General features: G+C 34.9%; 14 protein-coding genes, 1 non-coding gene and 4 pseudogenes across 29 annotated transcripts in view; 11 read left to right on the top strand and 8 right to left on the bottom strand.

The window, feature by feature from the left end:
- Window positions 1–2,305: 2,305 nt before the first annotated feature.
- LOC111299224 (uncharacterized) lies at window positions 2,306–5,936 on the bottom strand. Its single transcript, XM_022894299.2, has 9 exons — window positions 5,493–5,936; window positions 5,214–5,417; window positions 5,053–5,110; window positions 4,802–4,864; window positions 4,108–4,183; window positions 3,594–3,709; window positions 3,157–3,246; window positions 2,939–3,070; window positions 2,306–2,775 (listed from the first exon to the last, which is right to left on the bottom strand). The coding sequence occupies exons 1-9, from the start codon at window positions 5,843–5,845 to the stop codon at window positions 2,641–2,643; spliced, it is 1,227 nt and encodes a 408-aa protein (XP_022750034.2). The 5' UTR covers window positions 5,846–5,936; the 3' UTR covers window positions 2,306–2,640.
- A 752-nt stretch (window positions 5,937–6,688) lies between these two features.
- Window positions 6,689–10,051, bottom strand: LOC111300393 (F-box only protein 13-like). Its single transcript, XM_022896034.2, has 2 exons — window positions 9,235–10,051; window positions 6,689–8,532 (listed from the first exon to the last, which is right to left on the bottom strand). Exon 2 carries the CDS (start codon window positions 8,437–8,439, stop codon window positions 7,261–7,263), a length of 1,179 nt encoding a protein of 392 aa, XP_022751769.2. The 5' UTR covers window positions 8,440–8,532; window positions 9,235–10,051; the 3' UTR covers window positions 6,689–7,260.
- Window positions 10,052–10,983: 932 nt separating this feature from the next.
- Window positions 10,984–12,852, top strand: LOC111300392 (protein FATTY ACID EXPORT 2, chloroplastic-like). The gene is made up of 3 exons (XM_089747250.1): window positions 10,984–11,399; window positions 11,648–11,782; window positions 12,531–12,852. Exons 1-3 carry the CDS (start codon window positions 11,345–11,347, stop codon window positions 12,668–12,670), a joined length of 330 nt encoding a protein of 109 aa, XP_089603376.1. The 5' UTR covers window positions 10,984–11,344; the 3' UTR covers window positions 12,671–12,852.
- A 1,533-nt stretch (window positions 12,853–14,385) lies between these two features.
- LOC111299222 (uncharacterized) lies at window positions 14,386–18,057 on the top strand. Its single transcript, XM_022894295.2, has 10 exons — window positions 14,386–14,584; window positions 15,337–15,393; window positions 15,521–15,588; window positions 15,826–16,036; window positions 16,119–16,219; window positions 16,725–16,803; window positions 16,914–16,973; window positions 17,039–17,089; window positions 17,228–17,306; window positions 17,684–18,057. The coding sequence occupies exons 1-10, from the start codon at window positions 14,504–14,506 to the stop codon at window positions 17,770–17,772; spliced, it is 876 nt and encodes a 291-aa protein (XP_022750030.2). The 5' UTR covers window positions 14,386–14,503; the 3' UTR covers window positions 17,773–18,057.
- A 1,346-nt stretch (window positions 18,058–19,403) lies between these two features.
- On the top strand, window positions 19,404–20,356 carry LOC111299223 (uncharacterized). Its single transcript, XM_022894298.2, has one exon. It carries the CDS (start codon window positions 19,529–19,531, stop codon window positions 20,069–20,071), a length of 543 nt encoding a protein of 180 aa, XP_022750033.1. The 5' UTR covers window positions 19,404–19,528; the 3' UTR covers window positions 20,072–20,356.
- A 102-nt stretch (window positions 20,357–20,458) lies between these two features.
- Window positions 20,459–25,441, bottom strand: LOC111299220 (uncharacterized). 6 transcript variants are annotated; one of them, XM_089747249.1, is made up of 13 exons: window positions 25,106–25,398; window positions 24,904–25,016; window positions 24,702–24,804; window positions 24,455–24,532; window positions 23,558–23,674; window positions 23,295–23,486; window positions 22,956–23,094; window positions 22,652–22,838; window positions 22,364–22,463; window positions 22,031–22,090; window positions 21,838–21,930; window positions 21,255–21,374; window positions 20,459–21,068 (listed from the first exon to the last, which is right to left on the bottom strand). In XM_089747249.1, exons 1-13 carry the CDS (start codon window positions 25,109–25,111, stop codon window positions 20,739–20,741), a joined length of 1,638 nt encoding a protein of 545 aa, XP_089603375.1. In that variant the 5' UTR covers window positions 25,112–25,398; the 3' UTR covers window positions 20,459–20,738. The 6 variants fall into 6 exon arrangements, with proteins under 6 accessions (XP_089603375.1, XP_089603372.1, XP_089603374.1 ...); XM_089747246.1 differs by having other exon boundaries at window positions 22,652–23,094; window positions 25,106–25,441; XM_089747248.1 differs by having other exon boundaries at window positions 21,255–21,353; window positions 22,652–23,094.
- Window positions 25,442–25,988: 547 nt separating this feature from the next.
- LOC111300884 (glucan endo-1,3-beta-glucosidase 5 pseudogene) lies at window positions 25,989–27,031 on the top strand (annotated as a pseudogene).
- A 1,035-nt stretch (window positions 27,032–28,066) lies between these two features.
- LOC111300391 (uncharacterized) lies at window positions 28,067–30,682 on the top strand. Of its 2 annotated transcripts, none has more exons than XM_022896032.2 (6): window positions 28,067–28,686; window positions 28,795–28,892; window positions 29,398–29,422; window positions 29,585–29,705; window positions 29,786–29,920; window positions 30,129–30,682. In XM_022896032.2, the coding sequence occupies exons 1-6, from the start codon at window positions 28,296–28,298 to the stop codon at window positions 30,343–30,345; spliced, it is 987 nt and encodes a 328-aa protein (XP_022751767.2). In that variant the 5' UTR covers window positions 28,067–28,295; the 3' UTR covers window positions 30,346–30,682. The 2 variants fall into 2 exon arrangements, with proteins under 2 accessions (XP_022751767.2, XP_022751768.2); XM_022896033.2 differs by having other exon boundaries at window positions 28,157–28,686; window positions 29,585–29,632; window positions 29,767–29,920; window positions 30,129–30,480.
- Window positions 30,683–32,524: 1,842 nt separating this feature from the next.
- Window positions 32,525–35,302, top strand: LOC111300390 (putative pectinesterase/pectinesterase inhibitor 45). The gene is made up of 3 exons (XM_022896031.2): window positions 32,525–33,535; window positions 33,676–33,836; window positions 34,252–35,302. Exons 1-3 carry the CDS (start codon window positions 32,613–32,615, stop codon window positions 34,941–34,943), a joined length of 1,776 nt encoding a protein of 591 aa, XP_022751766.2. The 5' UTR covers window positions 32,525–32,612; the 3' UTR covers window positions 34,944–35,302.
- A 1,134-nt stretch (window positions 35,303–36,436) lies between these two features.
- Window positions 36,437–44,917, bottom strand: LOC111299218 (conserved oligomeric Golgi complex subunit 3-like). 2 transcript variants are annotated; one of them, XM_022894288.2, is made up of 25 exons: window positions 44,780–44,917; window positions 44,285–44,368; window positions 44,085–44,192; window positions 43,881–43,925; window positions 43,715–43,789; window positions 43,501–43,596; window positions 43,261–43,338; window positions 43,004–43,089; window positions 42,815–42,881; window positions 42,652–42,714; window positions 42,454–42,555; window positions 42,183–42,287; window positions 41,992–42,084; window positions 41,657–41,745; window positions 41,271–41,490; window positions 40,815–40,901; window positions 39,970–40,086; window positions 39,819–39,851; window positions 39,472–39,558; window positions 39,309–39,371; window positions 38,952–39,068; window positions 38,378–38,470; window positions 37,941–38,066; window positions 37,019–37,119; window positions 36,437–36,804 (listed from the first exon to the last, which is right to left on the bottom strand). In XM_022894288.2, the coding sequence occupies exons 1-25, from the start codon at window positions 44,867–44,869 to the stop codon at window positions 36,675–36,677; spliced, it is 2,355 nt and encodes a 784-aa protein (XP_022750023.2). In that variant the 5' UTR covers window positions 44,870–44,917; the 3' UTR covers window positions 36,437–36,674. The 2 variants fall into 2 exon arrangements, with proteins under 2 accessions (XP_022750023.2, XP_022750024.2); XM_022894289.2 differs by lacking the exon at window positions 37,019–37,119.
- A 991-nt stretch (window positions 44,918–45,908) lies between these two features.
- On the bottom strand, window positions 45,909–56,919 carry LOC111299219 (1-phosphatidylinositol-3-phosphate 5-kinase FAB1A-like; annotated as a pseudogene). The gene is made up of 12 exons (XR_016329730.1): window positions 56,807–56,919; window positions 55,856–56,561; window positions 54,788–55,525; window positions 53,923–54,076; window positions 53,418–53,762; window positions 51,181–52,092; window positions 50,766–51,097; window positions 49,432–49,555; window positions 49,174–49,344; window positions 47,444–48,982; window positions 46,668–46,932; window positions 45,909–46,293 (listed from the first exon to the last, which is right to left on the bottom strand). The product of XR_016329730.1 is annotated as a 1-phosphatidylinositol-3-phosphate 5-kinase FAB1A-like (transcript).
- A 2,276-nt stretch (window positions 56,920–59,195) lies between these two features.
- LOC111299214 (AT-rich interactive domain-containing protein 4-like) lies at window positions 59,196–66,446 on the top strand. Its single transcript, XM_022894280.2, has 15 exons — window positions 59,196–60,512; window positions 60,612–60,803; window positions 61,063–61,116; window positions 61,209–61,297; window positions 61,560–61,833; window positions 61,927–61,983; window positions 62,669–62,700; window positions 62,893–63,028; window positions 63,122–63,295; window positions 63,565–64,116; window positions 64,806–64,943; window positions 65,017–65,115; window positions 65,414–65,514; window positions 65,621–65,711; window positions 66,010–66,446. Exons 1-15 carry the CDS (start codon window positions 60,357–60,359, stop codon window positions 66,103–66,105), a joined length of 2,241 nt encoding a protein of 746 aa, XP_022750015.2. The 5' UTR covers window positions 59,196–60,356; the 3' UTR covers window positions 66,106–66,446.
- Window positions 66,447–67,058: 612 nt separating this feature from the next.
- Window positions 67,059–69,756, bottom strand: LOC111299216 (uncharacterized). 2 transcript variants are annotated; one of them, XM_022894282.2, is made up of 5 exons: window positions 69,575–69,756; window positions 68,357–69,308; window positions 67,983–68,183; window positions 67,646–67,841; window positions 67,059–67,563 (listed from the first exon to the last, which is right to left on the bottom strand). In XM_022894282.2, exons 2-5 carry the CDS (start codon window positions 69,224–69,226, stop codon window positions 67,379–67,381), a joined length of 1,452 nt encoding a protein of 483 aa, XP_022750017.2. In that variant the 5' UTR covers window positions 69,227–69,308; window positions 69,575–69,756; the 3' UTR covers window positions 67,059–67,378. The 2 variants fall into 2 exon arrangements, with proteins under 2 accessions (XP_022750017.2, XP_022750019.2); XM_022894284.2 differs by having other exon boundaries at window positions 68,357–69,134.
- Window positions 69,757–69,996: 240 nt separating this feature from the next.
- Window positions 69,997–73,943, top strand: LOC111299217 (uncharacterized). Of its 2 annotated transcripts, none has more exons than XM_022894285.2 (10): window positions 69,997–70,206; window positions 70,294–70,360; window positions 70,890–70,955; window positions 71,393–71,486; window positions 71,605–71,721; window positions 71,960–72,060; window positions 72,433–72,507; window positions 72,607–72,699; window positions 73,011–73,363; window positions 73,800–73,943. In XM_022894285.2, the coding sequence occupies exons 1-9, from the start codon at window positions 70,193–70,195 to the stop codon at window positions 73,353–73,355; spliced, it is 972 nt and encodes a 323-aa protein (XP_022750020.2). In that variant the 5' UTR covers window positions 69,997–70,192; the 3' UTR covers window positions 73,356–73,363; window positions 73,800–73,943. The 2 variants fall into 2 exon arrangements, with proteins under 2 accessions (XP_022750020.2, XP_022750021.2); XM_022894286.2 differs by having other exon boundaries at window positions 70,044–70,206; window positions 71,399–71,486.
- A 330-nt stretch (window positions 73,944–74,273) lies between these two features.
- On the bottom strand, window positions 74,274–78,440 carry LOC111299215 (suppressor of mec-8 and unc-52 protein homolog 2-like). The gene is made up of 11 exons (XM_022894281.2): window positions 78,222–78,440; window positions 77,953–78,093; window positions 77,781–77,830; window positions 77,501–77,615; window positions 77,139–77,187; window positions 76,931–77,020; window positions 76,434–76,502; window positions 76,226–76,349; window positions 75,678–76,036; window positions 75,077–75,460; window positions 74,274–74,991 (listed from the first exon to the last, which is right to left on the bottom strand). Exons 1-11 carry the CDS (start codon window positions 78,266–78,268, stop codon window positions 74,713–74,715), a joined length of 1,707 nt encoding a protein of 568 aa, XP_022750016.2. The 5' UTR covers window positions 78,269–78,440; the 3' UTR covers window positions 74,274–74,712.
- A 16,658-nt stretch (window positions 78,441–95,098) lies between these two features.
- Window positions 95,099–100,720, top strand: LOC111299212 (sucrose synthase). 2 transcript variants are annotated; one of them, XM_089747245.1, is made up of 14 exons: window positions 95,099–95,211; window positions 96,840–96,946; window positions 97,052–97,178; window positions 97,259–97,410; window positions 97,487–97,679; window positions 97,874–98,209; window positions 98,315–98,410; window positions 98,513–98,686; window positions 98,769–98,885; window positions 98,974–99,140; window positions 99,238–99,462; window positions 99,563–100,126; window positions 100,230–100,368; window positions 100,478–100,720. In XM_089747245.1, exons 2-14 carry the CDS (start codon window positions 96,849–96,851, stop codon window positions 100,508–100,510), a joined length of 2,421 nt encoding a protein of 806 aa, XP_089603371.1. In that variant the 5' UTR covers window positions 95,099–95,211; window positions 96,840–96,848; the 3' UTR covers window positions 100,511–100,720. The 2 variants fall into 2 exon arrangements, with proteins under 2 accessions (XP_089603371.1, XP_022750014.2); XM_022894279.2 differs by lacking the exon at window positions 95,099–95,211 and adding an exon at window positions 96,202–96,253.
- Window positions 100,721–102,265: 1,545 nt separating this feature from the next.
- LOC111300389 (auxin-responsive protein SAUR76 pseudogene) lies at window positions 102,266–103,046 on the top strand (annotated as a pseudogene). Its single transcript, XR_016329505.1, has one exon. The product of XR_016329505.1 is annotated as an auxin-responsive protein SAUR76 pseudogene (transcript).
- A 6,117-nt stretch (window positions 103,047–109,163) lies between these two features.
- Window positions 109,164–111,063, bottom strand: LOC111300387 (protein SMALL AUXIN UP-REGULATED RNA 51 pseudogene; annotated as a pseudogene). Of its 2 annotated transcripts, none has more exons than XR_016329728.1 (3): window positions 110,666–111,063; window positions 109,547–110,159; window positions 109,164–109,450 (listed from the first exon to the last, which is right to left on the bottom strand). The product of XR_016329728.1 is annotated as a protein SMALL AUXIN UP-REGULATED RNA 51 pseudogene, transcript variant X2 (transcript). The 2 variants fall into 2 exon arrangements; XR_016329727.1 differs by having other exon boundaries at window positions 109,547–110,110; window positions 110,666–111,062.
- An 857-nt stretch (window positions 111,064–111,920) lies between these two features.
- TRNAA-UGC (transfer RNA alanine (anticodon UGC)) overlaps window positions 111,921–111,927 on the top strand; it is a 73-nt gene continuing 66 nt past the window's right edge. Inside the window, exon 1 of the tRNA in view lies at window positions 111,921–111,927. This exon is cut by the window's right edge and continues 66 nt beyond it. This is a non-coding gene — a tRNA (tRNA-Ala).

Raw genomic sequence — 111,927 nt, 5'->3', positions numbered from 1 at the left:
ACAACGATTTATGAATTGACATGTTTTTATATTGATTTATGAATTTACGAAATGTTTGATAGAAATATGATCTTTGAAATGTTTTGACATTATGATTTTACGAATATTTTAAATGATCTATATGATATGTATAAAAAAAATGCTTGATCTAGTAAGGTGTGTGAACCTATACTTGCTGAGCTATAGTTTGCTCATTCTTCTTTTACTTTTTTTTCACAGATGAGTAAGTTATAAGTTTTCTTAGTTTTATGAAAGCTAGAAGATCAAATGAGAAAGATCACTTAATCATCAGAGACAATGTTGGCCAATAAGATCTTATGAAATAATTTTTTATTTTTATATGGTTTGTATTTGAATATATAGAGATGCATCATTAGTTAGATTAAATATATGGATTTTATTTAACATATTATATCAATTTATTAAAAAATTTTAGAATGATTAAGAAAAAAAACTTCATATTATTTTGAGATTTTATTTCAAGATAATATGATCGTGTTATATTTTGGTATCGAGAGTAACAGTAAAAATGCTTTCAATATGCTAAATTAACCTAAAATTGATCTCTCCGTATTGATTCAACAGGTCAAATGTTATCGTGCTTCGGCTTGAGGGACCGAATTCTTTTAAAAGCTGATGCAGACGAAAATCCAGTTGCAAACAGACCTAATCTCTATTTATGCCTCTGCGAATACTGTTCTTCAAATTCTATAACATATTAGGGAAGATAGGGGCAGGGCTGAGGGCTGACGAGGATTCTCTATACTTTTCCTGAGAGATTTTGTCTTTCCAGCAAAAAAGAGCTGAGCAAAAATAACGTTATGCCCGGACTACTTTTGAGCCGGCGTACATAAGCTGACACTCGACATGCACGGAAGTTACCGCCCAATTCCAAGGACCCTAAAACAAAATCAAAACATTGGAATCATCATCAGCTCTTCATGTAACTCCCCGACCAGCTTCTGACTTGTCTATAGAGGTTCTCTATTTATATAAACACGTTTGAGTTTCTTCATCAATTCACTTCATTTGATTAATCTTTCGCAAAACGATAGACATATATATATATATATATATGTATATATATATATCATTAATTTGAGGCTACAAAATTTTCTATTCTAATTTGTCAATCAAGATTCAAATGGCTGCTTTTGCTTCGACCTCAGCATGCCCATTGGCCACCCTTGCTACAATTCCCAGAGCCAGGGGATCTATTTCTCAGCACAAAAACTTAACTACCATTGTAAGTGATTACCCCTTTTAAGTTGGTGCATTGTGAATAACTGAGATCACTGAACCAAATTTGTATTGTAGGGAGGTCCTGTCTTTAATGGGTTAAAGCTTATTCCAAAGATTCAATTCTCAAAGGAGTCAAACAAAATTTCCACTCGATCTAGCTGCTTTAAGACTGCAATTTTATGCTCTCTTGTAAGGAACTAATTAATTAACTCGTATATATATATATATATATATATGTCCTTTTTTTTGTTTGGCACATGAAATACTCTGCCAATAAGCTCATCATCTTGATACATATTGGCTTTGGCTAGGCTGAACCTGAGACATTGAAAACTGTCCAAAACACCATTGCTAAGCAGTTGTCGATTGATGTGAGCACGGTGACTCCTGAAACCAAGTTTGCTGATCTGGGTGCTGATTCCCTTTGACACGGTACATCTCTTCAAGACAAGTGCACATTTGTTTTTATTACAACCTCTTTTCAGTTTCTTGCGACATGTGCATATCCTGGTTTTTCCTTCACAAAGAAGATTCTTCAAATTATTATACTCCTCTTTGCCAAAATTAGAAAAAAAAAGGTCTCATAATTGGATAATATTGTATCAGAAAACAAAACCTGACTCAGACAATGGTTTATCAATTCATTTCACGTGGAGATAATGATGGCCTTAGAGGAACAATTTGGAGTTTCAGTTGGAGAAGGTGGAGCTGAGGACATAACAACCGTCCAAGACGCTGCAGACTTGATTGCGAAAGTAAAGGCTGCTGCATAGGCCGCTTAGAGAGCACATCATTTCCGTTACAGTACTATGAAAAATTTCTTTTTTTTAGTTGTTTCATAAATGCCACCAAAGAGAGAAATTACAGTGATCAAAATTTTTCTGCAAGGTGGCATTTTTTTCCGTTTCCAAAAGGGCAATTTTTGTTGCGGGGTGGTCGTAAATTGTAGCCTGTCGCTTGTCTCTTTATTCTTCCCGTTCCTCCCCACAGGAAAAAATATATATAAAGTCAATAAATGCATGATTCTAATTGAGCTTTGTTTTTAGAGATGCAAAAAGGAAAGTAGTCTTCATGAGTGCACACGCACTTACAAATAATATATACAAAAGCTATACATACAACTTTTCCCTTGGTTTCATGGATCAGGAAGAGACCTAGAACCGATTCAGGTAATGAAATTCAAAGCATACCAGATGAAAGAAGCTTTCAATTTATATGTTTCTTCGATTGGTGTTTAGTCTTAAAGTTTAATTCCTCTATCCTTTTTGGTTCTTATGAAAGCTTATTAAGCTTGAGCTACACAAGGGAGCTGTCTGATTTTTAATTCCTTCTATACGCTGATTATTTTTTCAATAAACTGCACCTACACAGAATCAACTATCGTTTGAACTCTGGCAGTTAGTCTTCCAAACGTCTGAACCAATCAGTAATCGTTCTAGAGAGCACTTTAGTTTCATTCAGTGAGAGAGTCTTAAGTCCCTGAGCAATAGCATCTGCTGGAGTGTACACATAGCCCGCTTGCCATTTTGGCTCCTGATAAGGCAAAGTAAATTAAATCACCAACATAAAAGCTTAAGATGTCTTAAGCTATGAAGATGGCAACCCAAAATACGAAAGGTACCAATCCTCTCTGCACAGCTGAGGACAGAGGGATAAACTAAGGGAGGCAGAGAGAGATGAAGTTTGTGTGTAATACCTGCACACATGGTGTTATATGGTTACCACTTAATTGGACCTTTTCTAGCGTCCCACCAATAGACTCCACACGAGGCTTCAATGTCTCTTCAAGGAGATCAGTTTCATCAATTGTGTCAAAGTTGAACTTCACCTATGAAACAAAGTAGATTCACCAGAATAAACACAAAACCCACCTACATTATCTCATTAATGAAATAGAAAGCCCATACTACATACCAGTAGTGTGTGTTGGACATTGTATTTGTTCTTACAACATTCACGGTTCTCTGAAGGTGTTGGCTTGAACTCTAATATCCCTTGTGTGACCTAAGAGAAACAGAATTACAATGCTAAGGTAAAAAACTACAGGCCGCCAGTTTAGGAGAGTCTCAAAATAACAAAAAAAATCAGGCAGGAAAAGTGTTATATTCAAAATAGCAAACCACCATTTATTATCCTAAACCTTTACCCTTCCTTATACATATATTGATACTTGCTCAACTAAGATTTTAGTTACAAAATCCAAATTGGAGTCTCAATTCTTATCCACTAGAAAAGTCTAAATTCAATAACCTAACACTGCATGACAGAGAGAAGCAAGAACAATTAAGATGAAATGGACTTAGCCACTTCATGTATTATCTCAGACAACTTTATAACAGACAGATAAATACCTGACCAAAAACTGAGGGCAACTGATCAACAAATTTGGTGAATGAGACTAGGGCTTCCTGGTCTCTGTCAGGTATCATTGCTCCAGCTGTGTCAATAAATATCTTCCACGCATCATCTGCAATGTTAGCAATCACAAAGTAAATCCAAAATCATTATTTTGTATACAAAAGATTAAGGTGTATGCATGTTAAGAACAACGCCCATCCTAAAATCATGTTGCATGATGAATTTATCACAGCTATACCATAGCAATTGGTACTTCAATCCAAATAAAGGCATGAAAAGAAAGCAGAGGCTACTCATAGGAAAGTCATGGTTATAATACAAGGGAAGGCATTGTTCCATGGTTCAGACAACAGACTAAGTTGAAGAATAGCACCATATTAATAAGATATTACCATGGATTGCTGGAATCCATGAAAACAACACAACTGCAATGCAAAAAGAAGGTAGAAGGGGGGGGGGGGGGGGGAGGGGAGGCAAGCAAGAGACAAGAGTTTGAATGTAATTTACCTGAAGCACTCCTAGCCATTGAATACACTGGAGATGCTTCTACCATTGGCATCATCTGCCTAACTAGAGGACCAAACTGCAGAGTATTGTCACAACTTTTAGTCTCATATGGTTCATTAGATTAACATACCAGTGCAACAAATAATGAGATTCATAAAGTCACTGCAAACTTACAAACAATATAATACATCTCAGGATGATAACATATCAACTAATAAGCAAAACTGTGAAACGCTTAACAAAAGAACATTACAAAAAATTTTAGTTGATCCCAAGAAAAGCAGTCTCATTAACAACACATGACAGGATTAAAAATTGTTGGTAATAACTTTACATGATAATAACTAATAACTGCCATCATCTCTTTTGCACTCAATTCATTAAAGAAACCAACTCCATTCATATAGTATTAATCCTAATAAAGGAATCAACCATTGAAGACAACCAACTAATCAGTTTATGCAAGTCCAACATATGTTCAAGATTTACCTTCAATTTATGCTTGGATCCTTCTGTTATTCACACGAAATGGTTAATATGCATAAGAAGCAATGCAAATAAACATGATAAGGACTATGACATGGTGAATATCAATGTGATTATATTAACAAATTAGGAATGGAGACTAAACTATACCCTAAAGTAAGTGTTATCAAAATTTGGGCTCCTATCCCCTTGAAATAAAGATAATTACCTGCTCAAAGTATGGCACCGCCTCTGTAGCTGGCCTGTTGTTGTATGAGATAATGGCATTAGCCTTCCACAAAAAGATAACATTCTTTGTCACACTCCAGGAATTGCTTAACTTATTCTAAATTACAATATCTAAAAATTCATAATTCTGCATTTTGCCTACACATACTAATTTCCATAATCAACTCCTTTAAAACCTGCAATCAGCGAAGCAAATTTCAACTGCTGGAAAAAGACAAAGAAAAACCAAACCTTTGGTATCTTCTCGGAGAAATAACTTCCTGTAAGTACTTGAAGAAGAGCACCATTGCTGCAATAATCATAAAAATCAAATAGACTTAGTTATTAAGCATAAAAAAATTACGTATTGTTAAACAAACATTAAAAGCAAACAACCACCTAGAAATACTTACCTGTGACCAACTGAGAAAATTGGAAGGTCAATAAGATCAACAGGAGTAAGATCAGCATCTGGGAATCCAAAAGCAAGAATGTTGTCCAAGCAAGTATTGAACCTCTCATATACTAGTTTAGCAGCTTGTTCATGATCAAATGTCACATTGTACGGCACTGATATTATTAAAAACCCTTCCTTTGCCAAAAGCTCAATCAAGTAACTAAAAAAACCCAAACTCAAAATCAGCCAAGCACCTTATATTGATTAAAAAAATGGAAATAAGAGAAATGGGTACCTGTAAGTAACTTCGGGCACAGCTCCAATGAAAGCACCGCCTAAGAATTTGATGATTGCGTGTGGTTTCCTGTTTCCAGATGGAGGTATGATCAAACAAGAATCCACCCTTCTGTATATTTTATTATTAACGTTATAATTGTAATTGAAATTAGAGGTAATGTTGTCAGTGAAGCCGAAGCTGCTCCCCCGGCAACTAAAGCCATTGGAAAACGGCCGTGGAACCCGAGACTGAAAATTGAGAAAACTGGTTCTCTGAGGATACTTATAAGAGCGGAAAGTTAATGTTGTGAGATTCTTAGGAGAAAGCAAGTTTTGTTGTGCGACTGAGATTGAACAGGTAGCCAACTCCATTGTGTGCTTGGTAAAAGGATTGTGGGAGAGAAAATCTGCGGAAAAAGTTCTATGGTGGAAATGGACGCGAAACCACTACAATTTCGTTGATGGCTTTCTAAAAACATACGCTGAGAATTAAGCCACGATTCAGGGTTTAGAGACGTGGGCTGGAATGGTCCATTGGGGCGAATATCGGCTTGGTTGATCCGGCTTGGGTTGTGAAGTCAGGTGCCTTTCGGGATCCAAACCTTACAATATCCAACTTGGCCCATTTTTAATAGTACTTCGATTAAAAAAATAAATGAACACCGTAAGTTAACAAGTTGCTTCACTCAAAGTTAATCAGAGGAATTCACTCAAAAAAAGTTAATCAGAGGAATGGCATGATTCACAGCACAGTAGCTGCTGCAACCTGCAATGGTAAACCTACCCATCATTGAATTTAGAACCAATCAACCTATGAATTATAAGCATAGGCATTTAAAAAAGAAAAAGAAACTATGGAGTAGAGGTAAGAGTCTTCTATGCTGAACAAAAATGGCGCAACAGCAATTCAATCTACCATATCAAGCAAGAAAGATACAGATATAATAGTGGGATGGTGGTAGTAATCATACAGAAATCTGAAACTTGACGAGACAATGGGGGAAACATCATGATCCCCTTCACAAAGAAATGCTGGAATAGACATTCGCATGCTTATATACCATGCTTCCTGGTCCACAATCTCCATTTCTGTATTCCCCATATGAAGTACAGGAGAAAAGTTTCAAGTAGAAGAAGAACCCAAGGGCTTTCATTTTTTCTCCAATGTGGCACAACTGAGATGTTCATATGCCGCTAACATAAGTAAAAGGTCAATTAAACGTTTAGACAACTTTTCTCAGATGCATGCAGCTTGGAGAACATGATCTAAACATTGGCTTGTTTATGAAATATTGTTGGCTTAATGCAAGTAGAGACAAAGATAATACTCATGGTTATGCCATTACAGCACAAAAGGTCCATTAACATTTCACAAACATTTTTCACATGATTCTTGAGGAAAACCAGCGAGTCTTTCCCATCAGTTTTATATGTTTGAGTTTTAAAAGTTCCAACTGCATCAAGAAAGTAATTAAATTTGTTGAGCAAGACATTAGCATTCAAAGTAAAAGGCTATAAGTTTTGCATATGGCAGCCAAATGGTCTAATAGCATTATCTCATCAATACATAAAGCAAATTTCATCATAATATGATTTGCCGACTTCTGTGGGCTAATTTGCTTAAACAATTCAAATAAGAGAACAAATAAATACTAAAAGAATACAAGAAAGAACAAAATAAACGAAGAAAAGAAGACTGAGAAAAAATATTTAAAAAAAAAAAAAAGGATGGATCACAGACGACATCATCAAATCCTTAAAAACGTAGCTCACTCCACGCCATGATTTCATACAGAAGCCTCAATCCTTGGCTCGAATGAAAAGGCAGACATGAACTCCAAGGCTTCACCATTCATAGAACATTTGGGCAGTTCAACCCAATCATTAGTCACAAGATCACAAAGAATATAACTACAAAGCTCAGCAGAGCTTAAACAGATAAATATCTGATCACCAGCCCCAACACAGTTTATGTCTACCTTCTTGCCATAAAACTCGTGTGACATCGCAGGAGGCATTGCTGCAATCTGATTCCAAGTCTTGGTTTTCTCATCACATCTCCATACCCTAAGGCTAGCACTTTCAAAAAGTTCTGATAACACAACAATCAACATCTCTCCTTTACATTCCACCACATCAATGGAGTGCTCATAAAAGACGGGCAACAATCTGGGATATTCAGAAAAATACTTGTGGGTCAGATTGCAAGCCACAACCGTCCCGGAGGTGCTGAGGAAATAAACAATCTCCTCACCATTTTTAAGAGTAATAACTGAAGAATACTGCTTGGATGGGCTTCTCTGCATGTTAGTCGCCACTATAGTCGCCACTACGTTTCCAGCTTTACTGAGGAAGTGCGTGGCATCATCATCATTTGAGTCAAATTCCGAACAATTATCAGCTTTTCTCCTCAACATAGTCTCTTCTTCCCAGCAATCAGCGCTTGAGTTATAAACTTTGAATGAAAGCTTTGGAAGATCACCAGAGACTAAGACAAGCTTGTATGAGCCATGGTAGTTAGAATATACATTCATTGCAACAGCATGAAGAGATCGATCTTGAGAGTCTGGATCCACTGGAGGGTGTTCACGACAAGAGCCTGTCACTGGATTGCATACAATGTAATCGCCAGACCTATTGCGGAAACAGACAAGCCCAGCAGATGCTGCAACTGGAATGGAGTCATAGTTAAAGTTATGCAAGAGGAGAGGCGGATGACTGAGTTTTTTCCAACTTCTTTCAGCAGAGTCAAAGACAACCGATTGATTACGATTAGGATCCACCATGTAAAACCATGGATCCCGTGAAGGAATCCTAGAGCATGCTAACTTAAAAGTTTCAGAAGCTGCAACTGTCCGCCATCTCCTGCACACTGAACTAAGGCGACAGAACGTTGAGGTTGGTAACCATGAAAGGACCCTTTCTAGGAGGTCTTCAGTAAGCTCATCCAAGGAGAAGTCCATCATATCATTGCCTTCTTGGTGCAACTTTCTCTTTCTAGATGGCCTTGAAATACAGCCAATAGCTTCTCCATTGGCAAATTATTTCAAAAAAATTAACTGCAATGACAAAAAGATGATAACAACACTATTAATAGAGGACATTGTCAGTACCGTCAAACAAAAGAATCAAAAAGCATTTTGTTTTCAAATCTATCCACATCAAAGAGAACATATGAAACAAGGCAAATAAGGCTTGAATATCACATCAATTAAAGATTAGAGAAAAATTAACACCCTAACTAACATAGACATTAAAGGTCCACTTGACTAGAAAGCATTAAGAGGCTTTTTCCTAGTCTCTTCTCTCTTATTAACACCGAAAATTTAGTTTCTTGGAAAAAGTAGGGTAAAGAAGGGTAGAAAAATAGCACTACTATTAATGAAGTGACAACATCATACCACTTGGGGAGAACAACAAAAATGACAAAAAAAAAAAAAAAAAACCATCGTCCAAAAGAAATTTCGCTCCTTTTTCAAGTGGTCCAACAGGAGGACAAGTTAGCTCCACTCAATTTCACTTCAATAAATGCAGAGTAAATTGAAGAGGGAAATTTCAAAAAAAAAAAAAAAACAGAAAGGGTAAGAATTTTCGTTAAATACCATCAATTTGCAATAGTCTTTTATTTTTTTTACTATATAAAAAATTCTAATAAAACTAAGAGCCTGACAGAACCCATGAAGAAAAAATCTTTTAGCTTGATTAAAAATAAGGCAGAAATGACGTTGACATGGAAGAAGATCAAAGAAGGAAAAAAGTACCTGGTGGTAGGAAGCTGAAGGGGAAGCGTTGAGAGTGCAAGAGCGTTAACTGAAGCTGGGTGGGTCTCTGGGTTTTAAAGAGGACAAGTTGAAATAGCCCAAAAACAAAACAAAAGAGAAAGCAACAGCAAAAAGAGGAAAGTAAAAGGTTTTAGAGGAAGGGAGGCATGAAACTTCCTATGGTTGCTCTTTTTGTAAGCGTTGACACCATAGACAGTAGACACAAGACAAGAGCGAGCAAAGCAACGATTTATAAACAAAAACAAAAGTGAAAGTGAAGCACTCACACACCCCGGTGGAGAGAGAAAAAAAAGATAAAGCAAAACAAAATCTACTAAGCTGACTCAACTCTCCGACGGTAAGTCAACAAGACAGGGTTAGTAATGGGCAACAGAGACTCAGAGAGAGGGAGAGAGGGGTGCATTGGATTCTAGGTTGGGTCGTCCCGCAAACTACAACAAAGCTCCAGGATTTTGTTCGCTGTTTTTACACTTTAATTATAATAGTAGGTGAAAACACACGCAACCCCGGTTGAGTAAAAGAATAAAAAAAGGATTTGCATTTCCATGTCAAAGGAAGGAAGGGGGTTAAGGCCTGACTGAGTGACCTGGGTGGGTTGTTGACATTTGTAAAGCAAAAGCAACGCAAGAAAGAGAGAGAAAGAGAGTTTTTCTCATTGGGTATAGACTATAGTTTTTGCTTTCTTTTGTGTTGCCTTCCTCGTTGAGGAATCTTTTCCTTTCGTTTCTTTTCTTTTCTTTCCGTCTTTCCATTGGGTTTTGGTCAGTTTAATGTCAAAATGCCCTGGAAGCAGAACCGATTCCTGTAAAAACCCCAAAGACAAAAACAATAAACCATTAAAACAAAAAAGCCGTTATTCCGTTAATTACGATCTCCTTTTCTGCCGTGTGTTTACAAACAGAGACTCGGATCTCGATGCCACCTTACATGGGCGGTCCCATGGTTCTCAACCCAGCTTGGTTTTGTCCGTTGAGCCCATTTTTCAGGACATCAAGCAAAGCCCGGGAACGAAAATTTTCCTACCAACAATTTTTTTAAAGTCCCTTCTTACCACTTCAATTATAAAGCCAAGAAATTAAGATTTAAATATCAAATTTCCACAGTTATGATCCAATTTTTTTAATAAAATGCATGCATGGAGGAAGAAGTGAACAAAATCAGGAAGCCATATGTTTGAAGTGCATGTGAAATTGCAAAAGAAAAAAATAGTAAAGTTGTAATAAAATAAAATTGTATAAAAAAAGGATGTAACTTGAGGATAAGTAAAAAAATTATTAGTATTGAAATTTAAACTCTTATATTTATCGAATATAAATTTTTTAAAAATAATTACATAAATTAATTAAATTAAATTTTAAATTTTATAATAGAAAAATTTTACTACCGAATTAGTATATTATTATCTCATAATACAAGTTTAAACAATGAACTATTACTTTAGAAGTATAAATGAAAAAGTTATTCATTTTTATTAATTAGTAAATAATATTTGCTAACTATCAATTTGTGGAGCCTATAGCTAGTGAAAACAAATCTTAGCAGTAAAATATTTCCTTTGCTTTCATAGACGTGGTTGCCTCGGGTCCTTTGGGTGGCTCCTTACATGGGCTGAAGGTCTGACCCAAGCTTTGTTAGTTTCCACTGAGCCCATTTCATGGGCCCAGAAAGAATACTCTTCTGGAAAGTCCAAGAATGGTAATGGAAAATGTTAGACGGAAAGAAAGAGTCAAAGAGGGAAAGTCAAAAATTAGAAAAAGGATGGCAGGTTTGTTGATAGGTGTTTCATAGTTGTCTCTTCTTCTACTTCAGCCAAAGCTTGGATCAAAGGCTACAGATCTTTAACAATAACGATTACCCAAGATTTGGAGTGGTTAGCAACCGTCACCTTCACTTTAAAGGGGTGATTCTAGCTGAGATAGTATCTTCTGATTCCAAAGTACCCAAGATTGTTACTAACACTGTTGGTTCTGCCAAGGGAGAGATCGACATCGAAGTAGACACAGGAAACGGCGGTGGAGGAGGATACGGTGGGGATAATAGCTGCTGAAGTGATAGTGAGAAGTTTTCCGACGACGGGAATAAGAAAAAGATGGCTTTGTCTTTGTCCCAGAAGTTGACTCTTGGATATGCTACTTTCGTCGGAGGTAAAATTCTTGTCTTTGCTTTTTCGTTGTTTGACGTATGGTTTCATTTAATATTTGCTGTTTGTGTCTTGATACTTGTATAGATTCGAGTTGGTAGAAATTTGATTGGATTTTGGGTAATCAGCAGAACTCTAGACTTGATAATAAAATACAATTGGTGATAATATGCTACAAGTAAAGGAGATGGATATTGTTGTATGGACTGTAGAATTGCTAATGTGCAAACATTTCATTTTACTGAGTTATAGTGGGTGGTGCCATGGGCTACATTAAGAGTGGCAGCCAGAAGTCGCTTTTGGCAGGAGGATTGTCAGCCGCACTGCTCTCCTATGTTTATACTGAGCTTCCAACAAAGCCAGTTTTTGCCTCGTCCCTTGGGCTTGGTAAGTCACTCTTTTTTCTTTTGATGCACCTTGGTGTTGTATGTTTTTGTTGCTAAAGATGATTGATTTACATCTCAAGTGATGAGGTTAGAAGAGATAGGGCTTGCCAATTAGTGTTGGACTTGCCTTTAATGTTGAATTTCCAAAGGATTAGCTGATTTGTCCTTTTGTTATCATCTTGATTGAAAATTTCTTGAGCGTGAAGATAAGATTGATTTTTGCTTTCCAGAAAAGGAAAGGAGAGAGGAGAGGGGAAGAGAAAGGTAAGGGTGTTCAGTGTTGTTGTGGAACAAAGAAAAAATGATAACCCTTGAACTCAGAGCTTAGCTCTATCGGTTTATGCAGTCACCTTAGCATTCAGTTGGTGTAGATTCAAATCCTAACACCTGCAATTCCTTTCCCTATCTCCAGGCTGCAGCCTCTTTTGTACTAAAAAAATAACCCCCAAAGTTATATTTCATAGTGGCTTATGTCTTATGTTACTTGCTAATAAATTGTAGTAACTACTAACTTGATATAGGATGTAATCCTGTCTGTTTGTACAAAGCTAAAGAGAATTAGAAAAGGTGTTGATAGTTTCTAACTTCACAACCTCACTTATGAGGAATAAGGAGGTGAATCTCCAAGTTTTCGTTTGAACATTAATCACGAATATGAGGCTGTTACAGAGGATTTAGCTTGTCTCTTCTCATTTCATTTTTGTCTTAGCTCCATCAACCCTAATTACATTTATGATATTAATTTGAAGGTATATCTGCTGCACTTTTGGGAGTGATGGGTTCCCGTTTCAAGAGGTCAGGAAAAGTCTACCCAGCCGGTGTTGTATCACTTGTGTCCTTTGTGATGGCAGGGGGATACCTGCATGGCATACTGCGTAGTATGCACTAGTTTGAGGCAGTAGTGACAGTAACAAAGTTGAATAACGAGCCTGTATGTTTACGGGACATGGTGTTTTGTTATATAGAGTGCTTTGCTATATCTAACTTTGAAGTTATGAACTTTGTTAAACCATCATGCAATGTGTTTGGACACCAAGATTACTTTCATATTTGAATGTGTTTTCCTCTAAATTATCCCCATTTTAACTTGACATTAAGTCATACTCCTCCCCAACTAAGTTTTCAAACATCTTTGGCAGTTTTGTTGTTTATTTTATACAAATTATGGGGGGAGACAATAGCCAATAAATGCCTTTTCAGCTTTGAAATTTTGTGACTTTGAAACTTAATGCATGTCCAAAGTTCGTATTTTGTCACCTTTCACCCCTTCGCCACTAGGCCAACAGACTTTAAGGAAGGCATGTTAGCATGGGTTTTAATCTCGTCATTTTCCTTCCCCTTGTTTTTTCCTCGTATGAACAAAAAAAAAAGAAAGTTAAGTATTTTGTCTGTGTATTGTGCATAATACAAGAATGTTTTTTTTAGGTGGAAGTTGGAACCTTTAATCTTTGATCATAGGAAGCAACCTTGATCAGTTATAAAATCAATATTTTTCATTCATTATCAGGGTATTAAGAATCATCGATAATATGTAATACTTGTTTGAAAGATGGTGCAACAGGCTTTAGCTTTTAATAACAAAACGGCAATCTTATGCAGTTGCTACATCATCTCCATAGAATGAGCTAACAAAAACCCATTTGGCAGTGATGCCAATATCAACGGCATCCAACCTTTACCGACCAAATTTTCCTGCAGTTATCCAACCTTTACCGACCAGACCTTCCTGTAATTGAGAGTATTTCATTGTAAGTCATCAATGACATAAAATAAAGATAATTTACTCTTTAATTTTTCATAATTTCATGGTCATAATATTATTTATCAGCACTTAAAAAAATTTATATGACCAAAAAAAAAAAACGCAAAAAAAGGTCTAAAAACTAAAACTATTCTAAGTGTTTAAGAGCTATGTTTCTAGAAAATGCAAAACAACAATTCATTATTAATTATGTATTTTTTATTTAAACATAGTACTGGATTTTTTTTTTTGAAATAAGTATTTAAAGATTTTAGTAAATAAGCATACATCAACATTTCTGTTACCTATTTTTCATCCCGTTTTCACCACCAACAAGTTGAGGTTTGACCCTAGGATTTATATATTTATATGATATAAAATATTAAAATTTATGTATTTGTGATATATTTTATATAAAAATTATATGTTATAATTTGTATAAATATAAAAATAAAAAATAATTTTTTTTAATTTTATTAAATTTATATATAATTATTTTTTAAATTTTAAATTATAATATTTTTATTTTATTATTATATTTATATTATATGATCGTATTGTTAGAATGAGTAAATAAATTATGATTAAAATATTTGATAATTTATATATTTATATATTATAAATTAATAATAGTTCATATATTTATATCATATTTTATAAAAAAATTACATATTATAATTTATATTATATGAAAATATAAAATATATTTTTAAAATTTTATTTAAATTTATTTATAATTTTTATTAAAATTTTAAATTATATTATTTTCATATTTTTTATTACCATAATTATTGTATTCGTGCCATTTTTATCTTTTTTATTGCGATCGTTCGCGTTTAAAAGGAAAGCAATTGCCTAATCATACGGGATAATAAAATTAAAAGACAAAAAGAAATAAACAAAGCACCTCAATTAGAAAAAAAAAAAAAAAATCGGCATCCTTATCTGTTGTTTCGCCGGCGGAGGCGAAAAAGATCGAAAATGCCACTGGAGCCCCCGCTTTTCCAGGAAGCACCACGCTGCGACGTCTGCAAATGCAGCTTCACCACTTTCAGACGCGGGGTACTTTCTTGTTCTCAAATCTTTTTTTTTTTTTAATTTTCATTTTTTATACGAATGAATTACCGATCATTTTCATTTAATTCGATGAAAATAACGAATTATATCGTCCAACAAAGGAGATTTTAACGATTAGGTTTTTTCTTTTGTTAAATAAGTAATTATTTAAATTATATTGGAGTGCGCTCCTCTGCTTTGATTTTAGCTGTTTGACTTATCTATTCACGCTAGAGATCACTTTTTCGAATGCTGGTTCAGATTTCTTTTGAATCTAATTATGTTTTTATGGTTTAATTTCGATGCGTTAAATTGGTAATTTGAAAGTATTGATAACCCACTGCAATATTAATTGAAGATTGAATCCGGTGCATGCCTGATGTTGTGAGTATAAGTTCAGAAACGTGACTGTGAATTAGTCCTTGTATTGAAACTTGAGGAACTTGGGGTCATTGGATAGAATCAATAGTTGAGGCCTAATATGTATGCTATCAGTGGGATCACTGGTTCCTGATTTTCAAATTTGTTATGCAAGACAACAGTGCATTACTAATGATGATCCAAAGTGGTGTGATCCTAATTCCTAAGTGCTACCGAACTCTACAAATCTTTTATGGTATCAACTATAATCAAAGTGATGTTATGTGTTGTAAAAGCTCATGATTATATTTCAAAGGAATTATAAATGTAAATGTACACACTTCTATGTTAGACTGATTGACATGTGGAAAATACATGAAATCATCTCAATTTTGCAGCACCATTGCCGATGTTGTGGGAAGACATTATGCCATGAACATTCATCTAATCAAATGGTTTGAGCTCCCATTGCCTCTATTTATATATTTGGGTTACCTACACATTTCTCAAGTTTTTAAAGTATGGATAAGTCAGCTTTAACTAAGCAATCTTTTGTATTCTCTTTCTTGTGTGCATATTCAGGCTTTACCACAATTTGGCATACTTTCGTCTGTTAGAGTTTGTGCAGAGTGTTTCAATAACTGTTCAGGGTAAATGTTTCCTGATTGAATGCATAAATACATATTTAAATATTGTCGATTAGAAAGAGAAGTGGGAGGGTGTGTAGCTTGGGTATGTCTTGGATTCTAGGTGTTGGTGGATGCCTTCTACTCCTGCTTCACTTTGCTTTTCTTCTTATTTTCTTGAGTACTATTTTAAGTGGCCATTTCTTAATATTTTCTTTTGTTTCTTGACATTATTTTTCTCGTGAATTTATTTGGGTGCAGATCGGCAAAAGCTGATCCTCAGCATTCTTTAGGTGGAGTTGATTCTGTTACAGATGAAGTCTTTAGATTAAACATTAGTGCAGTTATGGTTTCAAAAACTGAAGCAACTGCAGAGCATCAGCCTTTTTCAAGCATTCCAGATTGCAAGTGTGGCATGCCTTTGTGTATTTGTGAATCTCCAGCACCAACAACAGATGCACTTCCACTTAAGGTATGAATTCTTCAGTAGTTTTAAACAGCACCTCATATGCTATTCCAAGCTTCTTATGGACCCATATTTGTTTCTGCGGCAGATGAAAAACCATCCATCCTCAGTGGCTTCATCAAATCCAAAGTCAAAAAAGACTGACACTGTTCCCAAGAGTAGAGGCTCCACTTCAAACAGCAAATCTTGGTATGTTATCCTTTCAATTTTGTATTCAATCTTTGTTCTTCACTTCTTCCAAACATAATGTTCGATTTCAAATGGTTTAATATATTATTTCTGTGTGGAATTGGAGCATGGAAACTTCAACTCCTTCTGGCCCATTCTAGTACGGAACTATGGTTTAAGTTAATTGAAACCTAAAGCTGGATGCTAGTAAAATCATGGCCTTCTGGTTTGAGGCATAAAACACTGAAATCAGTTTATCTTCTCTCTTCATCTTGCTTCCCTCTTTGTGCTCGACATTCTGGTAGAAGTTACTGGAATTAATTTTAATGTAGTGGAGGATAATTGTGAGAAAGACCCACACTGTTCCAGTTTTCCTGTCTTGATTTCTATTTTCATGTCCCATTGTCCTCTTTAGATTGTCAGCAAGGACATGGTTTCTTTTTTGCTTAGGTCTCTGGCCTCTTTTGGTGGCAAATTTTACTTTCTGTTTTATGGGACTCTTTTAGACATGGTTAACATTTTGCAGTTTGGTTTTCAATCCTGGTCTGGTGACCAATGGTACTGCTGCAGATAGATCTCAGATGGATTATGATATCAATGGAGAGGTAGAAATAGAACTCTTTAATGAAATGTTTGAATAGCTATTTTAGACATTCAACTTTTCTGGGGATTTTACTTCTTTTAAATTATGTACTTGTGCATTTACTATACTCAGGGTTTAAGAGAAGCTATAAAGAATGGTGATACTGCTGCAGTCAAAAAGCTTCTAAACGAGGTATGTTATGATTTTATTCCAAAATTTCAATTAGAATGAATTTTTACATATGATTACATGTGCAGGGTGTAGATGCAAATTACCATGACAAGCAAGGATTATCTTTGCTGCATCTGGTACTACTCTCTCTCTCTCTCTCTCTGATGTGTGTAGTTCTGTGCATGTGGCTGCTATCGTTTATGTGTTCTTGAAATTTTAATTTCCATTTCTTTCCAAATTTGTATGAAACTAATGGCAGAATTAACTTGGTGTAGGCAGCAATGTTCAATCGAACTGATATAGTGTTTGCCCTCATGGACTGTGGAGCAAGCATGTATTACAAGAATGCACAGGGTAATTGACCGTATGCTGAGTTTTGTGGCATTCCTGATTTTAAATATGTCTATCTACAAATTGAAGTTACTCATGATAGAGTTTTAAGGTTACTGAAAGTTGAAAATGTCAATAAAAACTCCTTTGATTCTGGATAAAATCAAGTGTGAAAAAGAAAAAAAGGGGAAAAGACAAAGAATTCTCACCTTCCATTTGAAAGAAGTATCATACTCATGGTATAGCTTTGTTGAATGACGCTGGTTCTTAGAAGTTCATAATTGAGAACTCTTCATCCTTTTTCATTTCTGATTTAGTTGGTTGCATGTCTGGCTCTGATTTGCATGAATCGTTTTGTCTTGTGATTATGCTTTAACTTTTTTGAACCACATCAATTCCAGGAGAAACACCACTGGATTGTGCACCAGTCACTTTGCAATACAAGATGCAAATGAAGATGAAAGAAAGCGAGCAGGGTGAAATCAACTAGACAAGGGAATTTGAAGGAAGATACATAATTTACTCCGTTAACCAACATGCACGAGCTCGAGCTGTCAGCTTCAACAAGATATTATTGATATAATGCTTCAAGCTGTCAGCTTCAACAAGAAACTATAGTTATAATGCTGGAAGTGTTTGTATTATATCTGTTAGACAAGCTGTCAAACAGGCAGCAGGACATGGAGGCTCAATCAAAATGCTGTTTTTTCCTTTATTTTGATCAACAATCAGAATGCTGTTGCGAGGCAATAAAAGTTCCTACTAAAATACTAAACTCGTTAGTTCTGTTACTATTCTGGTAACATGTAACATGCGCGAAATACGATGGGCCACTTCGGTCGGTAGATGAGCTGGCCGTTTTAGTCTTCCTTTTCCCTGTTTTAATCGTTGGGTTTGTGACACAATTTCTCGATACCCCTTAGATTTTGCCTTTGAGACATGTTTTGTATGCAACTGTTAAATCAAGTTCATTGATTGCATATATGCTTGTAGACTGTAGTTTATAGTGGGGGCGGGAAACAGACTTGAGCTGACAAACATTGACCTAGCCCTCGTCTGTTTGTGTTAGATAAGATATACGGACCATTAGCCATATGTTTGCCGAAAGATGTTACAACGTCTACCTTTATGATTCGGTCATCTACTTTAAATGAAAGACACATGTAAATTGTAACAGCTGCCTTTTTCTTTATTTAATCTACTTTGCATACGACATGGTCAAAATGTTTGCTCGATGTTGGAAGCATGGATAAGGGTTTAATTGTTTACATTAATTCATTCAACAAAATCTTCTTGTAACCATGAGTTGCCAGCATCGAATAATGGTCAAACCTGGCCAAGTCGTGCTGCGGCGAACGGATAGGAATTCCCTGAACAAAAGACCGATGCTCACCTCATTCTTTTGCATGGCGTCTGCATGCATCAAAGCTGGCTTTTGGGTAACCAAGGTCCCTTTTCCTGGAAGGCAAACCATGGCTGTAAATTTTCTCTATTGTTTCTTATCTTTTTCTTTATATATTTTTCCCACCATTGCCTTTCTCCAACTTAAAATCGTAAAGTAACATTGGAAATGGTGGTGACTTGGTGGGATCTGACTGGGATGGTGGAAACTAAAGTGTGATGGGGGCCATTTCTAACGTGTCATGTGAAAAAGCAAAGATTTTGCATATATATGGGATGATGATCTCACCTTTCTGTTCCACCTAACATTCTAAAATTAATCTGCTCTTTTATTTAATGGATGATGTGTGATGATTAAAATGGGTGATTGCCGCATTGGCCTTTGCTTTTTATGACTGAACATAATCATATCCTTTAATCGAGGGCACACATCAAATACAGCATGAATCAGCCAGCAGTAAGCAGAGCACCTTCAGGGAAGCACGCTCATCCCTTTCCTTCCAAAATTTTTTTACTACCTACTTATGTCCATTTAAAAAAAAATGAAAGATACTTGATGAAATCGACCACCGTCCTTCTGAGCTGTGACTTACACGATTGCACGCGATAATGATCTGATCAACCCCCCCCACATCGCCTTTATTCCAAAGCTTACTCACACACCGACAAAAATCCAATAAAGCAATCCACTATCTTCCCCCTCTCGGGCTTGTTGGCTTGGTTCCCCGTCATTTTATATAAAGTCCCTAGATGCTCCTCTACCTCTCCCCCTTTCTTTTCCTTTCTTCTACCTTCTCGCTAATTGCTACTTTCCTTTCCCTTCACTGTTCTTTCTTCTTGTTCCAATGGGTTTCTTTGTAGAGGATCCAGGGTTAATTGTAACCCATCTTCTTAACAAAACAGCTGTTGTTTTAGCAGTGTTAAGATGGTTCTTGTCTTGGGCTCTTTGGTTTAAAGACATAAGCTGCTTCTTTGCTACTACTTTTTCATCTGATTCCAAAGACAACTCTTCTTCTTCTTCCTTTGTTTCTTCACAAATGATTAGAGACAGTCTAGGGCTGACAACCTTTGAAGATGCTAAGGAAAGGGTGCCTTGCGTTTCTGACACATGTGCAGTCTGCTTGAGTCAGTTGAGGGTAGGTGACGACGTCAGGGCATTGAGGAACTGCTGCCACGTGTTTCATAAAGATTGCATTGACAGATGGGTTGACTATGATCAAGATCACGACCATGATTACGAGAATGATCACGAAGATAATCGCAAGACTTGCCCCCTTTGCAGGGCACCTTTACTCACTTCTTCTCAAAGCATGGGCTGGCCTGAGAATGAAACCAGCTGGGCTGTTGAGCAGCTGCTCTACCTATTTGGCGATGATCTCCTTCCTTGATCCACATAATTATCCCTTTTTTTTTCCCTAGAGTTTCTTTCTTTTTACATATTGTTTACTCAATTGATATTGATAATGGAGATAGAGCTTGAAACAATAATTATTGTATATTTAGCAGTCAATTGATAGTTTGGGCATGGTGAAAAGGGTCAATTTTGTTCTCTGGGTAGCTATTGAGGAAAGGAGAAAAAAAAGCAAAGAAAATAGTCAAATGGTCTAAACTCCGAAGCTTGACCCGTCGAATATTTGTATATATAAATCAAATACCTCTTACAAGTTTTTGTATTCTTTTCTCATTTTCATAAACTTTGAGTTCTAAATAACTATAAAGGGTTTTTTTTTTTCTCCCAATTATGGTAGTTTGCTTGATTCCACATTGGTCACAAATTTCTAAGTTGGAAAACAATTTTCTTTAATGCTTCATAGTCCCCTTTCTCCTTTGGCTAACCATACATTCTAGTTCATCATGAAAGAAAATTTTCATTATCAGCAACTACTATACAATGTGAACCTTGCTAATTCTACTAGGAGCAAGTAATATCCACATTACAGGCAGTAGGCAATATGGATACAGCAGCTGTGCTGAAGAATTGCCTGCTGTGGTAGTCAAAGCATGAGTTTTCACAATCCGTTTCCCAAAACTTTTGAAAGGTGGGGTGGTCTTATATCATGTAGAGGTGAAGGAGTTCCGATCATCCAATAGGAAGAGAAAGCGAAACCTTGAATCGAATGGTACGACAGAGAAGCTTCGAGCACCAAGGAGCCTCCACTTATTGCGCGATAAACAATCTCTAACCATGGAGGTTTGTTGTGGCGATAAGAATTGACAAATCCAATCAGGTAAAAGTGAGTCTTGGACAAGTCCTTTGGCAAAACAATGCAACAATTTAGGCACCAATAGCTTCCCTTTGTTGCTTATACCAACAGATGCCTGAATGTAATCTTTCATTGACCTTTCTAGCAACTCATTCACATTTTCAGCCCTGAAAAGCCTCACCTAATTATATAATGAGGACAACAGGAAAACTCAGTAAAACTAGAAGCCAATCATATTAATTAGAAATTTCATTATCGCTAATCAGTTATTACTGAATTTTCAATAAAATTGGCAGATTCGGATGCTATTATAGTCAAGAGAACTCAAAATATGAGATGGGGAAATGAGAAGCAAATGAGATCTTACCGCAGGTGAAGAATGCAAACCACAACTTAAAGCAAAATAAACAAGAGGCTCAGGATGATCAATTTTATACTTCTGCTGCTCGTCAGATGCCTTGATTTTCTGAAGTGCAAGAACCGCAGCCTAACATGATTATAATTAGAAGTTATATATGTCATAGAATACTGTCAAGGAAGAATCCAATACAAAATAGAGAAAAAAATATCCCCAGAAAAAGGAAATGGGATATGGGGGAAAAATGGATTCCCTATGGAGAAAAGAAAAAGAAAGTAGGTCTAATCTCAAAAAACTTAAAAATTTGAAGATGGAAGCCCCAGAAAGTCTATTATAGAGCATCCGTTACTACGATAATTTACCATCCTTCCAAAGATGCCAATACTTTAAGTACTGGTATTTGTTCTCTCTCTCACTCTCTGCGCATAATATCCCATGGCATGGTGCATGACCAGTCATTTTTTTTGAAGTAATATGTCCAGTCAAATTTTGGATAAAAGATTAAGGTGCCTCAGCATAGCTACTATTACATTATCAAAAATTCTTTTTGAAAGGGCTAGCAACTGCACATAAATGGAGTAATTATACATACAATTTGTGGTCGGTAAGCAGCAGGATTCATTTTTAGAACAGTGCATTCTATGTCAGCTGCACTCACTGAGAGTCCTCCAACAGTGTAGGCAGCCTGCATATCATGGCATGCAGTTAGCATTTGTTCATAGCAGCATACAGAGGGAAGGAAAAAGGAAGTGTGGAGGGACAACAGGAAAATTACAGCACCAAACCTTCTGCATTAAGGAAAATAGTTTGATATCATTTCTTGGAACTCCATATGCTAAATATGCCTGAGAAGACAGAGATATAAGAGAAAAAAATCAGAGATTCTAATTCAGTTAAGGCCTAAGAAGTAGTATCTATTGATCTAGAAGTCATGAAAATGCACAGGATGGTCACAAAATGAGGTCTGAGACCTTGTCTGCACTTCTTGCCAAGACTCCTCATCTATTGATAGAATCCCAACTTATCAAAGCTTAGATTGTGTCTATATATATTGTTTGTATTTGTGGGAGAGAGGGAGATTAGAATGCATAGATTGGAAATGAGTGGAAGATTATTACATGCATAATCAAAGCATTATACAGGTTAATCCAAAATGCCAGCTTCTCGTTGTAACTCATTTGAGATGGATCCACTCTGGCCAACTGCTCAACAAGCAATCTGTAGGCAAACAGAGAGGAATAATAAAAGCAATAACTGATCAAGCTCACTACCTAAAGCCTTTCTACTTAAGGCTTTATGATAAAATAGCTCCAAGAATTCCACTTCCTTACTCTAGAGTGAGTGCTCGGAAGCCAATGAAATGAGGATATAAAAACTAGTCTAAAAATAGGATTTAAATAGTTGACCTGAATCTTTTTAGAGCCATAGCTGCGTATTTAAGTTCTTTCTTCCCAACAGACAACCATGAGACTTCAACTGCTGTGCTATAGGTCCCAATAGTACTTGTCCAGTCCTCTTTGCAAGAGACTCCATATGGATCATATGCCCCACCTCCTGAGGGACTCCTCAGTAAAGAAGTTGCTTTGGTTGAGTCTGAGAAAGATTCCAAAAAATTGGCGAGAGGACAGTGAGGTGAAGCGGGTGACACCAAACACTCGGAAGAAGAAAGCTTGCATGAATCTGCTAAGAAAATGAAAATATCTCTCATACGCGTCACCATTTCTTCAGATAGCTGATTGGGTTGATGCCAAAGGTTCTCAACAATATAATTGTTATCAATAACAGCCTCCAACAGAGACATATCATCCACGTTTTCTTCTGGTTTCTCTTCATTACAAGTTTTTGCAATCTGAAACATAAAATAGACTGTTAATCATCTTTCCTTTTACCTCTACAGGATAAGAGATACAATTGAAAGGAATGTACATAAGGTGAATTATTCTAAACAAGTTGGCATAAAAAAGCCCATGAGTAACTCGATATGATAATCAACTATTTTAAAGCCACAGGATCACCAGCATAACACTTTAAAGATATAGATGACAGTACTGGTTCTGATAAGCAAGCCAGATAGCTATCAAAAAGAGATATTGCAGAACATGGCAAATGCTTTAAACGGTACTCAGCAAGACGTCGCTCATTCCTCTCCTGACTAAGTTGATATTGTAAAGAAACAAATTCCTGCTCAAGCTTTGATACTGTAATCTCCAGAACAGCGATGCTATCTAAAAGCTCCTGGGCCTGAAATCCAAATTTAGGAGATTGAGAAAAGAAATAAAAGTAGAAGAGAAACCATGCATTTGGCGGCTGACCTTATCTGGAAGTTTGCCAGGAGAATTTGGAGAAGGTGAATCAGAGTGTTCAATAGCACTTGCTAGAGCCAAGTGCAAATCAGTCTCTTCCTGCAACTGCTGCTGCAACTTTTTAACCTGTATCATCCAAGTGGTAGCATGTGGCATGAGCATGAGATATCAATCCTGCACAGAGTTGGCTGTTACTGGCTCCCTAAGAAAAAAATTTAAAACTTGAATATCATGGTCTTCAAAAATCATTCATTAGCTCAAGTTGTACTCTCTCTCTCTTTCTCTCTCTCTAGCTGCATTGTCTTAGTAACAAAGCTCTACTAATCACATTCACGTTACTTGTGTTTCTTTTTTCTCCCTATCACTCAAATCCAATCCAATGCCAATGCTTCTTTGCTTCCTTGCTGAATAAATCCAAACCAACCTTATATAAGCTTAAGATTGATGTAGATGAGGAGTGCAGTGACATGGAACAAAAAAGAGTTCATTGGCTTAAGGCACAATCATCTTGCCTCACGTTTTAGTAAAACAGAGAACCAAGGAAAATGCTCTAGAATTCACTAATCATAGCCAATCCCTTGTCTCATGTTACCGTAGTTTGCTGTTCATAATTTTAATTATCCTTCTGAATACACTTCTTTAGAACTTTCCAGACTAGTGCGAGCCTCAACAATTCAGAAATGTCCCAAAAAAAAAAAAAAAAGAGTTTTATTGTATCAAAGAATCCCATGGCATTAACTTTGACCAACTAAAGAGCCACATGACCTTAATCCAAAACTTAACATCCAATCTCCAACAAATTTTTTTATGAGAGAAACAGGAGAAGGAAAAAAATCTAGTGAAAGAAACCGATTTCATCACTGTAAAATAAAGGGGAATATGCAGAGACATGTAGAATCCTCTTACTTCTTGTTCAAGCTGGTATTTGTAATGACACATCTGCTCACTTTTCTCTTGTCCACTCCTTTCCTGGGTCTTAGCATCCTGGTAACAACATGATTTCAGAATCTAAAAGTCTTTTAACAAGTCTAAATAGAGACACCATAATAACTCCTCGCTTGCATTGAAAAGGTAACAACTTCCAGATAATAATTTGCATTCAGAAAATTAATAACTATAAAATTGGGAGCAGAGAATTAGCTTTGCAAATTACCTTTAACTCACAACAAGAGTTACAAGGGTCATCCCCAGCTGAAAATGACCTGCTCCAAACCTTGCCACTTTTCCATTGCAAATATCTATTAATAGAGTTTGCCCTGCAAAACCATCCACCCATACTACATTTACCATTACAGAAACAGAAAGACAAAAAAAAAAAAAAAAAGAGGACGAAGAAGAAGAAGAAAAAGACCCACCAGTTGATTGGTAGAATAAAACCCCCATCATTACCACCATTGCAATCTCCATTCCCATTGATGCTATTCTCGTTAGGATTTTGAGGATGACGGTCTTCATCCAAAGCTTCTGCCTTTAGACAAAGCATCATTCCAATAAAGAATAAAAATCTAATGAACACCCAGATGCAAGCACAGCAAGTAAATTTTAGTTGAAGTTCACCATCATTGATTCATGTCTTCTTCTTGCACTGCTGACATATAGAATCCAATAACTCCACTCCACAAATAAAGACTACCCTTTAAAAAAAAAAAGAAAAGAAAATCATCAAGGAATTATTTTCAAGTGCAAGAATGAAACAAAAGGCCAAACTACAAAGAGAGAGTGGGGTATAGGGGGGATTTTGGGATTTAAATTGTAATATTAAGTGGAGAAATGTTAATAGTCAGGGGAAAGTGACCCCAGTACGACAGTGGATGCAAATGTGGATCTATCATATGGATCTATTATGTGATATGTCCCTCTCTGATTTTCGAGCAGGACTCTTCATTCACCGACAATACGAACATGCCCTTTCCTCTTTTCAGTTGTTTTCATTTCTCTGTTTTTTCTTCTAACTTTCACCTTTCAGTTCAAAAACGATGTCGTTTTAGTATAAAATGTCGGTGTTGCTTGCATGACTTGTTAGAAATATTTTGGGGGGATTTTATTAGTTTTTCTCATTGACTTTTTTTTAAGGCATTAAGACCGTGGGATTTTTTTTTTTTTTTTTGAAATAAAGACCTTTAGATTTTTAATTTAACATTTTTCATATTTATTTAAGGAAAATTATCCTATACTTATTAAGTTAATTATAGGGGAAAAAAAGATCTTTAATCTTATCTAATTCTTTCTTTCATTTTGGTAAAAAAGAGAACACGTGAAGTATGCAAATGGACCAAAAATGGGCCAGATTGTCATGCAAACTTGTCAGACCAAATCCATAACCTACATCCTTTACAGGCCTGAGCCCAATATCAGAGCAGCATAAGGTCCAAACAAGCGACTTGGCCGAGCAGCTCTTACCGAAAATATTTTCGTCCAATGTTTCCAGCCCTCCAAAATATTCAAGCAGCTCTTATCAAAGCTGGCCTAGGCAAACGGTGAAGGTAACCATACCACTAAACGCCGGATGGCTACCAGACTGAAGGCAATTTTCGGCCGGATATCCATGACCAGATGAAAGACAATGGTGGCCCTCTCACCGTCAACATCTTTTCTTAGTCTCCAACCTGATCCCAATTCCCTGGAGAATATGCCTTCTTCAGTAACACTGCCAGCCCCCTTGTGGAAGGTTCCATCATTTACACCAATGTTTACGATGCCAATTTTGTCAATTGTCGCTATTGGAGAAGTTGGCTGGCCAACTGATGGTGACCTCAATGCAAGCATAGACTATGCCCGCAGGTTCAACCAAGCCCTTCTCAACAGAATAATTCAATACCAAGGCAGCCCAAGACGCCGAACCCCGCCTGATGTTTACATATTTTCACTCATTGATGAAGACAACAAGAACGTTGAGCTTGGAAACTTTGAGAAGCATTTGAGTATCTTCATTTACGATGGAAGTATCAAATTCCCATTGGATATGGGCATTGGAAGAACTATCGTCCCAGCCAAAGGTGTCAAATATTTGGCCAGGCAATGGTGTGTTTTGTCGTCTTCGGCAAGCATTTCAGACCCCAATTTGGCACAAAGCATTAGCTACGCTTGCCTATACGCTATTGCACAAGTCTTAATTGGCTATGGATCCTCATGTGATTTTATCTGGATGCCAAAAGCGACGCTTCTTATGCGTTTAATATGTAATAACAGACCATCAATCAAAAGAAAGCTCATGTTCATTTAGCAACTTATCTGTCATTGCTCATTACCAACGTGGATCCATCTCAACTACCTTGTCATTTCGAGATCATGATCGACACAGGAAAACATGAACTGGCTCCCTCCTCTAATAAATCTTCAGCTGCAAGAGTAGAAAGCCAACGTACAGCTCTGATACTGCCATACTGGTATCGACATTAGTTATTTGTGGTGTTCATTGAGTGAGTTCGTTATAGCCTTGCAGCAGTACTCAACCAGGCAATGATCTCGTTCATTTCTTTTGTTTGCTAAGGTTAAAATTTTCCTAGACAGCATTGATCATTTTAACTCATTTTACATTGTAAAATAACCATTGATTCGATGGATTCATTGTTGAATTTAGTTAGAACTTTAATCGGAGTCCAAATCTCAAAATAACTCGGGCCCCAACCATAATTCAATCGAACTTCCTTTATCTGAAACTAGTTTTATAATTTACACCCATCAAAAGAACAAGTAGATATTTGCAAAAAGCCCAAAGTTGGCCTAAAATAAATTCACAAAGCAATGGCCAGGACATAATAACACACAAACCCATATGGCAATTGGCTTTGGGTTTCTATTTAAAAATACAATTCCATATCTACAAACCGAGCGAAGCGACTTGGAGTCGTTGAGCGGCGTGAGCGTGCCTATCGCCCAATACCTATAACTTATCAGCATGTCGGCTGCACAGCCCAAAGTCAAGTAAAGGCACTTTTTTTTTTTAATTCTTAATCTAACTTTAAATTTTTTTTTTATTTTATTATTTATTTAATTAAAAATATTATGTGCATATTAAACTCAAAATTTTTAAATATTAAGTTAAATAATATATCAACTAATCTAAAGATAGTCGGCTAAAGGCATATTTGTTTCACTTTTTGATCGAGCTTAGTTTATCAGCAACTTCCTACCAACCTGATAATTGTTTTTTGCACTTTCTTTTTGTTCTTCATGCAATTACAGTTCCCATTTCCCATATAAAAATAATCCTACTTCCCCGATAATTCAGATTCTCACTGCCGACCCTGTCGTCCTCTCTCTTTTTGTCATATTCCATTTTTTCGCCATTGTCCCAAAATATATCTCCTTCTCCACTTGATTAAAAAGGCAAAAAATTTTGGTCCGTTCTATTATTAACATTATTTATGAAATCCCTCAGATTCTTCTCCTAATTTCTAAATATCCTTCAAATTTCCTTTAATTTAAAACCATTTAAAAATAAATATTCTATAATTATATTCTCTTTTTTTCATTATAATTGGGTTTGCCGCGCAGCCGTCACTCCTACCCTCTTCCATTCCCCCAAATCAAAGAACCTCTTTTTGTTTTTTGGCATCTAATTTTTATTAATTAATCGAATTATTTAACCCAAATTATTTTGTTGGCTGCAAAATTATCATTTTTTCGTTCTTGTTTTTGGGGGAATGTTGGAATGTGAAAAGCTTCGTTATGTTTAAAGAAGCGAAGCAGCGGTGTTCGTTTCTTCTTCAACCAAATCCCTAATCTTAACGGTAAAGATCGTTTCATGGCGTTGTTAGCTCGTAACGATCCGTTTTTCAGACAACTGCACATCTTCCCGAACGACCAACGCCGTTGCTTCCAATTCCGTGGCAAACTTGACATGCTCGAAAATTACAATGTCGGCGGTGGCGCTCTCAAGTTTAACAAACCCGCCGCTCGCTTAAATTTGACTCTCAAAAGTTGTTTCGAGGATTCTCGCAGAACCTGGAATCACAAAACACGCGCCTTTGCTTCCCAGTTGGCGCGTGATTTACAAATTATCACCTATAATGAACCCCAAAAGATGGCTAAGTTGGCGATTGATGCTCGTGGCACGTGTCAAAGAGGGAAACCTCTTGACTTTCCCAACAAGCCTTCGCTAGAAAAAATTGCGGTTGCTGTCGATGTCGATGAAGGTACAAACTTTTTCCTGCCATTTCTTCGCCTTCTTTAATTTTTTTTTTGGAAATTTTTTGTATTTTATAATGTAATTATTTTTTTCCCTTGTTTTCTGGTATAAGCAGTACTGGGAAACTTTGTTTCGGCTTTGAACAAATTTATAGCGGATCGTTATTCGTTGAATCATTCGGTTTCAGAGTACCATGTTTACGAGTTTTTCAAGGTAAGACCTTTTTCATGAATTTTTTTATTATTTTTTGTTGCGAAGAGTAGTAGAAAGAAGTCATGTGTAATCGGCAATTTTTGGTGGTGTAAGTCAATTAGTGTTGAATTTTATTCAATTGGTGAGAAACCTCCTTTTTGTGTCATGAAGATCTTTGATATGATTGGTGTTAGCTGCTGGCTAAGGTTTTAAGGGTTTTAAGCAGAGTCCAATCTTTTGTATTTTTTTGTGTGTGAATAGTTTCTATGTGAATTCTGCTAGCTATTTGCACTATAAGTTGTGTGAGTAATGGTTTCATTCTGTTTAATAATGTGAGATGCATTTGCTTCTATGTTCAAATCGCAGTAACGTACTTGATAGTTTACTCTGTGGTTGTGGTCTTTCCTCTTTAATAGTTTTACTTGTGTTGTTTGTATAAGTTTCTGCTTTTGGTATCATCTGTTGTTCGGATGTTGGTTACATTTCTTTAATATGTATTCTGACGCATTTTTTATTTCTGTTACAGATATGGAACTGTTCTCGTGATGAAGGTATCACTAGACATACTTACACAGATGCTATCATTGTTTTATGGATTGCCAAGTGTTTTGTTATCTTTTCTGATAAACTTTTAATCATTTGGAGTTTCTTTTCTTGAGTTTGTATTGGCTAAGGATTACTTCTGAACATACTCTGTTTTCTTGTTTTGACAGCTGATATCCGTGTCCATGAGTTCTTCAAGACACCATATTTCAAGAAAGGTATCGACCCCATACCAGGTGCTCAGAGGGCAATTCATAAGTTATCAAGATTTTGTAACCTCTCAGTCGTAACGTATGTATTCATACTATTCTTGCTTAATAATGTCTTTACTTCTGGCCTGTGCACTAAGCAGGCCTTTTATGTATGAGTAGGTCTCGGCAGAATGTGATTAAGGACCATACAATTGAGTGGTTAGAGAAGCACTATCCTGGACTGTTTCAGGAGATTCACTTTGGCAACCATTTTGCTCTTGATGGCGAGTCAAGACCTAAGTCAGAAATATGCCGGTATGCCCACTAACCCTTAGACCTTAACATTGCTTCTGCATGCTTTGGTATTCGGCTTTCTTTTAATAACCTCAAGTGCAATTGTATCTTAATTTTTATGGTGCAAGTATAGCAAATGTCTTTTCCAGATAGTTGCCTTTATGATCTTATTAATTTCTTGGAGATAGTCACTGCTGACAAGTTTTTCTTGATGAGTTTTCTCTTGCAGGTTGTTAGGATCCAAGATTCTAATTGATGATAACCCAAGATATGCTGTTGAGTGTGCTCAAGTTGGAATCAGAGTTCTGCTTTTTGATTATGAGAACTCTTATCCCTGGTGTAAGACACAGTCAATTGATCAACATCCTTTGGTGACTAAAGTACATAACTGGGAAGAAGTGGAGCAACAAATAGAGTCTTGGATTCTTAGTTCTACTATCCTTTAAGACGGACTTTATAGAGACTCTTACTTCATAGCATTATGAATTGTGTATCATACTCTCAACATTTGACAGTGCCAAAAATTTAGTCTTAGACTTCTGATTGTTCGGGGTGAATCAACCATAAGGAAACCAGCCAAATTAGGGTCATGGTGCATGCGTTGAGGACAAAACCGGAAGAAACATGGGTGAAACACTGCTTTTTTATTAGGTTTCATCTTGACTTGCAAGATGCAGGAAAAGCAGTTGCCAAATGTTGAAGAACATTGGTGTAATTAGAAATTCATGACTTTGGAGGTCATTTCATGATTGCACTCAATGAACAACAGTTTCTTTTTAGCAATGCTCCGTCTAGTTTCTCTAACATATGTGTGAAAAGTGACAAATAAACAAGAAATCAGAATGTAGCATGTATCTTTTTCTCGTACGTTTTTCTTTAATTTGTTGTGCACGTTTAATATTTCACTTAATTGATTTGAATTTTCTGGTTTAAAACCAGCATTTGTCTGCAAGAATATATCAAGGATATCGGACGAAATGATGGTCACTCAGTTATCTCCATCACTTTGGGCTTGAAATATATCAAAAGCTGAACCAACCAATAGTGACGGTTAACATATCTAAGTAATGGACCAAAAAAATGAAAATATATACAAGAGTCTGGTGAAAATTTCCTGGAACATATACTTAAGGTTGAATAGGCCTTAACAACAAGTAAAAGCTGAGACAATTAAAAGTTAACAAAAATTAAATTCAAAGCGTTTTCAATCATGGGGGATTAGGATAGAAGGAAGAGATATATGTCATAAGTAGCGAGCTCCAATTGCTGATGGAACACAAACAGTAAGGGCCATGGCAACTTAAGTCTACTAGTGAGAAAGAACAAGTGGTGCAAAATGAGTTGAGGTACCAAGAGAGAGCCCTGGGGATGTGCCTAGTGTAATTGTTTGAGGAAAATGTCTTTTTTAATCCCCTTTCATTATAGTAAAAATTTTGTAATCGTTAAATGTGGAGGTAACTCTCACATTTAAAATAAATCTTCATAAATCTCGTGTGTTATTTTTCTTTACATTTATTATAGTTTTATAAGAATAAGAAAAGGACTTTATTTCCAACAGTATTATCCTGATCTTTTTCATTAACCAGGCAATCTTTGGTTCTGTTATTGAGGCCTTTCATGAATTAGTATGGACAATTCACTTTCCGGAGCAAAACTAACTCATATATAGTCACTAAGAAGGAAAATTAGCTTAAACTAACTAGAAGATTTCCATGGAGTAAATAGAGGAAGAGGCTAAACTACAACATTGCAAAAGGGAAATTATTTCATTCTTGAATAACAACCCATTATATAGAGGCAGTGGCTGAACAACTCATTATGCTGTTAAATTGAACCTTGTTAAACATAGGATTTTTGTTAGTAGCTTATGTATTGCTCCCTGGCAATGGCATATTTAATTGATTTGTAGTTATCTCAAAATCAAAACATTGCACTACAATTAGTTTCCTAGTGATATTAAACTTCTGCAATATGACTTTCCCCTTCTTCATGCATTCATCCTCCAATCGTTGGAGACAACAAAAGGCTGAGAAACAGTTGGCTTGATTTCATCTAACATTTTTCCTGTTCATTACTGAGAATTAGAAATATGCTTAGCTGCTATAGAGGTTTATGAATCTCAGGTGTTGTTGCCAACAGTCACGAGGTATGTTAGTAGAGTTTTGGATTCTTAATTTCGTGACTAGAGTTCATGTCCTGACAGCTTTAAATACCAAAAAAAAAAAAAAAATTTCTTGGGTGTTGTTAGTGAGTGTCGACCAGACTAAATCACAAAACTCACATTGCAAGAAAGTCTCAAGTTAGTTATAGTTTGATCAGAACCACAAAGAAAAGCGATGTTTGCCCATGTTTAGCAATGCCAAGTTAGCTAAATTGGACCTAATTTAGCTGCAACATTTACATGCGGTTATAAGCATTTTTAGTTCAATGGTGGAATTTTGAAAGCTATATGGACAAGAACTCGCGGGAAATGCGGTTTGGAGAGAGAAAATCTCTATCATTCATTTTTTTTTTTTGTAAAAATAACTAACTTTTAAATGGAATGCCTGAAAGCTCTCCTGTCCAGGTTCCCTTTCCAACTTGTATGACATTAAAGATCGAACAAAGAGCAAGGAGCTATAGGAATATATATTGTCATTGGGTTTCTTGATTTCACTCTCTGCCTTAGCTTGAATCTAAGGCAGAGAGACCTCTGCCTGAAGCAAATAAAACAATGGTTTTCCAAGATTTTGACATAATACACGAACGTCGAAGGCTTGAGAGACAACAGAAATTCAGAAAGAGGGTTGGCATTGCCGTGATAGTAACCATTGTCCTCATTGGTTTAATTGGGGCCGGAATCTTTCTTGTTGTCTCTACCGAGAAAAAAGAACAAGGGAATTCTGACAGCACTAAAACGCAAAAAGCTCCGGCTACAAACCAGGTGTCAAGGTCAGAAAAGCTCATAAAAACTATTTGCAATGGTACCTCTTACAAGGAATCATGCGAGAGCGCCCTTAAGAAGGCAGTGAAAGAGCACCCTTCTTTGGCTCAACCCAAAGATCTTCTCAAGTCTTCAATATCTGCAACCGCTGATGAGCTTGATAAGGCCTTTAGCAAAGCAAGCTCATTCGAATTCAACTCCTCAGAGGAGAAACAAGCATTCAATGTTTGTAAAGAAGTCATGGCCAATGCCAAGGAAGAATTAGAGACTTCTATGGCCAAAGTAGGAGACAAAGATATAGGGAAGCTGTTATCAAATGGTGAATTGAACAACTGGCTAAGTGCGGTAATGTCTTACCAAGAAACCTGCATTGATAGCTTCCCTGATGGAAAATTGAAGACAAATATCAAGAGTACCCTGAACTCTAGCCAGGAGCTCACCAGCAATTCCCTTGCCATGACTAGACAATTTTCTTCATACATTTCTTCCGTGATGGAGATGCCAGCAGCCAGTCGCCACCTTTTAGAATCCAGCTCTCCTTCAGTGGACAAGGATGGACTTCCCAACTGGTTGAACCATGGCGAACGCAGGATGTTGAAGGGTGCAGATACTGAGAAACCAACACCAAATGTAACTGTGGCAAAAGATGGTAGTGGACAATTCAAAACCATTTCTGAAGCACTTGCTGCCATGCCAGAAAAATATGATGGAAGGTATCCTCAGCCTCTTTGAAATCCTGTTCATTTCCCCTAATTTTCATAATATGATTTTCTAGCATGCTTCAGCAGTAAGTATCCTTTTCTTGGTGAACATATTTATTGAGACAATCTATTTCTCCACTTTCAAAACGCAGGTACGTGATATTTGTTAAGGCAGGAATATATGAGGAGACTGTACACGTAACAAAGAAAATGGTAAATCTTACCATTTATGGTGATGGATCACAAAAGACCATTGTCACTGGGAACAAAAATTATGTTGATGGAGTTCCCACTTACCTGACAGCAACTTTTGGTATGCTGATAACTTTTCACACAGCATTCTAAAGTACTTTTACCTTAGGACTAATTATATGGTATAGCATGCAGTTTGAGATAAATCTGCTCAATTTTAAAGAAGTGATTTTCGAAATATTTTTTTTTTTAATTTTTCGAGCATTTCCAGTAGAGGGCTCTAGAGGCCATCCTAAACTCATAATTCTGAGAACTTGTTAGTTTTCAGTAATCCAGAAATATTAAAGGAAATGACAAGGAAAGAGAAAAAAGAGTTATCTCTTCTAATTGGTGAAAAGTTTAGAAATTAACAAAGTAAACAAAATGGTAAAACCTTTATATTGTATGGCTGCAGCTCCATTCCAATATGAAATTTCAAATGAATGACATAATGATGTGTAGCTGAAATGAAATTTGACATTTTGTTTTTGTTTCAGTGGCTTCCGGTGATGGCTTTTTGGCAAAAGCAATGGGATTCAGAAACACTGCTGGGCCTGAGAAGCATCAAGCAGTGGCCACAAGAGTTGATGCTGATAGGGCAATTTTCCTCAATTGTCGTTTTGAGGGATACCAAGACACCTTATACGTACAAACTCATCGCCAGTTCTATAGAAGCTGTGTGGTCGCTGGCACCATAGATTTCATATTTGGAGACGCAGCTGCTGTGCTCCAGAACTGCTTGATTTACATTAGGAAGCCCATGGACAACCAAAAGAACATTGTTACTGCCCAAGGGAGGAAGGACAAATTTGAAACAACAGGAATTGTCCTTCAAAACTGTAAAATTTTACCAGATGTTTCGTTTACTTCTGTTAAGAGCCAATTCAAGAGTTACCTTGGCAGGCCCTGGAAGGAGTACTCCAGGACCATCGTAATGGAATCACTGATCGAGGATTTGATTGACCCTGCTGGATGGCTAGAATGGGAAGGCACGTTTGCACTTAACACCCTTTTCTATGCTGAGTACAACAACGACGGACCTGGAGCCAAAACTGATGCCAGGGTCAAGTGGCCAGGCCGCAAGGTTATTACCAAGGATGAGGCCATGCAATTTACCGTAGGAACTTTCTTACAAGGGGCTTGGATCAATGAAACTGGCGCTACCGTTCGTATGGGACTGAGCAGTTAAGGATTCATTTCTGGTCATTTAGTTATCTCAAGAAACGGGACTAGTAAACAGAGATTTATTTATATATATTTTTTCCCTCATATCTCTAGCATCGTTTCTTTGAGCTGGAAATTTTGTGCGAAAATGACATTTTATTGATTTTCCTTATATAATCTTGAACTAAAGAAAAAGTAATCGCATGCTATGATATTGTATATCAGAATTGTTAGTACCAAAAACCAAATAGAAAAAGACAATGTACTATTATATAGATAGTTTTCTCGCGTTGTTTCATCTTCGTTTTTTTATTTTTTATTTTATTTTCAAGAGATTGTTAATCTTTTCGAATTGATCCTAGTATATAATAATCCATGTTTCATATATTTTCGATTCAATACTTTTTCTAAAATAGATTAACTGCAACAAAGCTTTCTTGCCTCCCAATTGTCAGCATTGGTAGCAAGGTAAAGCAGGCTGGTTCAAATTAATGCTTTTATTTTCTTAATATTTCTCTTAAATTATATTAAAATATTTAATATGATATTTAAATTTTTAAAATTTTTAACGTCATGTTTAAATTATGATTCTATTAATTATTATGATACTTTACTTACATGTTTAAATTATGATTTTATTAATTATTATGATACTTTACTTAATATGACTAATTTCAAATGATAAAACTTGACAAATGAATAATCTTCCAAATATCATATTAATTAATAAATTTATATATTATATATTATATTAAAAAAATTTTAAATTTAAATATTACATTAAATATTTTATTATAATTTAATAACATTCCTCTGCAGTAACTCTATTTCTTTTGGCATTCCAAGAATTGATAATAAGACAGTAAACCGTGGGGTGGAATAATTGACCATTGGGTGCAAATGATCAGGTGATGCCGGCCAGCCGTTTTGAAACTTTCCTAGTTGTTGGACAAATCGAAGCTGCTTGTAACATAGGAATGGAGTAAGTTCGGCTTGAACTGAGAGTGTCGGAGGAAACAGAAACAACTTGTCAGATTTGGACTAGGCTTATACTGGACTGGCAAACGAGTGTCATTACTGGAGGCCGAAGGATAACAGACCAAGAGAAACAGAAAATGTTAGCTTTAGGACCCAATGTAGATTCATGTTCTTGGGCTTGTCTTGGGTTAGTGTGGGGAGATGATTTAAGCTCCACTTATAGGAACGTAATCAACCAGTAATATTGTTGTATTCGGTGGTTAAACACGTTTACCAAGCTGGAGTCTGCAATTTGGCTGGATGACTTGACCTCCTTAAATGACTTAACTATATCAGCACGTTTCTCTCTGAACAAGCAACATATAAAAGTGTGAAACCTCCCCTTATCATCATCGAATCAAAGCATTTTCCATCAAGAAGACAACCATGCATTTGGAACCCATGGATATTGATAAATCTAACTTGGGGCCACCTCTGGTTTTCTTACTAGTTTCAAAGGAGAATGCTAACCGTTCATGATTAAAGCATCGACAAATCAGATAGACAAGCAAAAATATAAACTTATTAATGAAAGATATGATCAACAATCGTTGCGAAGACAGTAGGAAATGAAATTTATGCTCTTAGGGCAGGGAAAAAAAAGATATGGACTTAGCTTTTCTACTTATCTATCAATACAAACTTATGAACAGACTAAACCACTGTATGTATAGCCAAAAATTACAGAAGAATTTGAGCTGAGCAAAAAAAAGAAAATCGAATGAGCTTCGCTACCTCACTACAGGAGATTGTCGAGCTGTGCTTCCAGTTCTTGTATGCCCACCATGTTGATGGTGTTTTTTTCCTCTGGAGAATACTCTGCTTTTAAAAGGGAGTGAACTTGGATATGAGCTTCCACAATATTTGTCCTGCATAAATATAAGAATCACCTTATTCTGTTGTAAGGTAAACTGCTAACTGTTAAAGAATCTGAATTATTCAAAATGCATCAAGATTGTTTCCTACATGCTGACAGATTAGAAAACTTAACATTAAAGAACACGGAAATCTTTGATTAGGTCATTCATAGTCCTAGATACACGACCATAAAGTTACAGTTTTGAATTTGAGATGGTATCTTACTTAATTGGTTTGAAAAGAATTGTTCTTGTCGATGGGTTCTGTAAATAAAGTTTCATCTTCGCTATCACCACCGGAAGTTCTTGCTGAATAGCTGAATTTACCTGTTAAAGACATGTAAATCATCAATTTGGCGAATCTAAACTTTTAAATTATCAACAGATTTGTTACTAAGTGTTGCAATTTTAATTCAAATAAGATAATCTTGTAAATTATACATCTTGATACACTCGATATATAGACATTTCCATATGCATGCAACAGTTGAATGAAAATATCTAACAAGATCAGCCTTCTCATATGATTACTATCTGCAGGTCAACAAAAAGGGTAACAAATAAGTAGTTCGAAAGAAAAAGAACTATTGGCATCAATAAAGAAATTCCGAGAGGATAGACTTATTCACTCAAGCTATATATCAGATGAAGGGGTCATGTGATTGTTAAGGTTGAGAAGCAACATGAAAGGATTACAGGCTAGAATTGCTCCTTAAAATCATATGTTTGGACTACAAAGGGTATTTAGAAGGATACACTGGCATGGTATTACTATTAATGCTATCTTGGGGCAGATATATCCTTAATTCTTGTTTATACTTAAAATGTTTCAGTTTCCAATCTTCTCAGGAGTTATTGACCAGTCCACACTGAGAGTCGCTTCATGCTTGTAATAATTGGTATTCATGAAGTTAGGAGATATTTCCATCATGGCTTTCTTTTATATATACATAGAGATACATTACATATATACATAATGTTTGTATGTAAGCATATATGTTTCTAACAAAAAACAATAGCATTTCTCTACGTTGGCATTTCTCTACGCAGTATGGAAACCCAGCAAGGTTGAGAAAAATCTTCAAAAACCAATGCAAACTGTAACCACCAAATAGGCCGGAAAAACATGAATTAAATATGTGACACACCTTCTGGACAAGTTCAGCCACCATTTCTGGTTTAGCAAAGGCTTGTTCCTTGAGTGGCTTGGCCATAACTGAGTCAACTATTTGATTCTTAGTACCAGAAGATAGTGCAACTTTTACAGCAGTTACCTGCAGGAACAAAAATAAACCCTTAGATGACTAGTTAATGTCAAAGCTGAAAAAATCCATTACCATCAAAGTTTGCTTTGATTCAGGACAGAAGATGAATACAAGGTATCAGTTAATTATCACATAGCAAGTTGAAGTAAATACCCATATCCAAGCTGAAATTTCAGACATTTCAACTGGTGTTAATTACTTTTTTAAACAGTTCCAATCAAGGGGATCCGATCTTATTTCACTAGCAAGCAATATCTAATTTTTTCAGATTTTAATATCTTAAGTTGTGAAAAGACCAATAGAGGATAGAAAAGATGAACCTTGGTAACAAATGAAAGCATAGGATCCACAATTTGCTTAGTGACTGCCATAATAAATTCCTCACAAGTTGCTTTTAAGCTTTTCTCCAGTTCCTGCACGTAAAGGAACAGAAAACATATGTTATACTATTGATGGCAAAGCAGAATCCCAGCATCAAGCCTTGAGATTATCAGATAGCAAAATCAGAGCGGGGAAAGCAACAGTTGCTGAATGCTGAATGGCATTAATTCATGGTGACATATAACTCAAACAATGCCCAAGGCAAGAAGGATATTTCAAAAAAAAGAGGAAAAGGGGACAGGGGGTGATGGAGGTAGTATAGTAATTGCAGGACAACTTCACAAGAACGTAGGTAATTTGCTAATAATCATTTGCTTCAGGGACAAAAGATTCAAAACATTATTTATTCATTTTAGTAACTTTTCACAAACTATGCAATTTCTTGTCTCCTAGCCCTAAGCATTGATGATTTGGTGGAAGAATATTTTCAGTAATAAATGCACCCAAAATGGCGCATGCCACTTTGACTTATCGAGGACTGTAAATAAATATATCAAAAGGAAAAATGCTAACCTTCTTGGCATCTACTTGACTTTCCAAAACACGGGGAGATAAGGTCCTCGCTAATGATGTTGATCTGGACCAGTCAAATAAGGAGGCCTGACCTCTAAGTATTCGTCTTAGGTGCTCCTGTCAAAGACATTTTAAAACAAAATGGCTTTAGTTTCATGTAAAAGAAAGATAAAATATGGAAAAAATTGTTGGTTGAACAATCTAAACATCAAAGACATCTTAAGAAAAGGAGTATTATAGTTCTTTTTCTTTGTCGAAAATCCAAACAAGCTTCTAGGATGCTAAAAGCTCGCAAAGATTGTAAACACCAAGCAGTGCATATCGGTTGAAAAGAAACTTAGCCTCAGAGAAACATACCAGCAAATGAGAGAAATCAAGTTCTTTGTATGTGACGGAGAATTCTATGTCAAATGGTGCTATCTGTAATGCCAAAACTCGTTAAAAGATATATATACCAAGTGTTAATTATCAACAGGATGACCATAAAAAGAAAGCAAAAAAGAGGAATAAGAAAGATAACCTGTTCCCTTAATATCAGAAGATGCTTTATAAGGAAGAGCTGCCCATCCATTTGTGTTGATCTCTTTGCAATTAGTTTGCTTGCTTTCTATGTACAGTTGAAAGATTAAAGAGGCAAAAATGCAAATGGTTAGAAATCCAAGCATGCCCACACGTGCTTGAGAACATGCTAGAAGGAGAATAAGCCCGTCAACTTCTTCATAGAATGGATAACATGACTTTGTTAAAATCTAAATCCAAGCTTATCCTCATATAGAAATGGTATCATTGTATAGCATGAACATGCTTGGAAAAGCAAAGAACTTAAGGCCCTGAACAGTTTGATTAACCGTTGTTCAGCTAACTTACTTGGATTGAGACAGAACAAACTTCCACAGCTTCCTGAGAAAAACAGCGGAAATTAATCTTTTAACAGAATAAGCACAGAAGAGCAATATACTTTTAGAAATTCAGTAGACAAGAAACTGAACAAGGGTAATTATCCAAACATTCAAAGCACCTGTGCCAAGCCAGTGAAGACTGCTGGTTCCAAACAACGATACAATTTTGAAAGAATAGATATGGTTTTCTCCAATGGTGGATACCAAGTTTTGAATACATCTGGGTTTGCATCAGCCTGCAGTCCAAAAGAAAAAGTTAATGCAGATAGCAGTGTAAATTATGGTGTAATTATACTTCCAAAAAGGGAAAACAGGAAGCAACATTCAAGCAAACACGAGCAATGTGCTACTAATCTGGCCAACATCAATATCTAGATATGTCAAAACTGTAGTTTTTGACACTGCATACTTCACTAAATGTTTAAGGTAACATGTTTGCAAGTAGGTTTTTGATATGCAGGTTTCCTAAACAACTGGGACAACCCATAGTCGGGATATGCACGTTAATACAACAGGGTGACAAATCCAATCCTGTTTAGCATGAGACACCCAATATATTAATTCTTCCTCTATATGTTCCACAAATATTTCTATATAGGAAAACTACTCATGCCAGACATGTGTATCTTGCACATGCTTCATCTCATTGCGGCAACTCTATGTATATTGTTCAGGTGTTGAGTAATCCAACAACCAAGTCTAAACACACACAAACATGTAAAACACCTAAGTCCAGGCCACAAAGATGGAGAATAAATTAACACAAATTGTAGGAATCAAGTTAGGTCCTATAATAATGGTTACAAAGAGCATTCATATAAGGGTCAGAATTACAAACAATAACTTTGACTTGCAGGAATAAGTAGCTTCCCAATTCGAAATTGTCCAACAAATATAAAGATTCACGGCACATGATCAATTATCAATAGACTGGGTGAGGTGAAAAAGTGTTAAGAGAACTTACAGAAGCATTTTCTGACTTCACATCTGCAGAATGCTCCAGTTTTGCAGGGTAATCCAAGTCTTCATCAAATGGGATATAATTTGCAATCTGTGTAAGAAAGAAGACAATGATTCAAGTAAAAAAATCAACATAAATGGGACAACAATAGGTTCAGTGCTGGGATGAGTGTCATTAACCCAGCCAAACATGCAATGAAACCATAAGAAAATTTCTCTTTCAATCTCAAACGATGGGCAACTAAAACAATTTGTTCTTCCAACACCATATTTCCAGTAAATTAACATCAATTTATCAGATAGGCAAACCAAGACTTTATTTCCCATCAACTACCACACATAAAGTAGTGAATAAAACTCCTATGCCTCTATAAGACAAAAGCTTGATATCTTCCTATTGATTCATGAGATGTACACAAACAGACATATACATACATGCACACATAAGCAAATATCAAACCTCATCACGGATATGTGTTCGAGCACGAAAAGTCAAGCGTTCATGGATGTCTGCCAAAATTCTTTCCAATGTAGGGCGTAACCCAGCCAATGACTCACTCCTTCTACTGAGCTGTTCTCCCAAGACTTCAACTTTGAGGATATCAACCAGCTCACAAAGAAAATCAACATTTGTTTCATAAATGAGTTTTGGACGCAATGTGTCATACAAGTATGTAGACCTGAAATGAAATCCGACTTAGTAGTAACACATGCAAAAGAGTTATACTTAAGTCAAACTCTAGGATATTATTTTGACTAAATTCCAGAAAGCATCATTAAGCCACCTAGGAAGGAAACAAATCGAAAATATGAATAGAGAAAGGAAAGCTCTACAAGAGTACTTACAAAGGATCTATTAATGATGCCAAACTTGAAACATCCTCTGAAGAAGATGGGAAAAAATGATCAAAGAGTTGATGCTCAAGTTGACATACCTGGAGTCATGGCAATGTATAGGCCCAGTTACTAAAAGATAGTATATGTTTCTTCAAAACAATAGTCTATGTAGAAACTTAAAGAGTTGGTCTAGATTTTATCACTCTAAATGTCATCAAAGAAAATCAACAATGCAAAGAGTGCACAACTCAAATAACAAGCAAGTTTCACTTCACTTGACCAAAAGTTCCAAGAATCATAATCATATTCGGCTACTAAACATGAGGACAGTAAGTTCACTATACCTGCATTAGGTAAGCACATCCTGACCTAGTCAACGATGGCAAACCCTCTTTCTTTGCAAATTCAGATATTCGCTGATGCACTATGCCTTTTATCTAAAATAGCATATATTAACAGATACAGTAAGAACCAATTTGAATACTGAAATAAGTGGCGCAGGAGCATGTGTGGGTGTAACACAACATCCACTCACCAAAGAAAGCCTCTGTTCACAGTACAATTTATGGCATTCTGCAAGAATATGAACATATTCTGTCCTTGATGCTCTGCCTTCAATTTCCTCCAATACCGGCTTAAGCTGCAAATGCTTAAAACTGTCAGTTACCTCTGCTTAAGGGATTCTAATTGTAGTATACAGTCCCATTTCATATACAAGCAATCTTACTCTACTCACTATTACAATGGGCAAATAGTCATATTTCTATACATGTGACAGCTTTCAGACTAAAAAGGGAAATCATTACCTCACTAGCAGCTGCCTCAAAACGGACATAAATTACAGATGCCTCAACACCCTCAGAAAGAGATGCTTTGTTGCCACCACTGCTCCTAATTGCTGCCCCGACCTGATGAGGGAAAGAACAAGCATTTTGTGAGGCATTCAATCCGTCCATAAATGCGTAGCTATGGACATAACTTTCATCTACAGGTGGATATTTTACCTGAGAAGAAGCGCTTTTGAGAACAGAAAGTACATGGGAGCGAATCATACCCAGGGCCCGAGACTGTAAACAGGTTTCCAGGATTTTAGTCAAAACATCTATTTATATGCATGCATTTCATTCATTTAAAAAAAGCCCATACATTGTTATATCACTTCCTTACCTGGAGTTGACGGAATTTTAGCAAATAAACACTGGATTCTGCATATTGTGGATTATTTGCAACATACCTACAAGGACAAAATTTCAAATATGATAAGAAATTTTGATTACATATGCTCATCAGAAGGACACTTATTACACAATTGTTAACTAGCTTGCACAGTTGAACTAAGTTCAAATGCAAACTTACGTTATGCACTCATCAAGCCGTTTAAGAAGTGGGAGAAAGTTTGCATTTCCAACGTTCATGTTTGGAGAATAAAAGTTAGAAGTAATCTGTACACAAGAGGTAAAATTAGACAATTTCAGAACTATTGCACTAACAACAATTCGTCAAGAAACTTAAATTAAACATAAACCTGAGAGATAATAGGACTAGTAAGCAAAGACAACGAAGTAACATATAAAGTAATCTGATCTCTAGTTAAGATAGCATTCAAACCTTACATTCTCCAACTCATCAAAATACTGGAGCTTACTGCGAAGTGCTTCAGCAAACTCAATCAGCCTTTGCTTCTCCATTACCTGAAATGAGAACAAACTAGTGAGGCAATTAATCAACCAACTTAAACCAAAATTTTCCATCACAACAAGAAGTGGATTACAGCTATTAAACGTAAAGCCTCAAGTCAATAAGCTAGAAAGAAGGTGAAACTGAATTCCACACCATACAAACAAAAATCATACCAATCGATCACATGCATCATGAAGTGTTTTAGTTTTTGTTGCAACTGCTTGGTGTTGTAGTTGTAGTTCATTAAATAGGTCTAAGGTCTCATCCACCTGCAAAGAAATACACTTTCCAGCTTAAAACTCATGAGGAAAAGGTAGATATAACACAACAAATAACTAGAAAAGAAAATGACAATGCATGGAGATATCAAAAACAACAGTGTCATACTTGTCGAAGTATATCATCACAAGTCCGTATCTGGTCTGTTAGAGTATTCACATAGTGCTGATACTTCTCTTCTGTCTAAAGGAAGAGAACAATGAGATGCAATAAACAAATATCCAACAAAATTACTCCATCATCATACATGTTGCAACAAGAAATTGCTACTAACCTCCGACCTCATGGCCAATTCAAGATCTGTGAACCATTTATAAAACTGTACCAAAAAGAGTGGAAACAATAAAAAGAGCAAAAGCTTTAGATCCAAATTTCATCGATTTCATGAAACCCTAGTAGAACTAGATCATTCTCACCATCCAAAAATTTTAGATCTCCAATTCACACACAAAAAAAAAAAAAAAAAAAACTGATTTACCTGATTCGTATTAACCAAAATTGCTTCAATAGCTTCAGAATCTCCGAAATTCTTATCCTTTGTAGAAACAGACAAGCCAGTATCTTGCCCTGAGGTTCGCTCTTGAGCCTACAATAGCACAATCCAAACATCTTTCACCAAAACATTCAGAATGCAATTAAAAAAAAAAAAAGCTACCAACAAGCAACAGAGTTCCTCACCAAATTGGACGGAAACGGCCTTTCCGCAACTGCATGAGATAGCATCAGTATTGCCCCTTGCTGCTGCTCCGTCAAAGGCGCATTCTACGTAAAAAAAAAAAAATCCAAAAAAGAAATTAAAAATTAAACGAAAAAAAAAATCTAAAATAGCGCTTTCAGATCAGCTCCACAGATCCGATCTTCAAAATAAAAAGTTTTCGACTACTCGGATTATAATTAATAATATTATCATATTTCGATTACAATTACGGTTCCAGGGAAGAGATTGGATATTTTGATTACAAAATTTAAGGATGAAATGAGAGAGTTAAATCAAGATGCGGACAAATAAATTATTCGAATCAAATAGTTATAAGTTGAAGTCTTTAAGTTCATTGACATAAAATTATAGCAGATCTAAACTGAAAGAGGTTGAAATCTTGAAGTTGAAGGCGAACAATTATGTGTTCGAAGAGTTAAGTTAAGAAGAAAAAAGATAGAAAAGGAGAAAGAAACCTGTTCCCAAGTAGAAGCAAAGTTGTAGCCTTTGGAGATGGCTCCAGATTTGGGGAGGTTTGGAGGCGTTGCTGCTGGATTTGCAGCCATTCTCTCTGTTGGACCAGGCCTACCTTAGCTATTTGCTCGTTAAACGACGCCAGTAATTGAATCTAACGCCATTTTAAAGCATTTTCTGTTTTAATCATGATGTGGTGAAGCAAATGACTTATTTTACGACGTCGTATTTTAATCATGTTGTGACATTTTCTTTTTTTCTCAAACGATAAAAATTACTGTAGCTTATACTTAAAAGTCAAAAAATGTAAATTTTCAAATTAAACCTACAAATTTTCTCAACATGAGCAACTTTCATATGAAATTTTTTATTTTTTTTTCAAATTGGATGATCACTTAAAACTTTTACCCGTTATAAAGGATTTTTGTTTCCTTTCTGGTTTCTAATAGCAATTCTCTTTCATACTCAAGCTATCAATATGCACGATGGATGTGTTACCACTTGGGTAAATGGCTACAGCTAAGTTTAAAAATCAAGTCCATAAATCATTATTGTGTGGCTAGTGGCTAGCGGCTAATGGCCCAATGGAAAATTCTTCGATTGATTTGGATATTCTTCCCCGAGAAAATAAAAAACTCAACTTGCATCAACAAACCCATGTGTTTATACAGGGCCTGGGTGCGGTTTTGGGAATCAACACCCCCAGCAAGGAAGAGCATATCAACTTCATATGATTCATTAAATTTATCAAAATTTTATATGAAACTCACGTTTATTAATGAATTTTTATATAAATTTTTATTTTGATCGAACACTTTTAAAATTATAATAAAAAATTTATTAATGAAATGCTCCTTGACACAGGAATCCCATCCCACTGGGCGCGAATTAAACGACATAAGAAGAAATTATTCATGTACGCACTAAAGTGATGAATTTATACACGAAACACACACAGCCAATGATGAAAATTTTTATGGCTGTAAAAGGAACTTTTTCCTGCTGATAACTAAAAAATTAACAGATGCATATATTGATGATAATACAATGTGGCAGCCATTTAAAAAATATGATTGGGAAGAAAGGAACAGTGGCAAAATTGAATTTAAAAAAAAGGGAAGAAAAAGGAGAGAATGGACAATGAACTTGGATCTTGACATATACAGGCAAAAGGATTCACAGTATTATTCAACAGAATTACCTCCTTGTGTACTATTTTCTTCACAAAGGCCTGTCTGCGACCCGCTATGAACAAGTGTTGGAGGAGACCACTGATCTGGCACCATCAGAAAATAAGCAGTCATAGCTTTTCTGAATCGTTTCTTGTACTGTTGGGGCGAGATCACGGTCGGAGACTCATTTTTAGGCCCACCAAGGATGCCTGAGGTCTTCACCCAAGTTTCAAGGTGCTTGTCCCATGTGTACTGCCTCATGAAATCAATTATTCCAAGAACAAGCTCATGTTTTTCCTCATCCACACCAACCAGTAATGAGTAGTCCATTACATCAATTAACGGTGGCAAAACGTATATATAATTAGAAATATATACAGCAAGAGAAATAGGGATTCAACTATGACTACTTGATCAGATAAAAGAAAAACACTGAGTAAAAATCTGACCATTGGATCAATTCAATTAGCTCCTATGCATAGTAAATATAATGTTAGTTAGAAGAACCAAATTCTACACTGTCAGACAGCCTACATCCAACCACATTATCCACTATTTTTTGCTCAGCTCAGTTTGATAATTACCAAAATATATGCCACAGCACCAAAACTTAGATTTCCTTCCCAGGAGCTAAAAAATTTAAAAATATAAGGAAAATCTTCAAAATGGTATGTGCAGCCCCGTGACATCAAATGAGAAGCTAAATTCCAACTTACAGCAAGAAAGGAAGTGTCATTCCAGACAGCCCTCTCCAACAACCGCTTCGCCTTGCTTCCAACAAAAATTGGAGACGTGGGCATTGCTTCAATCAAATTCTGATCAAGAAGAACTTTGTTGCCGCCACTTGTATCAGGATTATACCTTGATCGGTAAGATCCTTTAAGGTCATAAAGCCTAATAACATTGTGCCTATAGAGAAGATTTTCCATCACCAAAACATCCATTTTTGATTCCTTCCCTCCTTTAAGGTGCTTTGATGAAACCTTCAAGAAAATGACACCAGAAGAAAAATTAAACCAAAATCAAGGTAAATTTATCACCCAAAAAAAGCCTAATTTTAGATTTGGAACTTGAATTCAGTAAAAACTACAACATAATGAAGCAGATAAACTTGAAATCTTCTCCAGGGAGATGCACTTAGGCTGCTAGTTTCTCAGGCTTTAAAACATCAGAATGTCAAGTCTGGAAACTGCAAATTTGGACAAAAATCTTAACCAAAGTGGCAGTTCACATTTAAATCAGCAAGGAGATGCACACACGCCAACACATATCCCTAAGATATCACATTCTGAAATGTGCTTTTAGCAAAATGAAAAAGGGAAGAATTGCCAGATGATTTAACATAATTGACAAGACAGGAAAAGCAACCAACACTGTAGGATAATAAAACGAAATTCTTAACAAGAATTAGTAGCCAAAACTTCACTCATGAAATTCAACTACTCTTCATACAGTTTAGTAATTTAAGCTATAACTAGATGTAATAAATAATACCTGATATATGCCCAAAATCTTTGCCAGGCAAGTTGGGCTTCGTGTACTGATTGAATTGGACAAATACTTGAAATAAGCTGGTCCAAACTTGATAAATGATTCTAGTTCTGTCTTTGTAACTTGTTTGATGATAAATTGATCATCTAAAGTCTTTGCAAAGAAGACATTGCTCTTCCCACCTTGGGCACCCCACTTCTTACAACGACTGAGAGACCACATAAAATCCAGCTCAGAAGGGCAGCAAGTCCTCCTCAAGCTCTCAAACCGCTTTGCATAATAACAGGTTACAGTGTACTTCACCTTCCCAAGGGGGCCATCATCTGTAAAAGAAACTCTAGCATGCAAATCCTTTGTGTACAATAGAAGGTCCGAAACCAGGGAGCTATGTGACCCAGACAAAGACAAGATACTCTCATCAACAGATCCAAAACTTCTGTAAGTATCAGATGATAAGTCATTACAAGAATTAAGTGAGAGCAGATTCATCGAATTGAAAAGTGACAATGAAACTGCAGAATCCGCAACATCTTTTGGCCTCTCCAACTCAGACATCTGTGAATGATAATCTGATGAGACAAGTGCATATGCTATAATACTAGTGGGCTCATCATCATAAACAGGCACCACCGTGTTGTTAACACCAATAGGAAGCAGCAACCTGGCACCACTTTGCCTTTCCAACTCCCTAAATGATGAGACATAGACTGGATTATACTCGCCAATACTGAGCTTTTGAGCATTGAATGAAGAATTCTTGTTAAATGAGCTGTAGAAATTTGGAAATGGCATGCGTGTCCAGCTCATAGACTTCTCCATACATTCAAGTCCCTCAGTAGGCAAAGCAGACTGAGGTGAACGAGACACTTCCACTTCACCACAATCACTAGTACGACTTCCCAGATCTGAATTTACTGTAGTTGACAAATCAGCCACAACTGAATCAGGGACAGAGTAACCATTCTCCTCAGGAACTACGCTAACTGGATGACCTTCGCCAGTCCATGCTGCCTCAAGGGTGTCAGATAAATTTGCCATAACTGGAAATTCCCCATCTGACAGAGCCCTTCGTACAACTTTTCCAGATTCCAGAGAATCTGATTTCTCACTGATATTTGCACTAGAAGAAAGAGAAGGTTCAGCCAACCTCCTGTTATTAAAGTCCCAGTCCATGCCCTTTTCCTTGAGATCTCCACCCGGTTTGCTAATTTCACCAGCATTGCCTCCTTGATTTATGTTTATATCATGCTTGGTCTCACCTAGGCCAGAGTCGTGACTACTAAAGGCTTTGCTTGGCTTTGGACTGACATCCATCTCAAGAACCTTCTCTACTGAACTTACAGGCTTCAATCCAAGCTTTGGGATGGAACTGCTCATAACTTCCTGGATATTATTGTTAATCAAATTATATGCATGTATCAGCCGTCGGTCCCAAACATAAGAAAGAAAGAGTATTTGCCTCCACAACTTATTGATCTCAAGAATGTCAATAACAGGTTGGCCAACTTTCACCTCCTTACAAAGCGCTTCCTGTGAAGATTCCTATGGAAAGAGTAAACAGATTAGAAACCAGACAGTACCCCAGGTCAATTTTATGCATTAAAAAGAAAACAAATTTAACAGGGTTAAACTGCTGGATAGGTTGGTTTATGCATTAATTAGGACAATCAGACAGCAATTGTTACTCATGAGGGATGGGGGGAGGGTGCAGATGATAATTTCAAACCGGTCACCTGAAATTCTTCTCTATCCTTTTGCAGCATTGATTCCAGTTCTTTGATACAGATTCTTCTTTCAGGTGCCTTTATGCCACCATCTTGGAACCCAGAACCTAATGATTTCTCTGAAATCTTTTGAAGAGAATCACACACTTCACTAAATAGGAATTCTGCCCTATGCCTCACCTGCAAAACAATATTAATGATATTTTAGGTGTCATTTGATTCAAGAATAGCTTTAGGAACAGGAACAAGGATTTATCATATTCAAACCTCATTTGCTTCACTTTGTATACACTCCTGATTATCATAATTAAATTCCAGTTTTGGAGGTGGAAGATAAACAGAATGAACACCTATGGAAGCTTATCGAAAACAAGCAACCATTCTCCCGAAACTGCACATGGTAAAACAGTAAAATCAGAGGATACCAACAGGCAACAGATATGCTTCATTTGATCATTTCTAAACACCTTTTTCCATTCTTAACAATCCACATTCCATACCACTAATTAACCCTGCCCTTTCCATCCCCTACATGGCCAATAACCCTCCTTATCCAGAAGGGAGTAGCTGGCTTGGAAATTGATTACTTCAAGGCAATTAGGCACTTTATCTTGGCACAACAACCACTTGGACAACTTCAGGTGGTTCCTAAACGTGGAAACTTCATACATATGTGTAAATGGTAAAATAGGTGTGTGCCCTCAGTACTGCTCAAGTACATGATGATATTGTTTTCATGATCACTCTTCTAGGACAGTAGAGGATACTGTGTACGAGTAGCAACAGGAAGGCTTGAGAACTAATAAGGGCATATGAATGTGGTCAGGCTACCAGGATGAATCCACGGATGACTAATGAATTTCAGAAGCCAACTTGAACAAACAATCCATGTGCCAAACTCCCAAACAGAGAACAATTGCCCAATTCAAAAGTCAAATGGAATTTTTTTTTCTTTTTGGAAATAAGTCCAATATACTTCCTTGTAGCAAAAAATCATACATCACTAATAACCATGTCTATGTGTATAGGCTAGCACAAGTGGAGTTGGGTGACTCTTGTTGCGCAAGGCCTAGGGATTTTTACACTCAGTAAGTAAACTTATACCACAAGAGGAATAAATCAGCCATAATCCTCTTTGGTTAAAAAGTGTAGCTCATGCTTTTTGACCATGTGCTTTAGAAATACACAGTTAATCCAAATATTAACTAAGGGATTTAAGTCAGTCTCATATTCCTGCCATGCAGTATATATATATATATATATATATGAACTGTACCACTGTATCGGTGCAAATATTTGTATTGAAGACCCGGGCAACTCATAAATCAGTACTATACACCAGACACAATCTATGGAGGGGTGGCGGTTGATAATGATTATGTTACCAAAAAAAACCAAAGTGACAAATATGAAAAACATTAAATCAACAGTTCACTGTGAAAGCAAATTGATTGCTTATAGACTAGAGAGAAATCACACAAACAGAATAAAAAGACCAATCTTCCAGAAGTGCCATCTCTGCAAGTGATCACTCCATTCAAAACAGTACTCTTTATTCTTTAATATACTTAGTACTTCATATTTCTTAAGTAGAAACTTACCCATAGAATCGAAGACAATCTCTGTGAAGGGAATGACCACAGCTTGCAACTCTGCTAGCAGCTGCATGGTTAGAAAAGCTCAGCTTCAAAAATTTCCCAAAGGATCAACCCCAAGCAGCATCAGACATTACAATTCGTCGAGTGGCTGGAGGGAATCCACTGGTCCGAGGGCATCGCAAGCACCTATGCCACATCCAAAGTTTGCCTTCCCGCTCTCCTGGTAAGGGAAGCTCTGGCAGTTTCTTAACAGATATTGTCAGGCTACCTTGGCGATGAGTATAACAATGAACATGTGCTTCAGATGGCATCTCACATGAACGACAACGGAAGCTCTGATAAGAAGAATATTGAGTTGTAGTCATGAGAAGCAGGAGGATGATAACTTTCTACAGGAAATAACAACAACAACAATTACCTGATCAAACAGATGGTCTCATAAAAATCATCCCAAAGGCCTATCAAAGCTCCCATAGTATTTGATTCGAAAGAGATGGGACCATTCACACAGAGTGCCCTTCCACACACAACGTGTTGATAATGACACCAAAATGCTCAGGTGGTCTGCAGGTGATGGAGGAAACTCTTCCTTTGAGGGCCCCGCATCTTCATTGTTATTACTAGTCTCTCGTTTTAAGGATGCCAACTCTGGGCCACCTAGATGATTTGCAGCCAACATATTGCCATCAGCATGATTACTGCCACCACCTTGCTCTGGTGCTTCTGATAATCTTTGACAAAGAGAAATGAACCGGTCATCCATTACAGCTTCTCCACTACTAGTTGTTTTGGGTTGAACAGATTCTTTAGGATCCACTCCATTGACCTCACTGAATGCATTATTTAGGAAGGGAACACTGTTATAAGAAGAGATATCCTCCCTCAAAGCAGACAGAGAATTTAAGGAAGCAATAGCTTCAACAGTGCTGGAGGCAGATTCCTTGAATGTAGTCTGATTGTGAGGATCTTTCCACAAGCGAGATGAACTGGCCCCAGTAGATTTGCAAGGGGGCTCAATATTGGCAGATGATGTTCTATATGAGATAAGTTTGTCGGATTTCTGCAATTCGTTAATAGATTGAGAAGCCATGGGCTTCCCGGAGGATGGGATGGTAAAACCAGGTATGACAGAAATAGACCTGTCAATACTTGATGGTTTATCAGGTAAGGCAACAGTAATGGAAGACTTTAAAGGGAGCTCCGGAAGGGTAGCACCTTCATCAGCTAGAAATGATGTCTCTAGAGGCAAGTGATAAGCTGCAAAAACTCCATAGTGGACCACATGTTTCACCCTTTTCAACACATCTCCATTGGCACCCTTGAGTAAAATCTGAAACAAGGTAGGTGTTGGACCCATCTTAGCACCAAACATTTTCTCTTGCAAAATAGGTTACAAAGATTAACAAATGTACTTAGTGGGTATATAAGTGGCATAAAATGACCCGCCAGAGCTTTATGCAGTCAGAATAGATGCATCTTATTATCCTAATAGTTGGAAACCAACCTGAATACAAACACCCACAATAGTTTCTGCTACATTATATTTCGAAGTTAATCCAGAAATTATACATGACAAAAGCACCTAAGTGGGCTATTGCTGCCTTGTGGTGCTCCAATTGATATTGTTGCACAAGATGGTTTGGAGGAGGTGAATATTAAAAGGGATGTTAAGGTGGCAGAAATTATGGAGAAAAGGTAGATGGGCTCTTCAACCTGCAAGTTATAGGCCTATCCAAAAGATGCGAGATATTGTCGAGCTTCCCTTATTCCTATTATCAGATGAAGTTAATTTTTCACCTGACAATAAAAGGAACTGCTCTATCAGCAGAACCGGAGGAAGGTTAAAATAAGTAACAAAGTTAGTTCATGCTACAAGATTTTAGAGGAAAAGTATGCTATCCCCCAATGTTGTTGCTTGCTTTAAAGTGCAGAGTGCAGTGTAAAGAGGTCATAGGGAATAAAAGTATCATAGTGGAGAAGAAATGTAAATTGTGATCAGATGAAACTCAGCACATCAGCCCTTTCTCTCTGACTGCAGTCACTCCAGGTAGATTTCGCCTAAGTATTCTACAAAAAAGCCTCATCAGTAGGCAAATTTAAAGCTAGCAGATGGTAGTTAATTGGATGTTTGAATCTTACAGTGATATGATTGTAAAGCTGCATTGACAGTATGAACTACTTCAGCTACAGCTTTGTATTCGAATATGGGTGGAAAGGAACAACAGTGCTCAACAAAATGAAACTGATAGCTCTGCAATTTTAATGAAAAGATTGCAGATGTTCACATGCACTTTGGAGACATGGTTAAAATAGGACTAAGGTCAAAGATGGAAAATCAATGATGAGCATGCGATTGCTCATTAATTTCTTAGTGCCAGGTCTTTTTTACCTGTTTTTTAGGTTTAGCAGAAGGTTGTTTTAGAGTTTTTTTGAGTTTCTCATCAGGTGTCTTTAATTACTGTGAAAACATACATAAATAAAATATAACCTAAGTAAAAGACATAAATAATAAGCCCTACTTTTCATGCAAAAGTTTCGATAACTAACGTTATTATTGTCAGCAACTTATACTAGAAAGACTTTCCAAATTACAAACAGATTTTGTATCTCAGTACTAGGGCATGGATGTGTGTATGGTATACTGAAAGGACTTACAGTATAACCAAGAGGCTTTGGGCAACCCTCAAAAAACATTAGGGTCTTCATCAATTTCTTCCCACCTTGCCCAGCACTTCCATGCTCCTCAAGAAATTTCTCCACATGGAACACATCGCAATAACCCAGCTTCGGTGATGTTAGATGATCAATAGATGGAACTATTTGAGCACCAGTACAGTGGGCTATATGCTCTAAGAGTGGCCTCTTAATATTGAGAACAAGTGATATGTCTTTGGCAAGAAGGTATTCTTGAGCATACCGGGACACAGATTTCTCCACCAAAAGAACATTAGGATGATGTGAATCAATTTTTTCAACTGCCATCTTCAAATGGTCCATTTCCTGAAAAGGAGCGTTAGCTCATAAAAACACACATTAGACTTAATTGCCTCATTGTTCTAGAAAGTGGGCATCAAAAGAAAATCTCCTGGTTTTGACCCTTATTAGGAACCTAGGGTTAATTAACAAACCAAAGTAGAAGGAAACAGTCAAAAATACAAACCTGCTGTAACAATGTATCAAAACTTGACAAGTGGTTAGAAATGCGCTGGCATTCCAAAGCTCCTCCAAGGATTAGTAAACGAGGTTTTTCTAACTTTGATGTCATTTGCCAATGAGCCACATTTTTCTTACAAACAACTCCTTTAACCACAGCACTAGAAAAAAGTTATTAAAAAAATTAAGAATCCCTTCAGCATAATTAAATGGTACATAGAAACAAGAACTACAAAACCTAAAAAGCCTTAGTTTGGCAAAACATTTGCAAAAATTATTAATTGTACTTTCTTTTCTACCAAGACCAATGCACATCACTACCACCCAAAAGAAGTAAAAAATCTCTCCAGATTATTCTTTCTCGGTTGCTTCAGATGAACACCTAGAATCACAATGAATAGTCAGCTACAAATATGAGGAAAAATCAGAAATGATAGCTGATCAGATATGTGAAGAGATGTCATTGCAGAAAGAACTTCAGGCATATGTTAATGCACAAGAAATTCAAAGAATTGCAACCTGTGCCCATCAACAGTAGGAGGAAAAGAATATGAACCATTTGGTATACTGGGAAATATCAACCTTTGACATAGAAATTATGCAGAAACTGGAAGTATATCAAACAATGCAACAACTAAATATTTTCAAGACCAAATGAGTTGAATGCTCATGCCATGAAACACAATTAACTGTCATGAAATCAATAATAGAATTGATCACTAACAACAAAATGTAATTTTTATAATTGTTCTGTTAGCTGCCACATGCTAAAAATTATGAACTATTCTGAAGGTGCTCAATGAAAACAGGTGAAGTTGCATTATTTTAGCAGTATAATTAACAAATTTGCAAATTGAGTTCAGTGATATTACCTTTCATTGCAACGCCCAGAAGCTATGCATTTAACTTTCACATATCCTCCAGGATCCATTCCACCTCCCTGGCTTGTATCTGGCTTCAGAAGTGTTGCAGCTTCCCATGACAAAAATGTGATTATATCCAACCAACTCTCTCCACCATCCTCATCACCCACAGGGAGGTTTTCAACCTGCAAAAGCTGAGCTACCAAAGCTCTAAAATGTCCTTCCACCGCATTTTTCATGGCCCGCCTGTGCTCCTCACCCAACTTATCCCTACTATGGTACTCCCCACTGCCAAAGCTATTTGAAGAGCGTAAATATCGCCACTCCCCTGTAGCACCCTCATCATCGTCGTTGTCGTTAAATAGAGAAGCTTCTCTCTCATCCTCTTCATCCTCAAGCTCTGGAGGGAGCCATAATAGCCCATTGTTCTCAAAATCCACAGGCTCAGCATCTGTACCACCCACATCATAAACAGGAGCTTCACCCTCATCAGCATTCTCTTGCTCATTTACTTCTTCAAATTTCTTGATTCCATCCACACTGCATGTATCAAATTTCTCAGCTAATGGAGAACCACTCAAAGTTTTTGCATTAACGTTCTTTCCATCAGGATGCACTTTATCTTATCCATAAACACGGTCAATTTCATTAATATTGATTGCAGCATCATAGACTTCAGCATTAGCATAATGCCTTGATTCTGAATCTGAACGATATGCACCATAATCATCACCTTCATCATCACTCCTGGAACCAATAGTTAAGAAAATAATAAGTATTTATCAGTACCAAAAATCATAAATTAAAAGCATGAGAACCCAAGATTATGTATTCCAGTCAAGACATGCTGTGTAATTTGAACATGAATTGACAGGGTAACACAAAAATATTGAGCATGAAGTAATGACTCATCTAGACACAATCTAGATTATGAAGGATGCATTGCTAAAAGCCTTACCTCTCCCCCCTCCCAACAAGCACTGAAAACAAAGTATGCAAAGGAATGTGAAATTCCAGAGTTAGATAGGCAAAAACAGTTCTTGTTTGCTCAAAAATACGTTAGCAAGGGGAAGGTACCTGTTACCACAAAAGCCAAAATGGTTTGAAGAAGAATCTACTGCAGATGGACTTGGATTTGTGGTTGTCCCAAATGTCTCGTTGTTTTGTTCAGCGGGTGCATTCATCCGGGCAGATTCACGAGGGCTTAGACCAGAATTATAATTCACACAGTGATATGGTCCAGTTGAACATGGAGTAGAACTAACAGTACTGCTGCTACTATTACATGCGCAGCTGGACTTGGTACTGGCCAAACTTGTTGCAGATGGTGATGGACTGAGACCAGGAGTAGGTGCTTTGGTCCCATTATTGACAACTGCTATCCCTGCTCCCATTGCTCGAAGCAATAATTGCATACCCTAATCCTTTCCCAAACTTCCCGACCAACCTGTGGCTCATCAAATGAGGCAGGAACCGAGTTTGCCGTACACTTGGCACAGAAAACTCGGCCACAAAGTCGACAATGATGCGTCCGATTAAATAATGTAAATTGGGAGTCACACTCGTAGCATGCCCTACAACTATGATCAGGCATCCAAAAATCCCTGGACACATTTGGCGGCTTACTCCTCCTAGGGATCCACGACTTAACTATGTCAACCAGGTCAGATAGTTTGTTGTCAAGGATGTCCATCGACAACTATCCCACCGGATCCCAGTCATCATGATTCATTCATTTACCACTCTCAAAACCACAACCGCCAAAATACACTACCCCCAATACCTTGGCAATTTCAAAAGATTCAAAATCACAACAAATTAAAAATAAAAAGTTCCACCAGAAACCACTACTCTGAAACTTATGAATCTAAACAGAATTAATCGAAAGTGGAAGGAAAGCTTAGATTGGAATTGACTTTACTAAAAAAAATAAATTTAACATGTTTGAGCAACTAATTTACAATTACACGAAAAGCATAACATTAATTATTAACAGAAAATAATAATAAAAATAAAAATTATTATTACCGGGAATACTAGCACCTCAAATTCCAATATCCTAAAGCCCAAAATTCCAATCTCTTCTGCTTTTTCTTCTACTTCAGTTACAGTGGTAACTTCTCTTCACTGCTCGATCCAATAAATCACGAAATTCAAATTTTAATAAACTGATACTGAAGAACCCATTTAATCAGCTAATTCTCGGAAAACAAAACACGATTTAATCGGATTAAAAGTTCAATTGGATCCTCTAGCAACGGAAAAACTCAGCATGCAAACTGAATTGCTCGTTTAATTGATTAAAACTCGATTAACATGTTAAATTACTACTTGTATAATAAAAAAAAAATTACATTGAAACTGCCAAACAGAGAAGAACCTAAGTCAAAAGCCGTTAACCGCCAGACTTAATTTCGTGGTAAAATTGATGGCAGTGATGAAAAATGAAAAGATATATACACGATTTAATTTTTTCAAAAAGAAAATGAATAAATTAAAAAAAATAAAAAAAAATTAAATTTTATAAAAGAAAGAAGTCTACCTTCTTATTTTCTTCTTTTTTTTATTTTCGGTTTCCCGTTTCGCGTTTTTTGCTTTTCTTGTGAAGTCTGCGCTCGTTTATTTTCTTCTTATTTTCTTTTACATTTAATACTATAAAGATTTTCTTCAAAAAATATAAAAATAATGATAGCTTACATTATTACCTTTTTTTTTTATGAACAAAATTGTAATTATCACATTATTGTCTTGGAAATTCTATACCTAAACTCCCTACAAACATTCACTTATCTTGTATTAATCTTATTTTTCTTTGTGCTTATAGATTGAGACATGAAACAAACAAAAAAAATAGTAAAATCTTTCTAAAAAAATGTATTTTACATATATAATTTCAATATTTTTTTTCTAATACGATCACATGTTATAAATATAGTAAATACTTAATTTTTTATGCTATCATCTTAATGTATGAGTAATAAGCTTTTTTTTGATATGTTAAAGCTGTTAAATCTGATTCTTTTTGTGAATGAATTTAAAGATGTGTTAATTTGTCTAAAATGTATTAATTCAAATTTTAATTAAAATCATATATTATATATAATATTATATTACAATATATATAAATTTAATAAAATTTATTTATATAAACATTTACGTGAACAACATTGATACATAAGATTATTTTAAATAATTTCATTCCATTAATTATTTAATTTTTAAAAATTTTAAAATTTATATTTATCTAAATATTTTAAAATATGTGAGATTTATCTTAAATTAAATATGAAAAAATATATCTCATACTTCACTTTTACCTATGTGTAAAATACAAATTTCAAATAATTTTTAAGGTTAAATCACTAAATTTAAAAAGAATAAAAAATAATACACCTTGTATATCACTATTTATATAAATTTAAATAAATAAAATTTTTGATTGAATTACTCTTATTTATCAATTTTTTTATCTTTATTTTTTTATGATTTAAAATAAAAAAATATATTTTATCTCAATTTAAAATTATACATATATATATATATTTAAAATTATACAAATATTTTTATCTTAATTTAAAATTAAATTTGGATAAATTACTTTTTAAAAAATTTAAATTCTCAACTCCTTTCCTGCTTTCCTTTTCTGCTACAGACAAGCCGGAAAGGCCAAAAAAAAAAAAAAAAAAAGGTTCCGAGGAAAATGGAAGATAAAGGAAAAATAACGAAAGATCTTAAGTTTACCTGTCCTCTGCACGAAAAGTCAACGATCCGTGCACATACTCGGGCGTTAGAACGTGAGAGCAGCGGCTTCCGGCTTGCGCTTTTTAGTTTATTGGCCTAAGTAAGTTAGGGTCAAAAAATTAATTGAGGAGATTAAAAAATTTATTAAAATTAATATTTAAATTTAATTAATGATAATTAAAATTTAATTATACTTCACTAAAAATGTAATTGCATCCAAGCTGGGTCAGAGACGGAAGAAACTTCGGCAACTGGGTTTTCAAGAACATCTTGTGGACTAAGTGCGCCCGCACAAATGCTCAAACGAAAAACCCAAAAATCTATTCCTGTCATAATAAGTTCATTAAAAAAATTTATGTATCTTTGGAAACATAAAGCAAGGAAGAAAAGCCAAGGAATAAATGAGGAAGATGGTAGAAAAGCCAAGAAATGGAACATTTCTTACATGAGAATGGGTTGGTCTAGATTGATTGTTAGTAATAAGTACCATGATCTTGACGCATTTTGAAACAGTGCCCAATATTTCAAGTTGAGGAAAAACATTAACACAGGAATCAGACAGACAAGACGAGTCGTTTTCAGCATAAATCAAGACAAGAGCGAAGAAAAAGGCCGTCAAGCCCTGGCAACTGGGTCCCAGTTTTTATAAAGGGCGCAGTTCTACAATGAACTAACCAAGAACATTACTTGAAAACATCCCTGTTGATTTTTTTTTTTTTTTGGGTTTTAAATTCATTTAAAATTCTGTTAAAATAAGAAGGACCGAACTTTAAAAATAATGTCATTTGATCCAAACTCCAAAGCAAAAGATTGTTGATGATGATCATGATCATGATCATCTAGATGATAATAACAACGTTGGACAATGAGAACAGAACCAACCAGTTCCTTAATCTCTGTCCAAATCAAAGTCCTGAAAAAGAAAAGGAGATGCCCTTTTGAAGTTTGCGAATAAGTATAACGTAGCAGTAATGATATCTTTTGAAGCACATGATGTTATTGTTAGGCTTTTAACATCAAACAATCGGGAAAGAAGCAGATTAATAAAAAAAAAAAAAGTCAATTAGAATTTAATTAACAAATGGATTTTCTTTTTTTTGTATTTTTGGTGGGTTTCCTGATCAAACGGTTCATGAAATGGCTTTTTTGTTTTTGACTTGATTCGATATACACGAATGTGATTGGGATAAGGAAACTGTAGTTATTAAAAAACAAACTGACAACAAAGAGAAAATAAAGGAGGGCTGGGCTGTTTGATTTTATTTTTTAGTTGCAATAACTTGTTGCGTGACTTTGATTTTTAGCGGATTTTGATTTTGGTTTTTTTTTTTTTTTCAAAGGGGGTGCGTCCTTTCGGGGTTTTTATTTGAGATTTATTTGTTATTGAGTGAGTCTTCTTAAAGTTAGGGTTCCTTTTTTTTTTACTTTCCGATTTTTGTTCTTTGGGAGGGTTTGCTTGCTTCTATTTATTGGGTTTTTTTCTCGGGATGCTGGTCTGCTTTGGTAATTTTGCTCATTTGGGTTCCCAATTCACTTGCTAATCTCATCTGAGTAGGTGGGTTTTCTTCAAATTTTTAAGTCTCGAACTTTGATTTTAAGGGATTTTGAAGTGTCTGCAAATACAGAAGGAAGTTCCTTTTCGCTCTCTGGTAGAATTTTGGGAAACTCCAGAGATTTTGAGAGGTGGATTTTTGAGTTATCAAATTTGCAGCAAGCTCTTTGGGGTTTTGATTTGATTTCACAGTAGTGTTTTAAGTTTTTGGAGTTTCTTAAAAGGAGGCATTGGTGCCTTATACTTAGTGACAAGTTTGAGTTTTGTTGGGTCTGGCATGTTTGCATGATGTTTAGTTCTCAAGGGTCTTCAAGGAACCATTGCAGCCTTCTTGCAGTTCTTTGTGGTGGTAAAGTTTCTGATAATAAAGAGAAGCAGCCAGTTTCTGATGATAAGCCTAGATACCCGTTTCCAGAGCTTGCTTCTTCAGGGCGCCTTGAGGTATATAAATCATGTTAATAGTTCTACATTTTTAAAAATTTGGAAATTGTAGCAGAAATTTATTATGAAGTTGTGACATTTTCATGTGTGTGAGTGCAGGTTCAGCTTCTTAACAATCCTAGCATTGATGAGTTCTGGCGGGTTCTCGAATCGTCAGAGCCGAATATTGTCTACTTGCAAGGAGAGCAGAATGCAGATAGTGAAGCAATTGGCTCTCTGATTTGGGGAGATGTTGATTTGTCCACTCCAGAAGCTTTATGTGGACTCTTTGGTTCCACATTGCCTACCACTGTTAGTGATGCATGATTCTGTTATAATAGTTGTTGCATAGAGTTTATAATTTGATCTCATTCTCCCTGAAATTATACATAAGATGCGAGAGATAGATTGATTTTTTTTTTCTTTTTTATCTTTTCCCTTTTAAGTTCTTTTTGCATATATTTGTTACCTTTTTGTTTTGTGACTTCCTTTTATAAGTTTTGCAGGTTTCGGTGCTTTTTTGAAGTTTGCTATATATGTTGTATTAATCTATTCTCAAATGTTTGTGCAGGTTTATTTAGAGACACCCAATGGTGACAAATTGGCTGAGGCACTTCACTCCAAGGTAAAATTATTGATCACCGTCACGGGCAAATGATTTGAAGCCCGTACTTCATGTTTTTATAAAAGTTGTTGACATTCATTTCTCCTTGGCAGGGAATCCCTTATGTTATATATTGGAAAAATACATTCTCGCGATATGCAGCTTGCCATTTTTGTCAAGCAATGTTATCAGTGATACAAAGGTACGATCTTCTACTTCTGCCCATTATAGATAATGTATGACCAGTTTTCTCTACCTTCCTGAATAGTGGTCATAGTGCGTTAATTTTCCTGAGAGGTTGCTGCTACTGCTGTTAATTTTGGGAATTGGTTGATAATGCAAATTTATGCACTTCATTTTAGATGACTTCACCTATTTGAAGGCTTTCTGAAGTATTATCTACAATCTAGAAGAAATTTTACTTGGAGACAATACTAAAATTCTGCAGTATTGGTCTATTGCAGTTCATGTAGCCATACATGGGATGCATTCCAACTTGCCCATGCCTCTTTTAGACTGTACTGTGTGTGGAACAATAATGCTGTCTCTTCTAATAGTCAGAAACAAAGTGTTAAGCCAGGACCGTGTCTGCTGGGGGAGCCTCCCAAGATTGATGTTTCTCAACCAGAGGTAGATACGCAAGAGGAAGAAGGCTGTCTTGAAAATCTTCCCGCCATAAAGATATATGATGATGATGTGACTATGAGGTTTCTTGTTTGTGGATCACCACGTGTCTTGGTAGGTTTAAGTTTTAGTTGTTTGAAACAATAATCATAAACTGATATTTTGTTCATCCTGGTTTATATTGGTTATTTACTGTATGCCCTGCAGGATGCATCCCTATTGGGATCTTTGGAAGATGGACTGAATGCCCTCTTAAGCGTAGAAGTAAGTTCATACAATTGTTTTGGCTTATATGTTTGTTTGTACTACCATGTTTTGAACATCTTCATCTATGAGATTATATTAGTTATAGCTGCATCTAGATTTGGTTAGAGTAACCCCTGGTGAGTTTTTAATGCTGATGATAGCACGAGATCCTCTATCCTACCCTCCCTTTTGCCTTAAAAGTTTTACATCTCCATCCTCTCTTCCTAAAGGTTTCAAATGATAATCCTATTAGATTTTTTGTTCGCCATACAGTCTTTCTGAGCACAATAATGGTGTGGGCATTCTCCTTTGCAAAATTTCGTTTAGCATGAAAAGATCAGCAAACTGACATTTTAAAAGGATCAACACCAATTAGCAGGGGCGCACATATCATCATCACCTTGATAATCAAAATAGCATAAGAAAAATTTATGAATGAGATCAATATTGTACTGCACATTCCCTCAAATTTAGCTGCATGTGGGTCCACAGGCAATGGCTTTACTGTAATAGGGCCTAATGACATGATAATCCATGCATATATGCAATTAATTTGATGTTCATACTCACATGGGAGAAGAGCGCCATATATTCCCATGATTATATATTTGTAGTGTGTTGTGTATGTGAGCATCATCTGTGCTAGTACTTTGAATATGTTTTATCCACTTATTAACTAGATTCACTATGGCATTTGTTTCAGATACGTGGGAGCAAACTCCATAACCGTGCAAGGTATTGATAACTTTGAGCTTAGTTACAATTTCTTTTGGTAGGGGGTATTTCTGGCTTTGTTCAGGTTTTGAGGTTGAGTGTTTGTGACTTTGATCTTTTCTTTTATGGATTTCCCATTCGTCATACTACAGCTACCTCCAAGTTTCTTTTGTGACATTATCATCAACATGCTAACAGCATTTTTTCTTATAGTGCTCCACCACCACCTCTTCAGGCCGGGACATTTTCTCGTGGTGTAGTTACCATGCGTTGTGATCTTTCAACCTGTAGTTTGGCTCACATATCACTTTTAGTGTCTGGTAGCGCACAGACTTGTTTTAATGATCAAGTAAGTAATTTTGATCGGGTTAATTGCTATTGTTGTTACTTTAAGTTCACGTCTGAAACTCTTGTTTCCTTATTCCTTGTTTTGTTGTCTCAGCTCTTGGAAAATCATATAAAAAATGTGCTAATCGAGAAGAGTCAGCTAGTCCATGCTCTGTCAAGTTCTGAGGACAGCAAGTTGCCTTCATCTGAGCCTCGTAGATCAGCCTCAATTGCATGTGGAGCGAGTGTGTTTGAAGTGTGCATGAAGGTTCCCACATGGGCTTCACAGGTCTGATTTTCTCTTTAATCATTTTATTCTTTCTCAGAAACTTTTCTATCTCTTTATTCACCTGCTTGTATGTTTCATCCATGTCTGTTGCATGTTTTTGTTAACTCTTTTGTATGCTTTTTTTTACTATAAACTTCATCAGAGGTATGAATAAACATTTGAAGGAAAAACTTTTACTGAATTATGCTTTGAGAAATACTTATGAAGCCTTTTTCATGATGGTAATTATGTTAGTAATCCATGATCTGTTTGTTGGAATGGCTTAACAGGTTTTGAGGCAACTTGCCCCAGATGTATCTTACCGCAGCTTAGTCATGCTGGGGATTGCTAGCATTCAAGGGTTGTCGGTTGCTTCTTTTGAAAAAGATGATGCTGAGCGCCTGCTTTTCTTTTGCACGAGGCAGGGCAAAGATCCCCTCTGGGATAGTTCTGTAATTGCCAGATCTCCCAGTTGGTTGGTGCCTCCAGCACCTTGTCGTAAAAGATCAGAGCCATGTAAAGACACTAAATATCTAAACTGTACTATCATGGAAGGTGTAAATGGCAATGCTAGACCAAAACCAAATGTTGCTGTTATGAGGCCAATTCCTCACACCCATCGTCATAAGATGCTTCCCTTTTCTGGATTTTCTGAGGCTGAGAGATATGATGGTGACCAAGGAAAGGTTAACTTACCAGTAGTTACTGTGAAGCAACCCGCTCCTGCTACACATCGGAAAGCATTGTCCAGTTCTTATCAGGCCCAGCAGATTATTTCTTTAAATCCATTACCTCTTAAGAAACATGGTTGTGGTAGAGCCCCAATACAGGTTTGCTCAGAGGTTAGTCATCTTCCTAGAGTTTGATTTGAGAATTTGCCAATATGGTCTCCACATGTGGAGTTTATTTACATAGTATAGTGCAGGCTTATGATCTGTTCTGAGATGCATATGCCTATAATGGATATTCTTCTCTAAGTTTACAAGTTTTTATCTACTATAGCTGATAGGACATGAATGCCACAGGAATTAGGAAAAATATAATTAACAAAGCTATATATTGCTTTCTGGTGTAATAGGTTATTGTATGCTCTAGTACAGAGATGAACTTCCTGTCTGAAAATGAAGCATTTAAAGAAAAATGGTTGACTGTTCAGAATCAGCTTTGTAATTTTCTTTTCAATATGGTTTCTTTTACCTCTGCCCCTGCAATAATTTGGCTGGATCATTCTCTAGTTATTTGCTGAAGATGAGGAAAATTATAATCTATTTTTGCATTAAATCCGAACTTTATTTTTTTCAATATGCTAATCATTTATGCTTAATAGTTTATGTATATGAGAGATTAAATCAAACTAATTTAAAAAATTGTGGTTTTCTTCTCTGTTATACCTCTCTCTCGATCTGCTTTTCTTTGTCATGATGAACAAAGATAGGGGTTTGGGTCAATTTTATTATGCAACCAGAGAAGTGTTTATTGAAGTTTTTTTTCTATCATTTTCTTTTTCTCCTTCTGGTTTATTTTCTTGCAGGAAGAATTTTTGAGAGACGTAATGCAGTTTCTGATTCTTCGGGGACATACTCGTCTTGTTCCTCAAGGAGGGTTAGCCGAGTTTCCTGATGCCATTCTGAATGCGAAGCGTCTTGACCTTTTTAACTTGTATAGAGAGGTAAGCTATTGTTTGTGCTAAATATGATTGAAAATCTGGTAGAAAATTTGTATTGAAATATTGGACCTTACAGGTGGTGTCAAGAGGAGGCTTTCATGTTGGAAATGGCATAAATTGGAAGGGACAGGTTTTTTCAAAGATGCGCAATCACACAATGACAAATAGAATGACGGTATGTTTTCAAGTTGTTAGCCTTATAGTTTTCTTTTGTGATAATACTTTTGTTGATGTGAAAAGCATAACTTCAAAGACAGTTTGCCATTTTTGTAGAGCTTCACTAAAAATGCTAAATCCTGTCATTGTCTCAATTTTTCTTTCTTTTGATCCTTAATTTCTTTAAATAAAATTTTAGTGTTTTCCACTCTTATGCTTTTTGTTATTTGTTGTTTCTTATTTAGTTTTAGCCTGTTGTCATAGAAACTTTCTAATTTCTTGACAACTTATTGGTTCCTTTTCCTCTAACTACCTAGGGAGTGGGCAACACTCTGAAAAGACATTATGAGACTTACCTTTTAGAGTATGAATTGGCTCATGATGATGTGGATGGAGAATGCTGCTTGTTGTGTCACAGGTCTCTCTCTCTCTCTCATGCACCTGTTTGCACACATACATAGTGAATTTGCACATATACAGAACTGTCTGCAGTACTGATACTGGAGAGTTTCATGTGGCAACAGTAGTGCAGCAGGTGACTGGGTAAACTGTGGAATTTGTGGTGAGTGGGCTCACTTTGGCTGTGATAGGCGGCAGGGGCTTGGAGCCTTTAAGGTATGCCTTCTCAAGTTTTTCTTGTCAAGAGATAAATGTTGATAGGTTCAAGTGATCTATAAATCTATAAATAAAACCAGCATCAGTAACAAAGCTATATTTGGTATTGTTTTGGATGAGAGCAACAGGCGATTGCTGGAGTGACTAAAAATTTGTTTCATACCTGTCTTCAGGACCTAATAGTGAATAGTGATGTCATTGTTTGCAAATTTGAGTTTATTTTGTTCCCCATGTTCTGTTTGCTCTGCTGACCTATTTTATTGCACAATTAACTTGATATTTATCTTCCAAATGGCAGGATTATGCAAAAACAGATGGGCTGGAGTACGTTTGTCCACACTGCAGCATCTCAAATTTCAAGAAGAAACCCCAAAAAACTGTGAATGGTTATTGACAAACTTTGACTCTCACTTTAGATTACCAACACCCCCTTTCTTTTTCCAACTTAGAAATATGTCTCTGTTAGTTTTATTTTCTTTTTCTTTCTCAATATAATGCATAAGATAACGCACTATAATAGGAATGTAATTATTGTATTGTATCCCCATTGTTGTTCTCATATATAGAACATGCCATTATCCAGGCCCCCAATTTTCCCCCCAGTATTTTGTATTCTCCATAACAGAGGTAAAGAAGAGTTAACTGTAGGATATATTTTGTGTTCTCTTCGACCATGTTAACGAGCACTTTGCCAACTATTATTTATTAAAAGATTCTGTTTGTTTTGGTTGTGCTGATGGGATGCAGAAGCTGTCATGCTGTTTTTGGCATATTTCTTTGACTCAATGTGTGTTGTTTATTGGCGCTTAGGCTAATCCAAGTAGATTAACTCCATGGTGTTTCGATATGAACTCTTTATTGGTAGGGGATGGGATGGATGAAAACTGGGACGATACCAGGATGGATAATGCAAACACAGAATCCCATTCCAGCTAGGGAGATGGCTAATGGCTACAGAAGCCTAGCTCTGCTTGGACTTTTAGATGGCGTGGTTGGTTGGGGTTGGCTACTCATGGCAATGGAAGTACAAAATAAATGGGGACAACGCCTAGAGACGCAAGGTTGTGGTTTATTACATCAACAAAAGATGAATCATTTTCTTAAATAGAATAATTGACTGAATGTATAAATCTGCATGTTCTTACATTCACCAATGAGGTCTGCATTATATGTACATATTTGAAACGCAACTTCCCCCACGCTGCTTGTCATGCCAAATCCAAGGGAGAAAAGAAAAAGGCAGAACATAGAGAAAAGGGACCAAAGGGAGAGAACAAACAAGGAACAAAGAAAGCCTTCCACAGTTTAAATTAATAGCTCCTATATACAAATTATTGAATCAAGCACAGAAAAACAAACTATCACACATTTCTCTGTATAGAATTTCACAAGAATAAATAATATTTACATGGTAATTGACTGGTTTGTTAGACAAATGTAGATGCATATTTGAATCAATGCGAAATTTGGTTTATAAATGGACAGAAGAAACGAATAAAAGCTATTTGTCCATGAAATAACATTCCTTCATCCGCATGCACATAAATATGGAAGGCAAGTATATGCTGTACGGTCACCGATCATCCAGGGCAAGAACTGCACCATGTAGTCAAGTTGTTACTTGTTTCCCAGGCTGCAGCAAGATACTGTACCCAATGGTGCTGGAACTAACAATGCAGGCTAGAGTATAGGTCATCCAGAGCAACATACAAGGGCTCAGCAGCCTTTGGTCTGTCCATGATCCCAAGTAGTATGTCAGCAGTGGTGAGATAAGGATCACCATAGAAACGTAGGTTGGTATCCATTCTTGTTGCAACAATGTTCCCTTCCAATGACACTCCGACAAATGCCCCTGCAAATTTTACAACAAAATAGATTGTCAAATCCACAAACTAGTCAAAAGAAGAATGCAAATATATTGCAGGATGGAATACCCTTGCTACAACTGTAAGTGTAGCACATGCCGGAGCCTCTATCCCCGGCTCGAAGATCAGCTTCCAGCACCCTCCCAACAGGTCCTGCAGCAGCACTGCAGCCAGCACCAAGAGAAAAATGCATTCGACTACAAAATGTCTTCACTGCTTTTGAATCGTGAAGAACAATTATCAAATCCATGAGCTCACCCCCAATCTAAGAAACGAATAAAAATAACATTTAGTTAATAGATTATACATATAAATACTTTGGAACTTGGAAGGCAGTTGATCCTTAGCAGCCTAGATGTGTATATCTGCTTGCACAGGTATATATTTTTCTCATTAGAAAGTTTACCTGAGCCCCCCATCCTAAACCAACAGAGAATATAGCTGATGGGGCAGACCATGTCCCATCTGACCTTCGAGCAATAACAAGACCAGTCCCAAGTTTGTACGCAACAAGGACTCCAGCTTTAACAACAGTTAAAATAGCTAAGCCTTTGGCTCTTTTCAGAACTGCCAATGGTATAGATCTCTCTGGATTCAACCTAGCAACCTGTCCATTTCAATAACTTTTATTACAAGCTTCTCAGTGTCAAAATATAGTCATTATATAGCTCCAATATATATGAAACTAGTTTAACTTGATTTTTTAAGCTCAAGCACCGGCAACAGCTTTAGACAAACAAAACTATTGTCTCTTATGAATAATGAAAATTAGGATCATACCTGGCAATAGCTTTTCAAGGTGTTGGTTGCTTTGTAGATCTCATGTTCCATGGACAAACCAACCGGCAAGTTCAACCAACCCCATGTACACGTCCAATCCATGACGTCATGTTTTGCTACTTGCACAGCATTGCTAATGGAGTTAATAAGAACACCCTGCAACGGATCAAGCCTATCATAGCAAGAATCACACACCCTCTGCGGATTTCTTTCCCTAAATTTAACAGGTAGCAAGCACCTTCCCTTAGAACATGCTCTGCAGAAAATCCCTCCACAAAACCGGCAATGATGTCTACCACGTGTAATTGCAGTAAAGGGAAAACCGCACTGCATGCAAACTGTGGCAGAACTATCTGGAAGCCACTCCGGAGGCTCAGCTTCCAACACCTCTTTATATGCATTATAATTTATCCCATTTGGCTCCAGAAGTGGTGGGGCACTTGGGATATAAACAGAGGAGTGTAAATAGGTATCTCCATTCTTTTTGGACCCCAGAAATGATACATTAGAGCTTTGGTACTGCTGATTCACAGAAACACTAGGGGAACCTTTATTACACCCAGTTATGATTGCAAATAACCCACTCAACACATTCTTCAAGTTCACCTCTGGATGCAAGCCATTTCCCATTGACTTACAGACATCATCACCCAAATAATATCCTCCATCAATAAAATCATCAGATTCATCCGGAAACTGATAAAGGTAATCTTTTTTCATCGACTTTGAGCCTAATGGGACAATACTTTTGTCTTCTGGCACAGTACAAATAGCATCCCTGTAATCATCATCAAATTGATACGCGTTATTATTCCCCTTTTCTAGCTTTGAAAGGGAAGAATACGGAACGCTACCCTCAAAGTTTGCCATGCAATCACACCACCAACAGCCTGATTCCCAATTTCAACGAGCAATTTCACTACAATTCCCCCTTAGCCGTCTATTAAAAACCCTAAATAACAAATAATTGCAAATTTTTGGCAAATTAAGTCACGAAATAGATAAATTTCCCCAACAAAAAAGAGAGGACACAATAAATTTTTCATAGTATAAATTTTTTTTCTTTTCCTATGCCATAATTCAAACGGAATTGTTTCACAAAATTACAATCACTCTGCTAATTAGGTTTCAAGATGTCAATTTTTCAATCTTTATTTCTTCTTTTAAGGCGGAAAATAAAAATAAAAATAAAAATAAAAATTGGGATAAAGTTTATACCTCTTTGTATGCATATGGGGAATTAGGGATATCGGATTGGAATCCTTGATTTTGTATCCTTTAACCTTTAATCTTCAATCCTTTATGATATAAAAAAGTAAGAAGCAGAAAAGACGGGATTTTTCGTGTCGTTTTTTGCTTCTGGTGGATGCCGTTCGCGGACAGACTAAAATAAAACAGTCGCCCAAACGGAAATCTTAGGGAATATAAATTAAAAGGGAAATATGATAAAATAAAACTCTATGGGCTCAATTGCGATGGGTGACCTCTAGAGCCTAAATTCCTGGCTCATAAACCAGCCATGTTTGTGTCTGAGAAAGCCCAAATTGTTTCTTACATCAATGAGTGGGCTGCTTACTCTAGGATTGGGCCAGAAAAAGCTTTTCCCTTTCAAAGCATGGAGTAGAATGAAAAACCATCACGGATTTCTTTGCATAACAATCTGAAACTCAACATCTCAAGCAGCCAAAAGGAAAGAAACTTTGATTCTCGTGGAAATCGAAGATTGAAGAACTAATGTTGTTGATAATAAGTATCTGGAAGTTTAAGGTTGTCTTGGGTTAAGGTTGGGCGGTTGGGAACTTGGGATTTTGCTTCTATTTGAAAAACGTTGATCAAATGGAGGCTGACAGGTATCAATACCATTTTTCTTTCCTGTAATTGTTGAAAGAAAAGTTGGTTTTTTTTTTTTTTAATATTTTGCAAATATTTTGTGTCAGGTTGAATTCTCCAAGTACATCAGTAATTACTTTTGAAGTATTGGGTCATCAACTACAGTTCTCCCAGGTGATTTTTCATCTTGTCTCTTGAGAGGTTGCATTTTATGTCAAATTAATTATTTGTTAAGATGGTATTCTTTGTTAATATAATTTATAAGTAGGATGGAATGATTCTCTACTTGATGCCAATATCCCATTAGGATGCATTACAGTTCATTCAGAGTCTATCTTATGCTAAGATAATCTGTTTGATGCAAATGTTCTTTCTGGGAATGGTTATGAGGGAATTTTCTTTTCTTTTCTTTCTTTTTAATTCTCTCAAAAACAATTTATTTTCCCGCTACTTACAAAGTGAGAAACTTTAGTCAAGTTTGTGGACAATAATGTTAAAGGAAACAAGCTTCCCTGAATTTACTGGAGAGGCTGGGGAAGAAATTATTGTTTGAGTTTATGTGTTTCAATCATGCATCTTCCTGCTTGTTGGTTCTGTGATTCTGTTACCGAGAATCATTTAATGGTGCCTTTTTTGTTTCCAAGGCTTTTCCTTGTAGTTGTACTTATGTTATTATCTCCTAAAATTTTCCCCATCGTGGCAGGATCCTAATTCCAAACATTTAGGAACAACTGTTTGGGACACATCAACGGTGTTTGCCAAATTTCTGGTATTCATTTTAATCCCTTTTCATGGCTCTTTAATTACGTTTCTAACTCTTAAGTTGTTGAATTGAGTTTATATTGTCAACTTTACATGGTTTAAAGAAACTATTAATCTACTTATTCTTCTTAAGACTTAAATGGTTGGTTAAGAGAGAATATTATCAGACAAGAGTGCTTGAATATAACAACCTTTTAACCCATCTTTATCTGGCCTCTCTTAATAATTTCAAACAGCTTTGTGTAAGACCTGAAATGCGTATATTGTGACCTAAACCCCAAGGCATATTCTATGGTCTTACAACTTACTTGTGTTTAATCGCGGGCAAGATTTTCCTTTCATTTATTTCTATTGAACTTAAAGGCCTCAATCTTATGTTTTATTTCTCTGACAAGTTTTCTGTATTAAAGTTCATGATGCTGAATTCTTTCATTTTTTATTAAGGAAAAGAATTGCAGAAAGGGAAGATTTTTCCCATCCAAACTCAAAGGAAAGCGTGTTGTTGAACTTGGAGCAGGTTGTGGAGTCGCTGGATTTGGTGAGTTTATAATTCTGTACATTTAGTACTTATGGTCTCGTTGTGCAGAAGCTCTTTTATGACTCTGCATTATTATTCGGTAGGTTGCTGCTTAATCCGACTCAACTTTGCTTTCCAGGAATGGCATTGCTGGGATGTGATGTAGTTTCTACGGACCAAATCGAGGTTGTGCCATTGTTGAGGAGAAATGTAGAACGGAATACTTCAAGAATTATGCAGATGAATTCTAATTCAGGTGTGCTTTGTCCAGCTCTTCTAATTTAGTTTATATGATTTGTATAGGTTTCATTTATTTTTTCTTTTGCCCACCAAAGTGCCATAACTAATTTTGACTGAACAATTTGGCTTCAGTAGTAGTAGAATTATTTAACAGTCAGATAGAGGGTTCTCCTTTCAGCTACCTAGCAATGCAACTGGAGAAATTAATGATGGAATGGCAATTTTATCTCATGTGGATGGTATGTTTGTTTTAGATTCATTTGGATCAATTCAGGTCGCAGAGTTGGACTGGGGAAATGAAGATCACATAAAAGCTGTTGCTCCACCATTTGACTACATTATTGGTACAGATGTTGTAAGTTTTCCAGATGCATAGATTTTTGCAGAAAAATATCTCGGATGGTGTAGTGATGGTCCATGTTGAAAGTGATAACCAACTGTCATTGATGTGGCAATTCTATCCTTACATTAGTACGACCGAGAACTTTTTATTGTCAATGTAATCATTCATTTGTTGCTTACCAAAATTGTTGATTACTTGACACCTCTGCAATAAAGAGCCAATAGACTCTTCTCTTAGCCTTAGACTGTGGATATCCCTTGTCGTCTGAGCTAGTAAGCCAGATTTTGATGTCATTCAGGCTGTGTTGTATTTATTCTTATAGTAACATAACACTGGATGTAGAATAGTTGCAAATATGATACTGATGCTTCTTTTCCTTTTAAGGTTTATGCAGAGCATCTCTTGGGACCTCTATTGCAGACAATAATCGCATTATCAGGCTCCAAAACCACAATTCTGGTATTATACATTTTCTAATTTTCCATTTGAAATTGATTTTATTGGTGATAGAAAAATTTGTTATTAATACACATTTTTGTTTTTAAATGTTCTTTTTAGTTGGGTCATGAGATCAGATCTACTAGTGTCCATGAGCAAATGCTTCAGACCTGGAAAATTTTATTTGAAGTGAAGATTGTCCCAAAAGCCAAGGTACATATTTGATGCACTTTTCAAATGTGAAATGGAAGACCTCAAGATTTTTATATGTTGTGCTTTATTATCAACTCAGAGACTGATTATAGCCAAGATGATCATTCTTCGTTAATAACTTTGTGTATAGAATTGCTGATGACCAACTCAGTGGTGGTCCTCCTTTATTTTGAATTAAACATATGTCAAACTTTTCTGTTCTTGATTCTAGCTGCAGGTTTGAGCCTCAGATTAAGATGTTTGTCTAATTTTGATTGCAGTGAAATTCTATCCCTCGTTGAAGTTGTATAATTTTTACTCATGCCATACAGATGGACAGTAAGTACCAACATCCAAGTAGTCAAATCTTCATTATGGGACTAAAGCCCCCAGCTGTTGTTGCAGAGAAGGCAGACAATGCTGTTAGCACAGAGAAGCTGGATAGGAAGACTCAAGGTATTGACCAGCAAGTTAATGAGGTTGAAACAAACAAAAGAGGTCCAGACAAGGAAGAGAACTGTGGAATTAGTTCTGACATAGATGATTTGGATGGTGAAATTATCAAGAAAAATTGTCTCCCACTAACAAGACTCCCTGATGGGAAGCTTAGTGAATGGGAGGCAAGAAGATACGGCTCAATGGCTGCACGGCTTCTACGAGACATCAAGATAACTTAAGTTATCAGGTATCATTATGTGTTAAAAATTTTCTTTATTGTTATATTCCTTGAAATTTTTAATGCACTATTCTACATCCTCATTGGTTTCATTAAGGGATTATGGCATAGCATATAAATAAATTCAATTCCTAGTTCTCTTTTTGTTTAAAACAAGTATATTTTAAAATCCTATTACATTTGGCTTATATTAAACTTAGAAAATAATGCTTGAAGTGGAAGATTCTAGTTTTCTAAATTCTGCATGTAATACCACACAACATCAGCTGAAAAAAAAAAGAAAAAAACAACTGTAAACCTTTCATCTTGGAACCATCTAAATGACAATGCCCTTTTGTACTTAAATACATATAGTGTAATTATTAGAATGCTAGAAGCCTGTGATTCTATCGAATTGTACTTTCTGCTACGGTGTTGATTTAAATTATTCTTGCTTTGCTTGCAGATCTAGAGATGATTTGGTATACCTTTTTTTTTTTGTTTTTTACAACTGCATTGTTGGTTTTGGAGATGGTAATTTAGAGGCAAGTGAGGTTATTTAACTACTCATTAATCAGAGTTTGACTGTGCTGATGGAAGGTTATCTGTATGAATTCTGTGGGCTTAGATGAGTAACTCAACCTGCGGATTGGTCTATTGACACATGCATAAATATGATAAATGAGGAAAATGATTTTTTTTTGTTTGAATATTTAAGTTCCGAAAGTGTCCTATTACACACAAGAATTAATTGCCTTTGAAATTTGATTTAAAGGGCATCGTTTCATCGTTTCTGGTCTGACATAATTTCCAGATTAAACAATGTTAGCATTGCATCGAGGGAAGTGTCCCATGACTCATCTCTCACTGTTAAAATGAGTTGAAAAAGAAAGAAAATAAATAAGTAAAAGGTAGATAATGCAACTCTTTTGATAACATCTTGATGAAAGTTATGATCTCTATTCATTTGCATAGATTAAAAGGAAAACAAAGAGTACACTGGCCCGTTTTTTCTATTTAGTTAAAATGTTAATACATTTCTAGAAGTTAAGATTCACCACTCCATACCAAAAAGTAGAGAATTTTAGCCACTCAGTGGTGGACGGACGATTGTTCCCTTTTCCCTACTATCATTATGGCCAAAGCACAAACGGTACCAAAGCACCTTGTCCATGGTCAGCAAAGCAACCACCTCAGAGTTCCAAAATGACTACCACTCCAAACTAATGGACTGTTCGTTTTGCATCACTCTGAATGGATGGTGAATGAGTTGCACTCTTTGCAAATGACCTCCCTTCTCCATACAAATTACAATATAAGTCACATCTGGTTATTGAAATAGTAGCCTTTGACCTTTTTGGGAAAGGAACCGCAGCTTTTTAACCTGATATCCGAAGCTTCTTTCCGGGTTGTACATCATGGCTATGTACACCTTCACCACCTGAATCTTTCTCCATCTTCTTTCTTGCAAGTATTTTGTTAATCTTGTGTAGCTCATTGTTGAGCTTCTGGTCCTTGTTCTGCTTTCGTGTCTTCCTTCCATCTTGCATCTTCACACCAAACTGGAAAGCAGCTTTTGGCATTGCTTCCTTCTGCTCATTGTATGTTGCCCATTCCTCTTCGGTTTCAAAGTCCCACCGATGAAGACGACCCTTTGCCTGTTGAAATCATTTAACAGTATTAACTAAAACCAAATTAAATGAAGAAGAACTTTCAATTTTAAGGGGAAAACCCTAGGCTTACTCGTGCTCCCATATCCATTTTTGACAAGTCATCTTCGTTATCACTGTCTACAATCTCACGGTTGTACTCCTGATAACCTGGATAACATTCAGAGTAACTCTCAGATATGAAATTAGGATCCTTCTCACGAGCATCCTTCTCCCTCAATTGTTGAAGCCTTTGGTCATCCCGCTTGAACACAGATCCCAATCCCCGATCCTTCTCTTCTTGAGTCATATATCGTGGATCCTGTGGAATGTTTGATCCTGCTTGTACTTCATAACCTTGCATGTTAGCCTGAAGGTATTGCTCAGAATAAGCCAACTGCTCAGCATATTGGTAGTCCTGCCACTCGCCTTGGTATCCACCAGTTAAGGCCTGCGTTTGCAAGGCATCATATCCATTCTGAAACCAAAAAGTCAAAACAGAATAACGAATAATTTAGCAAAAGGACATAAGAACTTAATTTTGACAAAGAATTCAGTAGCTAAATATGAATTGCTAGAGAAATTTGAACTATTTGATCTCCAAATAATTCTATAACGTTTCAATTTCAACCTTTTACACATCACATTTCTCCTGCATTCAGAAAAAGAATGAATGATAACTACAAAACGCTTACCAGTTCTTGCCATTCTTGAGGAGCTGCAGAGGGTTGAACTGGACCATAAGCAGGTTCAGCAAAATATGGAACTCTTTCCTTATGCCGAGGTGACTCTTCCATATCCTCTGAAAGAGGGCTTGGGATCATATCTTTCACAGGACTATCATAGTCAACACCATCCCCCACAAATATGTCATCCTCTTCCACTCTAGCAACAGTTGGGCCTTGCTTCTCCCTCAAATCAAGTTGATTTTTCCTCGGAATGGGTGGAGGAGGTGGCAATATTTCCTTTTCAGTTATACCATTAGACATTCCACCAAAAGGCATTGACTGCTTGTCCTCTTCATCATATTCATTTCCAAGAGACAAAATCTTCCCTATAATGAGAAATGAAAATATTAGTTACGCAAATAAAAATATATATATATTTAAAAAGAACACAAAATAGTAACTATAAGGTCACAAACAAAACTAATACGCCACATATGGATTTGTTGATCCAACACCTAACTCATATTAGAAAGTTTGCCTCCAACTTATAATAAACAACTAAATATAGCACACACCTTTGGCATCTCTTTCCTTCTTTTTCTTTTTGAGAACCTTCCCAGATGATCCAAGGCGAAGATACGACAGAATTTTAGCAATTCGATCAAGTACAGAGCCATCAACGTTGACAGTAACCATTTCCTGCACATGAAAAATGTAATCAAAATCAGAAACACTATCTAGCATAAAAATGAAATTGGCCAAAGAAATTATGGAAATACAGACATCTGGCACAGGACAGTCAGCTTTACTCCTATGCAAGGTAGTTGGAATGTCATTAAAATAACCACCCTCCTGAAACAAATAAGGGAGAATTCAGTCAGAAAATTGGAGTTATAGAATTAAAATTAAGAAATTCCACAACGCTATTCATGAAAACTTGGCACATTTATCCATTATAGTCCCAAATACTTGTAAAGTAACCTCAAAGGAAGTATCTAAAATGGATGCTTTCTCTTCAAAGTTGAACAAGCATTTAAGCAGCAAGTGAACAGCCTAAGAACCAATACATTGTTAAAGTGGAACAGTTATATGATAAGGAAAATGCTACAAGTAGTCCTGCCTTCCCAGGACCTGCAATCTAACAACATGACAATGTGCAGGTATGCTTGTAAACATGGACCAATCACACCAGCAAATGCTCAAGGTTCATGCATGGAAAAGTGTCCAGATTATTCCTCTTAAAATAATAAGAACAGAAGGAAAATGCCTAAGATTCTCACCATGTTAAAAATAAATGCCATCCGACCTGGTAGGAACATTTCATTTGTCTTCATAACAGTTTGAGGCTTCACTATCCATTGATACACTGACTGAAAAAAAGGAGAGAGGTATCAATATGAACAGCTTCTAAAATCAATAAACAAACAACTTTTTTCTAAACTAAATGGAAAAAGTATTCCACAGCTCAAAATGAAAAAGTTATTGCACCTTTGCAGTGGCTGTGCGAAATGATAATTGCAGGTCTTCCTTTGATTTTCTGTCAGAACAACTATTTGTTAATAAAGCAATTACAAGATTATTAACTGCACAACTAACAGACAACTTGGGCAATTCAAAGTTAAATAAAACGATTGCCCATTAGTTATAAAACTGAAAATTGTACTTTACATTAGTAATAACTTCTAAAGGCTAAAAAAGTTGATGATCTTATAATAAAATGACAGTATATTTAGTACATACAATAAGGAACCATATGCTAAACAGAAGGCTATCCTGTAAGCTTTATACTAGCTCTTACAAATGCCGTACATCGGTTTCCTTTGACATGAAATCGGATTAAATTTAATTACCTAGACTTTCCATCAGCATCTTCTCCAGCATCAGGCTTCTTATCAATCTCGCTCCTCACTTTGTTAAGCAAAGCATAATCCAACCCTTTGACCAAATGGGTGTGTTCCACATCACCTGAACAAAGCAGACACAATCATGATAAAAACAGCGAGCAAACAGCAAATGCATCTTAAAAAAGCACCAATTTCCCCAGAAAATCCAAAAAATATATAAATTGTAAGCATCCCATCGATTAAATTATTAAATTTCTCAAATTATAACAGTGCAAAGCCACGTTACCTCCAAGGTACTTGCTCTTCTCGATGGATATCTTGTGAGCATCGGCTGACCTAACATATCCATGCAAAATTAATTAACAGAAGCAAAGCGACTGAAAAAAAAATGTAAAATGCAATATAAAAAAACTGCATCAAATTAGGGATTAACATAAACAAAAAAAGTAGAATCTCACCGAAGATCAACGGTTCCAGGAGGAGCAACAGCATGAAAAGAACCTAAATCAGTTGGCTCATAATCTGGATTTTGATCCTCTCTTCTCTCCTTAGCTCTGTCTCTGTACTTTGGCTGCTCTGGTTCTTCCGCTTTTTCCTCTCTGCACAATTAGGTTCCATCTGAATTCTATTAATAACCGAAATTCAGGGAAAAATTGCCTCAAAAATTCGTTTTTCTGGTGTTTAAAGAGAAAATGAATCATTGGATAAGAAAGCGAAGGATACTTACTTGCGACGAGCGATTTTTTCCTTGTAGTATTTCTTCGAGGACGTCATTGATAAAAAAAAAATTGTAATTTGTTACAGATAATTAAGCATTTGACGGAATGAATCGACGATTATTAGAGTTTAGGCCTTCGATTATTTTTATTCTCTAGTTAGGGTTTAGACGATTGGGAACGAAAGTGGCACCGACCTGCGAACAAAGGATAGGATTAAGCTGAAGCCTGAGGGGAACGAAGGAGTATGAATGGCATAAATGCCCTTGCTTGTTACTTTGCGGTTCTACGAGACAGCAATTTGATATTGGGCCTTTGGGCGTTTGAGCTTTGGGTCGGTTAGTTGCAGAGCCGACAAACGCGTGAAAAAAGGTAGTTTCTAACACAAAGGTAGGTAGTAGTGCCAAAGGTATGGTAATTTATGGTTTCAATTTTGAGTTATTCGAGTGATGGAATCGTAACAATGTAATAATACTATTTGATATTATTTTAATAATGTGCGTATCGATTATTTTATTAAGATAATATCAAATATAAGCATTTTATAGATCAAATATATAATTAAAATATTTTAACTAGTGTTCAAGACTATAACGTCATCTTGGTTTAACGTCAAATTAATGACCTAATTTTTTTAGAGATATATTTTTTACTATAATAATTTATTTTAGTATGATTTTGATAAGAAGAAGGAAGAGTATAAGCTTGGTAAGGGGTGTCATGCATACCTGTGTTGAGTGAAGTGAAGATATTGTAACTAGAGGCTGCTTATTATTGGTGTTGTTTCTAACGGAGCTGATTCTGAATATCTGTAAGTTGAATCTTTAAGCTCTTCATTTCTTTCTTTTAGTGAAAGCAAAAGTGAATCCAGTATTGATTTTAGCCATATATTTGAGCCATTGATCTAAAGTTATTATCCTTGATTGAATTTCAAGAATAATGTTTTGAAGATTAATAAGGCTCTGATCAAAATGATGATTGACTTGGTCCAACTTATGTTCAATTCTGTACAAATATGCATTATACTGAAAAGAATTCTCAGTTTGCCAATTTAAGACTGTTTCAGCACGAGAAACACATTTTTGGTTCTCGTATTCATCTTTGTCAATAGGGTTTAGGATCTTTGGAATGGGCTTATATTGCTCTTTGTGAAATTCTTGAGAAAAAAAGGAAATCTGAACATGGGAAACTTAGTTGCATCATGGAGATTTTTGTGTGGCTTGAGTTTTGCAGGTTTGGGAATGATGTTTTTTTTTTTAGGATAAATGACATAATAATCAAATTTTCCTTAAAGTTCACTAAGGAGATCAATTTCAGGGTCTCCATTCTCATATTTTTCTTTGAGATTTTGCTAGGAAGATTTTTTCTTCTTTTGTTTCTTTGGAATATCATCATCATCATCCAGGAAACTTCTGTATAAATATTTTTGACATTCTTCACATCTACAATCAATGTTCTAATAACAATGTCTTTGTAAAGATCTATATGCATAGACAAGACTTTTATTAGATTGATAGCGAGTAACTGAAACTTGTAGTGGATCAACTTGATATTTTTACATCATGAACTGTGTTAGAAAGATTGTTGGAGAAGGAACATCTTTTCTTTTGCTATGATTAAACTCAATTGTTATAGTGCCATTCTGATTTGTCTTGTAGGTTGGATCAAAATGTTGAATTAGTTCATCTTGCTTTCAAATATTTTGATAACTTATCATCCATGACTTTAGGAGAAGTGTGGCAAGTTCTTCATTTGAGATTTACTTTAGAATGTGAACATGTCTAGGAGTCTTGTCTATTGTTTGCATCTTTATAAAAACAGTATCATCGAAATGAAAAATAAACAAATTAATGGTATGATCTTGAACTTTATATGCCATATGGTAGTGAAAGATTGTCTGGAGTCCTTTCATCTCAGTTTTTACAATCTAAACTTGAACTTTTAAAGCATCTAATAGTGTTAGATCATAAAAAGTTATTATAATTTAGAAAGACTGTGAAAAAGATAGTGCCTACATTAAGTGTCATCTCAACTATACCAAGTACTACATGCTTATATTCTTTAAATTTTATGTCTAACAATGTCATTTTGGTACAGACAAGAATATCGTTTCTGTCATAAAAGGTCAAGGCTACTCTGATAGGACCAAAGTAGATGTGAGTATATCTTTGTTCTGACCATTGTTAAGTAAATTCTTTTGGAACCTAAAGAGTAACAAAGTGCTCTTGAGTTCTTACTCGAAGAATACTTTGATCAAAGTTTGTGACTTGAACATACTCTTTTAAAGCTGGGTATTTTGGTTTTACAAAAAATTTTATAGATCTAATAAGAGAAGAAGAGGAGTTTGAGAAAGTTATATAAGGATTTACAAGAGGGAGAACTATTTGTTGGGTTTTTTTTTTCTTTCGAGATATAATCTACTTCATACAAAATTTTAACTTAGAAGAAAAAAACTTTTTAAGTACAAAAAAAATGAGAAAAGATAAACTAAAAGAAGATCTAAAATATGAGGGTTGAAAACTAGAATTACTAGTGGTTGATAAATAAATGAAAATAAAACTCTCTTTTGACTTTTCTTATCCAACTTCAATAATCAATAATTAAAAACATAATTTATTCTCTCTACTCAGAACTGTAAGCTCTGATACCATTTCTAACATTATGGCATGTAGTAGTGCCAAGGCTAAACTTTAATTATAAAAAAAAAGAAGAAAAAATTATCAAAAGAGAAGAGAGCTTTTAGCCAAACATATTTTTATAAATAAAGATTTCTTACAAGAGAAATTTAAGAAATTTTAGCTATCTAGCTTAACTTTCTAACTTACTTACTGATTTAACTTCTTTCAAACTTTTTTTTTCAGAGAAGTAGCTTATAATTTATACATGAAAAAAGTAAAAAAATAGTAACATAATAGGATGAAGTCATGATTAAAGTTGTGATCTTACAAAAGACTTGAAATAAAGTTAAAGTGACTTTAAAAAAATAAAGATGACTCATCAATCACATGACATAAAGTAGACATGACTTGACTAAAAATAAACTAGACATAAAGTTAGAGGTGACTTGACATAAAATTATCTTGATGTAGAGGCATCATCATCAACTTTTTGAGTCTTTTGAAAACATTAAAAATTATCACACGTAATTATACATAATTGGATTAGAACAAGAAATCTTTTGTCTAGGAGCACCATGACTGGATTTATAACTGGATCATCCTTATTCTGAAAATTTTATAAAGTATTGGAGAACTAGATAATCACAGCCTTTGATAAGATGCTTAATTTCAAAAAGAAACAGATGTCAAATACACAATTACTTAAACTTTTTCAGTGGTTCTCATAATACTCCTTTACCACAGCACATATAAAAGATAAAGATAACATCCTCCCAAGCATGCTTACCAGACCTCTTCCAAAACTTCTTTCGAACTCCCTATAGATTATTTTAATCATTTTCATGATGACTTTTTTACCTTTACCTACACCCTATTTTGATCTTGTTCCTCAAACAGTAACCAATCTTTTTCTCTATCTTTACTTTTATAACAAAAAATACAAACCTTTTGTTCCAGATTTGGCTTTCCAACCAATTTTTTTAGTTTATAACCTTCATTCTGAATTTCAGCAAATCATTGCAAGAAAGACAATCGAAAGACATGTTCATGATCTTATTTATAATATGCAGGGTATACTTATCAGAAGAAGAGTTGATCATGGCCTCAAACCCATTGGTTTTCACCCTCAATTTTTTTTTGCACCTATTCCAGATTTCTTATACAGCAGACTTATTCAAAGAAGTTTTGATTCTCTTATGGTATTTATGCCAACTCTACACCATTACCATTAAGTTTAACTCCTTTGAACTCAATTTTGCCACAGTCACTTTTGCCAACAATGATTTTATTTATGAAATAAATATTTATCTAAGAAATTTTTTGAAGTGGTTTAAACCCCTTCACACATGGTATTATGCCACCAAACACCTTCCATAAAATTATCATGTTATCTTTTTATTCCAATGCCCTTTTGAACTCCATGATAATTTTACCCTCTTTCAACCCCACTTTGACATGTATGTGTGCAATACATACTTTTTGTACAAATCTATCTTCCTATATGCTCATGAGTATAAGCTCATGTTAAAAAGACTCTATAAAATCAACAATATCTTAATTCCTACAGAACTTTTTCCTTTAAAAAAGGAACCATAGTGGTAGTACCCTTCAGAATATATCTAAGAATTATATAATCACTTGACACATTGGACCCCTGAACCACCTTACAACACATGATAAAGTCATTTATCTCAGAGACTTGTTAATCTTGATCTCCATATCCCTTCTAAGCTAACTCAACTTCCAACAAACCCTTACTGACAAAATGAAAAAGATCTCTCCAAACTTAGAACAAGATCTAAACACAGGATCTAAAGTCACTTATTCTAATATTGTGATTCAGACCCTGATATTTTGAACAAGAACTATTCCAGTGGGTAGATGATTGTCTAGTTTTTAAGTACCTTGAAGCTTTCCAAAAATAAGGATGATCCAATCAAAAATCTAGTTATGTGCTCCTAAACAAAAGATTCTTTATTTCAGTTCAATTATGTATAATTACGTGTGATAATTTTCAGTTTCTTAAAAAAACTCCAAAAATTGATAATGATGCCTTCACATCAAGACAACTTTATGTCAAGTCACCTCCAACTTTATGTCTAGTCTACTTTTAGTCAAGTCATGTCTACTTTATATTATATTATTGATGAGTCATATTTACTTTTTTAAAGTTATTTTAGCTTTATGTCCAAGTCTTTTGTAAGGTCATGACTTTAATCATGACTTCATCCTATTAGGTTACTATATTTTTACTTTTTTCATATATAAATTGTAAGCTACTTCTCTAAGAAGAAAGAAGTCTGGAAGAAGTTAAGTCAATAAGTAAGTTAGAAAGTTAAGCTAGATAGCTAGAATTTCCTAAGTTTCTCTTGTAAAAAATCCTCCTTTATAATTATATTTGGTTAAAAACTCTCTTCTCTTTTGGTAATTCCTTCATCCTTCTTCTATAGTTAAAGTTTTAGTTTCACATTTCTTCAATCTATTCCATAATTTTGCAATAATACAAGTTGAGTATACTCTATAGTTGCAATAGTATTATGGATCCTCTGCATTAGAAAGCCTTGCAAAACTATTAAACAGACCATTGATCAACTCCATCAGCCAAAAAAAATTATTGTTCCAAGACCATATTAAAATAAGTTATTGTAATAAAAGACATATCTTCAAAAAAGTAAGGTCACAAGTTCGACATTAAACCAAGAGGGCGCCATAGTCTTAAACATCGGCTAGAATACCTTGATTATATGTCTGATCTATGGAACGCTTATGTTTAATATTATCTTGATAGGGCAATCGATCCGCACGCTGTTGAAATAATATTAAATAATATTGTCATGACTCTACCACTCTGAGAGTTTGAAACTGAAGCTGTCAGTTATCAGAGCCTTAGCACTACTACCTGCCCCCACTGTTCTAAACTTTATGGCCCACTTTGCTGACAAAATACTTGGGCTGAGTGGAGTTCAGTTTCTGCTACCTGGCTACCTGCCCAGGTGTCTCCAAAGGCCATGCCTTGGCTTCCTGGTTCAGGATCGTATTCTCATAGACAACGTGATTCAGCTCAGCAACCGTCACCCTGAGGCCTGAGCTGCAAAAGTATTAGTGGATCAACATCAACGATTTGATTCTTGTCCTGAGCAGGCTTAGCTTCCTATAGCCAGTCACTTTACAATTGCTTTCTCAAGGATCAGTGCTTTTGTCGATTTGTCCGTTGATATTATATCTATAATAATAGTAATACTTTGAAGACCAAAAGAGGAAAAAAAAAAACCCAAATAAGAGAAGAAAATCAAGAAAAGGTCTCTTTTTGTCTTGTTATATATCCAGGACAAAGAAAAAGAGTAGGGTGGCAGCATGCCACTATCATTAAAACATGGGGAATTAACTCAAAAAATTCCTCATTCCTCAAGAGGTTAACCAAAAATGGGGAAAATACGGGTAATGTGCTCCAAAGCAACACTATCAGCAGCACTTTTCTTCAGCTCAGGATGATTAAATTCGTTCTGAGGTAAGACTATTAGTGACATCTGCCATGACCCTTCTCAAGAATCCAACCACTGTTGGCCGCCTGGTGTTCAAGTAATTTGTCCAATGATAGACCTTCAATGCTAATAGCCTGTCACACACCCAAACGAAAGCATAAATTTGACGTATGATCTCACATACAACATATAAAAACGATAAGGGAAGATAGATGGTCAAATCACAACACAAATTGCATAAGGAACAAATAAGCTATACATACCCCAGCAAGTACAGGTCTTGGAATCTTTTGATAAGTCAGGGAAAGGACATGAATGGCATATGCCTGAATTGCTTGCTTAAAACCTGCATTCAATCCTCTGGAAAGCCACGCAAACTTCAAAAACATAAAAAAAAAAAAAAAGGTGAATCACACACAATAGACGAGCAATAAATGAACAATGTCTCCAGCAGCACAACCACGACAATGAAAAAGAAAACAGTGAACAGCTTGAGTGTCCACTTGCAATCATTCCTTAGAAACCAGCATTGTTCATCTATTCAAATGAAAAATGCATAGACATCAGCAAACATCAAATTCACTGGATCAAAGTTTATTATTACCTGGCACAGCTTCAACTACATGGCGACCTCCATCCCAGAACTGAAGAAATCTTCTCGTCTGCAAATGAAGTACGTATAATGAAATCATCCATCTTATTACGGTTCATGAATTACAGAACAGAGCAAATACATACCTCCAGATAGTGGGTGAGAACAATCAGCTTCTTGAACCGCTCCTCCATTTGCTAATATCACATGCAAAAAAGCTACTTAGAATTAAAAAAAAAAATTTACTTTCGGCAAATCTTTTTCTGGTAAATATGTAATGATGAAACAGAAAACAAAGAAGAATTAGTTGGTTTTGCAATGATGATCACTTTGACTCATGAATGTGCTCACCTAAATGGTTCTCACAGCTGCATGCATGTGCGATACATACTTACGATGTCAACTTTCAGTTAAATAGTTTAATTAGGGTTTAATTAGGGTAAAGATAAAGTCTTTGCTCTGCTTTGCACTTTCAGCAACGAAACAGTTTGAATAACTTATATACCCTTAGTTTAAAACATCTCCTTGCTGATGACTCGCAAAAGCCAACAAGTTTGGCGACGATTTCAGCACTCTCATGCACAATGCTGCATACTCAAGTGGTCTGTCCAGAGTTTGCTAACCTGTTGCAATCCTACTGCTGGAACTTCCCATTTCAAATAGACGATTTCTCTTTCCTCTACACTCAGTTTCGAGTTCACCCTCTTAGCTATATACTCTCTTTCTTGCTTAAGTGCCTTGTTACTGCATTCAACACCAAGCAACCATATGGTTTTTCAGATGAAGATAATTTTATCTCAATCAACCTTTAGAAGAACTTTTATTATGAATCACTAGTCAGTACTCATATGTCAACCTTCTAAGCTCAACTTCCATATAATGTGTGTGTGTGTGTATATATATATATGTATGTATGTATGTATGTAAGGATCAGCTGCGTTCGATGTATGATTGAAACATGGCACAAGTGCCATAACATGACAATCTGCTTCCTCTGATCTTCAAAAACTAGGTGGCAATGCCATCGCATCGGAGATTGAAGAATACTATCTGTCTTATCTGCTTCCTCTGATCTTCAAAAAAGCAATGAAAGTTTAGAAGAAGATTATTTTGTTTTCAAATATTTTTTCGTTCTGTGAGCGACCTGAAAGGGCCCAGTAAATATTTTAACTCGTGGGGTCCGTTTCCTTTGGGACAGCTGGTGGCCCACTTTATCACATGCTCCCATCTTTCAGACAGACCCATTTCCAAAAGTCGGGACCGCCCTTGAGCCCATATGAGCAATGTAGAGACCCACACTTTGGCCCAATACTCAACAATATTTTGGAGCCCTAACATTTTCGGATCAAATGGTATCACAGCTCAAATTTAAGTTTCGAGATATCGAGCATGAATCACTACATTGAAGGATAAAATCTATGGCAAATTTATGATCAAGTTTAAAGCTTAAGGTTATGTAAACAAAAAATCTAAGAACTTTATTGATAGTGGATGAAATAATTTTTTTAATATTTTATTCCAAAATTTAAAAAAAAAAAAAAAAAACAAGGTGACGAATGAATGATGATTTCTTGGGAAACGTAATAAACGAGTCCCATACGGTTGGAGATACGGTGAGAATAAAGGTTTTTTGTGCTTTTTTTTTTTTATTACTAGACGGAGTATCACTTACCTCCAAGAAGATGCATTTTTATCAGGCTAGAGGAAAAGAAAGGGGAAGAGAAATTCTTGTAAGAAAAAGTAAAAGAAATTTGTACGTGTTTTAGAAGGGAAAAAAAACCTTTCTGGGCATAGAGACGTGTATATTTGATTTTTCTTTTTTAAATATATTTTTCTCGTCCTCAGTTTTTGATTTGGTAATTAAAATTTTTTTTAAAGAAAGTATAAAAATTTTAGATTTCTTCCTCTTCTTCTACTAGATATTGACATTATTATTATATATATATATATATATATATATAATTTGCCCCATCCAAAATGTGGAACTGAAAAAGGAAATGGGAATATGGTAAGTGCACCTATGTGGCAAATGAACCATGGGTCAAAGTTCTCCTTTTAAGACAAACAATTTCAAAATCGAAAACTCCCTTATCCATGCCCACTTTTTAATTAGGACGTCGACTGTTCTAGTCCATAGTCAATTCATCCCATTCCCATGTTCTAACACAATGCAAAAACCTCATCTCATACTCAATTTCTTTCTTCTTTTGTTCCTTTCATGGCAATTGGCAAAATGACTGAAATTGACTACCATTTTTCTTTCCTTTCTTTGCATATGTTTTTCCTTTTTGCCAAACAAAACAAACAGTAGGAATCTCCCTTTATTCTTTCCCAAACCTTTTGGTTTTCCTTTTTTTGCTTTCCCCTCGTACTAAACTTACAAGTTTTGGTTAAAGAGCTCAATCATATCTATGGCATGAATTCAACATATTAAAGGCTCAAAGTTATGTTCTCCTGACCTAATAATTAGTATCAATCATTATCATGGATTAAAATAAAATTGAAACTGTAAACCTTCAAATAAAGAATTGGGATATTCAAGAAAATTTTTATCCTAAATTGTAAAAGTGATGATTTAAAATTAGTATTTGATTAACAAGTAATTGGTTCAATTGAAAAAAATCATATTTTTCAATATAAAAGTTTTAGATTTGAGTTCAGTTAAAATTAATTATCAAAATTATTTCGAATGTACGATCTTCAATCATTTATTTTAAATTATTTTATATGATACATTTTATTTTAACTTGAATAATTAAACAATCTATCTATTCTCAAATTTTATAAAAAAAAAAATTATACTTGATAGAATGAAATCAATGCCACATAAAAAAAAAACAATACTAACAATTATATAATTTATTAATAAAATATTAAATTTTTAATTACAATAACCAAAATTCAATATGAACTCAAAAAAAATTCATCCAAAAAAAACTTGACATAGTCAAATTAATTCTGTGCTCTTTCTTTATCAAAAGCTCACCTGGCCAAAATTACGAATTACTTCCTCGTGAGCCCCAAAGATTACTACGGTGAACCAAAAAATATTAATCAAACTATATACTATAATAATCACTCTCTTTCGAATTAAATCCACTTGACCCCACCTGCACAAGAAACAAATTTTCTCTTCAATAAACGTCTAATCTTAATCCCAAATTCACTTCTCAACCGTTCAATGTGCAATAGAGAAATGACTAAATATCCACCATAAAAAAATCGTGCATTAAAGTCAATTTTCTTTTTAATTTTTAATCTATTTTCAAACATTCTTATTCTATTACATATTTAATTAAAAAAAATTACAAACATAATTTTTTTTTTAAATTTATAATCTTCAAACATCAATTTCAATGATATATTAATTAATAAAAAATTATTCTACATGCATTAAAATTAATTTCTAATATAGTTGGAAGGTGATTATTTATAGAAGGTGAGAGAGTTGAGTCTCTTTTTATCACTGAAGCACATGCAAATTTTGTTATGTTTGAATGGAAGAATTTTCATCACAAGGATAAAAAGAAAGCGAAAGAAATTCTTTGAGATAAACGTGGTGTGTGGACCTAATTATGAGATATAGACAGAAATACTACCGATTATATCAATCCAAATCCAATGTGGAATTGAAGGATGTTTTTCTCACTCACCAACTGATTATTCAACAAATTTTCAAGGTGTCACATATCAAATTTCTAACTTTTTTTTTTTTTTTTTTAACTCTTGAAAACCAAGGAATTAAGATTTAAAGAGGAAATCAAATAAAAAAATGTACCAAATGTCTAACCCTTAACATTAACAACATATAGTATTTTAGTGGATTTGATTTGAAATACCCAATTATGAAAATATTGAATAAAATAAGATAATAAATAGTAAAATACAATAACTTTAGAATTCAAATTCTATTATAATTAATTTATATAATTATTTTAAAAAAATAATATTCAATAAATTTAAAGTTCATATTCGATCACTTACAAATTTTTTGTCTATCCTCATATTGCAACTTAAAAAAAAAAAATTAACCTTACTTGATGCGGATAATTATTATAATAATAACAATTATTTTCTTGATCTTAATGACCTATTGTACATTGAATTTAGACGATTATAGGGTTAATTTTTGCCTTAGATGGGAGATTTCATCAATTTCAGTTTGGCTAATCCCTTCTCGTCTGCGTTTAGATATTGCTCATATGCCCATGAGAATGACACTTTCGTTTCTTGAAATGGCACGATGTATCTGGAAGATCCATTGTATATGATTAGGACAATTCCTTTATTAATCTCTGGTCTCCCTGGCTGCAATTTTGGAACAAATTACTAAAAAATCAAAGAGTCTTTAAGGGATATGTGTTGTTTTAACAAATACAAACATATATCCAGCCAACAAGAAAGCCGATAAAAGCACATGCTTAGATCCAACAGTACAAGAAAATGATATTTGATGGAGAGGTCCCAAACTTTCTCACCTTGTCAGTGGCTTGAGCCCCACTTAATCCTTGGGTCTAACCATGCAAAGCCAGCACAGAAATTAGACCCACGCACACCAAAAAAATAATTGCAATAGTAACATTCACGTGTTTATCGATTTTGCTATTTATTCAGGTTAGATTTAGATTTTATTTTATCGAAATTTATTATATTATCAATTAAATTTAAATATTAATTTTAATAAATTTGTTTAATATAAATTTTTTTAAGATTATAATTATAATAAAATTTTTTATCAATTATAATTATAATACTTTTTATTATTATTTTAATTTTATTAAAATTAATTTTATCATTAATTCAAATAAGTCTCGTTCGATTTCAATTCTCTAAATTCGTCTAAAAGTAAAATAAATAAAATAAGAATAATAAGAGAAATCATTCATGCAAGCTGAATAATATGGATCTTTTGAGGAGAAAGCTAGCACCCCACCTTAGATTCGAACTCAACTAGAACGACAATGCGAAGACAACAACAACCCAACAAATAGTAAGTTCATCGATCCAACTCCCAACAGCAGAAGCAAGAAAATGTACAATCAACGGGAGATTGCTGGTGACGCTTGGAGTGTAAGAAAAGTCATTAACCAATGACAGACCTAAATTTAACAGATCTCTGCCCCAACCACAAACCATCAGATCATCCCACTCCCGCGGATTTTTTTTTTCTTCTTTCTCATTTTAGATGATCAGTGGTCATGATTAATTTTTATATGATGCATTGTTTAATCTGGTGTGATAACATTAACATTTTGTATATAATCTCTCCACTTTATTGCAGTCTTCAATATGAGTGGTACGTTTTTATTCTCTAATCTCAAATTAATTGTCAGATCCCATGATGGAATAGGATATGATATCATAGAAAGTTATTCCAAGGAAAATATTTGTTTTCTTCTGTTTATCTATATCTAAATATTATAAAAAAAATTAAAAAAAAAAAAAAGCCATGCATGATTGTCTCCGTCAGAATTAGTAGTGGTCTGTGGTCCTAGTGTGGGTCGAAGACAGATAGCTGAAAATTATTCTTTTCGCATGCTATACTATATATGAAAAATGAAATTTGTGGGTCATTTCTAAGTCAACTTTTTTTTTTGTTACCTTAAAATCTAAGAAAATAAGAAAAAAGAATTTATAGTTTCAATAATCCAAAAATATGTACATCGTGAAAATAAGTTGCGATATTTTTAAGGTTTGGTAAGATTTTTTTAAGCATTTAATTTAAAATTAATTAATAATAAATAAATAGATTCAATTTAAATATTAAATTATAAAAAAAATATATTCATTAAATATAAAATAATATTATTTTAACAGATCCATCAAATATAAATGAAAATAAAAAAAAATTATTGCATTATAAATTTAAAAAGGATAATAAAATCTTTTTTATTCTAATATCATATTAAATATTTAATTAAAATTAATTGATAATAAATAAAATAATTTAACTTAAATAAAAAAATTTTAAATATTAAATATTTATTAAATATAAAATAGCATCACTTTAAAATCCTTCATCTTCACCTTGTAACAATCGGCAGTTTCGGCATTTAGGCCTTGCAAATTTGCTGCATTGGCGAGGGTTCCAACTTCCAACCTTGACTTGGAGTTTAAAGATGTCAGGTAGACCAAACCCCCCCCCGCCCCAACTCAATTGCAAAATAGTACCATCCAATGAAGGGCCTATCGATTTTGGATTTAGGCTGAGGGGTCTAAAAAACGTCATTTTCCAACTTAAATTTCTCTACCATTTTTTTTTTACTGTCAGGAATTATTAAACTTTTCCATTGGCAAAACTTGCTTTCTGATTGGTCATTGGCTCCTTGCTGTTCCCTGCACAAAAAACTTGTGCTGGGATGTGGTTTAAATAGAATTTTTCTCAACGAATAATGTAATTTCCAGTAGTGGGTACATCTCCATGGTCGCTTTAAATAAAACACTAATAAAATTGTTAGCTGTTATCACAAGAAAAGGTTGTTAAAGTATTAGTTATTAATTAAGAAATTAAATTATTACTTTTTTTTTGGATAAGCAGCTTTCTATTTCTCTAAAAAAATGAAAATATTGGTTGTAATTGAAAGTTTACTTGTAAGATGTAATTATATATATATATCTGGCGTGTATTATGGGAAAGGGTATGTTATTCATGTTGTTATTATCCATTTAATTTTGGATTTACGCAAAAATAATTATGAATTGACAGTGACAGGGCCTTCTAAATTATTTGCAATTAAAGAAGATGAAGATGGACTGAAAAAGAGGTAAAATTAAATTTGATAATTTATAATATAATATGGTGATATAATATAAATATAATATAGATAAAATATATAGAAATGATATAATTTAAAATTTTAATAATAAATAAGTGTAAATTTAATAAAATTAAAAAATAAATATTTTATATTTTTATATTAATATTAATTTTGATACTTAATTTTTATATAAATCAGGATATAAAGTACATAAATATTAATATTTTAAATAATATAAATATATAAATTATCTTATCTATGTAAAATAAATCAACATAATTCTTATTAAAAAATATTACAGTTTATCCTAACTAATTTTGTTGGTTCGCAGACTTAAAAACTTTTAGTTGTCAATTTAGGAAATAAACCTAGTTTTCAAAAAAAAAATTTTAAAAAAATCATCAGCTAGAGCCTGTCTTAAAACAAATTTCATTATTGTCATAATACATGCATTTATTGAAATTATATTTATAAATTTGAAAAAACAATAAAGAAGAGGCTTAGGAAAGATATTTTATGTGGGGTATACAGTATCTGTTTCTATGATTGACAATTTGCCATTTTTGTTATCCATGGTAGATTTTACAGTTTTACAATAAATGTAATAAAAATATTATTTTTATTTTTACAAAAGAAATGATAATTTTTTGAAAAAGTATAAGCATTAAATTTATTAAATATATATTTAAATTTTTTTATGAATTAATTTAATTAAATAATGAATTTTAATATTAACTTTTTAATGTATAATTGTATATATCTATCAATTTTTTATTAATTAAATTAATTTACGAATTCAATTTTACCGACCTCGTCAATCTAATCGTTTGTCGGTAATTTTTAATTCACCAAGTTGGCAAAAGAATTTGTCTTGTGCTTATGCATCTTCTGCGGCAAAACCTGAATTTTTATGCTAATTCAAACAAAATTAGCTAAAATTTGCCAATCACAAAGAACAAATTGCAACCCAATTATTAGGTCATTTTTTGTTTTATAGCTTCAACGAGTTCATATTTTACCCAAATATCTCAACAATGACCACACCTCTTTGGTGATTCTAAGCACGAAATTAAAATGGCCAGAGACACCCTAATGCAACAAAATGACGTTTAACAATGACATTTTGTTTCCTTCTGTTGAATTTATTTAATGCAAAAACACCACATATTTTATTTGTATTTTACCATAATTCAATCTAGAGGCGGTTATCTCTAGGAGTTGGGTTTCAGCGAAATAATTTCGGATTTAAATTTTAAATAAATTAAAATTAAAATTTTAAATTTACAAAATGAAGGGACCAAAATAGTCCGTACAGAAAGTCGGACAGCCTGTCAAAAATGGACTTGTCTAAGTCTGAGGGCACTGGATCATTGCAAACCAACAATGGCAACCGCTCCAATTTATCCTCTCTTTCTCTCTCTCTCTACCGAACCCCTTATCTTTGGTATGGACCATCTCAATTCTCAAAGAATTTTATTGCTGTCTCTGTATCTCTCCACGTGATTCACAACTCACCTAATTGCATTTCCATTTCAACTCTGCAGTGTCGTCAGATCTCAACATTATCCAAAAATCCTCATCTTTTGTTTTTTTTTCCACTGCACTCGATGAATAAACATTCTGACAAATTTGATAATTGACTAATTTGTATTACGTAAATTATTAAAATTATATGTATTTATATTATATTTTATATAAAAATTATATGTTATAATTTATATTAATATAAAAATATAAATTTTATTTTTTATTTTATTAATTTTATATTATTATTAAAATTTTAAATTATATTATTTTTTATTTTTATATCATATTAATATTATATTTTAAATTAATAGATCTACATTTAAATTAATTCTAACAAGCATTAGATCTCTCATCATTTGTTTATAAAAAATCATAAATAAAAATAATTATAATTATTAAAATTTATTTAATACTAACTCTTAAAAATAAAAATATAAAACAATCATTAAACTTTGAATTCAATCATCTCCAAATTTAGTTTCACTTTCTTTACAAATCCAAGGAATTAAAAAATAATCAACTGCATAAGCTTGTTTGCCAACCTACGGATTAAATAAAATTTATTATTAAAAATTTTATATACTAAATACATTTATTTATTATTTTTAATTGCCAAAAAGATACATTTATTTATATAATTAGTACTGTACGAGTAAAATTCGTCGGTGCTCTTTGGCCACGTAGGACATCGATGATTCTGCAAATCCAATTCTAGAGATCGCGGTCTTGCACTTTTATTCGTCGGGTCCACTTGACAGCTAGATTTTCTTTCTGAAACTCAGTCCGGTTACATCATTCTTAGCGATCAACCAATCCAACCTAGCCACGATGACAAACAGCATTTTTAATTTTTAATCAATCCTTAAATTTTTTACTTAATTATATATTTAATTAAAAAATATTACGAATTTAAATTTCTTTAAATTTATAAATGTTAAATAACAACTCTAATAATATATTAATTTATTTAAAGAAAAAATCGGCGGAGGATCTTCCATTTTATTTTGTTTGCAATTGCCTTTCCGACAACCGTGACCCCACCCCGTACCGTAACTGCCGCGCTGTGACTTTCACGTTGAGAAGGCAAAAGTTTTGTTGATAGGATTTTTTTTTTTTTTTATCCAAAACAAGAAGAAAATATCTAAAAGATTATTAATAAAGTTGAAAACTCACCGTGTAAAATGGCCGTTGATTATTGTATTGGAACGATAACACCTTTGAATGGAAGTTGAAAAGCAAACTATATTCGTAAGTTCAAGAAAACAAGAAAATTTTGAATTAAAATATATTTAATCCAAAGTAAAATAATTAAATAAAAAACTTATCTTAATTGGATTTCATCACACGGTGAGATATATTTAGATAATATCTTGTTATGCAATTTAAGCTATTGAATCTTTAATTGAAAATTAAAAATATTATGCCTAAGGATAACAATTGAGTTAATTGGTCATCGGTCAAAACTGGATCAATGCAATTATGCTCGAGTCACCTAGAGAGCTATGTTGCTTATACCCAAGAAAATGGTTTACCCATTGTGAAATGAAAAGCTTGCCTTAAGTCTCACAAACACCCATTATTATTTAAGATTATTAAATACAACAAACTTTTTTCAAACTCTACGCAAACATACTTTCCGTTGCTAATTATTTTAGTTAGGTCACTGCCTCTTTATCTTAAGCATAAGGTAATTGAGATACTAGATACGTAAGACAATAAGAACTAAGAGAACACCTAATCCTGTTAGGCAGACTCAGAAATTTATATAAATTTATTATAATTAAATAAACCTTTATATAAATGTATTATAATTAAATAATTATGAAATTATAATAAAATGAATTATACCCATAAAAAAGATATCTCCCTTCTCCTGTGTATAAAAGGGCCTTTACCCTCGTCTCTTCCTCCATCCCATTTCAATTCATTTATTTCCACATCCTTTCAATTTTGTGCGTTTTTTACATTTTCTGGTTCCTTTCACTGGTCTTTTCTTCCTTAGTTTTCCTTGCTGCAAGCTCAAGGTAATATTGCATTACTTTTTTTTTTCTTTGTGTCCATAAGTCCAAACAAAATTTGACCTGGGAGTTTTTGTTTTTCTTGGTTTTGTTGTGGCATATGCTATGAAGATCCTTTGTCTGATTTTTTATTTTTATTTTAGATTTTTGGGGTTTGACGAGGAAATCGATGTTAGATGTACTCCTTTGTAAAAAAATGTACAAAATAATTTGTACCACTAAAAAGAAAAAATTATGCAGAAAATAAAAAAAAAATTTTTCATCTCTAAAATTAAGATAAATCATCAGTTTACAAAAATTTTACGATTTTTAAAATTTTTTTTGAATTTATATATTACCTATCAACAAAAATCATAAAAGTTCATATCTAAATACTTTCCATTTATATCTTAAATTTTAATAATTTACACCGATCTTTATTAATAATTTTACAAAAAATTTACTTCAGCTACAAACCTTTTTGCTTGTAAAAAAAAGGATAATAACAAGCACCAGCAACAGTATTTGAACCCACTGATGTTTCTGTTTTTTTTATTTTTTTCAATGACATTTTCTTACAACGTTAAAATTTATGTCTAAATTTTCAACGTTACCCTCAACCACGAAATTTATCTGATTTTAGAATTTTTTTTAATCTTTAATTTTTTATTTTTAATGTAAATATGTTATTTTATATATTTTATATATTATTTATTATATTAAATATACATCAAATATAAAATTTTTGTACGAGTTAAATGCGAAATAAAATTTTTAATTGTTGTCTATTCATATATTTATATATAATTTTTATTAAAATTTTAAATTATTATTATTATTATTATTATTATTATATCATTTCATGTTTAACATTTTGGGATCTACTTTTATGTTTCAAGTTTTAACCGCAGTTACTGTCACTTATTTCACTGTTCAATAATAGGTGGTTGGTGGCTTTTTTTACCACAGATCATGTCCTCTCCTTCTATAAATTTCCTCTGAACTCCGGCTTCTTTCATTCCATTCTCCTTCATTTCGTGTACCCCTATCTTTCGTTATTTTCGTTTAGGTGCTTTTCTGTTTCTCTGTTCTTCTTCGTTTCTTTTTTTTTTTTTTTTTTTTCAGTTTAGTTTAGTTTTTATGTTTGATCTGCTCTTCATTCCCATGTTACTGTTTCACCTTATGGGGTTCTGTTTTTTGGCCATAATTTCCATCTTGAAGAAATCTCTGTCCAGTCAAAAAGTTGAAACACAACTCTGTTTCCTTATTGAACAGGGAGCGTTTCTCTGCTTGAATGCCTCTAGAAAAACAGTGTGATATCCACTCAAAGTGGTGGTTTTAAGGATTTTCTTTTCATTAATGGGTATTTAATTAAATGAAAAATTGGATCTAATAATGTTCTGTTGCAAAACTTAGTTGAACTATAAACATTCTTTGATTAACACTAATGACTTTCCATGTGGTTGGTGGCTTAAGGTGGTGGTAGGTGTGGAAAAATGTTCAAGTCTTCTAGAATAGTAACATTTGTCTTGGCTTTGAATTTTTGGTGTTTATCCATCTTCATTTATAGATGATCATTTTGGATAATCTCTCCTTCCTTTCTCGTTTTATACTTACACTGATTTGGCTCTGTTTTCCTGCTCTGGTTTTTGCAGTTCAAAGAAATGGCTGAGCTTGCTATCACCCGCGTCCATAGCCTCCGTGAGCGTTTGGATGAGACCCTTACTGCTTACAGGAACGAGATTTTGGCTTTGCTCTCAAGGTAATTTGAAGCGGATCCTTCAAAGATTGTTTTTAAATTTGCAAGCAAGTTGTTTTTCTTTTGAAATGTTTAGCTTTGTGTATAAAATTGTTGTTTTTGTTGTAGGATTGAGGGTAAAGGAAAAGGAATTCTGCAACACCATCAAATTATTCTTGAGTTTGAAGCTATTCCTGAAGAGAACAGAAAGAAGCTCGCTGATGGGGCATTTTCTGAAATATTGCGGGCTAGTCAGGTAAAAGAAAACATTGTTTTTTTTCTCTTTTCGGGTTCTATTGTGATAAAATCTTGATTTTGGTCATGTTGGTGTTATAGGAAGCGATCGTGTTACCTCCATGGGTTGCACTTGCTGTTCGTCCAAGGCCTGGTGTTTGGGAGTACATTAGAGTGAATGTCCACGCTCTTGTTGTTGAGGAGCTCACTGTTGCCGAATATCTTCACTTCAAGGAAGAGCTTGTTGACGGAAGGTAACTTCAATAGTTCATGTTTTTTGTTGAATATCAAGGTTGGTTTTTTAACAATTTTTCTTTGCTTTGCTTGCAGTGCAAATGGCAACTTTGTTTTGGAATTGGATTTTGAGCCCTTCAATGCATCTTTCCCTCGCCCAACTCTTTCAAAGTCGATTGGTAATGGTGTGGAGTTCCTCAATCGCCACCTTTCGGCAAAATTGTTCCATGACAAGGAAAGCATGCACCCCTTGCTTGAATTCCTCAGAGTCCACTGTCACAAGGGCAAGGTACGGAACATATAAATATTGGTTGCTTGTATTTGTTTATCAGTTAAAATAGTTGACATGTGCATAGATCAGACATAGATTTGTTGCTTGTTGATCCATAGATTTACTAGGTTCTTAGTATAATATTAAATGATGGAAAATTCTATTGTTTATACGGATTTAAAATCCTGAGGTTTTTAGTTGGTGTTTTGCAGAACATGATGTTGAATGACAGAATTCAAAACCTGGATGCTCTCCAACATGTTTTGAGAAAGGCAGAGGAGTATCTAGGTTCACTGCCCGCTGAGACACCATATGCCGAATTTGAACACAAGTTCCAGGAAATTGGTTTGGAGAGAGGTTGGGGTGATACCGCCGAGCGTGTGCTTGAGATGATCCAACTCCTTTTGGATCTTCTCGAGGCACCTGATCCTTGCACCCTTGAGAAGTTCCTTGGGAGAGTCCCCATGGTCTTCAATGTTGTGATTCTTACTCCCCATGGATACTTTGCTCAGGACAATGTCTTGGGGTACCCTGACACCGGTGGCCAGGTTAGCCTTACAAGCCTAGTTTATAAAGAGATAAAAAGAATTGGATGGTGTAATTTGTGTATAAACTAAGTTTGTAAATACAACTCTTTCAATTTTTCCTTGTAGGTTGTTTACATCTTGGATCAAGTCCGTGCTTTGGAGAATGAGATGCTCCACCGTATCAAGCAGCAAGGACTCAACATTACCCCTCGTATCCTAATTGTGAGAGTTCTTGATTACTAGCATTTATGAACTTTTGTTTTGGGTTTGTTTCTCATATATGATTTTGACTTTTTTTTATGCTTATATCTCTGGTTTTTTTAGATTACTAGACTTCTCCCTGATGCTGTGGGAACAACTTGTGGTCAACGATTTGAGAAAGTATATGGAACAGAGTACTCAGATATTCTTCGAGTACCCTTCAGAACCGAGAAGGGAATTGTACGTAGATGGATCTCGAGATTTGAAGTCTGGCCCTACTTGGAAACTTATACAGAGGTGAACCATATCAACCATTCATTTTCTGGCATTATATTATATTATGTTTGTTTTATTTACAAGTAATTCTCTTTGTTTTAAGGATGTTGCTCATGAAATTTCAAAAGAGTTGCAAGGCAAGCCAGATCTGATAATTGGAAACTACAGTGATGGCAATATTGTTGCCTCCTTGCTGGCTCATAAGTTGGGAGTTACACAGGTTTGTTAGAAACCAATTTACTAGGATCTTTTTTGTTTATCTTTGATCATATTTCGGCTTAATGACTTGTTTTTTCATCCTTCTGTAGTGTACCATTGCCCATGCTTTGGAGAAGACAAAGTATCCAGATTCAGATATATACTGGAAGAAGCTTGAGGATAAATACCATTTTTCGTGCCAATTTACGGCTGATCTTTTTGCGATGAACCATACAGATTTCATCATCACCAGTACTTTTCAAGAAATTGCTGGAAGGTAGATGATCTACCTTCTGAGCACTTGATTTGATATATATTTTTTCTTTAAATGCCTTTCTCTTAGACCTTTTAACATTATATTCTTATGATTTCAGCAAGGACACCGTTGGTCAATACGAGAGTCACACTGCTTTCACTCTTCCTGGTCTCTACCGTGTTGTTCATGGGATCGATGTGTTTGATCCCAAATTCAACATCGTGTCCCCCGGTGCTGACATGAGCATATACTACCCTTACACCGAGGAGAAGAGGAGGTTGAAGCATTTCCATCCCGAGATTGAAGAACTTCTTTACAGCAAAGTTGAGAATGAAGAACACTTGTAAGTGCACCTCACCAGAAAGTTTACTTGCATGTTATTTTAGCACACCCGATACGAAAATATCCTTTGACCTAATAATCTGCCTGTTGTTGTCCAACAGATGCCTGCTAAATGACCGCAACAAGCCAATTCTATTTACAATGGCAAGGCTAGACCGTGTTAAGAATTTAACTGGACTTGTTGAATGGTATGGCAAGAACGCTAAATTGCGCGAATTGGTTAACCTTGTAGTAGTAGGTGGAGATAGGAGAAAGGAATCCAAGGATTTGGAAGAGAAGGCAGAAATGAAGAAGATGTTTGATCTCATCGAGAAGTACAAGTTGAATGGTCAATTCAGATGGATATCATCCCAAATGAACAGAGTTAGGAACGGTGAACTTTACCGTTACATTTGCGACACAAAGGGTGCCTTTGTACAACCTGCTTTGTACGAAGCCTTTGGATTGACAGTTGTCGAGGCCATGACATGTGGTTTGCCGACATTTGCTACTTGCAATGGTGGACCTGCTGAGATTATTGTTAACGGTAAATCTGGCTTCCACATTGATCCTTACCACGGCGATCAAGCTGCTGAGATCCTTGTCGACTTCTTCCAGAAGTGTAAGACAGATCCATCTCACTGGAACAAGATCTCCGACGGAGGCTTGAAACGTATCGAGGAGAAGTAAGCTCACAAATTTTCTCTTCTTTTGGCTTACGCTAACTACATTTTTTATTGTGTTGGTCTTTGTTCTAATGTTCTTATTTCTTTGCATTGGTCAAATCAGATACACATGGCAGATTTACTCAGAGAGACTATTGACCCTGACCGGAGTGTATGGCTTCTGGAAGCACGTTTCCAAGCTTGACCGCCTTGAGAGCCGTCGTTACCTTGAGATGTTTTACGCTCTTAAGTACCGCAAGCTGGTACCACTCATGCCCATTTCCTTTATTTCTTCAGTTTCTCTTCTCTTTATCTGGTTCCAATTGGAAGTTTCAACTAACTACATTGTTACTGTGTTTGTAATTGTTTCAGGCTGAATCAGTTCCGCTGGCAGTTGAGGAGTAAATCGAAGGCGTTGAAACAATGAACCGGTTTCCCTGGAAGTATTTTCAGGGATTCCTGAGAATAATGTTTGTTGTTTTTGGAATTTTGATTGGAGGAGAGAAAAAAAAAAGCCTCATTTGTATTTCATTTTCTTTTCCGGCATTGTCTGAACTTGGGTGTTGCCCTCTTCAATTCCAGCAAAAGATTATGACTTTTGTTTTTCATGATAAATCTTTTTGGTCAGTCTTTTTTTTCTCTCAGTTTGTTTTTCTATTTCGAACGTCTTAGACAACGCCATAAAACCATTATCATCGACCCACAGTAATTCTTAACTAAACAAACTGAGAATGACATAAGCTTAAGTACCGTGATCAACGTATATATGTAACACGGGATATCAATCTTGTATGGTATTTTTCAGTTTCTTCAGTGGCAGAGGCTGCCTTGGATAGAGAATAATTGTCAACATTATTCCACCAAAAGGTTGAAAGGGGTAAGTTGCAGTTACCCAAAGAGGAAAGTTGGCCTTAAAAATTAGAAAGAAAGCCACCTGTTTGTAAAACAAAACTTGAAGCCAGCCCGCAAACCAATCATTTCTTAGCCGAATGCCTGCTAAAGCTAAAGATAAAGCCTTAGCCATGGCCATCAGAGACCTGAAATCTCATTGAACCATGACAATTTAATATGTAATGAGATGTCACGCAAGCTTTCTGTTAATATTTTCGTTTCAAGAGTCACAGAAGGATTAAGTGTTAATACGTCCAACAACTTTTAGGTTTGAAATTAAAAAAAAAAAATTCTAATTACCTCTTTTTTTTATTAAAAAATTAAGCTACTTAAAATAATTACCTCATAAATTTGTTGTCAAACTTCTAAATTCAAAATATTAATCATGCTAAAATATTCAATTAAACACCAGAGTCCAAATAGGTGACAAAGGTCATTTTATGTGAAAATTTTAGAAACTAAAGATCCATTTGAATGGAGAGTGAGGTTGATTTTGATAAGATTAAAAATAACAGTGAACGTAAAATTAATTATTGTAATAGTGAGATTAAAATCAATGTTGAAATATATATTAAGAGATAAAAGCAGTGGTGATGGTAAGATAAATTGTAGTAAAAAGAGAAAATGGCCATAAAAAACATAAAACAAAAATTTTAAATCATTTAATATTTATAAAAATAATAAATAATAAATTATTAAAAATTATTAAATTATTTTTAAATAAATTAATAGTTTTGCTAATTAAAAAATAAAAATAGTAGTAAAAATTAATAAAAAATTATTTATTATATTAAATTAATAAAAATATTTTATAATTTTTAAATAAAAAATAAAATAAAAAAAAGAAAATGTTAAGACAAAATAGGAATAAAAAAAATTTAATGGAAGATAAAAGGGTCCAGTTCGGAGACCAATTGTCCACTGGACCCTTAAAGCCCCAATCTTCCACTGACTCTTCAGTGCGATTTAGAGATCTAACTGCACCATAATTTATGTTACCCAAACATCATTCTTGGTGCGATTGAATAGAAAAAAAAAAAAAAAAACTAAACGCAACTCACTAACTCGAAGTCCAGTGGATTCCAAACTAAGCCTAAGGATTGATTGTAGAACTATAACCCATAGTTCATACAAGAACGCCGAAAGAGCAGGCCCATCATGTTTTTACATTACCCTAACCCCTCACTGGGCCCAACTCATATAACAGCATTTCCATCGAATTTACAATTTCACCCTCCCCAAGTCCTTTATAAACGAACCTCCTTCCTTTCTTAGCTCACAGACATCCGCTTTCTTTTCTCAGGCAAAACCCTCTCTTCAGAAAGTCACAAAACTCTTTGAAAATCTTTCAAACTGCCAAAAATGGCTAAAGGCAGCAACAAGCTAATCAAGCTCAAGTCAGTTCTCAAGAAGCTAAACTCATTCCACAACAAGCAAAGCCGCCAGACATCAAGCTCCGAGGTGGCGGCTTCGGACATCGACAAGGAATCATCGGCCAATCTCCATCCTGTCTACGTTGGAAAATCACGTAGGCGATACCTAATTCGCTCCGACATTATTGACAACCCATTGTTCCGGGAACTCGCTGAACGGTCGGGCGAAAACGACACCGTCATCAACGTGTCGTGCGAGGTTGTCTTGTTCGAACACTTGCTTTGGATGCTCGAAAATGCTGATCCTCAACCTGAGTCTTTGGAGGAGCTTGTTGAGTTGTACACTTGTTGATTGTTTTGAAGATCAAAAGAAATGCTCCCGTGCGGTCATTCGCATGGTACCGAAGTTGTACATTATGTAATGATAATAATGTGATTAGGCGGTGTTGAAGAAACAAGAAATGATTGTAGAGAGGAAAAGGGACTGCGCTGATTAAAATTTGAAGGAAGATCAGATGGAGAGAGAGAGAGTGAGTTAATTTCGACGGTGAGGATTTAACCCAGTGCACGCCGGCTAATCTGTAAGCCTGGGGGATTATATTTGTGTATCATTGTTGTTAATTGTCATTTTTATATAATTATATATAAGAGATTAATGTTCATTTTTCTTATATAAATTAGAACTCTGTCACATTTTTGTATAGTTTCAATGATTTGATCTGACAAAGAAACTGGAGAAGGGATATGGGGGAAATGTTGAAATCCTTGTCATTCAATCTTTATCTCAAAGTACAGTACAACAAGGTTTGGGCTTTCCCATCTTTTATGTTTGTCTTCGTATCGTGAACCTAACAATGTCTATTTATCAAGTGAAGTACAGTTTGTCAAATGGAAAAAAGTTAAAGTTTGATGATATGATTAAAATTTGGCTCCAGGGAGAAGCAAAAGTAAACAAAGTTGGGAGAAAAGGTTCCCCCAGAAAGATGAGAAAAGCCCATCGAGAATTCAGGATTCAGGAACCTCAAGTAATAAAACCCTTTCTCTTTTCTCTTGGGGCTGGAAATTTCAGTCACATTTTGAATTTTTAGAAATTAGTAGTATTATGGAGTATTTCGTTGCATTGCCTATTTGCCCTGCAACTTATGTCAAATAAAATCTTGATAGATAATTTATATTTGATATATTATCAATAAATCGTATGATATCATTTTATTAATAAAATAAATTAGATGACATCAATTAACAATATATAAAATGCATCAAATTAAAAAAAAAAAAAAAAGTGCTCTAGATGTGAAAAGCCTGTTTAAAGATCCTAAAGTTTAAGTTAAATAAAAAATGGTAATAATATTTTTTAGTGCTGGACAGAGAAATCAGGGTACAACCTCAATCATCTCATGCAACAGTTCTCTCTTGTCATCTGGGAACCAAAACACAAATCCCTTCATTTGTTTGGTTTCTTTTGTCTTGATAGGTTAGTATTTTATTCAACTTAGAGTATTAATGAAGTAACCTGCTGGCATGCCCCAGCCTTTCTGGGAAATTGCCCCAAATAAGCAAATCAAAGACCTGAAATGTGACCTTTTTCCATTACAAAAATGCATCAGCAAGGGCAGGTAGCTAAAAAAAAAGTGTCCAGATTCTGGGACAACATGCCGGAGCCAGGAAGTCGACAACTTTGTGGGATGAACAACAAGGCAAACGAAAAAGAAGAGCTGATAATTACTCGACAAATTGAATTATAATATTCGCAAATTATACTAAGAAATGTATGGTTCAAATTGCTAATGATTGGGTTGTTAGAGATGCTTTTTCCATTCTTTTTTCTTGAGATATAGCCACACGCTCTGCTAGCTTTGTCGATTTTTGTTGGTTAGGCACAAACTTTTTTGTGTGTGGCAGTGGTGATGGAGGATTTTGGTGAGTGGAAGACACGAAAATTTTGTTCATTGACACGCATTAGCAGCACCGCAACGCGTTTGCCAAGCTGCCATGGCCACCCCAGTACCCAACCCCCCAATGCCTGGTGCTTAATTATTTTTTTTTTCTCACACTTGATTGCACGTAGCTTCCAAGTTTATCAGGCACTATGGTACATCCATTGATTTTGTTTCTATCAATCCCTATATTAGAATGATAATATGCATGTTGATTAAATTTTTAGAAATGACAGGTTTTGAAACTACTTTATTTGACAAACAAAATATGAAATTGTCAAAATTCTTGAAATTCAAAAGAGGAATATAGAAGAGTTTAAATTTTCTTTTCAAATTTTATTTAATGAAATGAAATTTGTGAAATTCTTTAGTTTTATGATAGGAAATTAATATTTACCATGTTTCTTTTCTTTATACAATTTTTATTTTTTAAAATTTTAATTACAAAACTTATTATGATTTTTTTAATTTTTATATTGCATTTTCATAAATCTAATGACTTATTACATATTTTTTAGTATTTTGTTTTTTTTAATCTTTAATATCATTATTTATCTATTATAATTATTTTTCATTTCATCATTTTTAATTTCTAAAAAATAATTATTTAAAAAATATAATTAAAAATTTTATTATTTTGAATTGATGCATTTGAAAATTCTTCAAAATGTTAAAAATTTTCAACCAAACACACCTATAATATCTTATACGTTAAGTGGATAGAAATTATGAGATTGAAGATAAAGTAAAAATTAAAAAAAAAATGTTGCTGGCATGACATTTGCATCCCGAATAAAAAAAATTCACATCATCCGTCCACATGCTTAAAAAAATTATTACATCAATAATTTAACTGTGATTTTATAATTGTGTTACAATTTTTATTAACATTTTATGTCTAAAAAATTATAAGATCTAAATTTATTCAAATTATTACATATGAATTAAATTTTAATTTTCACATGAGTAACAATTAATTCCATAATTTGATCTTAATTAAAATAATGATGGATAAATTATGAGCGGTGTAATGCTCATTAGAAACGGAAAAGACAAAATGAACCTTGCATAAAGTTGGGCAAGCTACCTTGCACAAAGACACGGCCGGTTTTTGCGGCGTTTTAAGAGAAGAATTAGAAGATGCCCCCAAAGCAACTTACGCTTCAACGCCTCCGTGTCCTTTTGTGTAAATTAAAGCTGCAGTATAGGGTATAGTTGTCTTTTCAACTTCAGCAACTCAGTGACTGATCTCGAGTCAGTCAGATATTAAGCTCAACTATAGAGAGAAAGGTGAGCAGCCCACGTGGGAGGTAGTTGGGGAATTTTGGATTTTGGAGTGATGAGAGGTCCGTGTTACTTGAGGAGTTTTTGTCCCCAATTATGCCTAATAATTGTTGTTTTTTTTGTTAATTTTATTTTGAAGATCGGATTTTCGTGTGATTCTCTTTCTTCCCCCGCAAACTCACTCGTGCAGCAGAGGAAAGTTGAGTTATATATATACGAGTTACTAGTTTTCAGTTTTTTTGTTCATTGAGACATTTTTTTTTCAGTTTTTTTACTCGGCAACTCAGTGAGTGATCTCGAGAATCACACATGCATGATATTTTTTGTTCATTGAACCACTCATATGAGTACCTAGTTTTCAGTTTTTGTCATTAAGTAGCACCTTGGTTCTAAGGGCTCCAAACCTTAGGGCATGGCAACCTCTTGTTTTTTATGTATGAGATACACATGAATGGAAACCGAATGATGGTAGGAATGGGATAGAAAGATTTATGTCTACGGTCCTTAAACATATACATTTAGAAGACAATGAGAAGGGGGGCCTAGAAAACTGCCCCGAAAAGGACAAAATCTGAAAAGAAAAAAGAAAAAAAAAAGCTTCGAACCATTGATGAGTCTTCATGCCTGTTTTGTGGTCCAAGACTCAACTCTCCACATGTCTGTGGTTGACATGAAACAACTTGAAGTGTTGATAATGTTAAGGGGCCTTTCCCATTCGGAGCAGATACAAAAATTCATGAGTTGCATACCCATTTGCATGTTAAAGTGAAGGCATGGATGTATGAGACGTATCAGGATTTGTATGGCTATGTCGTTTAGTTAATATATTGTAGATCAGGGTAGATCCTCGGTCTTTGTATTCTTGCATGATCTGAGTAACAAAATATAACGTTCAAAGGAAAAGTTGCTCGTTTGGCTACTTTTCTTTTATTAAAATACAAAATTTTGCTATCATTTTCATGGGTGGCTCAAGAGATAAATTTGTTTGGGGGCTAAAGTTTTGCATTCAAGCATATATAGGTCTCGTTCAAGAAACATTAATGTATTTTTGCACTCAACAGCAACCTTGTAGCCACTACAATCCAAAAGTTCAAAACCAATTGAACAACATTACATGTGATGTTCTCATGTCTAAAATCCCACGTTCGCACCAATCAAAACCATGGGTTCATCCTCTCAAATAAAAAAGAAAAAGAGTTTGTGATTTTGTTTTGTCGAAATGCTCTTGAATCAGGATTTCAGTTAAGACAGAGGTCAAAAGAAAAAAAAAAGTCAAGCAACCATGCACGTGAAATAAGAAAGGACCAACTTGACGTGGATGACGATAATGAACATCTTGAATGCTGATCTTCTATATATGTAGGAGTAGCCGAGATGATAACCACCTTAAGGCACGTGCTGTTTTACCTTCTATGTCGGGATTTAAGTAAAGGGGCAACGAGAAAGCTTTGCTTGTCTGGTTATCGAAATTACTACTGCTACTACTACCACTTTTAATCGTTCTTATCAAATATGGTATCATTGCTTTGAATAGATGGAATTATTGGAGCTAAAGGAGTTTAAATTGAGTCCACATATCCGGCTGCTTAAAATGGAAAGTTCGAAACAATAGTATATTTTATTATTAGAATGCTAGATTCTTAATTTTAATAATCAGAATTCAATATCTAATGACAAATTTAAATATAAAAAAAATGGAAAGTTTGAATTAATGTTTCCTGGGGATTGATAAAGGATGTATTATTATATATCCTTGGGAGAAACTTGAAGCCAAGTATGGAGCTATAAGGAGGAGGCTTGCTTTAAAGTTTGAAAATGCTTCCAGTTGCGTGGGGTTGTCAAGTTAAAAGCTATGAAGTTTTGTTTGATATTTGGCAGCTTGTTGGACATTGTCGTTCTACTTTTTGCAGACGATACAAAAATGGTTGCTGTTGTTGTTATTTTTTCGCCAGAAAAAGGATTGTTATTTGAATTTGCGCTTTTTCTTCTTTTAACGGGTTGAGACCGAATGCGGTTGTTGATCAGTGATTCGATCCTATCTGCTAGCCGGTTGCTCTTAGCAGTAGTTGCTTGGTCTAGAGTCTATGAAATTGCTTCAAGTTGGATCTCGGAAAAATTGCTCTTAAATGAGTTAAAGCTATAGAATTGGAATGGCTACAGACAATTTTTTTCCTTAGAATAGTAGATGGACATTTCTTTTATCCTCTAGATTACAGCAAATAGGACGTCTGTTACAATCAGCAACAATTTAGAATAGTAGATGGATAATTTCTTTTATCCTCGAGCTTACAGCAAATGGGACGGACGTTTGTTGCAACTATCCTTTTAATTTAAAATTTTTAAAAATTTATTTGATAATTTTAACTACAATAGAATATTAAAATATAAAAATATTATGAAAAAAATTCTATGATATAAAATTTTAATAAAAAATTAAAAAATATATTTTACATTTATTTAACATAATATAAATAAATATAAATATACGAATTATGATATTTATTTAAAAAATTGCATCTTGCAGAATGGACCTTTTCTTTCTAAAGATGGGCTTGGAACTATAACGGGGCTCCAAGAGGCTATAAAGCCAACATGCGATGTGTTGAATGAAATGATCGTAATCGAGTCAAATGTGGCTTAAAGATTAATAATACTACCTAGTAATTGGATTGAGAAACATTTGTGAAGCCCATCTGTTTCTTATTGAGAAAAAGAAAGAAGCTGGCCGTCACTTCCTTTCACCCTGAACATGGCCTATGGATATGGATTTACCAAATCTACTCACATCCGAACCAATCTTTCCAAAGCTCTTTTCCGAGCTGAGTCATAGCCCAAACCACTCAGGACCGGCTTTAAATAACGAGAGTAAAGAAAGGAATAAAGAGGCTGAGAGGGAAAGAGAAAACCCCACATTATTGAAGCCTTCAACTTTCATGCCAAGTACTATCAATTCCTCTAGTGAAAAAATGGAAGAGCATAGAGTTTTGAGTGCTTTAGTCCTTTGAAAATAATCATATGAATACATGTCATAAATTCTAATATTGCTACCACCATTGTTCTCACCAACATCATGGTGAATTAACAAAGAAAGGGACAGCTCAATTATAAGATTTGTTTGGAGCAGCCTATTGAAAAGGCACATGACAATACTATAATATATAATCACTTGCATTGCACCCCAACAAAACTACTGATACCAGTGTTTTTCATTCAACTAACTATAGTAGGATTTGCACAAAGAATAAAAACAAGTTGAAATGTCATTTTGTCCACCCCAAAGTTTCCTAATATTCAATTTAGCCAAACAGGAAACCTACAACAATATGAAGGAAATACAATTTATGTCATCCAGCATTAGAGACTAGTCTTGGAACAGATGTATGAAGGGGATGACATGAAGGCTGCGAAGAGGAGGAAAGAATGTCTGATATCTGTTCCTAGTGAATTAACTCGACTAAGCAATGGACAATAAATAAGTTAACAAGATACAATCACACTGATCTCACTCAATGTCTCCCAATTCGAGATGGAATTCATAGAACTCTAATTTGGGACCAATTTTATGTTCCATGGTTTTCTGAACAATAAAAGTATTTCATTATCAATCAAACATTAGATGCCAGTCACATTCCAATAACGACAGAGAGGTTAGAACATTGCCCCCTCTCGTCACATTCATTTCATACACCTGAAAATTTTCTAACTAAAAGTTTCCTATTGTTTCTCAATTAACCAGAAAGGAAAAAAGTAAAGTGAAAGAAAAAATCTGCATACAGAGAGACCTTGCTTTAACCCCAAAGTTCTTGATCAATATAAAGACCAGCACAATTACTCTTTCCCAATGTTTAATGAATCTCCAGCTGCAAAATCATACCGAAACTTCATATTAGGGAACAGTATAAGAACAACAAAGATGAGCAATGAACTTGTTCCATGAGCATGTGAGATAGGCATACAAAGTAAATGCTTTTAGCTAAAAATAAATAAGGGCCTGTTCAAACTGAGCCATCAAATGGTTGACCCTTTGGATGGTTCTCTATGCACTTCAGGAGATACTTGAAGGTCTCAATCTCACATGGGAGAGTGAGTCCGCCATTATGATCATAGCCATATTCCTCCTCAGCCTTTTCCAGCAAAATCTTGAAGACAGGATGGCTAAGGTAGCTCGTGGGGATGATAAACCTCCGAAGCTCTGGCCCAACATAAACTGCCAAATATCCCTTTGGAACATCAGGCGGTGGCTGAGGACCATGGGAGCTTTCCTCATCAGAATCGCAGCACGCAACATTTGTTAGCCTTTTGTTAATTGGTCGTGAGACACCCCCATGATTTTCCTGTGAGTTGGGGATATTTGGCCTTGAGCCTAATGTGACAGTTTGCCACTTTTGAAGGAGTTCCTTTAGTCTAACAATCTGCCGGATTCCGGTCAACTTGCTACCGCCTTGGTCATCCATTGTTAAATTTTCACCACAATAGTGAAAAGAAACCCAGGATTGGATTTGTTGGGTTTCGATCTTCCACTACATGTGCATACATAAATGTCCATGATTAAACCAAATTCACCAGCACCTTTAGAAGAAATTTGGATAAAGTCATGAATAAAGGGCATGTAAAATTCAAAAATATTACTGTTTCCTTCACCTAAATCAAACCAACATATTCTTAACATGACTACGTACATATATAAACTTCAATTCAACATTCTAGTTCCTATATCTGCAAAATTAAAGCCTAATTTTCAATATTTTAGGCTTGATGGCAATCTAACAATGAAAATCCCCATAAATTTGATTTTGTTTTTCAATTACTAAAATTTTTAAATCTATACCAGAAAAGTCCAATCCAAATGCTGCTATCTCGGACCAACCACTTATTGAAACTTTAAACCATGTAAGAAAAAAAGTATATCAACAATGAAACATCAAGACAAAACTGTCTCTTTCACATAAAATTTTCTCTTCCTCGTCAAACCAACCCCTACCCAGTTTTTATTACTTAGAAAACAAACAAAAAAATCTTTATGCAAAACAGAACATGCAAAATTAAACCAGAAAAAAATAGAAAAAAATTATTACCTGAATATGGGGGGAGGAGTTAGCAGAGAACCCGAAGAAGAAGAGCCATGGACAAAAGGAGGAAAAGAAGAGGCTTTGGAGGAAATTTGGGAACAGTAAAGCAAAGCTCTCCAATGAGAGAAATTGAAAGAGAAAAAAAGGGAAAAAAAAAAAAGGAAACAAAGAGGATTCCAAAAAATTAAATATTCCTTAGAGAAATCAAAGTTGGTGGTTTTTTTTTTTTCAGGGTTTTGATTATTACCAGTAAATTTGTTGTTTCAGTGATTGTCGCAGCAAAATTTTCTCAGGGTAAAGCGACTGTGTCGGAGGTTGGAGTTTTCCGGTTTTTCCGTTTTGTTTTTTTCTTCTAAGAGTCTCTCTCTTTGGCCTTTGCTGCTGAAATTCAATTTAAAAGGATTTTGTATAGGTTTGTACCGTGTTTATTTTGTATAGAATATTTATATAATTTTTATTAAAAAATTACATTAATTATTTTATATTTTTTAATTACTTCATAATATTATAATTAAATTATCAGATTTAATTTTAAATTTTAATTAGCTCCAAAAACAATTACTTTTAATTATTATTTCTTAATAATTAATTTTTTTGGTTTTTTTTTAATTGTGCGGTGGAATGAGAGAGATATCCAAAAGGAAAAGAAAAGTGAAAACGTGAAAGCTGAACTTTTGCTGACGTGTCACCTAATTACTCAAACTTTGCTTTTTGAGCTTTGGGTGCACGTACCTCGTCGCTCAATCTCAGGAGGCCCAGCCCGTCCTACGTTTTCTTTTTTTCTTTTTTTTTTTAATTTTATTTATTTATTGCATTTCTTTTTAGAGTAGGAATGAAAGTAACTGTAAACAAAAATAAAATGATTATTACAACGTGCCTTCTCAAGTCCTAATGTTTGCACCAAATAAATAAACAAAAGGAATTACTAGCATTCATACATAAAAGAAATTCATGAAGGAAAATAGATGTTCACAAGGAAAGGCTTTTGAACAATTTTTAAGTACTTTAAAATATTTTAATATTTGTATATGTAAATGACAAATTTATAACTTATTCTTAAAACAAAGAACATCGTTGTTAACAATTTTCAATGACACGTGTCCATTGGAGAGGGCATATAAATTACTATAAAATGGGAATGGCTGTTTTGACAAAATCTAGTCAAAGTCACCGTATTTCATGTTTGGGTTTAGGGTGTGGGCCTTCGACTTTTTTTTTTGAGACTAAATTAATAAAATTTAATGAAAAGATCATAGGGCGAGGGGATG

This window comes from Durio zibethinus, chromosome 18 (assembly GCF_047325235.1).
Source record: "Durio zibethinus cultivar Kanyao isolate XHJ-2024 chromosome 18, ASM4732523v1, whole genome shotgun sequence".
Lineage (NCBI taxonomy): Eukaryota > Viridiplantae > Streptophyta > Magnoliopsida > Malvales > Malvaceae > Durio > Durio zibethinus.
This window is presented reverse-complemented; position numbering and strand designations above follow the sequence as displayed.

Coding starts and splice junctions, on each gene's coding strand:
- LOC111299224 (XM_022894299.2), bottom strand. CDS start 5,845: ATGGAGTTGGCTACCTGTTCAATCTCAGTCGCACAACAAAACTTGCTT. Junction 4,184..4,801: donor CGGTGCCATACTTTGAGCAG/GTAATTATCTTT, acceptor AATACTCTGCAG/TTTGGTCCTCTAGTTAGGCA. Junction 3,710..4,107: donor AATGGCTAGGAGTGCTTCAG/GTAAATTACATT, acceptor CTAACATTGCAG/ATGATGCGTGGAAGATATTT.
- LOC111299215 (XM_022894281.2), bottom strand. CDS start 78,268: ATGACGTCCTCGAAGAAATACTACAAGGAAAAAATCGCTCGTCGCAA. Junction 76,503..76,930: donor TGGCATTTATTTTTAACATG/GTGAGAATCTTA, acceptor TATTTGTTTCAG/GAGGGTGGTTATTTTAATGA. Junction 76,350..76,433: donor CTGACTGTCCTGTGCCAGAT/GTCTGTATTTCC, acceptor TTTCATGTGCAG/GAAATGGTTACTGTCAACGT.
- LOC111299223 (XM_022894298.2), top strand. CDS start 19,529: ATGGGTTTCTTTGTAGAGGATCCAGGGTTAATTGTAACCCATCTTCTT.
- LOC111299220 (XM_022894291.2), bottom strand. CDS start 25,034: ATGATGCTTTGTCTAAAGGCAGAAGCTTTGGATGAAGACCGTCATCCT. Junction 23,675..24,454: donor AATACCAGCTTGAACAAGAA/GTAAGAGGATTC, acceptor TGGATGATACAG/GTTAAAAAGTTGCAGCAGCA. Junction 23,095..23,294: donor TGGCTTGCTTATCAGAACCA/GTACTGTCATCT, acceptor TTTATGTTTCAG/ATTGCAAAAACTTGTAATGA.
- LOC111299222 (XM_022894295.2), top strand. CDS start 14,504: ATGCCACTGGAGCCCCCGCTTTTCCAGGAAGCACCACGCTGCGACGTC. Junction 16,037..16,118: donor CAGATGCACTTCCACTTAAG/GTATGAATTCTT, acceptor TTTCTGCGGCAG/ATGAAAAACCATCCATCCTC. Junction 17,090..17,227: donor GATTATCTTTGCTGCATCTG/GTACTACTCTCT, acceptor AACTTGGTGTAG/GCAGCAATGTTCAATCGAAC.
- LOC111300393 (XM_022896034.2), bottom strand. CDS start 8,439: ATGATGGACTTCTCCTTGGATGAGCTTACTGAAGACCTCCTAGAAAGG.
- LOC111299218 (XM_022894288.2), bottom strand. CDS start 44,869: ATGGCTGCAAATCCAGCAGCAACGCCTCCAAACCTCCCCAAATCTGGA. Junction 42,556..42,651: donor TCAAAAGCGCTTCTTCTCAG/GTAAAATATCCA, acceptor TTCCCTCATCAG/GTCGGGGCAGCAATTAGGAG. Junction 41,491..41,656: donor GCATCATTAATAGATCCTTT/GTAAGTACTCTT, acceptor ATTTCATTTCAG/GTCTACATACTTGTATGACA.
- LOC111299217 (XM_022894285.2), top strand. Junction 71,487..71,604: donor TTGTGGAGTCGCTGGATTTG/GTGAGTTTATAA, acceptor TTTGCTTTCCAG/GAATGGCATTGCTGGGATGT. Junction 72,700..73,010: donor AGATTGTCCCAAAAGCCAAG/GTACATATTTGA, acceptor CATGCCATACAG/ATGGACAGTAAGTACCAACA.
- LOC111299212 (XM_089747245.1), top strand. CDS start 96,849: ATGGCTGAGCTTGCTATCACCCGCGTCCATAGCCTCCGTGAGCGTTTG. Junction 97,179..97,258: donor AAATATTGCGGGCTAGTCAG/GTAAAAGAAAAC, acceptor TTGGTGTTATAG/GAAGCGATCGTGTTACCTCC. Junction 99,141..99,237: donor TTTCAAGAAATTGCTGGAAG/GTAGATGATCTA, acceptor TTATGATTTCAG/CAAGGACACCGTTGGTCAAT.
- LOC111300390 (XM_022896031.2), top strand. CDS start 32,613: ATGGTTTTCCAAGATTTTGACATAATACACGAACGTCGAAGGCTTGAG. Junction 33,536..33,675: donor CCAGAAAAATATGATGGAAG/GTATCCTCAGCC, acceptor TTCAAAACGCAG/GTACGTGATATTTGTTAAGG. Junction 33,837..34,251: donor TTACCTGACAGCAACTTTTG/GTATGCTGATAA, acceptor TTTTTGTTTCAG/TGGCTTCCGGTGATGGCTTT.
- LOC111299216 (XM_022894282.2), bottom strand. CDS start 69,226: ATGGCAAACTTTGAGGGTAGCGTTCCGTATTCTTCCCTTTCAAAGCTA. Junction 67,842..67,982: donor GTTTAGGATGGGGGGCTCAG/GTAAACTTTCTA, acceptor TTCGTTTCTTAG/ATTGGGGGTGAGCTCATGGA. Junction 67,564..67,645: donor CACTTACAGTTGTAGCAAGG/GTATTCCATCCT, acceptor TAAAATTTGCAG/GGGCATTTGTCGGAGTGTCA.
- LOC111300391 (XM_022896032.2), top strand. CDS start 28,296: ATGGCGTTGTTAGCTCGTAACGATCCGTTTTTCAGACAACTGCACATC. Junction 28,893..29,397: donor ATGTTTACGAGTTTTTCAAG/GTAAGACCTTTT, acceptor TTTCTGTTACAG/ATATGGAACTGTTCTCGTGA. Junction 29,706..29,785: donor TGTAACCTCTCAGTCGTAAC/GTATGTATTCAT, acceptor ATGTATGAGTAG/GTCTCGGCAGAATGTGATTA.
- LOC111299214 (XM_022894280.2), top strand. CDS start 60,357: ATGATGTTTAGTTCTCAAGGGTCTTCAAGGAACCATTGCAGCCTTCTT. Junction 60,804..61,062: donor GTTCCACATTGCCTACCACT/GTTAGTGATGCA, acceptor ATGTTTGTGCAG/GTTTATTTAGAGACACCCAA. Junction 61,298..61,559: donor ATGTTATCAGTGATACAAAG/GTACGATCTTCT, acceptor GGTCTATTGCAG/TTCATGTAGCCATACATGGG.
- LOC111300392 (XM_089747250.1), top strand. CDS start 11,345: ATGGCTTTGTCTTTGTCCCAGAAGTTGACTCTTGGATATGCTACTTTC. Junction 11,400..11,647: donor ATATGCTACTTTCGTCGGAG/GTAAAATTCTTG, acceptor ACTGAGTTATAG/TGGGTGGTGCCATGGGCTAC. Junction 11,783..12,530: donor TGCCTCGTCCCTTGGGCTTG/GTAAGTCACTCT, acceptor ATTAATTTGAAG/GTATATCTGCTGCACTTTTG.